General features: G+C 46.8%; 10 protein-coding genes across 25 annotated transcripts in view; 6 read left to right on the top strand and 4 right to left on the bottom strand.

Annotated features, from left to right (window-relative positions):
* Positions 1 to 34546, top strand: part of PLXND1 (plexin D1) — an 85340-nt gene extending 50794 nt beyond the window's left edge. The window contains exons 18-36 of the mRNA XM_082322201.1: positions 1 to 201; positions 1104 to 1253; positions 5156 to 5270; positions 6343 to 6450; positions 7145 to 7257; positions 8488 to 8595; positions 9711 to 9841; positions 10264 to 10462; positions 16341 to 16487; positions 18565 to 18721; positions 19790 to 19893; positions 20961 to 21024; positions 22946 to 22980; positions 24757 to 24861; positions 25679 to 25842; positions 27319 to 27466; positions 30603 to 30743; positions 31703 to 31777; positions 32461 to 34546. The exon at positions 1 to 201 is cut by the window's left edge and continues 75 nt beyond it. Of these exons, the coding sequence (XP_082178327.1) occupies positions 1 to 201; positions 1104 to 1253; positions 5156 to 5270; positions 6343 to 6450; positions 7145 to 7257; positions 8488 to 8595; positions 9711 to 9841; positions 10264 to 10462; positions 16341 to 16487; positions 18565 to 18721; positions 19790 to 19893; positions 20961 to 21024; positions 22946 to 22980; positions 24757 to 24861; positions 25679 to 25842; positions 27319 to 27466; positions 30603 to 30743; positions 31703 to 31777; positions 32461 to 32577 (2382 nt within the window). The 3' untranslated portion in view covers positions 32578 to 34546. The remainder of the gene's footprint in view (positions 202 to 1103; positions 1254 to 5155; positions 5271 to 6342; positions 6451 to 7144; positions 7258 to 8487; positions 8596 to 9710; positions 9842 to 10263; positions 10463 to 16340; positions 16488 to 18564; positions 18722 to 19789; positions 19894 to 20960; positions 21025 to 22945; positions 22981 to 24756; positions 24862 to 25678; positions 25843 to 27318; positions 27467 to 30602; positions 30744 to 31702; positions 31778 to 32460) is intronic.
* A 1672-nt stretch (positions 34547 to 36218) lies between these two features.
* On the bottom strand, positions 36219 to 38624 carry H1-8 (H1.8 linker histone; the record flags this gene model as incomplete). Its single annotated transcript, XM_082321247.1, has 5 exons — positions 36219 to 36230; positions 37771 to 37829; positions 37926 to 38058; positions 38145 to 38431; positions 38609 to 38624. 5 exons carry the CDS (start codon positions 38622 to 38624, stop codon positions 36219 to 36221), a joined length of 507 nt encoding a protein of 168 aa, XP_082177373.1.
* A 3318-nt stretch (positions 38625 to 41942) lies between these two features.
* RHO (rhodopsin) lies at positions 41943 to 44733 on the bottom strand (the record flags this gene model as incomplete). The annotated part of the gene is made up of 5 exons (XM_082322377.1): positions 41943 to 42062; positions 42509 to 42748; positions 42991 to 43156; positions 43275 to 43443; positions 44373 to 44733. 5 exons carry the CDS (start codon positions 44731 to 44733, stop codon positions 41943 to 41945), a joined length of 1056 nt encoding a protein of 351 aa, XP_082178503.1.
* Positions 44734 to 48763: 4030 nt separating this feature from the next.
* Positions 48764 to 82750, bottom strand: IFT122 (intraflagellar transport 122). 7 transcript variants are annotated; one of them, XM_082321622.1, is made up of 29 exons: positions 82675 to 82750; positions 81857 to 81923; positions 80820 to 80904; positions 79909 to 79987; positions 79043 to 79119; positions 78545 to 78611; positions 77336 to 77482; positions 75247 to 75322; positions 74513 to 74704; positions 73621 to 73759; positions 72789 to 72991; positions 72165 to 72302; positions 71225 to 71389; positions 70140 to 70337; positions 68329 to 68469; positions 66485 to 66538; positions 64040 to 64201; positions 60870 to 61036; positions 59810 to 59981; positions 58595 to 58697; positions 56886 to 57026; positions 55748 to 55845; positions 54700 to 54800; positions 53355 to 53532; positions 52273 to 52384; positions 51689 to 51850; positions 50732 to 50811; positions 49885 to 50049; positions 48764 to 49175 (listed from the first exon to the last, which is right to left on the bottom strand). In XM_082321622.1, the coding sequence occupies exons 1-29, from the start codon at positions 82713 to 82715 to the stop codon at positions 49086 to 49088; spliced, it is 3600 nt and encodes a 1199-aa protein (XP_082177748.1). In that variant the 5' UTR covers positions 82716 to 82750; the 3' UTR covers positions 48764 to 49085. The 7 variants fall into 7 exon arrangements, with proteins under 7 accessions (XP_082177748.1, XP_082177751.1, XP_082177749.1 ...); XM_082321625.1 differs by having other exon boundaries at positions 51689 to 51817; XM_082321623.1 differs by having other exon boundaries at positions 53367 to 53532.
* Positions 82751 to 82996: 246 nt separating this feature from the next.
* On the top strand, positions 82997 to 88010 carry MBD4 (methyl-CpG binding domain 4, DNA glycosylase; the record flags this gene model as incomplete). The annotated part of the gene is made up of 8 exons (XM_082321246.1): positions 82997 to 83053; positions 83167 to 83408; positions 83751 to 84598; positions 85138 to 85212; positions 85847 to 85981; positions 86235 to 86384; positions 87044 to 87147; positions 87799 to 88010. 8 exons carry the CDS (start codon positions 82997 to 82999, stop codon positions 87874 to 87876), a joined length of 1689 nt encoding a protein of 562 aa, XP_082177372.1. The 3' UTR covers positions 87877 to 88010.
* A 293-nt stretch (positions 88011 to 88303) lies between these two features.
* Positions 88304 to 96663, top strand: EFCAB12 (EF-hand calcium binding domain 12). The gene is made up of 8 exons (XM_082322405.1): positions 88304 to 88958; positions 89764 to 89958; positions 90718 to 90871; positions 92555 to 92781; positions 93276 to 93489; positions 94291 to 94456; positions 95757 to 95847; positions 95943 to 96663. The coding sequence occupies exons 1-8, from the start codon at positions 88629 to 88631 to the stop codon at positions 95946 to 95948; spliced, it is 1383 nt and encodes a 460-aa protein (XP_082178531.1). The 5' UTR covers positions 88304 to 88628; the 3' UTR covers positions 95949 to 96663.
* A 451-nt stretch (positions 96664 to 97114) lies between these two features.
* Positions 97115 to 100741, top strand: RPL32 (ribosomal protein L32). 2 transcript variants are annotated; one of them, XM_082322707.1, is made up of 4 exons: positions 97115 to 97268; positions 98271 to 98371; positions 98613 to 98794; positions 99441 to 100741. In XM_082322707.1, the coding sequence occupies exons 2-4, from the start codon at positions 98276 to 98278 to the stop codon at positions 99568 to 99570; spliced, it is 408 nt and encodes a 135-aa protein (XP_082178833.1). In that variant the 5' UTR covers positions 97115 to 97268; positions 98271 to 98275; the 3' UTR covers positions 99571 to 100741. The 2 variants fall into 2 exon arrangements, with proteins under 2 accessions (XP_082178833.1, XP_082178834.1); XM_082322708.1 differs by lacking the exon at positions 97115 to 97268 and adding an exon at positions 97745 to 97878.
* On the bottom strand, positions 99842 to 122350 carry LOC309595572 (cullin-associated NEDD8-dissociated protein 1-like). Of its 8 annotated transcripts, none has more exons than XR_014229297.1 (16): positions 122212 to 122350; positions 119102 to 119245; positions 115013 to 115167; positions 113120 to 113243; positions 112230 to 112486; positions 111528 to 111633; positions 110694 to 110842; positions 108291 to 108583; positions 106724 to 106925; positions 104045 to 105550; positions 103583 to 103678; positions 102718 to 102887; positions 102435 to 102599; positions 101572 to 101679; positions 100922 to 101353; positions 99842 to 100720 (listed from the first exon to the last, which is right to left on the bottom strand). XR_014229297.1 is itself a non-coding variant. In XM_082322701.1 (15 exons), exons 1-15 carry the CDS (start codon positions 122277 to 122279, stop codon positions 101126 to 101128), a joined length of 3771 nt encoding a protein of 1256 aa, XP_082178827.1. In that variant the 5' UTR covers positions 122280 to 122350; the 3' UTR covers positions 99842 to 101125. The 8 variants fall into 8 exon arrangements, 6 of the variants coding, with proteins under 6 accessions (XP_082178827.1, XP_082178828.1, XP_082178829.1 ...); XR_014229298.1 differs by having other exon boundaries at positions 99842 to 100311; XM_082322701.1 differs by having other exon boundaries at positions 99842 to 101353.
* A 651-nt stretch (positions 122351 to 123001) lies between these two features.
* SEC13 (SEC13 homolog, nuclear pore and COPII coat complex component) lies at positions 123002 to 129799 on the top strand. The gene is made up of 9 exons (XM_082322204.1): positions 123002 to 123117; positions 123545 to 123589; positions 124416 to 124531; positions 124983 to 125134; positions 125883 to 126016; positions 126835 to 126968; positions 127488 to 127608; positions 128432 to 128578; positions 129025 to 129799. Exons 1-9 carry the CDS (start codon positions 123115 to 123117, stop codon positions 129133 to 129135), a joined length of 963 nt encoding a protein of 320 aa, XP_082178330.1. The 5' UTR covers positions 123002 to 123114; the 3' UTR covers positions 129136 to 129799.
* Positions 129800 to 129906: 107 nt separating this feature from the next.
* On the top strand, positions 129907 to 135830 carry GHRL (ghrelin and obestatin prepropeptide). Of its 2 annotated transcripts, none has more exons than XM_082322205.1 (5): positions 129907 to 132516; positions 133554 to 133690; positions 134199 to 134312; positions 134787 to 134895; positions 135778 to 135830. In XM_082322205.1, exons 1-5 carry the CDS (start codon positions 132354 to 132356, stop codon positions 135795 to 135797), a joined length of 543 nt encoding a protein of 180 aa, XP_082178331.1. In that variant the 5' UTR covers positions 129907 to 132353; the 3' UTR covers positions 135798 to 135830. The 2 variants fall into 2 exon arrangements, with proteins under 2 accessions (XP_082178331.1, XP_082178332.1); XM_082322206.1 differs by having other exon boundaries at positions 132463 to 133261.
* The last annotated feature ends 2792 nt before the right edge of the window (positions 135831 to 138622 follow it).

Here is a 138622-nt window from a genome sequence, read left to right as displayed (position 1 = left end):
CCCGCATCTGTCGATTTCTATCTCAATGGTCGCCTCTATGCAGATGACCGTCCAGCTCTGGATGAGGAGATGTACCCCGAGGAGGCCTTGCACATCAGCAAGTTCAGCCTGGAGTACTATGCTGACCCCCAGTTCTTCACAGCCAAGAAGGAGAAGTGGATCAAGCACCATCCTGGCGAGCCCTTAACTCTGGTTATACATGTAAGAGAGTGGCATTAACAGCTCTGCTTCTTCAGGGGTATTGCCTGCTCCCCACTGGGTAGCGCTTCAGTCCTAAGTGCTGTCCACAAATGCAGGAGAGAGGAGGGGGGTGGATGAGGACAGGAGAGGCAGGACCTGCACAGGAGCAGGCTGAGCAAGAACTGCACCTGCATCAGTCTTCACCAGGAGACACAGCCTGACCTGAGGATGCCCTTTGAGGCATGATGACAGAGCGCTGTGTTTGAAGGATGTAATAGCAAGAAGCTAAATAAAATACTGGACGTATGAAAAGGAACGATAATGCACTGGCCTGAAATCAGGCAGGTACTCCAGAAGGTCCTGACAATAGATATTTATTCCTGCAGAAACAGGTCATGCATTCTTCTCTTTTGGCTACTGAATTCAGCTCAGTTCACAAGGAAGTTGGGGTACAGCAATTGAGTGGCTCAGACAATGCGCAATAGTAATTCAAAGGCCATTGTTCACTGCAGGATATCCTCACTGGTTACAACGTGCTTCAGAAACGCACTCCCCCTTTCCCAGGCTCTGCAGACGCATCCCCTTGCTATCTCCTCTGTTGTACATCCTTCCCCCCTCCCAGGTGGGCGCTTAGATCCTTATCTGCGGTGCACAGCCAGGGCAGATCAAAAGCAGATTTTTCCAGGTTCCACGAGGGGCTTGCTCGTCCTGTGCCCCATGCTGAGTGAGGAATGGGAAACAGGAAAATGGGAAATGGCCCAGTTCTGGGTTTCCTGTGGAGTGCTGGAAAAATGTCCTTGGTGAGGGAGAGTCCTCCCAGATCTGAAAGACAGCAGGGAATACAGAAAGTAAAGCAGGAAAATCAGTTGCAATTCCAACTGCTACTCTGAAGACTGACATCCTGATTCTATTTTTGTCATTAGAAAGAGCCTGACAGCCTGGGCCTGGAAAGCAATGAGTACCAAGTGAAAATTGGCCTTATCTCGTGCGAGATCCAGATTGTTTCGGACAAAGTCATCCACTGCTCTGTCAACGAGTCACTGAGCACCTCGGAAAGGCAGTTACCCGTGACGGTGAGTTCCAGGAGCCTCCACGCTCTGAGCACGCAGGGCAGAAGGGGTCCCTGTTGCAAACCCTGGGTGCAAAGGAGTCAGCTGTGTGCGCGGGCAGGACCTGCCAGGCATGCTCACAGGCAGCCTTGCAGAAAGCCACACAGACGGAAGGGTGGACAAGGCACACTGTGCTTGCAGCTGTCCCCAGGGCAGCTCGCTGGCGGGGTGCAGGTGTGGTCAGTGCTAAGGCTGCCCTGAGTCATGGAGAGGGGCTGCCATGCTCTGAACGAATTGTGGGGCACCAGCAGCTGCCTGCTGAGTTAATTGTGCTGTAAGCTGGGGGGGAAGAAGATTTTGTCAGTTCTTGTAAGGCACTGTGAAATCCCAGGCATGTGAGTTTTTGTCACTTGCAGTAATTTTCTTTCTGCCCCTCATGAGATATGTTTGGGGATTTCCATACAGTTTTCAGTCAGCTGGCCTCTTACTGCTAGCAGAAGAGCTACAAGTGGACATGAGAATCTGACCCTTAGTAAGCTCCAATAAGCCACTGGAGATGGGTCCCTGTGTGTGACCGGGAAGGGCAAGAGGAGTACGGAGAGCTGGAAAGTTTTGTGTTGCTTCCCAGGGGCTGCTGTTTTGTCACTGCAGAGCTCGGTGTTCAGGGCTGTTGTTCATCTTTGTGTCTGCAAAATTCACAATACTTTGTTACTGCCCTTTTTTCCATAGAGGGCTTGACTTACTGCTCTTCTCGCCCTCAGTTTCCTTCATGTCATGTGCAGCTCATTGCCACGCAGGGATGTGACTATGGCTCTTCGTATCTGGAGAGAAAAATGCCTCCATCTCCATGGTCTGAGACCCTGCAGCCCCCCTTCAAGTCCATGTGTTAACAGTGAATGGGTGGGAGCCTGCGGCATGGGCAGGGAGGAGGAGGAAGGCTGCGAAGGGAGTTGAGGAGGCTGTGGACTTGCGCTGCCCAGAAGAAAGGCACGAAGGTGCACCACCAGTTCACTGACAGGGTTGTCCAGTTTACTGGTTACAGTCTGTGGTGTATGAAATTCTGTTGCAAACTGGAAATATGGAAATGCAGAAGTAGCAGAATTTCCCAAGTCATTTTAATGGAAATTTTAAATAGGGTAATTTTGGTTTTAGTGAGAACTGAGAAACAGGGAAATCCCTTTGGGGAAGAAAAGGAATTTATGAGTTTCCTAGTCTTGGTTTGACATAAAACATTCAGGGCAATGCCCTAGTAGGTCCCTAGGAAGCAGGAGAATGATACCCAGCCCTAAAGTATCACATAGCTATTAAGAATGTACTAGCAGTGAGAGTGCAGCTAAATAATCAACTTGTATTCACGTCTGTATGCACTTAAACCTTCATATATGGTTTGAGTTATCACCTGCTGGCCGTTTCATAGGCAACAGCTTATACTTGTAATGGCTTTGATAACACAGGGCCGGACTGGCACAGTGGTCCCTACCTGATTTACATCAAGGACAGCTATCGGGGGCTGCAGAAGCCTCACCTGCTGATGCAAATTCTCTCTTCTGGTGAGCTGAGATGCCTGTTGTTGTGACTGCCTGGTTTGTTTTTGTTTAGACGGTAGAGCTCACATCTGCAGTGATCAGCACAGGAAAACAGCCCTTTAAAACATGGCCCACTGTTGATCTTAATTCTGACTGTGATTTTGGGTATGCTCGTTCTGTGAAGATGTTCTTGGGCCAGGTCCATGTTAGCAAGTTGCACAGGGCAGCAGGAGCTGTCTGTAGAGAGAAGGAGCTGGTGATGAAGATGGGGCTCTTGAGCCTCCCTGTGTTTTGGGGGATCACTTTTGAGTACCTCTTTTGGGAGTGCCTTAGGTGAGCTGGAGCTTGATTTTGGTCTAGTTTAGTCCCAAGGGGATCCCGTTCACACCCTGGGAGGCTGCAAGACGACTCCATTCCATAAGCCAGAGCACAGTTCCCAGTGACCCCCACAGCAGCCCCGTGCCCCAGGAGTCCTGCCCAGCCCCGACAGCTCTTCCCAGGAGCGGGGTGTCCTCCGGCCCCGGCCCCTTCTGCACCCCCCACCACGTGCTGGTGACAGGAAATGTTGCCATTTAACCTGCAGCCTAATTAATTCCCCTTACAAAAAATTGTATTGAGTAGACCTGTCCAAATAAAGAAGAGAAGCTTGCCAAGGCCTTCAAACCCATTTTTGTTCATGACCAAACTGTTTAAACACTGAATTAAGCAGCAAGCGTAGGATTTCTCCTCTGGGAAATGCAAAAGGTTGAGTTGGTGGGAAAAAAAAAAAAAGACTTAAAACACATTGAGGACTTGGCTCATTGCAACATTTCAGACGAAAGAGGTGGAAATCTTAAGGCTAGGCAGGGTGCTGTGCAAACTGTCAAACGAACCTCCGCAGATGCTTGTGCAGCACTCGTGGCTCCCCATCCCCATCCAACGCGCACTGGGTAGGAGGCCAAAGCTCTTAGTGTTGGACACTGCCGAGTGGCACCATACCAGAAACCGTCAGCACTAGAGTCCGTCTCAGGGCTGGTATAAGGGCACATTGGGGCTTGGAGCCACGAGAGCCTGGCCGTGTGGTCCAGCACTGATTGTTGGAGGCGCTGAAGGTTTTCCTGACCCTGGGTGACGGCAACGGGCATTGCCCGCGGCAGGGCAGTCCTTTCTCTCTTGGCTGGGGAGGGAGCAGCGCAGGGGCAGACCTCCAGGCTTGTCCAGAAGCCTTCAGCTGGCAGCATCAGTGCCCTCACCAGCGCTCCTGAGAGCAAGGGCTTGGATTTCCTGGCAGGCATGGAGCTGTGTGCTACACGGTGTTTGATGCATGGACATGGTGGGAAGGCCTTGCTTGTGGCATTACTTTGGTCCAGCTGCTGAGAGCTGACTGTGTGCACCTTTCCTGGAGGTGCTCTGTGACACAGATGTAGTCATAAGATTATTCCATCTCTTCCCTACCTCACTTCAGTTTTTTTGCTCAAGTTTCTCTCGCTTCTCGTTCCTTGAGAGAAGTGAAACTTGCATTTCCAGAAGGGAAAGACTTGCATGGTCACGAGTTTCCCTTATCAGGTGATGCTGTTGAACCCTTTCATCCCAGGGGCCTAGAGAGCCATTTATAAACAGTGCCGAGTAAACTCACCAGCCTGTCTGTGATGTGTGTTGGTGTCTTTCCTTCTGGTGATCAGGAGACCAAACGACTGAGCTCAAGTGGTTTGTGCTTGGTGTCACAAGAAGTACGGGTTGGGAGCAGAGCCAGCACCTCCTGACACCCAGTCCACTGCTTTAGCCGCAAGATCATTACTCATCCCTGGTCTCATTATAATTTATTTTTATTCCCTTACTTTATTTGTATTTCAAAGACTTTAAAGTTTCTTTACCCTACTTCTCCTGAGTGGCAGCAGTTCTGCTTTTGGAGGAGAAAGGAGAGTGCAGCTGGGATTCAAAGGCCATTCAGAGGCATAACAAAAAGTCGCATGATAAGTGGAAGTGGTTTTCTAGTAAAAGCAGTACAAGTAGTACTGTATGGTATGGTGAGCTCTCTAAGAAAGTGTTGTCTCATGCTCTGAGGTGGGTACGGTGGGGCCGTGACGTGGGCTGGAGCTTGCAGCTCTGCCACCAAAGCCCTATGGTGGCCCTAGGATGGGCACCACTGCGGTGCCACAGCCTGCTGTGAGCCAGCCTTGGCTTTCCGCCAGAGCACGCAGGAAGGGAATTGGGCTCTTCTGAGACACACAAAGTCCCCAAGGTCCAACAGTGAAAGGCATAGCCTGGCCTCCCCGTGAAGCCTGGTGGGATGAGCCAGCATGGTCAGTACATCCTCGGGCAAAGGTCTGCTGAGCGCTGCCCTGTAGTCCCTCCTTGCTTGACCTCTGAGCCGCTTGGCAACATGCTGCTCAGCTCCTGCTTTTCCTTCTCCCTCTCTAGATCCAAGTTGGAAAGTTCAACTACACAATTGCGATGCTTCACCTTGGGGGAGGAGAGACTGCAATCATTGTCTCCATTGTCATCTGCAGCATCTTGCTGGTCCTCTCTGTCGTAGGTAAGGGAACAGAACGATGAGTTTCCAGGCTTTGCGGAGGTTTTTTCTCATTGCATGTGGAGGGGTGAAGATGACTCATTCACACTTCAGGAAACCTCTGAGTGCTGCAGTTGTGCACTAACTGAAACTGGTCTAGGTGCAGCAAGTAGCCACTCTTCTTTGTACAGGACCAAGCCAGTACTGAGGGTCAAAGCTTCCTGCAGCATGGAGCATTTGCTGGCTGAATCCACAGTTCAACTCTGTTACTTGAGCCTGTGATATTTATAAACTTACCCTTTTCCCCAAACACTTAGTAGCTACTATTATACGAAATAAAGAAGGGTGTGAGAAACTGGTCTTGGACTCATACTGACTTGAAGAGGGCTCACTCACAGGCATGACTGTCTCAGACCATCCCAAAGGTCCACCTAGCCTGAGGCCCTGTCATCAGTAACAGCCCCTGACAGGCGCCTGGCAAAGAGTATGAAGAACAGAGCAAGCCTGCTTAGCTGCAGATCTGGAGCAGGCACAACAGTTTGCTAACCTCACTGGAAGCTGTGCAACACACCTGTGTCCTCTGGCTAGGGTATCTTTTCATTGTATGCCCAGAATGACTGTGCAGCAAGAAACCTGTCAGTTCACAGCAAATGAGGTGTTTCTAATAGGGATTTAATTTATTTTTAATAAAGGTTATAATGCACACTATTTATTAAATGCACCACCTGTCATTAGAAACATATTTTTGGAGGCATGGGAAGACTGTCAGACATGAATACTGTCATACAGGTGGTACACGTCTTAAAATCTGTATTCATTAATCAGCTGGAATACATTAATATACAGTTAAGCTGAATATAGGCAGCCCAGACCTAAATTGAAGATGACAGTTACAGCATGATCATTAAATTCCAGCTGGTTTTACTTATTTACAGATAATCGACAACTGCCTTATCAGATATCAGTCTTGTTGTAGGTGTTAAAGCAACACTGAGTTTAGCTTTCTGCACCCATGTCAGCAGAGGACTGCTCTGATCCCAGCTGCAGCTGCTCCTAAGCCCTAGTCCCAAAGACTTGTTCCCTTCCTCTTTTTCAGCTCTCTTTGTGTTTTGCACAAAGAGCCGCAGAGCAGAGCGTTACTGGCAGAAAACCCTGCTCCAGATGGAGGAGATGGAGTCGCAGATCCGGGAGGAAATCCGCAAAGGTAAGTCACTGTGCTGGGCACCGAGGAGGAGGCAGGACTAGGAGGGAGATGCTGGAATAGCAGGGTTGAAGCCTTCTACTCTGTAGAAGTTTGTAGAATTATTTATAGGAGAATTTCTGTCATCACCTTTGAGGTTTGGCAGGGTTTGTGAATGAGGCTCAGTGGCTGCAAGTGTGGCTCTGCTGCTGTCTTGCTACCTGACTTGGGCAAGCCACTGATCTCCAGTTCCTCTGGTTTCCCTGTCTCAGGGTTAATGGCCCTTGGCCATGTCAGAAGGTTGCTTGAAGGCCACACTAATCTTTAGTGTGCTTTACAACTGGGTGAAACAAAAATTGCAGCACGCTCCTGTTAGAGCAATGGGAGAAGCAATCCAAGCGTCTGCATCTGCTGTCCCTGCGGTACGTGACTCTGCAGCATAGGCTGAGGTCCTCCTCCAGAACCAGGCTGGGGGCTGCTCTCCTGGAGGCAGGGTAAACGTTCTCTCTGTCAGTGCTCCGGGACGTGATGCATAGGGCTGACGGTTAAACCCTAATGGTAATCTGCTGCTCCTCAAGAAACCCTGCTTCAGCCCACTCAAAAGAAAGGCTCGAGGAGGCAGAGATGAGACACGCCATGTTTTCCAGTGCCAGCATGCTTACTGTCTCAGCTGGTAGAGTATTGGAGCTCTTACCATCTGCGGGTCTCTTTGTGTAAGGTTTTGCGGAACTGCAGACAGACATGACAGACCTGACCAAGGAGTTAAACCGCAGCCAGGGGATCCCGTTCCTGGAGTACAAGCACTTTGTCACCCGGACGTTCTTCCCCAAAGTAAGGCGATACCGTGTTTCACGGGCACCTAATCACTCCCAGGTCCTTCCTAACCAGAGCAGGGCTCTGCTTTCCCTCTGCTAAAGGGTTATTACAGTGTAACAAATCATTCCACTATTATATATTTAGTTGTCACGTATTTCAGCCTCAATTATCGTCAAAAGTGGAGCCACAGCTCCTGGGGTGTGAAGTAAGGTCAGGCTTGCTCACACATGATAGGATCCCAGCGGCAGCAATATCCCAGGAGTCGCTCTGGCTCCCCCATTTGATGCCATTGGACACCCTCTTCTGAAAGCGCTCTCACATGAGCAGAAAGTGCTGGGGACTCCCTCTTTTCCCCAGGGGCTCCAATGTCACCCCACTCTGTTTGGCAGACGCTGAAGGGTGTATCTGCCGTCGGCGTTCGGGGAGAGGGGGCTTTTTGTTCCATGCAGCGTGCCACCAAGTGTTCCCAGCTGCTCTGCCGGTCCTCAGGAGCTCGTTAGATGTCTCTGTCTCCCCCTTTCTCCCCTCTCTGTCAAAGGCTGGGCACATGGTGCTCCCAGTAAGACGCCCCTTGGGTGCCTGGTCCCAGTCTGTCTACCCAGAGTCCTCCTCCAGGGCTGCACCAGACGCGCCGGTGCCGTAATTCCCGCCACCGGCTGCTCCGCTGTGTCGCTGTGCGCCTTTAACAGCGGCTGTATTTCACCCTTGAGGCAGTTGAATTTCAGTGGTGAGGAGTGAGATGATGATTTATGACTGCAGAGTGTTTCATTAGTAGTTATTACTCAGGTTTTTAAGTTATCCAATCTATATATCTGCACACTGGAGTCTTTAAGATTCAGGCTGCTATATATGAATGTTAGAGATTTAAACATTTTTCCCATCTGTTTCAAAAGTTACATATGTTAAAACACCCTGTACTCCTCTATTTTGACTTAGTCTTCTGTAATGCTTTCTCTTCTGGGATTTTTCTAGCTGTCAAATTAGTCTATTTGCAGTCTCCCTACCCTAACAGCCTTGTGTCTGTGCAGACATCTGCCTCCCCCCATTCTTGTGGTGTTTGCTCATTCAAGAGGGTCTTGCAAAGTGTTTAAAGGCTTCATAAACCATACCAATGCATTTCTTCATAACGGGTGGTCTTCAGTCCTGATGACATGTCTCCCTGTCTCGTCCCCTTGCGGTGCACACAAATGAGGAGTTCCCCGGCCGGGTGCAGTCGCTCTCCCCTAACGCTGTGCTTGGTTGCAGTGTTCCTCACTCTACGAGGAGTGCTACATTCTGCCGTCCCAGCAGCTCAGCTCCCAGGTGGGCTCCCAGGTCCAGGAAACTCATCCGCTCCTGGTGGGGGAATGGAAAGTGAGTAACCCACTAACAAAACAAATGCTCTTGAGTGGTTGCTAACCATACTCGCGTGCGTTGACAATGCCATGCGTTTTCTTGTGGTGCGTGGGGGATGCTTGATCACTCAAAACAATTAACACATACCAGCATCGGATCTGCTTTGGCTGATTGGAGAAGGCAGATCTGTGAATCTGCTCTCACACGAAGGAGCTCTGCCCTGAGATCCTCCCTGGCTCCGCTGTGGGTTTTTCTTCATGGTTGTATCATCTTGTATGTCATTTCAGTCCCATATGCAGTTAATCATAAATGAGATTTCTCCCAAGCAGGGACTTGATAAAAGCTGTTGTCCCAGAGCTGGATTTCATGTGGACAAGAAGTAGGAATTGAAGCATCAGAGAGTTGCTTAGGTTGGAAGAGAGATCTGCTTAAAGCAGCTCCAACTAGATGAGGTTGCTGAGGGCCTTATCCAGCTGTGTCAAATATCTTCAAGGATGGAAATTCCACAGCCTCTTGGGGCACTGTTCCAGTATCCAACCACCTTCAAGGTGAAAACTTCCTTCCTTATGTTTAATCAGTGTCCCATGCTCCAGCTGGTGTCTCTTGCCTCTTGTCCTAGCACTGCTGGCAGAGAAGAGTCTGGCTCTCTTCTCTGCCCTCCCACGGGGCAGCTGAAGACTGCAGTAAGATATCCTCTTACCACGTCCTCTTAAAGCTGACCAAACCCAGCCCTCTCCACCTCTTCTTGTATGCCCACTAATTGTTTTGGCAGCCCTCAGCTGCGCTTGCTCCGGTTTGCCAACATCCGTCTCATAGCGGGGAGCCGAAAACTGGCCACAGTACTCCATGTGGCGTACCATGAGTGGGTCACCACTCACTCATAAGTGGTGAACAGAGAGGAATGGTCACTGCCACTGCCCCACTGGCTGAGCTGCTTCTGATACAGCCCCAGATGCAGTCGTGCCCTCACTAGGAAAGCATGCCTCTGACTTGTGTCAAGCAGAGGGAGTAAGGGGTCTTCAGCTCAGTACCTCTGCGTTCAGCAGGGACATCCTTGCAGCCAGGAAGGATAAAAGCTGGAGCAAAACAACAAGCAGGGTTTTTCTCACTCTGCTTTCTAAATTTTTCTTCAGATCCCTGAAAACTGCAGACCCAATATGGAAGAAGGAATCTCGCTATTCTCCACCTTACTCAACAACAAGCACTTTCTTATCGTGTTTGTCCATGCTCTTGAGCAACAGAAGGACTTTGCTGTTAGAGACAGGTATGAGCTTTGGAACCAAAGACTTGGCAGCTGTAGGAGACTGATTTATTCCTAACCTGTAAGCAATCCAGCCCATGTCTGGAGCTGTGCATTTCAGTTGAAGGTTGAGTTACACTTGCCTCCCACTTTTCTATTAGAAACATACGGCCATAAACCTCCGTTATCCTGAAGAACACCAAAAGGTACAATGAGTGACTCACTCGTGAGCGTTTGTATCCCTGAAAACTTGGTTTATCACTAAGAGGGTTTGAGCTGACCCAAGGTCCTGCAGCACTGAAAGAGGGTTTGAAGTTTTAACACTGTTGAGAAGACTCATGAAAATTGTCTGAAATACTGTCTTTGTGTTTTGGGGTTTTTTTAATGCCAGTCAGCAGTTTAGTCTTGTTGGATTGGTGCCTGTCATACACAATTCTGTGTTTCAGATGTAATCTGGCCTCCCTGCTTACTATTGCATTGCATGGGAAACTGGAGTATTACACCAGCATCATGAAGGACCTCTTGGTGGATCTAATAGATGCTTCAGCTTCCAAAAACCCCAAGCTGATGCTGAGGAGAACGGAATCCGTGGTGGAGAAGATGCTCACCAACTGGATGTCCATCTGCATGTACAGCTATCTCAGAGTAAGAGAACCAGATCGCTGCTGTTGTGGGTGTGAGTTCAGCATTGCGTGCAGAGGTAATGAGGGATGCATGGGACAACTGAGGACCTAAATACCTGCCAGCATTGCCACTTGAACGGTCACTAATGGTTGACAAACTCCAGTGTACTGGAAGGTTCAAGTATGGAAAAGCAACCTTAAGTTCAATTGCTTCTCCACTTCTGCCTGGGGATTTGGTGTGATCAGACTTTGCGGCAGGCCTCTCCTAAGGCCAGAGCACAAACTAACGTTTTCAGCATGCTTGAGAAGAGAGATGCAGGGGGGTTGAAAAATAACCAGAATGGCTTGAGGTTTTGGAAACCGTTCCAGTTATTTGTTATTTTCTCTGACCGTCTCGCGCAGCCGTACTGATGGTCGCCACCCAGTTCAGCATTGTCTCGAGCCCGAGCGCCCCGGCTGTTGGGAGGGATGGTGGCGCTGGGGCAGGGGGCTGCTCCATGTCGGTGCCCGTTGGTATGTGGGGCTTCTCGCATGGGAGGCATCCTCGTGGTTCCACGCTGGCCAGACAGATCTTAGCAGGAGAAGTGGGATGTGTGTCCCAGAAGCCTGACTGTCTTCCGACAGTAACAAAAAGGAATATATTTGGCATCTCAGAGCACATCAGCAGTCCATCTGCTCAGTGCTTTATCTCCAACGTTTGCCAATTCTGGTTGGAATTTCCCAGCAGAATTGAGCAATAACTTAATTGATTCCACGGCAGTTAATTGGAGGACACCCCATTATACCCACAGGGGAGAGCCTTGACAAAGCCTTTGAAAAATCTCTTTTCCCAAAGTGTTTGCTATAGCCACAGAAGCAATACTGTATTGTCCTTATATATATCGTAATGTCTTCTGATCCCAGCTGATGATCACTTTTTGTCCTAAAGCCTGTGGTTTTGTAGTTCATAATCTTTCATTTTAGCTCACATAATTAGCCAGTATAATGAAAGAAAAGTTACAGGAGCGAATGAGGATGGCTGTGCCGATGCAGCACAACTATCCAGCCTGTAAGAGCAGAAAAGAGTGAATTAGTAATTTTTTTTTTAATCTTCAATTTTTGTGCCTGTAGTTAAACCATTGGAGAAAAAAAATGCTGATCTCTCCTTTTGGAGAGCGGAGACCACATGTGAGGCATCTGATCCAACTCCAGTTTGTGCTAAAAATGGACATTGTGCAAGAAGGCTTTCTCAGGAAAAAAAAAAAAAGAGGAAAGAAAGTTGAGTCTTATCACGCAGGCCTGAAGACTTGGGCACATTACATAGCTAATTAATGGCGAGGAGCTCCCAAGTGCTGGCGCGCTGCCCTTCCCTGGGGAGCTGCCCATCGCTGCAGGCTTGTCCAGGGTCTGTGGTGGGGCTGGTGGCAGTCCTGCGGCTGGGAAGGTGCAGACGATGCTGGTGTGAGCTGTGAACTGGCTTTTCTGTGCTATGCAGCCCTGGCCCGCCCCGCGGAGGGAGGAGGAAGGACAGGGTACGGACAGGAGCAGGTCTGTGGGGCGGCAGTGGCCCTTTGCAGAGCTGACAGGCCACCAGCTGAACCTGCATTTCCATCCGCCTGTGGGCAGGGACTAATGTTGCACGCTGGGTTTGCAGTCCCCTCCTTGCTTCACATGCTCAGCCTGAAGCCATGGCAGTGAAGACCATCACAGCACTTTCTACTGCAGCCTATTTCCCATTTCTGAAAAGCAAACAGTTTCCTTACTAGGGTGAAATAAAAGAGTTGATTTCCAAGAGACTTTCACATCACATGTGCTCCACAGTGAGGGTGGGGGACCTGATCAGAGGAGAAACCGAGCTGCCTGCTGAAATATGGAGGAGGAAGAGAACTGATCAGACAGAAATGTCCAGAGAGGCCCTTTGACTGTCCCAGGCGGACATGAGCTCAGCTGTGCAAAGGGACAGGGGTTTCGGTCTGCATCGGCAGAGCTGGGACCTTCCCCGCCACGCAAATGAGCACGGAGCCACTGCAGTCAGACAGATGGCACCTCCTTACGCACGGTCTGGTTTCAGCTCAGGCCTGTGATTTAAATACTAGCGATAGTCAAACGCCTTGCATTCCTCTGGATCAAACTCTGTTGCCTTCAGAGAGGCATTTCTTGGTTAAAAAAAAAAAAAGGCTGCCCGCCTGCCTGTAGCACTGGTCTGTCAGATGTGTGACGATGGGTCTGGTTTTCATTCCTGAATTATCCCCATTAATCACAATGTCTATTTGAAACAGCTGCTGCAAAGGTCCCTGCCATTGTGCAGTGGAAAAATTCCAAGTGCTTGTATTTTCCCTTGTAAGTCAACGCTACATGCTCGAAACATTTGTTTCGTATTAGTGCTCTGCCTAACAGTCCATCCATTTGTGTTTTGGGGGAAAATGATTTGAAGAAGCTGTCTTCAGCTGGGAGGGAGTTGCAGGCCACAGTTACTAGTGGTCTGAACATGTGGAGGGCACCTGAAGGCAATGGAGTCACCACACTGACAGGGGGAGGTTTGGCTTGGTGCGTGCAGAAGATAGATATGATGAAGAACTAGCAGGAGGCTTGCTGCTTGGGACTGGATTCAGAGGAAACTCGCAGCATTTGCACAATCGATGCAGACCTCTGTTTCTGTAGAACTGAGTGAGAATCGTAGCTAAAATGGTCCATGCCTCTACTTTCTGCTACAGCTTTGGTGGAAAATGCTGGGAAAAAAGCCTTCCCCATGAGATACAGTGCTACCATTGTGCCTGGCTCCTAACAGGATCAGGGGACCGGGAGTTAAAGGGAAATTAAGGTCCTGGAATTCAGCTTTTAGGTCTGGGTGCAAACTTCCCAAAGTTTTGCATGTGGGATGGAGCTGAGGTTTGGTTCTTCACAGAATGCAAATAGATAATCATCCCAAAATTAGCAGGCACTTGGGATAAGCAGCTGTTTTCCGCATTTTCCCACCCCAGCCTCACCAAGACATTTTGGAAATGGCTGTAATGTGTTCCTGGGAGGACATCTCTAATGACTTGTCAGCCTTGTTAATAGGGCAGGAACATGTGAATCCAGTCTGCGCTCTAAACCTTTTTTTTTTTTTTCCCAAGCATATAAAAACCAAGCCCTCCCACGCTCATCGTGCGTGAAACAGTTCAAATAATGCCAGCCTGAACTGTGCTTTCCATTACTGCAAAGTTATTTCAGTGCCCTGGGTAGCTTTAAGAGCCCGTAACAGTTCAGTCAAAAATGAAAATGAAGTCTCATTAAAATACATTCACAATAGGAGGAAAAAAGGCCCCAGACTGTGTTTTTTTAAGTATTTTTTTGTCCTGAATCAGCACTGATCTCTTCTAGTTAAACTTCCTTTCTCCCAACTAGCCAAGTCCAAAGACAGTTTTGATTCGCTTCCAGATGAGTTTTCCGAACAATGCTTGAGGTTTCCAAGTTTGCCATTTTATCTCTAGTCCCTGCCTGCCAGCCCTTCTTTCCCCTCTTTGAAATTTGCTGTCTGATTAGCACTTTTGCAGATTTCCATAACATCCCACAGTTCCTGAGCCTGAAAGCCAAAAAGCCAAACAGAAATAGTATCTCGCCGACAGAGCGCTGTCGTTATTTCCCATGCGGCCAGTCCTGGGGCTGATCCTGCTCACGCACGCTGCGGCGGGTCCGAGATGCCCGCTCCTCCGCTTCCCCAGGCTGCCCCTTCCAGTGCCGCTGCACACGCGCAGGGAGGTGCCACACGGTCAGCCCCGACCCGTGCAGCCTCTGCTGGTTTCAAGCTGTAAAGAGCTCCTGTATCAGCAGGACTCACACATTTTTATGTTTTTGGAGGCAGCCCTGTAGCCATTGGCAGCCCCCTCATGGTCGCTCTGCGGCCGGAGCCAGGGCCAGGGCCAGAGCTTCCCACGGCGGGAACGGGGCAGGCTGCAAAACCTGGTGCTGAATTTAGCCTTGGGTTTCTCCTCGCTGTGCGCTCATGCACATGTGACATAAACAAGAGTTCCTGTTTGTAGCAGGGCCATCATCAGGATTTGTCAGCACTTCTGTAGGGTCAGCTTGGCAGTGCTCCACAGTTCACATCACTTTATGGGGAAGGCAGGTACTGCAGCCCGGGGATGTCTCCGTGTCAGTGTCATCCCCTTGCCTCTTATCTCGTACTCCTGCCTTTGTCTCAGAAACTAACTCTTCTTTATATCTTCTGACACTTCCTCCATTCTGTTCACAATCCGCAACTTCTCCACATCCCCAAGAATTCACATATTTTTCTGCTTTCTGGAAGCCGTGCCTTCCTCCATTTCCAGCACCGGCAGCTCTGCTGCTGAGCCCGTTTTATGCTGCCTGCTCAGAAGGAGCATTGCAGGAAGTCATTAAACCCCGGCAGAAGGCCCAAGGAGCTTCCCTGTGTTCATAAAAAAAATTGCCCTCGGAAAATAAAGCGGGTGCACCATTGGCACAGATGGTGTGTGCCCACCTACAGCCCTGCTGTAGTGTCTTATCGTCAACTGCGCCGAATGCAGCCAAATCAAAATTGACATCAAACTAATTGCTTTAGCAATTATAAGGCAATTAGAATAAAAGAATCACCAAGTCTTAATTAAGAAGCAGATTGAACAGGATTTATCAGCTCCTAGCTGAGAAGTACCAAAATCATTCGATATCTGTTGTCTTGAGTAGGATTTCAGATGGCAGGAATGTTTGTGCGGTATGTGTGTGATGCTCAGAAAGTACATAAATGTGCAATAATTTGCACTTGCCTCGTTGGAAGGAAATTGCACATGAACATTAGGGAGAATGGGATATACTCCAGTACTGAAAAGTTTCTTAAGAAAATAGCTTATGTTTTAGTTGCACATCAGTGTAGCAGACAGAAGTGGATCAGAAACTTGGCATTAAACCACGTAGCTGAACCACATCACAAATAGCTGGTCTCTGTTAGGTTTTTTGTTTTCATTGCAGCAGTGTCACAATTCACCTCTTTCCTGTAAGACGAAGTTTGATGAATGTAAGGAGTTAAATGGTGTGTTTGCTTGCTGTCACATGGGAACAGCTTGTTGACCCTGATCCTTTCTGTTTTGCTGTGATCAGGGCTCTGCTGTGGTATGAGAAGTATGAATGCTAGTTCCCAGAGCCACAGGCACACGCAGTGGGCTCACTTCCATGGATTTCAGTGGCAAACCAGGCAGCATGAAGAGGGTTTCAGCTGATACCTTCATGAGAAACCTGGGCACCCAAATAGCTCTGTAGACCATTTTTTTTGTGCACATCAGCCCTGTCCTTGTTCTGCTGAGTGCAGTATGTTGTACAGTATGCGCTCTGTCAGATTGCAAGAAACATCTCTGTACCAGAGTATGCCAGATTCTCCCTGAAGTTCATGTGTAATTTCACATGTAAATTAATGCACATTTGTATTTTGCTGAGCATCGTGCGTGCACGTACCACTCAGCACAGCTACACATATGCCCCTACCTTCTGAGCAGTACCCAAGCACTCTGCCCGTGAGACAGCAAATGCTGGCACAGCCTGCTGGTGGCAATCCACAGCCCTACAGTACTTGCTGTAGAAGTTGGATGGGTTATGTTGGTGCTGACAATCACAGTTCACCCTCCCCGAAAATCGCCTGTGGCTGTTGTCGGCTATTATGTCCTCTTTCCCGTCTGTGCTGTCACATCATTGCCACAGGTCTGAAAAGTTCTGAGCAACCTCAAAGAGATGCTGGTGGGCAATGGCACTGAGCACCTGCCAGGGCTTCACAGCGCCTGGCATGGACCAGTCCCGCTTCCCGGTGTGTGGAGGCACACCAGGGTTTTCCCTTGCCTTCACTGTCCATGCAGAGCCTGTCCCCACCATGCTGCTGGAAGGAGTTACTGCTGCCAGGTCTGGTTTGCTTACTTCGTCTTCCTTCCTTCCCCCAGGAGACGGTCGGAGAGCCCTTCTTCCTGTTGATCTGTGCGATCAAACAGCAGATTAACAAAGGGTCCATTGATGCCATCACGGGGAAAGCCAGGTACACCCTCAATGAAGAGTGGCTCCTGAGGGAGAACATTGAGGCAAAGCCAAGGGTGAGTACCTACACCCCGGGGGTCTGACGGATGTGTACCCTGGTAGGGTGGTTGTGCAAGTGGCTGATTTGGTACCCGTGCAGGTGCAATAACCACATAAATTATACACCTGCACAGGCACCTTGCCGCTGCCTAAGCACACGACTACAGAGCAAGGCTCATAATGACTGTTTGTTTTCATGTCCATCCCTTGGTGGGTCACCTAAGTACCTCAGATTAGGGGTGGAGGGAGGTAAGAAAATTTGTTCTGCCGTATTCAGAGAGTTAAAGCAACAGGTTTACTGTTCCCAGCAAAAGAGCATCTTCACTAGCAGTGGGAAGGTGCTGGCTGCAAACCTGAGTCCCGGGGTGAGTGCTTCGCCCAGGCTGTTACAGGAGTGGTGCTGAAAAGCCGTTCTGGAAAATGCCTCCTGTGGGAACAGGGCAGACGAGGGCTGTGCGTGTGAAGGGCTCAGTTCCCTCCAGTGCCTGACGCAGAATTCAGCAGATGCCTTTCCAGAGTCTGGGTCTAATCCTGCTTTCAATTACCTGGCATAAATCTGGAGCAGCTTCACTGAAGTTAGTGGGTTACCCCAGATGTGCATCACCATAACTCAGAGCAGGTTCCAGCTCCACATCCTCTGCAGATTCCTGTTACCAATTGACCTGTAAATTTACAGTGCAGACTGAGAGGGGCTAGCAGCAGGGTGCAAAGTATTAGCTTTCTCGGCAGAAATGGTAACTTCATAAGTCTGAGCAGGGGAAGTGCAGCTGCTTCCTACTTTGTTTGCAAGAAGAGAAACAAAAGTGAACAGGGTATGTTGGAGGAAGGAGAGCAATGCAGAGTTAGTGCTAACTCACCAGCAATCCTCGACGTTGCTGGTAACAGATCCTTTGCTTTAAAAAAGAAGCCTGCAGAGTATACAATGTGAAAAAACATCTTCATTTAATGCTATGGAAAAAAATTGGACTTCATCTGTGCACTCACATTGTTCTCATAGTCAAGGATGGTGACTCTGTATCCTGATACTTAAAATCAGTGTTTGCAAAGGAACCTCTAGGCTGTGAAAATCCCAGCCGTAAATCTCACGTATACCAGGTGTCTGTCTAAGAGGCATCTGTGCTTATGCACAAGCAATGTTCCTGGCATCTGCAGCTTCCTGCTGTGGGCTTGCCAGTCAGGCAGTGAGATGGCTTCAGGGTTGCATCCACCACTAAATGAAGGCGCAGTGTTGCCCTCAGGTTCGGGCGCACCAAGGAGCGGAGGACTCAAGCAGAGGCCGAGCTGAGGCTGTCCCAGAACAGAGCCCCCAGGCAGGAGGAAGACGCCACGCTTGTAGCATATGGGTCTGCACAGCTTGCGAGAGGAGGAGGCACCTGGACTCTGCCGCTCCTTGCTTGACTGGCGTGGCAGCAGCTCCCAAAAGAGGAGAGGGTTTTTTAATAGGAAGAGTCACTCTCATTGCCCTACAGCTTTCTGCTGTGACTGTAGTAGTATCTGGGCATCCCTGAGGTCCGAGCTGGTGTTCGTGGCAGCCTGCAGCCCCTTGCAGCTGCTTGTCCTGCTGTTCAGTACATTCTCGAGCAGGTTATTGGGTGGTGCTGGTGGTGGACTCCAGTGTTGCAGCAGACCCAGCCTGCAGTGTGCTTAAAGCTTGTTTAAACAAAGGAGCTCGGCCCATTGCGTCAGGGAGAGGCTGAGCAATGAGCCTTGGCAGTCCCATTCGTCACCGGTCGGAGCCAAGAAGCTGAGGACATGACTGGTTACAGAGGCTGACCTTTCCTCCCACCCCCAAGGTGGTCTCTGCGTGTCAGGGCTAAGGCCCATTAGCAAGGCAGCTGTGAAAGGAGGTTGCAGTGTTGCTCCCTGTGTCCTCCTGGCTCTGTCAACAAACAGGGGCCTTCAGCCTCCAAGGGCTATAAATCAGCGCCCTTCACTAGTGGTAAAGCCTAGATAAGTGCATTTGTTCAGCCTGAGTTCCAGCAGCGCAGGGCCCAGAGTGCACCAGCAAGAGCTGTGCTGGCGCAGCAGCCTCCGTGCATCCTTGGGAGCCAGCAGAGCTGGGCAGGTCACCCCTAACCCAGCCTCTTCCCGCAGAACCTCAACGTCTCCTTCCAAGGCTGCGGGATGGACTCCCTGAGCGTCAGGGCCATGGACACAGACACACTCAGCCAAGTGAAGGAGAAGATTCTGGAGGCCTTCTGCAAGAACGTCCCCTACTCCCAGTGGCCAAGGGTGGAAGACGTCGACCTCGGTAAGGACCCGATGCGTTGGACCATCCAGTCCTTAAAACCAGATGAAGCACCTGATGTTGCACAGTAGCTCTTGGTGTCTATCAGAAGGCAGTGGGTGAAGCAGCACTGATGAGAGGGCAGACATCAAGGCAGCCTTTTCCTGAGGATGGTCTTCAGGAGTGAGTGAGGGGACCAGATCCTGGTGGGCAGGAGGGAGCCATGTAACTGGAAAAAAGTTTTAGGAAAGCCCAGATTGAGCAGAGGAATGCTTGGACTTGCACCCTTTAAAGCCTGTAGTGTTAACCCCAGAACAGGTACCCTCTAAAACAGCCCTGAGCCTGCACATGCCCTGTTAATATATGTTTCTCTCCATAAGCAGCTATAATTGAGCCCATGGACTCCTGTCCTGCCATAGATTCAGATCTGTCATTTATCTACCCAGTGGTCAACTTTTTATCCCAAAATATAAGAAGGATCCAAGCCCAATGCTGGCAAGAGAAACCATGCTGGCTGTGGTGCCTCTGTGCCACGCAGCGGGCCATGGAGATGCACCCTGGCTGGCGGCAGTCACAAGGTGTGACATTCAACGTAGTCAGTGCCAGAGGGCATCTCCATAGAAGAACGCCCTGGGCTGGAGCAGTGACGGGGCTCTGCTCCTCTCAGCTGGCATATGTGGCGTGTCCCCCGGTCACAGATACGTGACCAGCTCTGCCCTACGGGGAGCTGCCACCGACCCTCGTGCAGGCCACGTGGCATCTCACCTTCCCGGTCCTCCACAGGGCAGATCCCACACAGCCCTCAGGGGCGAGAGGGGAGAGGGGCAGGGGGAGATGTGCGCCTCCCTGTCTCTCTGAGCAGAGCCTTTGTCACCTCTCCCAGCTCCATCCAGGTCTGCTCTAGTCTGGAAATCCCCACTCCAGGGGCTAACCCTGGAGGCCATTGCTGAACATCCTCTTTGGTTTCACAGAGCCCCAGAAGCCTTGGCAGCGGGGCTGTGCAGCCCCTGAGTGCTGCGTGGCCGAGCCCCAGGCCCTGCTGCACATGCCTCCTTCAGGCTGGTGTCTCACTTCTCCCCTCTCTGTGTTCAGAATGGTTCGCCACCAGCACCGACAGCTACATCCTCCGGGACCTTGATGACACCTCGGTGGTGGAGGATGGCAGGAAGAAACTCAACACATTAGCACATTATAAGGTAAACCCGCTGATGCTGCAAGAAAGCTTTGCTTCCTCGGAGCCTGCCTCACCTCAGGGGTGAGCTGCAGTTCCCCCTCCAAAAAAAGGATCATCAGGAACAAGCAGGGAGGTTGCCATAGCTCTGTGAGCGCTTCCGGGGAATAGACATCTGCCCTGGCGAGAAGCTTGTTAATATTGCAACACACTGAAACTAATTAAACACTCTTCATGCAAAACAAGTTATTACTGACAACAGAAAGAAGAGGAAAAAAAGCTCCTATTCCCAACGGCCACCAGCTTGGCTGATTAGTATCACTCTGCTCTTGATCTGTGCTCCTGCTGAAATCACTGGCACAATTGTCACTGCCTGCCCTGAAAGCAGGGGGTAGGGATGCCATCGAGGAGCGGAGGCCAAAAATGTGGGGAAATGTGAATCAAATTGTTTTCTTGACCGTTTTTCCTTTTAAAATTAAATGAAACCAGAAATTGTAATATGATTTCCATATTCCCTGGTATGCCTGGGAGCATAATCCTCACTGGTCTGTAACGGTGCATGGAAAATCAAAAACGGAGCTGAGTAGTTATTAATACTATTATTTGGGTAACAGCCGTGCCGTGGAGCCCCGCTGCTGGCACGGTGCCCTGCTGTGCTGAGAGCCAGAGCCACAGCACAGAGAGGTAGTACCAGCCCCGCGGGTCCGGGCTGCGGCCAGGTTCCTTCTCCCCTTCTGGGGAAAGGCAAAACAGCGTCTACATAGCGTAACACTCTTTCCTCTTCAAATTACGTGGTGTCGACATCCAAAAATGCATCTTGGATACATGTATTAGCCTGATTCCCATTGGATTTGAGAATCTCGCTATCTTGTATGTGCATTTGAAAAACCCTTTCCACACAGGGCAGTGCCATTACTGCCAGTTTCCAAGCCAGGGAGCAGGGGCAGGGCAGGTACAGAGGACGTTTGTGGCAGAGCAGCGACTGTACCAGCATCCCCCGGCTCCTGGCATCTCCCCAGGGCTGTCCCCAGCTCCGTGGGAAGCACCATTAAGGCCGCTGTCATTGACGTCTGCTCTTCCCTTCCTCTGCAGATCCCTGAAGGGGCGTCACTGGCCATGAGTTTGTCGGACAAGAAGGACACCACGCTGAGCAGAGGTAATGTCTCAATTCTTTTCCCCTGTTGCTGGTGACCAGGAAGAAACACTTGTGTTTTTAGAGGGGTGTCTCTGGCCAGGGATGCTGAGAGCTGGCTGCCAGCCCCCTTGCCTGGACATTGGGGTGTGGTGTTAGCCCGTGCAGGGCTGGCTCTGGCGTTATCAGCACTCATAGAGCACCCTTTCGTAGTGGCGCGTTGGGCAGAGCTGGGCATCCATCAGGCCACCTTTATGCCAGGGAAGACACTGAGCACAGACTAGGACTGCCACCGCCGAGCGAGCTGGCCAGCTGGCAGCCCAGGACATGCTCAGGAAGCCCTCCGGGTCCTGCAGGGTCTCCACTGCTCTCCTGCAAACCCCCTTTGCCCACGCTGTGGTGTACATTGGGGCAGAGACAGCCGCGGAGCTGCAGGAGACGTACCTCCCTCCTTCCCGCGGGGTTCCCCCTTGCTACAGCTGAGCGACTCGCCCGTGCTCCCCACAGGGACTGCAAGTCTGAGTCCTGCCATGCAGGCAGCAGCAGTGCAGCTGTCCCAGGTGGGACTGATGGCGAGACAGACAGGCAGAGTGGAGACACTTAGAGCTTTAATGACTGCCGTGTGTGGTGGCATTGCCTGAACTGCAGCCAGCACCCAGGGCGGAAGAGGGGTGCGGGGAGCTGGGAGCAGGGCTTCTGCAGAGCGTGGGCAAAGCAGGCACGCTGGCCTGCAGGTGGCCAGGATTGTAATGGTCTCGGCACGAGGACATCCATGTCAGCGCTGCTGGATAGCCCTGTCTGTCACTGCCCATCCCTGCACGGCTTCTGCTGGGCTGTGCACTACCCCTTCCCCTTTGCAGCGAATGCTCCCCACCAGGCGCAGGCAGGGGAGCTCCAGCCGGACCGGGGGGACGGGCAGCAGGTTGAAGCTGCAGTGGCCACTGGAGAGGTCAAAGATCCCTGAGAGTCTGGGACTGATCTTGGAGACTGGGTGGCTTCCACATCCCTTCTAACTTTAAAGCTTGTCTATGTCACTTGCAAAAGTGGAATTTTGTGCCTGCTTTTCCTTCTGTAGGAGAAATGAAGGTCTGGGAAGTATACATTTCTGATACACACATTGCGGGAGATGCAAGTGTCATGCTTGTGGTTTTGCTGTAAAAATGTGTTATCCAGTATCCTCCTCTCTCTGCTTGCTGGGGTGCTGAGTACTTTCCCAGCCCTTAAGATAGAGGTGTTTGCACCTTTCATCTCACATCCTCATTAGGGGTTTGCATTCAATCTGTGCTAACAAAGTGAAAAAAAGGAAGGATCTGAAACCACTTGATTGGAAAAGCCCTTTGCTTCCCAGTTACACATGTTCAGTTTCTTGCCAGCATACTTCTAGGTTTCAGGCTGTGCAGAGAGTCAAAAAAGACTAAGAAGGGAGACAAAAATTCACATTGAACAAGGAGTTTCAAACCCTGTCTCCCAGCTGCCCACACCGAGTCTGTCTCTGCAGTGGGAATCCTTTCACCCGTGGGAGCAAGGAGCTGCTCAGGCTCAGCTGCCCCGATGCCAAGGCTGGGAGATGGCCCAGGGCGTGCGGGGCTGCGGGGCCTCACAGGGCACAGTGGGGCATCACAGGGCATCGCAGAGCATCACGACGCAGGAGCCCCTGGGCTGATCCTGCTCTCGTGCCCTCTTCAGTCCTTCTTAAAACACCCCTTGGGAGGCTTCAAGTCCTCCTTAAAGTACTTCCTGAGGTACTTGCCGCATGCCCCAGAAGGCAATAAACAACCCCAAAACAAAGAAAAAATGCTGAGGTCACTTGGGGTGGGAACGCCAGCTTGGTGTTGGGGTTCTTGGGGAAAGCAAAACACCTCCTGACGTGGAGGGCATCTGCAGAGGTGGGTTTTGGTTTGGGTCCCCCGGCTGAGCCACTGTGTCTCTCTTTTCTTCTTCACAGTGAAGGATTTGGACACCGAGAAGTACTTCCACTTGGTAAGTATCCCGCTCCTGGCTGGGGAGGCTGGTGGCTGCGTGGCAGGGGGCTGGGGACCGCTCTCCCCTCCTGCCCTCCCAGGGGAGTGCTGCTGGGGAGCAGAGCCATTGCTCCAGGACACCCGCTCTGCAGCACGGCACCGGCACACCAGGGGACAGGTCACAGCAGCGGCTCCGCTCCGCTCCCCTAGACCTCTCCTGCTGCCGTGACAGCAAGGACGCTGGCGGAGCATGGGCGGGCAGCATGGCCCAGCCCAGGGGGGCCGATGGGGCGCTGGAGGAAGGGCTCCTTGCAGCAGTGGAGGGGTGCCCATCTAATCTCCTGCGTATTTCAATGTATTTCATCTTTATGATGGCTGGCCGTTAACAGACAATGGAAGCTGTTGCTTTCATCCCTGCAAATGGGTGCCAAACAGGCCGTTTCGTCTCTGGCAGCAGCCGGTCCCTGCCGCGTTGGGGCAGGCAGGCCCCGGGCTGTGGTGAGCCCTCAGCCAGGCAGGGGGGCCAGGTTGTCCTCTGCCAGGCTGGCTGTTGGGGAGATGTCCCCCCAGAAGGTGGCAGCCTGGAAAGCACTGGGAGCAAAGAGGTGACCAGTCCGTCCCTGTGTGCGTGCAGTGATCCCTCGTCTCTCCTGCACTTAAGTCTATGGGTCCTGTTTTTTCAGTGTATGATGTGATGAAAGAGGAGCAAAGCTTCTCTGCCTTGCTGATATTAACTTAATTCACCTCTGTGGGCTGGAACGTCAGATGTGATGAACAAGCTGGATCAGGGCTCGTTAGTTTTCTTCAGAGGGGCTCAAAGAGGTGCAGAAAGGTTATCTGTAGACAAGCTTTAGTACTATGGGACATAATAAAAAATTACCAGGATGGCAAAGTAATTGTTGTGCCTGATCTAGCTGTCAGCAGCCACAGAGAGTTCAGGAGCGCAGTCGGAGCATGGCGCAGCACTGCCAGTAGCACCCCACACAGCCGTGGTCAAGTCACCTACCAGGAGCTCCTGGCATGCCGCCTGCTTCCCAGGGCTGGGGAGATTTATTAGTTCCTGCTTGTGCGCCATGCTGGAAGTATGAAGTGCTAAATGTTACTAAAAGCTGTTATGAAAAAAAGTGTTATGGACAACAACAATATTTTATAGCCTCATTTTTTTTTCTCTGCTAAACTTTCTGTGCTCAAATAGAGTACAAACACACAATGCATGCACGCGTGCGCACGCACACGCACGTACGCACAGAGCAAGGAGGGAGAAGGGACAGCAAACCGAATATGCACATGTGAACCAATGCCAAGATGGACTTAAATGGCTTGCTAGATCATTATAGAGCAGTAATTAACTGACCTGACCAGTGGAATATTTATTTTTGTTTCTGAAAAGGCCAGGGTAGGAATATTGGCTGATTGTTCTTGAGCTTTTTCCAAATCTAAGAAAAGCTGGTTTCCACGGAAGCCTTGTGCATTGCTTCTGGGAGCCTAAACTGCAGCCACACAGGAGTACTGCACAGAGACCAGGAAGGCGAGCAGACTAACATGCAAAGTGAGATTGATTGTTTCATTTTATTCATCTAGCTTGAGAGAGCAATAAAGAGCGCAAGAGAAACAAATGTCAGAAAAACTGAGTATTACGAATCACTTTTTTAAAGCCATATAAGGGTGTATTTATAACACAGTAACTGCTCTTTAATTGAATTTTATATGCAGTTGAAATTCTATACTTAAAGGAAAATTCAGTGTGACACTTCCGGAGAGGAGCGCTCTGAACATGTGTTTTATATCGGACTAGGTTCTCCCAACTGATGAATCAGTTGAACATAAGAAGTCCCACAGACAGAGCCATAGGAAGAAAGTCCTACCAGAGATCTACCTGACCAGGCTGCTCTCCACAAAGGTAGGAGGTGGGACGCCCTCGTTCGCAGCAGGTGGGATTATTGTTTGTGGTCTGTAGCAAGAAGCCTGCTCTAGGGAAGGAGCATGGTGGGGACGGTCACTCTTGAGGGGCAGTGTGACTCTTGTGTCCTGGACAGATGGAGCACGTTTAGCGAGTCTTCTGGGCACCACTGGCTCCTTGGGTTCCCTCCAGCTTTCCAGCTCGCCCTCTGAGCAGCAGTGCTGCTGCATGAAGCCCCACACGATCTCCCCAGGCTGGTCTGGGGTCTGTGCACATGAAAGGGATTGCTGGTCGCCTCAGGGCTCGTGATGCACAGTTTAGACGTGAACCCATCTCCCCAGCAAGAGATCCTGCTGGGAAGGGAGATGGAGATGCTCAGCTCGGGGGAATGTCTGTGCGATCTTAATTCAGATTTGAACTTCCCCACTCTCTGCGAGTGCTGAGCTCCAGCAGTTGGGCTCCCAGCCCATCTTTAATCCCAGCATGATGCCTCACTGGAGCAGAGATCACAAGAATGGCCAGCAGTCTCTAGTCTTCTTTGTATTTACTGTGCAGAACAATCACAGATGTGAGGTCCTAGCAGTAAGAAAGAAAATCTCAGTGCCAAAAGAAATTAAACACAAATGCAAGCTAATTATATCGCTATGCAGAAACAAACCTTTCCCTCCCTGCTTCAGCATCCCTTTTCTCCTCTGATTTGTCCAACTGGCAGCAAAGGATTTCCCCTTGTGCGCAGCAGTCGCAGCCCCTCACGCTGTTTTTCTGGGCTCGGGTGTTGCTGCTTTCCCCAGTCTCATCATGTGTGCTTGTCCCACAGGGCACGCTGCAGAAGTTTCTGGATGACTTGTTCAAAGCCATTCTCAGTATCCGAGATGATAAACCACCTGTGGCCGTGAAGTATTTCTTTGACTTCCTAGAGGAGCAAGCAGAGAAAAGAGGGATCACAGACCCTGACACTATGCACATCTGGAAGACCAACAGGTTTGGAAGAGGAAATCTCTTCTTTCTTTCCTTCCTTCCATCTCTCAGGAGCAGCAGCTGCAAAGCCTTGGTGTCCTGGGCTAATCGTTAGGTTGCTAAAAGTAGAAGAGGGACTTGGAAAACAGGAGGGGTGGAGGAGGGGTTGGCGAAATATGAGTCCAAACACAAGCTTGGAGAGCTTTGAACAAACACAGAGCTCAGGGGAATGGCAAGCTGGAAGAAGAGGCATAGGCAGATAAAGGGCAGAACGAACTGGCACACTAGTACAAATAATTAAAGGGAAAACAGAAGAGGGACGGGATGAGGGGAGACAGCAATGGTGTTAGCTCCAAGCACTGGAGATCTGAAACTGAGTCCCAAATCACGTCAGGTCTTAAAACATCATGAAGATTTTAAAAACAGCATGTTTGGCTCCATTTCATTTGCTTTCTGGCTTTTCAGCCCTTGGGGGCACTTCTCCCGACTTATCTCTGTAACCAAACTGAGACTCCAGGGTATTCACAGGACTCCAGGAGCTGGTGCTGTGACAGTAGCGTGCTGGCAGGCACTGCAGCACTGGGGACCAGCCAGGAGCGGTGCTGAGGGATGTGATGAGCAGTAGGAATGGGGTGGGGCAGCCAAAGCGAAGGGGGGAAATAGAGCAGGGGAGAAACCAGGAGATGTAACTGGGGAGAGCAGGGAGCTTGGAGGAAGCATTGAGGAGAGGCTCAGCGCTTCTGAGGCTGCAGGGACAGTAACCGTTTCCAGCCCAACATGTGAAAATTAAAAACAAATTTGGCTAGGATAGCAGGCATCCAGACACAACCATTGAGTTACAGATTTGCATATCCTTCATTACCTTTAATTGCCAGTAAAGCAAAGACTTATAGCAGCTTTCACTCCTCAGCTGCTGAGGGATGGTAGGAAGAGCGAGCAATATACTGAAACTGTGTTGTGGCCAAATGAGCAGTGAAATAACTGGAGGAGAAAATGATGAGAGAGCAGAAAAAAAGACACATGAAATGCATTTCACGGGGCCAGGCTTACCATCAGAACCAGATGACGATTACTGTTGCGGAAGAAGGAAAAGGAGCTGACACCATTGCTACAAAAATCAGCAAGTGGGGAAGCCTGATTCAATAGCTCCATGCAGGCAAACCTGCCAGTGTCTCTTCTGGACCACAGCTGGCTCAGGAAGCTGCTGAAGGAACAAGGGTATACTCTCACCTAGACAAGGCTGTACATGAAGTCTCCTGTCTGTGCCGCATGCTTCAGCCTGAAGAAATGTCTCTTCAGGGTGAAGATATGTGCCTGCTCCTCTAGCTAGGCAGAGGGTCGTACACTACCAGGATGTGATTAAATAGCAGAAGCCGGCTCCTCAGTTTTTTTCCTCTCTACTATTCGCTTTCTATCATCATCTTCCCTGCATTTCCTCCCCTCTCCCTCTGGAGTACAAAAATTCACCTGGTGTGTGTTCTTGGCTTGTTTCCCTCGCAGCTTACCTCTGAGGTTTTGGGTCAACATCCTGAAGAACCCCCAGTTCGTCTTTGACATTGACAAGACAGACCACATTGACGCCTGTCTCTCTGTGATAGCCCAGGCCTTCATTGACGCCTGCTCCCTGTCTGACCTGCAGCTGGGCAAGGTACCATCCAGAGAGGACATCTCACTCCTGCTCAGGCAGTCATAGACACAGACCAGTACGGGTGGGAAGGGACTGTCAGAGGTCACCCAGTCCAACCTCCCCCAGCAGTGGGGCTGGCTGGGAGCCACTTGCTCAGGGTCACGCAGTTGAGTTTTGGCTGGCTCCAAGGATGAGTTCTCCCCTCCCTTCCCCACCACTTTGTTCAGGCTTGAGCTTGAAATTTGCACCCCCTCTGTCACAAACAGCGGTCAGGGAGTGGGAACACACAGTCACAGGCAGGATGAACAAAGGGCAAGGCCCCAGCCTGGAAGGCTCGGAGGATGGAGGGAGACCCAGCCGCTGGCTTGTGCGCTCAGTGTTACCCAGTGGCCGTATTTGTCCTGCGGTCGCAGGCGAGCGCCCAGCTTACTCAGCGCAGTGTCTGTAACGCTTCCTGACGGGGCTGAGCGGGTGCACGAGCAGACGAATATTCTCTGTTGTTGGGTCGGGCAGGGGTGTAATGTACCAAGGCAAGCACGGGTGGGTGTCAGCTCTGCTCTGGGCACAGGCACCGGGCACAGGCAGACTCGGCACAGGAGCCCAGCTGTCTCAGTCAGGGCTGGTTTTCGGGACAGCATTAGCATAAAAATCCCATAACAGCAGCTGAGGGACAATGTAAAGTCCCAGTGGCAGGATGGAAAATGATGTAGCTTCAGGTGAAGCTTTAATCATCACTGTCAGTGGTTTCTGCACAGCCTCTCACCTGGGAGAGCCATGAGAAGCTCAGGAGGCAAGCTGAGCCTTTGTGAACATAGGCTAAGCCTGCCCAGGCGGCACAGACCCAACCTGGCTCATGTGGAGGTGTGGGGACTGCCCAGGGCCACCCCATTGACACCGTCAGCACCTGGGAAGCACTTGGGTGCTGCTGCAGCAGCCCTGCCGGCCAAGCAGTTGGTGCTCCTCTCTGGTGGCAGTGTCTCCATCACATGCTGGCCGCCTCTGGCACACGGTCAGAGCCCATCAGACCTAGCACACCTGCCTAGGGAGCTACGCCGGCTCTGAGTAAATGCGAGGCTGCACGGGCAATGTCTCCTCTCCCACCATCAGGCTCCCACGCACCATCCCGCGGGGCTGGGAGGCAGCGAGACGTCCAGTGCGCATGTTTTCTCTTCTCCCACTGGCTTGGCTGAGTGCAGCGTTGACATTTGAAACTTCCCGACATAAATAAGTTTTATTAAGAAATGCTGTAAATCATCCCCCGCCGCCCCCCCGCCCCAAGGGCTGGCAGCAGCCCAGCGTGTGACGTAGAGGGGACCCTACGGAGCGAGGGGCAGGAGGCGGGCGCTGCTCAGTGCATCCCCCAGACTGAGAGCAACAGGAAGCCTTCACTGGGAGAGGTTAATACTGGAGGAAGATCTAATGAGCGCTTGATTTTTTGTTTGTTTGGGTTTGGGACTTTTTTTTTGCATGTGTTACGAAACACCTACCATTTGTCCTTGTCAAGCTGTGGATAAGGGGAAGAGGGGTCAGCTGGAGTCAGACAGCAGATGGAAACATTTTTCAAGAATACAATAGCATAAGTGAAGGAATTGTTGAGTAATGTGGGAAGAATAAATCCTCAGCATAAAAATCAGCTTGCATATACACACAGTATATCACTGAATGTTTTCCAGGCTAGATTCTTCCCTGGGTTTCAGCATTTTGCTCTTGATACTGCAAATGTGAGAGCAGACTCAGACTCTGTACATCTACAGCATGCAAGCAGTTAATAAACCAGTACCCATACAGACAAATCAGACACAAATTAAAAAATAACTTAAAAAAGAGGCAGCATGCTTTTCTTTTGTGTTTCCAAGGGAAAAAAAAAATGTTGTGAGCAGGCTCTGTAACTTGGCTATATTCCTGTAATGCCTTGTCATTGGGTTTGAAAATAAACTGCTGTGGGATCTGATGGCACAGCCTGGTGCCCATTTCCCATTTCCCCTGCAGCATTAGCTACGCTACATATTGCAGCAGCAGATTGCAGTTACCCCGGGCTTCCTTATTTACTGCCCGATACAGCTGACGATGCTGCCTCCATGGCTAGAGCCCTGCCATGCTTTTCTCCTCTGAAGATCCTCCCTCCCCTCTCCACCTGTCAGAGCATCAGGGAGCAGTCCCGCACTCCAGTGTCGGGGCGGCAGGACACATTGATCTTACTCCCCTCCGTGTCCCCAAGCCTGGGGCTGTTTCCCTTTGGGATGCAACGCTGGTCCAGTCAGCCAAGTTCATTCCCGGGGTAATGATATCAGCGGGGCAGGATTGCCTTGAGGTTAAAATCATTCATGCTTGTGTTTGCAAGGAGTGCAAGCAGGGTTATGCCTTCACTGGTACAACCCGATCGTGTGGCTGGGAGGTTAAGACTGCTTTGTCCAAGCTGACATTAATCAAGAGAACTCAGTATTTTCTGTTAATTACTTCACATGCACTCAATATAGGCCAGGCAGGCTGGGTTAGCCAACGCAAAATAAATCAAAGCTACATGAAAAATCCAAGAGCAACATTTCAACTGACAAAGTTCAGCTTCTAAGAGAGCTTTGTTCTTCAGTTTAAATCAAGCTGGCTGCTCAAGAGACCAGAGTAAATGCATGCAGAAGCCCTTGCCTTGTTACCAATTTCCACACACAGAGCCACGGAGCACAAGTGTTTTAACTAACACACACAGTTGTGCTACACATGCTACTCATCTGCAGCGCATCACCTGGCAGCAAGCCACCTCGCCTGACCTTGTGCATGCTTTTTAGCCTGCCATTGCTGCAAATTAAAACACATTCACTTAGACCACCTTCACTGGCACTGTAGCTAACAAACGTTTTAACTCATGCTAGGAAGAATGGCAGAGGGACAGTGCTGTGGCTCCGCAGGCAGATGGTACCTGTCTGCAGCACCTTGATGTGCTTGAGCAAGCGCCTCTGTCATTAGCTGTTTTGTGCCTCGGTGCTGTCCCACCGCACTCCTGTCTGTGTAAAGCCAGGACCAAAGACATAGCTGTTTCCTGAACCCAGCTGTAGCTGAAGTCCATGTTTGATGGTTAGCACTTTGGTCAGACAAACAGGATAAAAATTTTTCCGCCAGGAACAATACAGTGCCTGATTTCAGTATCTCACCCTTGCTCTAGGACTCCCCGACCAATAAACTACTGTACGCCAAGGAGATCCCCGAGTATAGGAAGATAGTGCAGCGATACTACAAGCAAATCCACGACATGCCCCCGCTCAGCGAGCAGGAAATGAACGCCCACCTCGCGGAGGAGTCGCGGGTAAGGCGCGCTGGGCTGTGGCGGGTGGAGGGGGGCTCAGCCGGTGCGTGCCCCCGTGCCGGGGATGGGGCCAGGTCTGCAGGCTCGGTGCCCTGCCAGAGCAAGGAGCACCGAGCCTGCTCTGCTCTGGCTGACAGTGGGAGTCTGGGAGCGGCAGGGAACGCAGATAGGCTGCAATTAGCTACTGCTTAGATGCTGGAAGGAGCAAACACGAAAGGATATTTTGCTTCAAACTTCCACGCACAAACTTCATCTGACCTAATTCCAAGCATCTTCAATTACTGTCGGAGCTGCAGTAAACACTCATGAGTTAGCTTGAACCTAACTAGCTTTGGCACCACTGGGAGTTGAAAGCAAAATTCGGTGCCAAAGAGCCAGGAAGTTTGGAAAAGGATCTGCGCAGTCCTGAAGCCCCCCGGCCAGCTGGCCCCCGGGCACCAACTGCCTGGGCCAGCCCCGAGTCCCAGGCAGCCCGCTGGCAGTCGGCCCTGGCAGGCAGCCCAGGTGCGGGATGCCGGCCCTGGTACCAGCTACGGGAGCTGGCAGCCATGCTCCGGATCCGAGTCCTGCCAGCGATATGCCACAGCTTCCTCAAAATCAAACCATCTCCCCATGGCGTTTTAGCTTCAGCCACCAAGTGGGTTTTTTCCATTGGCATTCCTCTACCCAGCTCTTGCACTGCCCCATCCTTTGAAACAGCTTTGAGCACAGAAGGGTAAACAGTGCTATCAAGCGTGGGCATTTAAGGCTGGCTTTAAAAAGACTGAGACCGTTTCTGATGTAAGCAAATGCACCTTCCTTAAAGGAGTAAGTCAAAAGTCCATCTGCATCAATGCAACAGTAACAAAAATACCCAGGCAAAACCGTCTTTTAATCTAGTTAATGCCTGCTGATTGGGCTGGAACTCACTTCCTGCATCACGTTAATATTCCTCCCCTCTTTGTTCTGTCTTTATAAAGAAATACCGGAATGAATTCAACACCAACGTCGCCATGGCTGAGATATACAAATACGCCAAGAGATACCGCTCCCAGGTAAGTGGGTTCAGCTGCACTCAGGCCCCAGCATACCTGTGGAGGGAATAACGAGCAGTATGTTGTAACCGAGCGGTCAGACGCCTGCATCCAGTCCCGCAGAAAAGGGATTAACATTTTTTGCATAATCCCACACACATATGTAATACATGCACACACAGACGCACCTGCTCTCCTATCCCTTGGCTGACGACTTCTTAGAAGAGAAGGCCAGCTATTCCTGGTTGATTTTAACAGCATTTGGCTGGGCCGGACTGAAGCAGGGCTGCCCAATGTGTATACCCACAGATGCTTTCAGGAGGGCAGAGCATGCCGATACAGTCCACACCCAAAATAACTTGCCATCCGCCGCCCCCAGCTGAGGCAGCGGCCCTGGCTGGCTCCTCACCCCCTGTACCCCCATGCTGTGAGCTAGCTCTACACCGTGAGCTTTATTATTACAGTGGTTTTCAGTTGCATTCCCCTCCTGCCCCATTCCCCCACCCAGGGACTCGGCTGTGCTCTGGAGCAGCGGGAGGGTGCTGCGGTGTGGGAGCGCAGGGGCTGTGGGGCAGGGTGGGCTCTCCCTGTCAGAGGTCTGGCTGGGATGCAGGCTCAACAGGGCTGGCAGGGGGAGCTGGGCTGGCGGGTGGGCACCCCTGCCCACACCGCCTCAGCCGCCCACCTGCCCGTGTTTCTTGCAGATCGTGGCCGCCCTGGACACCAACCCCATGACGAAGCGCACCCAGCTCCAGCACAAGTTTGAGCAAGTGATTGCGCTCATGGAAGATAACATCTATGAGTGCTGCAGCGAAGCCTAGGCCGACTGCAGTCTTGGAAGTGACCTTCTCTGCAGTGCAGTGCCGTAGGGAACCTGCCTTCAGCCGCGGATACACCGTAGATCCACCATGGATCGCCTCCGCCAGGGTCATTCTCAAACCAGCTTTGGGGGGGAGTAGGCCTGGCCCGTGGCTGAAGGGCTCCCTCACCTAACAAGAAGCCACGAGACACCTTTCCGAGCAGCTCAAAAACCCTCTGGTCTGCACTGTGGCACCCATAATTTATTTGCTGCCAACCAGAAATGGAGACGTGACACTTGTGGCAAGCTCAGTTCAACACTTTCCTCTAATCAGCGCCCAAGCGGTTAGTGGCTCCCTGCATCCCCGTTTGTGGTTCTTCAGGACAAGAGACGGGGCTGCAGAAGCCCTAAGAACAGACGCAAAGCAGAAGGGTAGCCTCAGGGAGTAACGAGCAGAGACGGGAAAGGCCATCGGAGCAACGCCTGAGCTCCCTTCCACACCATCCTTCTGACATACTTGTTTTTCCAACACCAGGGACTCTATCAACTGTTCACTATCTGCTGCATTCTGTGTATTTTTGTGCCTTTTCATTTTTGTACTGTATGTGTAAACATAACCACTCCTCCATCTGAGACTTGGGCAACATGGGGAATTCAGGGCTGAGACAAAGCAGTTGCTTCCCAAGTAACTAAGGCATGGTGAAAGCACTTTATCCCCTAACAGAGACAGCTGTTACAGAGCTGGAGGGAGCGTGTTACCTGTTAGACAGCGTGGGAAGGGCTGCTCCCCCTTCCCCAGGTTCCCAGATCTGCATGCACAGTGAGCTGGAGTTGCAGTGGGTAGGCAAAATCCCCTAACGACCCACCTTTCAGCCAGCTGGTGACAGGCGTGGCTTCTGCCTAGAAGCAGAAGACCAGATGTAGTGGGTGAGAGGAAGGACTTCTGCCTCACGCTCCGGTCTCCCTGCCGTGCTGGCTGCGCACACATCTATGGCACTGCCCCAGCAACGCCGCTCGTGCCAACAAGGGTTAGCTCCTGCTGACAGCCCTCTGACAGAGGGCAGGCTTGAGCCATGTGCAGGGCAAAATGCCAGGTAGCATCTTCCCTCCCTCTGCCCCACGTGCTCCAGCATCTCCCTGCGATCATCACCACAAACGAGGTCAGTGCTACAGAGGTGTCTTCCGAAAGCAGCTTGTTCTGCTTGCTTCGGACCCAGCCCACCATGGTCACCTGAGAGCAACCAAGAGAGCGCAGTTTTGCTGCGTGTCTTTTTTTTGGCCCATACAGGCAAAGGGACTGGACCCCATCCCCTGGCAGCACGATGCTCTCGCAGGCCAGCAGAGCAGCTCCAGCACCCCAAGCTGCAAATAAAGGCAGAAAGTGTCCCACGCCTCCTTACACCAGGGTCAGTGAGCAGGGTCCCACTGCGCAGACATCGAAACTTCACTGCTGTCCTGCAGCATCTATGCTGGGGCAAACCCCCCGTCCCAGCTTGGTGGCCCATTCTCCTTTCTGCTGGCAACTTTGTCCTTTCTGCAGCTGGGGAGCTGTGACCACTCTGGTCTTCTCCAGCATCACGCAGGCCCCTCTGTAGAGGCTGGACTGCAGCTAATGCCACATGCTTGAAGCCAGCATTCACATGCAGGCAAAGGCAACCTGCCCGTGAAAGGTAAACCCAGATGTAGCCACCGCATTTTCAAACCGCCAAATAGAAAAGAAAAAAGAAAAAAAAAAAAAAAAAAAAAGAAAAAAGTTACTACCTCACTCCAGGCAGGGTCTAAGGTGAGCCTCCGTTACTCATCCAGCTGGCAAGGATGCAACCTGCTATTAGATGACTTTGGTCCACCAAAACTCCTCCTGGGTGACTCACTGCCATGGACAGGTGGCCTCCATCCCATCATTTGCAGTAATGCCACATTTGTCAGAAATTGGAACATCAGAATTGTGTATGTGTATATAGATATCTATTTTAAAACAAATGATAGACTTTATCCAGTATGTTAAAAGGGGGGGAGGGAGGGAGCAGAGGGAAAGGGGAAGAACAGAGTTTGTTCTTTTTTTTTTTTTTTTTTTTTTTTTTTAAAAAGAAGAGAACTACAAAAAAAGTACATACACTGTGGAGGTTTCAACGTCTTTGCTGAGGATGTGGATTCAGAATAGAAACTCTAAGAATGTAGCTGGGCTACATTTTATTTTAAAAGTGATTTCACAAAAAATCTTGACTTTTTTTTTTTTTCCTTTAGAAACTGTGAATAGCTGCCAGAGATATAGGCAGGCCCAGCACATGGAAGGCAAGGGTGAGAAGGACCAAGGTAGCAGAGAACGTTGAGGTTGGCTGGAGGTGGGAAGAGGTCCATGGAGCAATAGCGCCATGTTGTTACAAGGAAAGAATACAGGTGAGCCGACAGTATAGTTTGCCTCCAGGTGATGTCACTGGGCCATGTATCGGGGCCTGTTGCTTTATTATTTAATTTTTTCCAAAGCAAAAAAAAAAAAAAAAAAAGTAGTTGCTACAACCATTTTAAAGGAACAACTTCAACGGAGCAGAAGCTTGAGGGTTTGTAGTGTTGCCTTGAACCCCCGAGCCCTTTGTAACATGTTTTTAAACTTTGGCACGTGTTGTGGGTGTTGTGCCCTTACCTGCTGTGTAGTGGAAGTGGCAGACTCTTGGAAAAGCCTATCTTTGTAATAAAACAAGGTGCTGAAACCTGTGGAGTAAAGTTCCTGTCTGTGTGCACACAGAGGACACACGACATCGTGGAAGACACCCATCACTGCCGGCAAGGTCAGGCTGCTGTCCCTTGCCTAAGGACGGGGTGCCTCTCCTCCCATGCTCTCCACCACCCCGGCCTGCCGACCTCCGCGCTCACGCAGTGCAGAACACAGAAGCATGGGGAGGAGGACGGCTCTTGGGGGTGTGCAGCAAGCTTTGCGTGTACGAGAGGTACCATGCTCAGGGTTGGCAGCTCAGCTGATAACCACCTTGTTTCCATACAAGATGGGTTTTTACCTCTGTAGGCTGCAGAGCCCTGATTTCCTGCAGAGCACGCTGCGGCTGCACACCGCTGCCCCGACCTGGTACCATGGCTCCCACCAGAACAGGAGCTGGCACGGGAAGGGGAAGATTTGCGTGAGGACACAACCACACACCTGAACTGACCACACGCTGTGCTGCACACGTGAAGACCAGTAACACCACAGCAGCGCCCAGGGCCGGACACCCTTACCTCTGCCAGGTGCCGTCAGCCCACAGGACGGTCAGTGTCTTCTCCCAGCCCTGGGGAGCCCAGCGGCCGCTCTGCACCACAACTGCCACCAGCCCTCAAGGCTTCTGGCTTCAGTGCCACGACACCAGCCGCAGCCTGTAGGTCTTAATAACCATGGCATTGCTCAATCCTCTCTCTTCCACCTCCCCCCATAAAAGCTGCTCTTTCCAGGCACCAGCAGGATTTTCTTTTCCCACTAGAAAGCTGATTCTTAGTAAAGCTAAATCCAGCCATTAAATGATTTGGACTCTCTCAAAGTGAAGAGCCTCATGTTTCACACTGGGTGCCTGGTGAGAGAGGAGACAGCTCCTGCCCAGTTCTGTTACAGGACATTTCCATGCTAGGGACCAGTGCTTTGTGAGGTTAACCATCACTGAAGGGCCAGGTGAGCTCTGCTCAGTTATGTCCCTAGGGGGGACACAAGTTTTGGCTCCATTAAAGATGGATCAACATGGCCAAGGCTGAAGTTTAAAGAGAAGTTAGTTTGCTCAGCTCTTGCTTAAGCCCCAAAGCAAGGCCAGGAGCCTTGGAGGGCATTGGCAAGGCCAGCTGAAGATTAGCAAAATCCTCTTTAGGAAGAGAGTTTTACTTCCACTTATTTTTTCCTGCCCAGGAGGACTGTAACCCTTTGCATTATCAGGCTGACCTTCAGAATGGCTCCATTCTGTGCAGAGCAAGAGAAATTCAGGCATTTAAAGCTATTAAATGAAAGCGTTCATATGTTGACCCACAGGAGCTAGCAAGACAGGTTTAGAGGTGGGCACTGTGCCACTGATAGATAACAAGAGCACAAGTAATGCTGTAATCTACAGCAAACACCCCAAACTTTTTTTTGAGCCCTAAAACACTTCTATCTTCCTCTTAGAGCACAGGCAGTTCCCCCTGGTGCTGGGGACCCTTGCCCATGGCATGCACCCAGACCTGCTGCCCCAGCACTCCTGTAATCCCAGCTCAGCCAGGCATTAGCACAAGGGCAGCCAGGAGGGCAGAGGGCCAGATACCTACCCCACACTGAGGCTGCAGGCACCATGGCCTCACACTAGCAGGACTGGCCAAGTCCGAGCTTCACAGTGCCCAGGGGTGTCACCATGCTGTGCCCCATGGGTCCCAGGGCCCCCTGCCTGGGCCATCACTGCCAGCCTGCACAGACACTGCCCCCAAAGCCTGGCCCTGCTGGCTGCCAGGTGTGCCACTGCAGCCAGTGGCTGGGGACACAGAGGGCACCCCACCACGAGGGCAGGCATGGCAGGCAGCTGCCTGCAGCACCAGCTCACCACCATGCCACATGGGACAAGAGCTGGGGGATTTTGTCATTGGAAGATGGGAGTACAGGGGCAGAGACCCACGAGCAGGGCAGCAGTCATGCCATTCCATGAGTGCAGTGAAGCAGCTTTATTAACAGGAGGTGAACACAGAATTAAAACTTGTCCTGGGGACTAAAACTGACTCAGACCTTGAGGGCCTGGGCCCAGCTGGAAGCAGGGCTGGGCTCCCACAGGGAGCGGGGCCACCCAGTTCCCCTTACCGAGCCTTCCTGCCTGCTGGGGCGGGGGCTGCCTTCCGCAGCCTGGCCTCCCCCTGGCCGGCTCCTGGGGCTGCCTGGGGCTTCCTCGCCTTGCCTTGACCCTGCTTCGCCTTGGGGGCATCTTGCTGTACCACCTTGGGTGCCTTCCCCTTGCTCTTTCCCATTGGGGCCTTTCGGGACCCCTTTGCCCCAGCACCCACAGGGCTGCCACCATCGCCCGCTCCTGCACCCTCAGCAGCCGGAGCCGCAGGGGGCCCTGAACGCCCTTTGCCAGGGGCACGGGGGCGGCTGGCAGCCTGCAGGGTCTTCGCTCCATTGCTCCTGGGCTTCGCTGCTGCTGGCGGCCGGGCCTGGAGGGAAAAGAGCACCTCAGGCTGCTGCCCTGCCACAACCCGCCCAGCCTCACCCCTGGGCCCTACTCACCTCCGTGGGCTTTGCCCTCGGCTTCCGCTTCACTGCTGTCGGCTTCTCCTCCACAGTGCCTGTGGGAGAAGGGACAGTGGATGAGCCCAAGCAGGGGCCTCTCCACGGGGTCGGAGCAGCCCCGGGGGTGGCTCATGGCACCACCAGCCCTTTACCTTGCTGTCGCGCACCCGCCGCAGGGGCCCGGGGGGGCTTGGCGGTCCCTTTCCCTCCTGGCTTTGGGACCTGTCCTCTGTCAGGATCTGCCTGGCCTGGTGGCTGCTTGTGCCGCAGCTTCTCAGGGGCTAACTGGGGATAAGAGAGGGGTGAAAGTGGGGCCAGGCAGCACCTCAGCCCCCAGCCCCGCTGCTTCAGGGCAGGCACCCCCTGCTCACCTTGAAGCGGCCGGTGGCCCCCATGGCGGAGGAGTTGCGGGGCCGCACCAGGTCCCCACAGCTCAGCCCCTTGCTCAGCGCCCGCTTCAGCAGGTACTTGAGGCGGATGGGGTCCACAGTGGGGTACTTGGCCAGGATGAACTGCTTGATGGCAATGACAGAGGTGCCCTTCTTCTCATCCTGGGCCCGCAGCGCCTCAATGACCATGTGCAGGGTGGGGGGGTGTGGTGGCCGCCGGCCTCGGGCCAGCAGACCTGGGAGCCGGGCTGTGCTGGCAGCTTCAGCTGCTGGGAGAGGCAAGAGGCACCTCTTGGGACTTGGGCCCAGGCCGAGGCACTCACACCCCCTGAGGGCTGCAAAGCCCCTCTAGAAGCCAAGCAGCCACAACCTTGTTTATCCCCGCAGCCTCACAGGGACCGTGGCCACCAGAGCCCCAGCCCCACAGCAACTGGCAAACCCCTTACCTGGTTGAGGCTCCATGGCAGCACGTGCACACCAGCCTAAAGCTCTGGGCCCAGACAGTCCCAGCTCTGCTCACAGTACCACTGCCCCTACTCACAGGCTCAGTTCACTTCCAGCTAATTTATCTGATTAGCACCCTAACTGCAGGGGCTTGTTAGCAGCTGCTAATTGCTCTGGTTGCCCACCTGGTGGGAGCAGGTGGCGGGGAAGCCGAGTGCCTTTTGCCAAAGCTTTGCGAGGGGCTGGAGGGAGAAGGGGTACATCCAAGCAGAGGGTTTGGAGAGCGGCGAGAGACAGGGGGTTCGCAGGGTGATCGACCTGAACACGCAGGGGAAAGGCACCTGCCTGCTGCTTGGTGGGTGGCGGGTGCTGGGACTGAACCTTGCTGACGGCACTTGCTGTGGGGCGGATGGGGAGGCAGCCCGCGGCGTGGGACCTGCATGGGACCCGTTCCTGGTGCACTGGTGTGACGTACCAGCTCCCTTCACCTGGGATAGCCCCACTGGGAAGCGGGGGGCTGCACTGCCAGGGGAGCCTGATAATGGGAGGGGAAAAACAATCCCACAAACAAGAGGAAGAAAATGGAGAGCTGCTTTGCTGGCCAGCAAAGGCAGGAGGAGGGATTCTCCCACAGTAGCCCTAGGTGTGCACTCACGAGCAGAACCCCTGGCCTGCCGAATCCCACTGTGCTTGGGGAGAGAACTCCCAGCCCCACACGTGGGCAGCCCCTCCATATCCCCTCTGTGCCAACTCCTGGTGCAGCAACCGCCCCATGCCGAGGACAGCATCGTCCCATGGGCCAGGTGTGAGCTGAGCCCTCGGCCATCTGGGGTCCCTGAGGTGCCTAGGGCACTTCTGTGTCATGTCTATGTTAAAAATAACTCCTACTGTGATACTGTGGACACGTTCCCCGCTGTGCCAGCGGGGTCGGATATTTGTGCTACTTTCTGTTCTGCCTGCGCTCGCGAGGCCAGCCTGAGTAATTCACCAACTGCTCTTTGGTGCAGGAACAGCGCAGATGTCACCACCTTGGGGACCACTGTGTCTCTCCACAGTGCGCCACGTCAGTCCCTTCCTCTGTACATGAGAGTCATGGGGCTTTCGTACGTATCGTCTGTCAAAGCCGTGGGGGAGCTGCAAGCCTGAGGAAGGGCTGGGATTACGTGACAGCAGGGCTGGTTCACAGCCCAACTTGGCAGATGTTACCGCGCCAATGTACGTGCAAAGTGCTGCCCAGAAAGACCTTCATCAAGGTCTGCACCCACCTGCAGAGCCCAGGGGCCAGATCCTGGCAGAGGACCAAGGTGCCAGCAGGAGCCAGGACTGGAGCAAGGAGCCAGGAGAGGCACCTATGCCTATGCCCCGCATGCCCGGCTCCCCCCGGACCAGCACGACCAGGCTGTTCCTGGCTCCATTCCCAGTCTGCTTCCAAATTCCCCAGGAAGGGGCCAGTGGGGACACTGGAGGGCTGCAGGGGCTGGCACCACAGCAGGGATGGGTGCGTCTCTTCCGACCATCTCCTCTTCCTGGATCCGGCCATCACCTCTCCGGCAGCTCCATGATGCCTCCGGCACCCGCCTGAGTGTCCCAAACCCTCTCTTGCCTCTACCACCACCAGCAGCAGCTGTAGGGCTGGGAATCGCATGGGGTGACAGCCTGTGGGCTCGGACCAGGACATCTCCAGCGTGTGCTGGGGCCAGTCCGGCGTGGGCGGGAAAGCTGCAGTGCCAAGCATCACACGGCTCCCGTGGAGCACAGCCTTGCAGACAGCAAATAAACACCAAATCCTTCCTCCTCTTCCCTCCAAAACCAGCTCCCAGATTTGAAGTACATGAATCAGACATCAGCCTAAACACTGAATTATTCATAAACCTCTAATCTTTAGATTTCACTGAATATGCAGAAGTATCGATAAAAAAAAATAATGAGAGAATTGTACTTGCAAATTGCTCTTTATTAAAGGTTTAACTTGCATGGGTTCTATACGTTCCCTATTAGACCTTGCAAAGCTGCATAGGATTAGAAATCAGAGAGGATAATAATGTACAAAAATAGTTTCAAATGTTGATAACACTGAACAGCGAGAAAAACATCTTATTTGTATAACTGAGCTAAAAATAAAAATGAAGAACACTGCTACAATTGCAATATGCCATCTTGTAGTGCTTAAAACATATGTCGACGTCTCTGAGCCATATGCTCCCATGTCTTGCCTGCTACAGCAGGGAGGGAAGCTTAGCAATGCACCGATCAATCCTCAAAAGCACAAGCACTGGCCAAAACCTCCTACTTGGGCTGATGCCAAACTGATTACAGCTGAAACAGGGAGGTGCGCGGGAGGACCGGGAGCCGCGTGTCTCAGGGCACAGCCCCAGGCCACAGGGGGCCCGAAGATGCCTAAGGATGAATGGCAGCAGTGCTACGGGGAGGGGTGCTTCCTCCTGGGGGGACATCAAGCGGGGCTGCTGCTGAGGGTGCAAACACTGTGTGCATGTTGCTGCGCTGGGTGCCTGCAGGAGCAAGCACCGAGCCCTCCCTGAGCACATCCGATTGCGGCCACACATGGCTGTGCCATGCTGTGCCGTGCAATGCCACGCCATGCCGCCAGGTCCCCTCCGTGCCGCCTGCTTGCTGGGCAGGATCCACAACCATCACCTCTGCGGCATGGAGGGGCCCATGTGCACGGGTACCCCATCCCATCCCCCCTGGAGGGGTCACAGTGCCTCCCGGGGCTTCTGAGGTGCTGCAGGTGGGGCAGGGCTGGAGCTGGGAGGACCTGGCAGGGCTGGGGGCACCTCGCAGCAGTCAGACTTGCCTCCGGGCAGCCGGAGTGCGGCAGGGCCAAGTGGCTGGGTGGCACCAGCCGGGCGCCATCTCCAGTGGCAGAGCTGGGAGGTGGCCCCAGCTCCAGCCCCCACGGTGGCAGAGGCAGGGATGTGTCCCAGCCCCTGCCAGGCCATCGAGGTGGGGCGAGGGAGGCGAGGGTGGCTCCACCGCAGGCTGGGGCTCATGCATGGCGGCACAGGGCATGCAGGTGTGGCGGGGGCGTCAGACCCAAGAGTCTGCGCTCGGAGCAGGGGGGCACGAGCTCTCAGCAAGTCAACAGAAAAGCACGGATTTACGCCAGTGGAAGAGCTAAGCCTTTGCATTTTAATTAGAAAACGTGTGTACACATTTACAGCCTTGTTCCCAGGGTTCCTAGTGCCAGGAGAGAGGAGCCCGCCCCGCGGGGCTGTGGCCGTGGTGAAGCGGGGGCAGGCGGTGGCAGCGGCAGGGCCAGGTTCGTGTTCCCGGGGCGGCGACATGCACCCCGAGGACTGGCCACTCCAGCGGGGCTTACGCAGGAGAGACCTGGCTGGTAGAGACGGAGGAGGTCTCTGTCTTGCCAGCAGACGTGTCCTCGTCACCCAGCGGGTTCTTGCCACAGCAGAGGGTTGTGATCATGCAGTTACGGAACTGGAAGAGAGGGAAGCCTGGGGTGAGGCAGGCAGATCTCAGGCAGCTCCGGCTGTGGGTCTGCCTCTGAGCCTGGCAAAGCTGCTGGGAAGCCCCCACCACCACAGCACAGGAGGCACCATGCTGGTGGAGTCTCCTTTCCCGCCACCTGCTGCCAGCCCCGCCTGCTTCCCGCCCTGCCTGCCACAGGGGGCCGGCACGGATGCAGTCCCAGCTCCTCCACCAAGCCAGTGCCTGGGTCATTTCAGATGGGATGGGCTTGCATTTATGAGATTTGTGCAACACCAAGGATGAGATGCACAGTCACTCTCCTGCATGCCGGAACAAGATCACCTGGAAACAAACTCCTCTCCCGGCTCACAGGTACCTCAAAGAGCTGTAACTCTCTGCAAGCTGTTACAAAGCGAAACACAAAAAAGGAGATCGCCTGGCATCCTGCCAGTTACCTGTTTGTTCATTACGATGTAAATCACAGGATTGTAGATGGCGGAGCTCTTGGCAAAGAAAGCTGGGATGGTCATGAAGATGGGACCAAAGTCCGACCCCTGGTTGGTGAAGATGTAGAAAGCGACGCTGGCATAGGGGACCCAGCAGATCAGGAAGGCAATGACCATGATGATGACCATGCGGGTCACTTCTTTCTCTGCCTTCTGGGTGGTGGCAGACTCCTGCTGCTGGGCGGCAGCCTGTGGGCAGAAGGGAATGGAAACGTGATGGAGCTGGGGAGGGCTGCGCCGGCATGGGACGCAGGGTCAGGGCTTGGGGTAATTGAGCTGCACATCTGGAGTTTGATATTTCCCCCTTCATGGAGGGCCAGCCTGGCCCCCCGAGGGCCCTTTCTGTCACCAGTCTGGAGCCTGGCATGGGCCCCTTCCCAGCCCTGGGGACGGGGGTGGGCCCCAGTCCACCACCACTGGCAGGTACCCACCTCCTTGACAGTGCAAACCAGGTTCCCATAGCAGAAGAAAATGACTGTCAGCGGGATCATGAAGTGAACCACAAACATGTAGATGACGAAAGATTCGTTGTTGATCTCTGGCTTCAGAGTGTAATAGTCAATCCCGCACGAGCACTGCATGCCCTCGGGGATGTACCTACAAGGTGAGCCAGGCAGGTCAGCACCCAGCAGAGGAGACCAGCTGGAAGCCACGGCCGAGTCGCCGCCAGCCAGGCTCCCGCAACCCCAGGCGCCGGGCACAGTGCCCTCCCTACCTGGACCAGCCAAACAGCGGGGGAGCTGCGCACGCCAAGGCCATGATCCAGGAGAAGGCAACGCCCATGATGGCATGGTTCTCCCCGAAGCGGAAGTTGCTCATGGGCTTGCAGACCACTACGTATCTTTCGACAGCCAGGACAACCAGTGACCAGAGAGCAATTTCACCTGCACCAGGGAGAGAGAGGGATGGGGACACAGGGACTTTGAGCAACAGGAGGAGAAAAACGCACTGATGGCAGCACGAGGCCTCCTCGGACTGTTGTTTCCAAGGAAGACCCCTGGCAGCAGGTAAATCTCCACCAAGGGCTCGGAAAGAGAAATGAACAAAGGCCAAGGGCAGATGCAGTAGGAAGGCATGAGAAGACACCTCCTCACTGCACTGCTGACCCACAGTAACCACTTTGCTGCTGTGTTTTGTGATCCATAGCTGGATCCTACCACTCATCCCGGACAGCACCTGCACCTGCAAGCCTACGGTCCCTCTCTGAGATGCAGCAAGTGTCCATCATCCCAGGATTTCCCCTTGCTACCCACAGCTTCCCAGGAAACTTGTGCCACAAGGACCAAACCAGTAAAACAGTTGCCTGTGGCTGAAGGTTGAGCTGAACAGAGGAGGGCATTTTTAGAGACACAATTTTTATTTAACAGCTGTTTCGGTCAAAGCCTGGCTAGCATGGGGAGGAGAGCCAGCTTTGCCAGCCTGCGCCACCATACACCGCATCAGAGCGAATGACAGGCTCAGCCCCACGAAACAGGAAGAACAAATTTGTCATCTCTCAAGTCAGAAAGCAAGCCAAAAAGATGTGCAAATCCAGCAACTGCAAAATCTGCTACTGGTTGCTTTTCATTGCTGCACTGTTGTTCTCAGGATATTGAGCAGGTGGCTACCAAAATAAGGTCAAAAAAAAAAAAAAGTAATTTGTCACTTTCTTCACCTCCCACCCTGAAACACTGCAGCTGCCTCAGCCCACATCAGCAGCAGACCAAGGACGTTCCAGATACCATGTTTTTCCAAGGTCATCTGGGCGTCCTCCCTCCCCCTCCTAAAATCTGGGGCAATTCCTGGCAAATTTTTGAATATTTGGAAAACTTACCACCCAGCGTAGCAAAGAAGCCTTCGATGTAGCACCCTGTTACTCCAAAGACAAAGTACCCATTCATCGAAGTGTACATGGTGGTCGTGAAGCCTCCAAAGACCATGAAGAGGTCTGCAACTGCCAGGTTCAGAAGGATATAGTTTAGAGGCGTCCGGAGCTTCTTGTGCTGGATGGTGACGTACAGCGTGAGGAAGTTGACGGGGAAGCCAAGCAGGATCAGCATGAACATGTAGGCAGCCAGCGCCGAGAACTTCCAGGGCTCAGCCAGGTAGTACTGGGGGTACTCGAAGGGGCTCCGCACCACCCCGGTCTTGTTGGACATGGGGACATAGAAGTCTTGGCCTTCTGTCCCGTTCATGGTTGCGGTTCGTGAGGTGCCTTTTGCTCTTACTCAGGGGTGTTTTTTGAGCGCGGGGGAATCGCCTCTGAAGTGGGGCTCCCGCCACCTCTCAGCCTTTGCCGTCACCCCGAGGAGAAGTGGCTACGCTCACCTCTGCAGGGCGCCCCTTATAAAGTGCCCCCTGGGGTAAGCTCCAGGCATTGATGTCAGCGCAATTAGGGCTTAGAGAATTATTAATCATAATCATCCAGGGGTAATTGGCTTTCCTGGGAAGGTATTAAGGTGACACCTGTTTCTGGCCCGCACTGTCATTGTTGGAGACCACAGCTCATGGTCATGTATAAAGAGATAGCTCCGCACCGCACCTTTCATTTGGGGGGGCCCAAACCGGACAGCAGCTCCACTCACACAGCCTTGCTCCTCAGCAGGGAGCAAGGGTTTGGGGTGGGCCCTGCACCCATGGCAGTCTTTGGACCCCACAATCCAGAGCTGGACATCCACAGCTCACCAGTCCACCCTCCCTGGGCACTCAGGGGTGCGCTGCCCGCCTGTGTGAAATGCCTCAGTTTGCCCACAGAGAGAATGGGAGGCACTCTCTCTGCATGCCCACCGGGAATGCAAGGCGTTACCATCGGCTTGCCAGGCGGAGGGGGCCAGGGAAAGACAAGGCACACGGGGATACTTCTCTTGGCCACACTTTCTCAAGGCTCCCAGGCTGAGCTTTCAGCTCTCGCCCACGGACAGAAGCTCCTTTCTGTCCCCTGCTAACAGGAGGGAAGTTTGTGGTTCAAAACCCCACGACTGCGGGTTTAGGGGCTGCAGATGGTCGCTGGGCTGGGCAGGTGTGGTGTGGTGTGGTGTGGTGTGGTCCATCAGTGATAGAGGGGTGTCCCAGGCCCATTCTTATAAGGGGAAAGCAGGTCCACGACACCAGCTAGTCCCCACTGGAGAGCCATCCCCACCATAACTGCCATTCCCTGTGGGAGGCTGCAGAAGGGTGCTCTCAGGCAGCACGAGCATCACCAACCCTTCTCCCACATGCTCTCAGCCACCTCTTTTTCTGCTACAGGATTTGGCTGGGGAGGTTTGAACACCAGTGAAACACTGTTGCCACTGGCAGGTTTCCAGTTGTACCGTCTCCTCTGTGCCTGGCTTTGTATGTGGTTTGGGTCACGCCAATTACATTGGTAACACCTATTAAATAACCTAGTCCATCTGTCCTGGACAGGCATCATTCTGCACTGGTGCTGAGAAGGCTGCGGGACAAGAGCACTGAAGGGAGGTTCTCAGCTGAAGCCAACACTCAACTTCATATGCTGGTTGGCAGACATCTTCAGTCTCCCCAAAACCTTGTAGAATCATCAAATTCCACAGGGGAAGGCATCGCGGGAGCCTCCCATGTCCTCCGTGTCTCTCTGCCTCCCCACCCAACGCACTCAATTGTGCTTGAAATGCTCTTTGTGCCAACCAGCAACTGAGTTAGACCTTGTCTTGTCTTAATTTTTCAGAGGCAATGGGACAACATGTACAGCAGAGTGAACACAATGAAGCCAACCGCAGAGGATCTCTCTTCTGCAGAAGGTGGTTCCTTACAGTTCACACCATCATGATTAATCTTTTAAGCTCCAAAGCTATTTTCCCCATCTCTTCTCTTTTTTTCCACCCACTGTTTATCCCCTTTCTCGTTAGCAGTCAATAACATTCCAGCTGGCATGCAGGTACCAGCTGGTTCCCCCACGGAGGCTAGGTAAGGACTGTCTGCTCTGTCCCTTGGTAGGGGACAGAGGCTGGAGGGGACCCGAGCACCTCCCCTTGCTGTTCGGGCCGCAGCCGGGGGCCTGAGCTGAACATTCCCTGCAGCCAGGAGCAGAGGAGCGGGTGACTGTGAGTGCCTCATCCAGCACAGGAGGATGTGCCACAGCTGCTAGAGCTCACGGGTGCAAGGCGGGCAGAAGCTCACGTCCTCTTGGCCTTAATAAACTTCTTTCAGTCCTGGCCTAGTTTTTACCAGTGTTTCTTGTGGGTTAATTTAGCACATGCAAAAAGTTTAAAGGCAAAAAGCACAAAGCTCTGTACTCTCTTTAAAGAAGAGAGTGAACGTTTTCCAGCTTGGTCTAAGTGGAGAAGGTCTAAAAGGGCTAAAGTGCTGGCACCATGGACAAAGGAAGACCTGACTGGCTGTAACCAAAGGCAGGCCACGATCGCTCTGGACAGTCCCAAAGGTCTTCCTTCAAGTTAACGTGAAAATACCACGTCCTCACACACACTCCGCTCATCCTAAGTCCCTCTCAATTAACTTTTCACATGTGTTGCCAAGGCCAGAGCAGTGCCACTATCTAATTGCAAATGCAGCTGTCCATAGTTGTACCTGGGCATACAAGAAGGATTAAAGGTTTATCTTCCCAATACGCAAATATGCCACCTTAAGCTCTGATGCAATAAGCCACTGCTGAGGTTAGCAGCTTAGGGCCTGGCATGTGTCACCACGGGAGTACAGCAGTGGGACAGGCAAGCAGTAATGAAGTAGAACAGGGCAAATGGAAGAAAATGGTTGGTCAACCACTCGCAATAGCTTCAGACAAAAGCACCGTGGTGGGACTTCTTGTACGTCCAGGGACTCCTTGTCATGAAGTTACCCGAGAGTTTCAATGGCACAGGGCAGCCTGGAATGAGACCATCTTCACAAGGCATGAGCCCAATACACTTTTCAAACAAAGACTGTATTCAGATACTTGTTTAAAAAAAAAAAAAAAAGCTTCCTTGCTTGATCCATTTTGTTTCTGTGTCACGGCAAACCCTGCCTATTTATTTTTATCATTTTTCATTCCCACAAGCTCTGCAAATCCAGCTCAGTTCTGGGAGAACAAGCCGAATTCCATTCTGGCTCACATCTCAAACAGCATTGTTTATCCATGTCAATCGCAAAGTCTTCATTGCAAACAGTGACAGATGAGTTGAAAAGCAGATGAGTGATAATTAGAACAGAATGTTTTTGAAGTGGTAAATTAAGCAAACTTGGTCAGGAACCATTGAGGGACTCAGAAACCCTGCAGTGCCATTGCAGTGTCACTTGCAAGAGGAACTCAAGCAGACACGGAGACATCACCAGTCTCACAGGCAAAGTGCTGTTTACACGGTAGCTGCTCTACCAGCACCCAACAACCTCAGCCAATAGCTTAAGACAGTAAAGTAGAACATCATTTCCCACTCAAAACAAAGGGAGGCTGTGACAGACGGGATGTCATAACAACAATAGAACTCATGGTAACATGGGCACAATTTATACTGGATTAAAGTCAAGAGACCTATTGCTTCCCAGCTCAAATCCAGCCCAGCTGGTTGCCTACATAAATTCTCCCGCTGTCAGAGAACTACTCAGTGATCGTCCTCAGGAGACTCAACTACCCGGGAGTACGATGGCGGGCTGGGATGGAGTCAACTTTACTCACAGCAGCCATGTGGTGCTGTGTTTTGGATTTGTGTCTAAGCCAGCGTTGATAACACACCAAGGTTGTAGCTGTAGCTGAGCAGTGCTTGCACAGCACTGAGGTTTTCTTCACCCCCCCGGCTCTGTGCCCCCCAGCGACAGGCCAGATGTGGGCAAGAAGTGGCGAGGGGACAGAGCTGGGACAGCTGGCCAAAGGGGCATTCCACACCAGATGATGTCAGGCTACTGTTATTAGGATTACATACGTGACAGTGGGCAGTTGAGGTACTTATGTCTGGGCAGCTGGGTTAGCATGAAATGCATACTTCCGTGCACAACATCATTTTGTGTTTTAACAAGGGTGAATTCTATACAGATTAAAAGCTTCGACCCCTCTCCACTTGGTCCTCGATGCTAAGATCAGTGTAACTCTTAAGATCACACTTGAAGAGCTCTAAACTCTAATGCTGTTCTTGCCTAAATGGAATAGAAAGAATAAATAAATAAATAAATAAACCACACCATACAAGCTCAGAAGCAGCACCAGCATTATAGCAAATTCCAAGACAAAAAGTAGTGAAAAATAGTCCCATTTATTTGAAGATCTGTCAATAACGGGTACATATTAAGGAGCAAATCAAGTCCTAACACAAGTTGGAAAAAGAACGACAATTACTTCAAGGCTGAACTTGACCTTAGAAACATTCCTGTAAGAATCTGTGGCACTTCAGCTGCTTGCCTGGGAAATGTAGAGGACATTCACAAACAACAGACATTTTCATTTAAAAAAAATAGTTACATTTCTTCAAACTCAGTTCCACTCTTATGTACAAAATGGAACAAGATGACTTAACCAAGTTGTTAGGAAAACTCTATGAATCTAAGAAGTGTTTTGCCAAGCCCATAGGGAAGTCTGTCAGTTGAGGTATAAGATTGTTTTTCTTCATTGGTTTGACTCATCTATTCTCCGTCGACAGAACGGACAACAATTATGCTGGAGTATGAGAAGCTCATAGTCTTCTGTGTGAAACATCTGTTAATTAGGAACAGATTTAGGGACAAGTTAGCCTGTGACTAGCTCAAAGAAAATGCAAACTGAGCTCAACAGCTTCTCTATGGCACAGACATTCTGAAGCTGCCATTACAAGAGAATTAGTCCTCTTACTTTCAACTGCTTGAGAGCGCTATAACCTGAAATAGAGCAGCAAGATTTCACAGACCACTGCCAACGTTGCTGAAAAGGCACAAACCAATTAATTACTTTTGCAGAAGGAAGGACAAAAATTAGACAGTTTCTGTGTAAGCACACGTGACTGAATTCCAGTATTTCAAAAAGCCACTCCTGAGAGGGGAAGGAGAGGGAGAGGGACTGAACAAGCTAACTTAGTTACTGACTGATTTTCCCTGCTAGAGCAGGCTGAAAGTCAGAGGGGCAGAGCAAAAAGAAATAAATACAAATCAGCATTTGCTGTTCAGCCAAGGTTTGCTCGAGAGGCTCTGGCTTGCTGTCAGTGCAACTTCTCAAATTCGGCTACCTCAAAGTTTTCAGAAAGCAGCTGCTCCTCTGTGCACCACAGCTTATTTTTTGGCTTTCATCGCTTTCTCTGTCTCTACATCATTCAGGAATTTGTTGAATACATTTTAAAGTATGAGTTTCAATGAGTAGAATTGTTTCAGGCATAGGGTGCTCAGTGGAGTTTTTTGTTTTGTTTTGTTTTTAAACCTCTCCATGAAAACACTACCTGAAAACATGATGGACACATGGTAATGGAGGCATCTGGTAGCAGGGAACGGTAGTACTGCCACCGCAGTGGCTTTGGCCAGCGTTTAATCAAGACGTCCCTCCGGCTCATTGACTGGAGAACAGCACGATTCACAATCACTGGAACAAATTCTGAGCCTCCTTGCTGCAGGAAAGCAGGTTTAGAAAGAATTACTGTTACCAACTGCAAAGCCCTTCAAGGATTAATACTTTGTAAGAAGCAAAGTAAAATTCAGTAGAAAAAGCTAATATAGAATTGGCCCGAGTCTAGTTCCACCAAACTCACCGTCAGTTTTATCAATACCTTCAGCGACAGCAGCATCCAGCCACATTTCTAACTTGGTTTCAGTGAGCTTCCATTATTCATTTTAACACAATTCCTTGTAAATAACACCCATGCCCACAGCCTTTATTAAAACCTCACAGTAACAACTGTTTTATAGGTATACTGCCTAGACACAGAAATACCCTGGGGAACAGCCCCATTGTATCATTTTATGATGATAAAATGAAATTCCAGGAATGTTTACTTTAAGATCTTTGTTGTTTTTTGTTGGGTTTTTTGTTTGTTTTTTTCTTTTGGGGGTGGGGTGGGTGTGGGTGGGGGTTTGGTTTGGTTTTGTTTAAAGAGAGGAGTTAACCAGTAAATCCCTTTCCCTCTCAAGTTCCATCCCTCTCTTCCAGTCCCCTGCTTTGTATCTCTCTTGTGGTAGTCTTTGTAACACATTCACACCAGAAGAACAGCATGGATTGCAAGTTAAAATTTTCTATTCATTTATGTTGGTAGCAAGAAAGAAACAACTGGAAGATACAGGTAAGGCTCTTACCTCAAAGCTCAGTTTCGCTGTAAAGGGATCGTCATCTTCAATAATATCTGTATTGTCATCAAGCCTCAAACTCTGTGCATCTAAATGCATTTCTTAAGGAAGAAACAGAGTTCCTATAAAACTAGCTATCCTCACAGTAGCTCGGACTCACAGAATAAATATGAAAGCATACCAGCAGGACTGGTATCCTTGTTGCTCCAAGGGGTCAGAGTATTCTCAAACTGCTACAGTGCCTAGATTATTATAGAAAGTACTAGAGAAGGGCTTGCTGTGATTCACAGTGACTGGGGAAATTTATCATTGCAGCTGCTGTAGAATGGCAAAACTGACCACAACCAAGTATGACATCAGCTCTGCCTTCCTTCCCTCTCTGCCCCCTTCTGCCAGATGACAAAAAGCAAATGAAACAACCTATTTAAATTACATGTTGAGCAGTTTTAGTCAGAGATTGTGTTTTCTTGTGCATTACTCCACACCTAATATTATATGGCCTCCACAGCAACTGTGAGCTCTGGATGCCAAAGCATTACAAAACAGATTCCAACAGGAATGCTTATGAAGAAAGTCCATGCTGGTTTCCCTTGGCTAAGAGACGGCAGCCTCTTAAGCAAGCTGTTATTGGAAGTGAATAACGCACTTCAGATTCCCCCCCTTCTTTACCAAAAGCAGCTAAAAACAGAATAGGTAAAGCATGACATTCCATTGTTAAAAAGAAATATTTTACATGATTAGAAACAAATTTTTCTGACAAAAAAGCTTTATGAAAATATTAGGTTTAGTTAAAACATCACTTTGTTGTTATACTAACTTGAAAAGGAAACATGATGCAATTGTACTCACATCAGTCATAGGACAAAAAGAAAATTTTAAATCTAAGGGGGGTGGGGGATAAATTCAAAATCATTGTTTTTTTCCCCTAAGAAAAGGACCGGAAACCCATTTTAATCAAAAGGATACGGTCACTCATCATCTCTTGCCATTTATTCTCTCTTTTATTCACTCTTGGAGCTTCAAGATCAATGAGAGCTACAGCTTCTTCATCTGTGATGCCATCTTCCAAATAGAACTCAACCAGATGCAGTACTTCTAAAGGGGTGTGAAAAGCAAGGAGCATTTGACCTGCAAGAACTCAGAAAATACCTCCTAGAAGATACTGTGCCCCTTAAGAAATGAACACCCTCAGCTTCTCTGACGGTGGTGTTCTGCCCACATGTTCTCATGAAACAAGTTAAATAAAATAAAACTAAAATAAACCAAAAATGCCTCAACTTCTCAAAGGATTGCATCTGGATTAATGAAACACTTTATACGTTTGGTGCCTCATAACAAAGCAATGCTTTACTGCTGCTGCTGCCATCTTGCAATGAAATCCAACTATCCCTGGGACAAGAAGTTAACTTAGTCAAATCTAACAACACTAAAAGGAAAGATTTGTTTGTCCAAATAACATTGCAGAGAGAACAAATCAAGTACTAACCTACTCTGTTCAGTTAACATTTATCTACTTGAAAAGCACAACGAAATGCAATATTCCAACGCACCATAGGAGGAAGCGGAGAAGACGAAAGGTTGTCTGCAGTTAATGCAGACGTTCCCCAAGTTATTCAGCAAAGGGTTGTTGGTAGAGCATCTATAACACAAGGGCACAAGCTCCTGCAAAAACACATACAGAGCACAGTAATCTTCAACAGATCAGCACATCCTGAACTCTTTGTTTTCAATTAAATACGGGCTCCTTTGGTTTACACCACTGATATTACATCAGCGCTAATCTGGAGAAATACTGCTGTGAAATCAGATCCTTTAACATCTGAAAATGCTTTCCCTTTTTAATAAAACAGCAAGTTTTCACATTAAAAATAGCTGTCCTCACCATTCTAACAATTAAATTTTCACCTTGCCTTTCCAGTAACAGAAGCAGAATTCTGCATCAAATAACACAGTGACAAAAGAAGTTGAAGAGAAGGTTACCGAAGCGAAGTTTTTTTGCTCTAAAGTTTGGTCAAATTCAAGTTCTCCAATTAATTCATCTCTCTTCTTTTCAAGAGCACAGTTATTTTAGGCAGTTCTTAAGATTGTATTTCTATTATTTCAGGTGGCCAGGTGCATGTTCACTCACACAATGCAATTTATTTTTAGTGAGTACTCCATAAGACATGGCTTTATAGAGCACTGCAGAAAGTCAGACTTCAGTTAAAGAAGAAAAGGTGTTAAAATAAGACTTAAGGAAGGAAGGTCATTCAAGGGATAGGGGGAGGAGGGAAGGAGTGCGAGGAGCAGGACAAATGAAAGTGACCTCCAGCTGGAGAGAGAGACAAAGACTGTGGAGTAATTGCATGTGGACAGGAGAGAAAAAGGCTTGAAAGAATTAATAGGCAGAGAGGAAGGTAGATGCAAGACAGGAGAGGGAGGATGGAAGCTGCCCATAAAGAAAGGACTGATTTTAATTTGTTCTCAGGAGCAAAAGGAAGTCTGACCTGAAGAATAACAATAAAAGGACACTGTTTCCAGCAGAAATACAATTATATCACACAGCTATGCATAATATATTTCAGATATTTCTGTGCATACAGCAAGTCAGATTCTTGGATTAGGCCACATATTAATGATTAACATGAAACACATCACAACTTACTTCACTGTCATGGAATGGCTTGGATCGGATTGTCAGGCTGCCCAGCTCAATTGATTTCTGGAACCTAGCTGGGATCTGCAGTCCCTGTAACTTGTCATAGGCATGACGAGCCAGTTTATATGCACCAAGAGCTTTACTCTGTTTTGCCAGGGCAAATAATGTATTGCTATAATTTAATTAAGGAATAAAAATACAAATGGCATTTAGGAAAAACTGCAATACGCTTTCTAACCAGAGAAGTTGTGCAATGAAGCATATCCTACACTGGTACTTTAAACAGGCTTCAACAGAAGAAATCTATTTACATAACTCCATTTAAAAACAGTGTGAAAGAACTATCAAAATGTCTGTGGGTAATTACTAAAAGATAAAGAACTGACCCTACATAAACATTGCTTTGGTTAAATATTCTGACTCCATTTACAAAATTTCAGGGTGAATGGATTTTTCCCTAGCCAAAGAAAAAAAAAAAAAAAAAAAAAAATCTTACAACACCAGCAACCCACGGACACCAACTAAATACACATGATCTTATTGGAAATAAAGCATATGCTCTGCATCATTGACCAAGGGCTGTCTTTCCCTTTCATCAGTATATAACAGTAACTGCTGTTTAGAAAGCTACTGATCACAAGGCATATTATGAAAGACTTTATGAAAGACTATACATTTATAAGTGAGGAAGTTATGAAAAGGAAAGCTAACATCCCATCCAAAGCCATAAATGAAGTGAAAGCAAGAAAATCAGGCCTCCCTGTGGCATCCAGTGACCCTTCTTGTTATCTTTTACAGACAGGTGCATTTCCACAGGGTTCACAGAGCGTTTATGAAGTACTCTCCAAAGATGCAATATGCACTAACAAAGCTGTGCAAATGTTAGCCTGACAGACACTACACAGCTACACAAGCCTCATGTGAAGCAAAAGCTCCTGTTTCCCACCCCCCCTCCTGTCTCAGTTCAGTCTCCTTGCAACAACACTGTCAAGATTCGGAGCCAACATCCTGCTGCAGTGACTGGTATCCTAGAACTTGCTTCTCTGACAAAGGTGATACACCAGACTGGGTGGGTGGGTTTGAGAATTACACGTTAGTTGATTTGTACAGCTCTCCAAAACTATTAAAAAAAAAAAAAAGGTAGCACAGTTAAACACATAATGGTTTGAAGATGCTGATTGTTTCCTTAGGGACAAAAGTCAGTTTCCCTTAACTATAACCAACAGCTGAAACTGAAGATACCCTGCAGGAGATCTCTGCACTGTGGATCAACATCAATTATTCCTTTCATGTATGTCACAAGATAACTTCTAGATTTTGTACTGTATTGGAAGGATACACTTTTGAGATCCCCAAAGGAGTCTCCTTTGTTAAGCTGTGAAGCAGAAACCTGGAAATATTGAAGAGGGTTTCAGGCAAGTGGAAACTGAAAGGCTCCTCCTGCAGTATTAAAAATACAGACACATATTTCTAAGCTGGAAAATCAACAACTCGTATCACTAACCATCACAGTGCTAGGCATCTGAAGTACTGTGTTTCTTTCATACAGTTGCAAAAAGAAGTGCTGACAGAATATAGCAAGTGGATTTTGCTTGTCTATCACCAAAGCTCATGCCTGCTACATGCAGAAAAAAGAGAGATCCATGTAGCTAAAACAGAATCTTTAACAGGCTATTTAAAAATGAGGGCTGACTGGCCGGCAATAGTGTAGAGTCTCCACCACTGTAAGGTCTGAAGTAGTCTGACCAGCAAAGACCTCCACAGCACAGAGTCTTCTTTTGGGCAAGGGCACGGATCAAGGGTTCTCAAATGTTTTGCAAAAGGTATTTTCACCAACAGTGGCAGCAACATTACTGTAATTGCTGGAAGTAGCAGGAGCTCCTCACTCATGGAGGAGTTTACACACATCATTTTGGAGTAATTTACACACATCACTGCTGATACATATACCACATTGCAGGAATCCCTAAGCTAGGGTGCCTTCTTCTGTTCAATCTTGTTTTCCTGTGACTAAAGAAAAAGCCTACTGTAGCCTGTGTAGGACCAGAGGCTCAGGTCCCTGAGGAACCAAACCAATACAGCTAGCAAAAAAGGGCTGGGGGTGGGAAGTCGGTCATCGTCATATCTTCTACCCACACTGAGACAAGCACAGATCTGCTAAAACTGCACTGCAGTTTTTAGCAACTAAGACAACAGAAGTTCTTGTACAGTACAGCAGAAGGCTGTATAATAAAATAAAGACATAAATAAAGTTACTATACAGTATCACTGATCTACACTCAATATTTAATTGCCTGAAAAGTCATTAATTATTCATAGTTATTTCTGGACTCCCTAAAGAAAAATGCTCAGGAAGCATAAATACACTTCTAAAGTGAGTATCTTACAGTGTATCTTTGAATAGAGTGATAGACATGGTAAACTTCTGCCAAATGCTGGAAGTGATGAAACTTCTGTAACATTTCAGTCTTCTGTTGTTCATTCTCTGCGGGAGGCAAAGGCATTAGTATAAGTCTCCAAGATGAGTCTATGAGACTCAGCTGGAAGAAAACAGCATATTAAAATTTTAATGTCAGCACTTCCAAAAGAGGTATGTACCAGTTCAAGTGTGTCCCATCTACCTGTGCAAACCACACGTTACACAGACTTGCCATTTTTATGAGCAAATTTCCAGTCTAAAACAAGCGTGGTAAAACACAAAACAGTTGAGGCAACAGTTTTAACAGCTAGAGGCTACAGCTTAAAGGTAGAAAATAGTAGGTGTGCATCACTGGAAACCTCATCCAGAACTTCAGAGTTTACAAATAAAATAAGTTTTGAAACATTCATTTTGTAAATATTATATACACTACTAAGCCAACTGGAAAAGTTTGCAACTCTAAAATACCTGAATGGTAACAGATCAGCACTATCATGCATCAGCTGAACGAAAAAAAGAAAAAAAGGTACTTATAGCACCAGGCAAAAGGCAGTATTATCAATCTTTTGTATTCATTAAGACTAAATTACACCTAGTAACTACTGGCTCCACCTCTCTCCCACTGAAATACATTCAGAAGAAGGATGATAGCTAATGAACAATCAATTTTATCTCTGTTGGCAGAAATAATTTGTAAAGTACCTCTCCAACCTTTGTTCAGGTACTAGATTTATCTTACACTTTAAGACCATCTTTTATTTACTAATACTTTAACCCTCCAATCGCTTCTCTAGTTAAAGTGTGTTGTGGGAAGGTACGTGAGGATACATAGTCCCAGGAGACATGATTTTGATTCCAGTCAGATTTCAAAAGGAGGCCTATGCATGCTGACGTTGCTGTTTTGCTTATTTGTTTTAAATAACCACATGGGAAAACCAGGGGGACTACAAAAATAGCACAAGCCGGAGTTATACACAGCATTAAAAAAAAAACCACAAAACCAAAGCCACAGAACAGTGAAGGAGTTGCAGCAATGCTATCACAATACAGTAATTGTCTACGTGCACAAGACGGTAACAAATACAAACTTCCTCTCAGTTACTTACCTTGGGCTATATCTAAACACTGCATGGAAAGCATCCAGTAATAATAAGCTGCATCGTTAAATCGGCTTTCAACCACAGCATTGTGCGTTAGCTGCTCCAGCACTCTTACAGCTTCACTCTGCCTGCCAGCCTTGTGAAATGCTACAAAGAAGGCCAAAACAAAGAGGATTTTACAGTGTGATTATATCAATTAACTGAAATTAATGTTTTAAAATTAAGAGCAGTCTATTTAGCCAATATCAAATAGTCTATCCAGGGCAGGATAAAAAGGATTATACACTGGTATTTTTCTCCTTGAAAGCAGCGACACTAATGGAACATGAGAAGAACCTGAAGGTATTTTGTGGCTTTTGCACTGTCTCAGCAGCTTTTGAGCTCATAGATTTTGTACAATACTGGTTGCTTTTTTTTAAATATAGAAAAGAGCAAAAATGCTATGATGATTAGATCTCTATACAAACAATGGCAACCTAAACACTGAAAATCACAACTTCATTCAAAACTACAATAAATTAATGTTTGAAGTTAATGCTCTGGTTTGTAATGCTGAGTTATTTTGAAAGAGTATAGAATTTACTATATCCTTTTATTATTTATTAACAGCATTTCTTTATTTGATGCTCAGAAGCCAGTATAAAGTAAGATCCTGAATTCTCACCTGGTAAACATGCATTTGGCAAACACAGTCGTCATACAGGGTAATGGGGATGGGCGGGGGGGATGACCCAACCCCCCAAAAAACCAACCCCACGACACAATTGCCTCCTGACTTCAGCTAGCTCAGATATAACCAAATTCTCACACAGCTACACAATGATCTCTAGCTCACCCAGTTCTGGGGCATTTATATTTGCTGAGCCACAGCAGCACAGAGCTTTGTGGAACAAACTGGGACCAATATACCTCTATTCACAGAGTTCTATGTGCAAACCACCAAACTGCCCTAAAACCAGGTGCTCAACAGTTTGGTGCCGAGACACACAAACTGCTTTTGTGTGGAGACAGATCGTGTCTGGCATGTTCACTAGTTTGGCCCTTATAAGCAAATGCAGTTATACGCTTAGATCTGAGCTGGCTCTGGAAACAGCAGATGCAACAGTCACATGGAGCTGCACCTGAGAAGCATAACCATACTAAAAACATGCTGGCTCCACATGGAGCTTGCTTCAACATCTCCTTGTCCCTGGTACAGTTTATGAATTAAATTTTTAAGCCTGTCCACATGATGGAAGGTTGACAGTTCTCTTTAAAGGTAATTTTATAAGCCTAACAAAATATATGAAAATTCTTAAAGAAACAGGAAAATTTTACTTGTACAAACCCAACATGACCTAAATGTAAGGAAAAACTATGCTTTCCATTCGGGTACAAGGTGGATGCCATATTTTGAATTCTATTGTGATAAAAATATTAATAAAGACAGTTCTGATGACATGCCAAATACTGTTGCCACATGCCACACCCAGATACACAATGCAATGGAAAATCTGGACCTGTATTTAGATGCCATCATTTTTGACAGATCCATCACATTTTCTTATCAAATAAGGAGACTTCCAGCTACTTTAAGACCAGTAGGAAAACATGGATTCTATTTGGTTTTGAATCCCACTGATAAGAAACTCTCAAGGGCAGAGACTGCATATTCTGTATTGGAAAAGTATGGAGTAAATTTTGAGTGACCAGTGATCTGTCAGTGACATTCTTACCTTTTTGGGCTTCTTCAAATCTATCATTCTCTGCTAGCCACTGAGCATAAGGGACATAGACATCATCTTTGAATTCAGGATGCTTTTCACTCAAAGCAAATGCCTGAGGTAAATAAAAAATTCATTTTTAGAATACTGCATGGTTTAAACAGTTAAAGGGTTTAGAATATGCCATGGGATCAATCCTTTAGCTCTAAGTAAATTCACAATAAAAATACATACACAGAATAGAGAGCATAATCCATATTTTCTCCAGTATGAAACTAATGTATTTTAAAATAAAAAGCAATCAACAACAAAAAGAGAAGAAGTTAAGCATAGTAGAAGCCTGGTTACTGAAACAGGGGAACTTGAAAGTGATTATCTAGGAAATTTAGTAGATTTCACAGCAAGAGACAAAAATATTTTTACTGAATATATCTTCTAAAGAAATTGAAGTAACACTATAAATGCAGTTCAGATTCACTTTCTGAACTTACTACCTTGTCAATAAAGGACTAAGGCTACAATTTTCCAAAGCACCCATATAATTGGGGGGTGTGGGGTGTCAATTGCAGCAGCACTTTGAAAACATTTTCTTAGGAAACTACACCTATCAAAAACTTACTGTGAAGAAAACAAGAACAAAATTAATGGTGACCCCAGCTGTGAAGTGGATGGTACTGGCAAGCCCACATTTTTATGAAAAAAGCCAGTGAAGTTAGGGCTTTACCTAATCAGAAGCATCAATCCAGTTATAGAGTGGGGTCCACACTAACACAGCACACGTTCATCAGATCTAAATTATGTGTGTGCTATTCTCACTTCGGTGTGTCCAAATTATAAATAATAGAGTTCAAAACAGAATTTCCCATTATATAATTATTACTTATTCTTTCTGATGGACTAGAAGCATCCCATGGATTACCATAGGAAGTGGGCAACTGTAACTCAACAGGCGAAAAAGGCGTTCAGAAGCAAGACCAAGAAATATTCAGCCAGGAAACTAAAAAAAAAGACAAAAAAAAAAAACCCAAAACAACAAACCAAAAATGCCACCAAACAAACACTGAGCATACAAAATTACCTTAAATACTCTGAATCACATTCTACAGAAGCCTCCCTTCCTGCCTCTCCCTTCACTACAGTGGTGGGGGAGCAGACATTTGTCTCCCTTTCTTGCAGCCAGAAACAATAAGTAGTGGTTTTAAACACAGACATCAAGGGCACGCTTACTTCTTCCCAGCGATGAGTCTCCACGTGGAGATGGACCAATGCTTTCAGGTCACCAACCTTCATGTAGGTTTCTGCTGCATAGCCAGGGTTATCAAGTTTCTTAAAATAGAAGGCACATTTTGACAAAGGCTCACGCTCAGCTTTATCCAGTTTTCGAGCAATTTCAATTAACCTAGACCCAGTAAAAAGAAGCCAGATGTTTCAGGTTCTGCCTTGTTGTTTTGCCTTTTGTTTAATTGTTGTAATAACTTCACTTTTGATCAGTTATTGTTCAATAAGTATCATAATAGTAGTACCATGCAACACTGTTTAAACAGTTTTCAGTAAACATTCCAAATTATTTTTTTTTCCCCTTTTACAAACTCGAAACCTGTTCCTTCAATCTTTACTCATACGTGCAATTCCGTATCTCAGACTTTTTGCACAGTCATGAAGACGGAGGGATTAGGTCCTACGTGACTAAGTGACATGGGACACACTTCCTCAACCCTGACCTAAACAAAAGACTCCTGAATAAACATTACCCCCACACGGTAAAACTGAGGCAAGGGAAGGCTGAGTGACCTGTCCAAGATCTTATGGCAACTCCGCAAACGACCCAAAGTGTCACCTATTGCAAATCAAGAAGAATTTGACCAGTGACAGGAGCAGCCCCAGAATTTCTAGGGATTCTGTGCTCCAGTTGTCTTCTCTACCTACTAGATGATTATCCTTAACAGCTTAAAACAACCGAAATAGGCTATCACATATAAGCACTGCTGTGATGATTACTCTGAAAAGCTTAAGGCATGCATATTTTAGAAGACAGTCTCATACTACAGATGAACCCAATCATTCTCTTTACTGTTGTAATGCATTTGTTTTCATAACATATTTATGTCCCTGCCCTCTAAACATATGTAAAACATTTTTAATTGTCGATGTGCTTCAAATACTCAATCTGATATAAACAAAGGCACATATCAAACAAGTTTCGTCTTATTTTTAAATTATGCGGAACTCAGAAAAACTCATTTGAGCTTTCATTATATATTATCTCTGAGATGGAACTAAAACCTACATATCAACCCAGCCATGGTCCCCACTGATTTCTATGGCCTTCATGTGCTCGCCTGCAGAGAGGTACATCTCCACTGCTGCTTTTGGTTCATTGATATTCTTGGCCCAATCTGCTTGTTTTTTTATTAGCATCTTTGTGTCTTTGGGGTCTCCAGATCCCAGAAAATCCTGAAATAGCGCAATACAAAGGTTTGTATTACCTTCTGGTCACAAACATTGTTACAGTCCAAATTCTAAAATACATAACAACTTTTAAAATTAATATCATTATGCCTCCTAAGAAGAGAAATACTGCATACAGAGCAACATGAACTGATCCAGCCTTCAGCAACTAATCATCAAGGCCCAATGTTTGGTAGGAAACAATGGCAAGTCTCCCATTTAGATAGTTTTCAATTAAAAAAAAAAGTGGGAGATTCTGGGAGGGCCAGGAGAAGGATGGTACATATGCCTCAAAGATAATAAGTATGTCCCCACTTGATTTCTTGGAAAGCTTGCTTTTACTGAGCCTGTTTAAGTGGATACAAACTATGATTTCCACATGCTTTTCAGCAACATGTCTTTCCAGAACAAAATAGTACTAATCTCAAAAACTGTAATAGATCAATTCCAAGTTTCAGATTTTCTTTTGCAAGCCAAGAAGGTACAGTTTCATCCTCAAAGATGACCCGTCCCCACCCCATGCTTAGTTAACAGTATACCCACTTAATCATATGTTAGCATCAGGATGCCAAGCCACAAATCAATTAAAGGCTCAAATTTCATTTTCTGCAAAGACACTTGATAATTATATTATATCAAAGGAGTTCTTTTATAAGGATGGAATGACAGCTGCTCAAAATTGAGAGTGAGTCTAAACTACTGGTTGGACTTTTGCAAGGAACGCAAACACCAAGCCTGGATGCTGTGACGATGACCATTTTGGAAATACTTCTAATAGTTTGTTCAGCTTCTTCTGCCATTACCAAAGCCCTGGCACCATATGGTTCACATCTGTTGACATCATGGGCCAGGAAAAAACCAACAACAACAACAAAAACCAAAAACCCAAACAAAAAGTACTTCAACACCAGAAGATCTATTAAGGGCAATTTTGTCTGTTAACAGAACAGGCTACTGTCCATTAAAACAGCTTCTATCCAATGAAAAATTAGAACAGAGGAGAAATGGAAAGGTGAAAAGAGAGTAGAAAATTACCTTATCCTCTGTGTTTCTCATAAATTCTGGTTGAAGTTTAAAAAGAACAAAACAAAACAACAAACAGGCAAAACACCCCCACAAAAAGCACCCACACAACGGATCTGTTCCACTACCACAATTCACCAGTTTCCCTGACGCAGCCAGTCGACAGGTATAGAGCTACACCCCCTCTCTCTGTCAGCTCTCAAATGAGCTCCATGGAGGATTTTGCTCTAGCGTTAGCTACTGCAACACAGCCCTGATTCCAGTGAGTAACTATAAAGATGTCATGACAATCTTTGAATATGAAAAACTGAAGCGAAAGAATCAAGTTGAACAGTATCTTTGACACAACTTGTTTTCCAGCTTAGGTCACCAAAATAAGCCCCAAATCAAAAGCTCAGCTTCTTATAGTATAAAGAGTTTTTTGTGAGTTCTCAGTAATTTGTGATCTGGTACTGCGATAACAAGCCTATGACCAGATATCAAAGGACTTCCTGACCTCTGCCTCCAGTCTGGGCTCTCTAGCCAGCGCTAATCAAAGTCAAGCACAAGCACGAGAAATCAGATTCTGTAAGGGTCCCTTTGCGTAGCCCTGGCAGCATTAAAACAAACAAACAAACCTCACAGAAAAACACCCCCCGCCCCCTCCCCATATATCTTTCCTTGGAAAAATAAATGGCAAACAAGGGGGTTTTACATATTCTTCCATGTATTGTGCACTCCCTGCACAAGAAGCTTCCTTCATATGCTATCAAGTACCTTTAATTTCCTCTGCATGGAGTTACTCTCAAGGATAGGAGACACAAGACCTTTTGCTCTCTGCTAGTTAAATATAGACATGACTACAGCCAAGAATTAAAAGATTCTTATGAAGACTTATGGGAAAATTTTCATCTATGAATTACATTTATGTTCAAGAGGAGCCAAAACACTGAAGCTAACAAAGACTCATCAGCCAAAAATAGTGGAAATCAGACTTACATCAGCAAAGCCCCAAAGTATTTATATTAAGCTCTTGGAAGAAAAAGATCTCTCTGTAGCACAGTTTGTGGAATCTATGCTAAAAGATTTTATATGCATGTCATGGTAAAGTCTTTGTCCTGTATTGGGCAGAATAAGGCTCTGATGAGTGATGAATGAGACTAAACAGTGCATGCATTCTCAGGGATTTTGATAAGAAAACACCACAGAAGACTTAAAAGCCAAGTAATGCTTTCTTATCGCCATATAAAAACATCACTTTTTAAAACCATATTCAATTTATTTCTACATGGAAGTTTTAAACAAGAGTTGTGTTTTTTGTTTTTTTTTTAAACAAGAGTAAAAAAAAAAAAGCCAAGACATTGAATCTTTGGAAGAAAATTCTCTAGTAAACAAAAGCATACTAGGTTAGTATATTATACACCTTATAAAATACATCAATATAGAACTAACATACCTATTTAAGTTCAAACTCTGAAAGAAAAATATTTTTGTTACAATATGGAAGTGAATTAAATGCATGGTGCAGTCACCTCCACTTTGCACGTGTACTACTTTATCATTTTTGGAAGACAAAGACATGAAAAGGGACTCTTGAGCGAGATAATGGGGAAGAAACAGTCATAAAAATGAGATTTTTTTAGTCTTAAAAAAAAAAAAGAAAATTACTATGGATAATACTACATAGTCACAATGAAAGAGTCACCTTTGGTGGTATCCAACAAAAAATCCACTGAAAAGCCATGAATTCCATGGACACATTTGAGACGATACAAAACACAATCTGCTACCTGAGTAGTAGACTCTGAAGAAAAAGGCTACCATTACATCTAGACACAGAAGATAGCCATTTTTCCTCTTATAAACCAAGCAAGCTTCAATCAATTAACTGAGAAAATAAAGTTGGAATTCAAAGCCTGCATTTCATCCAATCCTTTTGTAGGATCGTACTTTGAAAACAGTTACATTAATATTTCTGCATTTAAATATTCAGTTGCAAACTATTACCTTTGCGTAGTCAAACATGCGTAAATCAGAGTACATATCGAGAGCTAGGTTTTCATGTCCACTCTTTTTGTACAACTTCGCTGCCTCATGGAATTTTCCCTGATAGGCATAAACATCTGCTAGGAACAGTTCATTGTTGTTTTCTCCATGCTTCTTCCGCTCCTGGGGGAAAAAAAAAAAAAAATGGAGAGAGATGTAGAAAATATTCTACATGATCAGGACGTAGGTGAGAAATAGCCATTGAAGAGTTAGATTTTCAGGCTTAGCTTTTAACTGTTAATAAAAATCTGTAACAGGATATGATAATTATGCCTCTCCTACATTTCTGGTGAATTTATAATTAAAGGATTAAATCCCTTCTTAATTAAAATTAGGAAGAGCAAAATTAAATGTCACCATACAAACCAAAATGATGAAAAAATCACTTCTCTTGATTTCACACAGGAAAATGAACACACGCTATCATTATGCTATGCTATTTTAAAAAAGGCATCTGATGGGTTCCTTATTTTCTCCTGTATAAACTCACTAGCATATCATTTGGCAAAATTAACAATATGTGCGGGTGGGATGACAAACATGAAAATAATTGCTAGCAATAAGCAGATTCAAGAAGTATGTTAACCTGCCTCTGAATAAAAAGCAGTATCACCACCACTGTCCCCACACGCAAGAGCTCATGATTTCAGGTAGGCAGCAGTTGCTTCCAGAGCACCTGCACGTACTCTCCTGCTAATTGGAACTGCTCACTCTGATTGCGTGGCAAGGGACCACAGAGGCAAAGTGCATGCAGTGCCACAGAGAAACTCTTTATGTGAATCAGATCCATAGAGGTACACTGACTTCAAGGGACCAATACCATATATATGTGCACACACATGCGTATGTGTGCGTGCGTGTTTTAACGTGTATATTTATCCTGTATCTTGGAAACACATTAATACCCTGCTTTGGATAAAATTATTACTACCATTAGCCCACCTCATATGGAAATATATAGATGTGAACTGAATTTAAAGAAAACTGCAGGAAAGGAGGGAAAGCATTCCACAAGCATACAAATTCAATTCTCTACCGCCAAAGGAGACTCAGGCATCACTCCTGCTGGTCACACTTATTGACTAGGCTGATACTGGACTGGTGTTGAAAGTTCCCTTTAAAAACTTGGTTAAAAGAATAATCAGAGGAATTGTTATACCGTTTTGTAAAGACTTCATAGAATTCTGCCAGATACAGAGCTCTGGCAGTTACGTTTCCTGCTGTCATCAATTAGAAAAAAAAAAAAATGTGTCATTACTGAAAGAAAACCATCATATTAATGGCACGTGTGTGCTTAGTTACACCCTTACAAGCCTTAAAAGGAATCCGATACACCACAAGCAAGAGTAAGCAGTGAGAGTTCTACATTACTTCAGGAGGAGCATTTCCAAGAAGTCTGAAAGTAAGCTTATGCCTATTTACAAAGGGAGTCTTTCTTATTAAACAGAACGTAACATGACAATTCCAGAATATCCTCAATAGATGCAGATCTGGAGAAGCATGTGTGGAAAAGAAAGGTTACCAGTGACGAGAGAATGCTCTCATCTACCTATCTACTCTTTAAAGGAAAAAAAAAAGGCGGCGGGGTGGGGGTGGGGTGTGTGTGTCAGAACTTTGTCCCATGGTAGACACCAAGAAAAGTCAGCTGCAACCAAGTGGCATTTTGACAAAACCAGGACAGCTCTGCAGAAATGGAAGGCAAGGAATGTATTCTTTCAGAGAAGGTGTAAATCTAATTAGCGTGAGAAAGAGGAATTCCCTTTATGCCACCTCAACACAGATCTTTAAACTAAGCATTATCATGCAGTCTTTGTAGAAGGACAAGGGTGATACCATGTCTTTTAATGTGCTCATGACAGACAGTTATTGTCTAGTGAAATTCTATCAAGAAGTGTGAAAAGAATAAGAACTAGTGATTAGAGCACAGTATGGAAGCAAGGAATCCCAAATTCTATTTCCAGTTGCCACAGACTTGTCATGAGACCTCGAGTTTGTCATTTTATTTCTCTGGGCCTGTTTCTGGCTCTGCAAAGAGGAGATAATAGTAATTACCTACCTCCAGGCGGTGAGGAAAGGCTTAATTAACTCATGTTTATGAAGTATTCTGTACTAAGCTCTGTTAGCACAGTAGTATTCTACCAATTATTGAATATTGAACATTTTTCCAGTTTTCCTGAAGACAGTTTCATAAGTTCTCATTGTCCCACATCCCCATTTTTTTTTTCCGCGAAGTTTCAGTCACATGACTAGAATTTGAGTCATCTCTGCTAATTAGGATTTTTCACTCTAAACACATCTCCAACTGTCAGAAGCACTATCCGAACAAAAGTTCCTCGAAAACAGAAGGTACCAATTTTGGTATAGTATTAAGTGTAAGAAAATACACTATCTTTAACATTCTCTTACCTCTATGCTGCTGATCAATTCTAAATATCTAAGGTCTCGTACCCTGGTAAATGCCTATTGAAAAGAGAAGAAAAAAAAAAAAAAAAAAAAAAAAGAATTAACTTGAAAAGCCAGAAAAATGAACAGAATATTGTTATGCATAAAAATCAAACTGTCTTCATGCACACAGGACAGACAGAAATATGCTGAGGTTTGTGTAGTCTCTAAGCTGATGGGCTCTGACTACAACTGGGGCCCCTGAGACTTTACAGTAAATAAGACAAGGGTACAATCCAAACAGCTTATCACTGAAAATAAACAGCAAAGGCAGGGACTAGTAGGTGTACGTATGTCAGTCCCCCAAGCAATACAAAATGCCATTTAAAATATTAAATACTTTTATTCTGCCCATTTTATAGCTTTTCTATTTTGATGTGAGGCATGATACAGACAAGGAAATTTAAGGAAACTATTACAAAGTAGAACATTACAAGGAAGAACATACAATTGATCGTATTGCCAAAGCATACTACATATGCTTATGGTCTTTATACCATTCTGAAAATTCAGTATGGAAGTAGCTCAGGGAGAAGAAAGGAAGTAAGAAGATGATAAGATAACAGTACTGCAAGACAGTGTAATATCTTTTGCAAATGGAGATAAATGTGCAACCCAAAGTCTCAAGTGGCAAAGTCACGTGCGAGTTACAGCAGCTTAGCACTTATTCTTGACATGCATAAAAAAATAGAAATTTAACTCTTTAGACCACACGTTCAAGACTTCTCACCAAACTAATGCTTAAGAGGGCATAGAATATTCTGCTTATACCAGATCAGACTAGGAACTATGAGAGCCTTTAATGTCAAGAAGCTGCTTTTGTTCAAATTAATCCGCTCTAATTCTAAGAGGGCACTATTTTAAAATTCCAAGGAGGCACTGAAAATGTCTTTTTAAGAATATCTATTTGCATGCAGCCATCTATGAAACTGGAATTATTCTGATGCCTCCACTTAAGAAAAAAAGAAAAATAAAGCATTTAATTTCCTTTTAAAAAAATCTGTTATTAAAAAGATGCCTATCATTACAGGCCATTCCCTGCGTATTTTTAGAATGTTTTGTCTTTCATACAATATTCATGACACTGAACTCTGTTCACCCTCTCTTATTTGAGAAAAGGTGGTGAAAGAAAATAGGGAAGTATTTTATGCTGGAGAAAACTCTGTTCTTCAGTATATACCCATTTATAGACCACTCCCATAAACAAGGCATTCCAGATAGAAAATGACTAAAATGCTGACATCCCATCACCATTGTCTTCCAAGAACGTTAGTGTGTAAATAACAAAGAATACGAAACCTCCACATTTGAACTGAGGTTATATTACATACTTAGGGGGCAAAAAAAAAAAAAAAAAAAAGAGTAGGCTTACAGTGTCGGGGAAGGGAGGGAGGAAGGCAGCTAAGGCATTCTTTGCTGCCACCCGGCGGTCAGCAGCACCATTGAAAAACTTTCCAGTTCTATTTCCCTCAATTTCATTAACGCATTTTCCAGCGGATGAAAGAAACCATTTTCTTTGCATTTAACACTGATTTAGAACATGACATTTATCTAGAGAGATAAATTCTATTTCAGTTTAAAACCTCATCTCAACATCCTGAGTATATAACAAACCAACATTTTCTTTGGTACTTACTTTGGTATAACATATAGACACTAAAGACAAGCAAGATAGTGACCCAGGAACACCGCTTTGTATTCCAGCCATAAAACATATATTATACACACACACCGTATCTATTGCTCTCTATTAAAAAAAAAAAAAAATAAAACAAGCTTTCAGCTAAATAAGTAAATATCTGCTTTACCTTTTTAGCAGTTTCAAACTCCAGCCCTTCTAAGGCTTCCATGGCCAGTTCTTTCCAGTCAGTATCAGTTACTCCTAAACACGCAATTTGATAGGCTTCTTTAAACATTTTTCGTTCCAGATATTGATACATGGGTGCAGACTGAGGATTTCCATTGAAAAACATGTATTAGAAAGCATAATACTGAGATATATTAGTGAAATTCTCTAGATACATTGGGGGAAAAAAAAAAACCAAACATATTACAATCACAACCATTACAAGCTCCACAGAGAATAAATATATGTTTTATGTATAACAGACAGAACAACATTCTGGGGTGATTATTACTGTATCTTTAGACAAGCTGGGTTAATTATATTCCAAACTCATCCATCTTGCAATCTTCAGTTCCTTGCATATTAAGAAGTAGTTAAGAATGTGAATTCTTCTGAGCATTGGACATGTTAAGTGTTATGTACAATGAGCTTTTTTTCTTTTAATACTATGGAAGCAGAGCAAAGGAGGGGGTAGTTTGTTCTCAAAGGCTAAAAGCATGAAGAGTGGCACAGCAGCCTGGTGTGAAGCATCCCTGGAAATATTCAGACACAATGGGAAGAGGTATCACGAGGAAGTAACCCTTCTGTGCCAACCCTGATGACAGTGCTATTTTACCAAGACTGCGACTATTAAGCCCAAAAGACACTGACGTCAAGGACCTGCCCTAAAAGGGAATTAAAATGAGAAACCATCAACTGCAAGCTGACACAGACAGACTAAGGCTCAGGATCTGCAGCTACAGCTTGAACCCTTTGAACGAACAGGGAGCACTGCAATTAAGATTACCTTTAACTCTGGGTTTGCAACCAAAGACAGTATGCAGATTGATTTCTATGTTATTTTTATCAATTTATCTGAAAATTGTGTACTTTTTGGCACTCCCTCTCTCCAAAAGCGTAGTTTTGAAAAAGCTGCCTCTGTGATACTTCACAATAATTTTGTGGCATAGTGGTGCCTAGAGCATGCCAAAGCCAGACAAAGAGTGTACTAGGCCTGGTCGATCTCATGGCTGTCAACCACACCGGACAGCCCAGCGCCTAATTAAGGATCTGCATGATGCCTCAGAGGAACAGACAGGGGTCTATAACACAGGTATCCATCAGTTAATAAAAGCACATGGCACTTTTGCCTTCTTCATTGACTCTCAGTTTCAAACCCTGCCCACACTTGGGTGCCTAAGTCAGAATCCCCCACCCCCCCACCCCTTTCCCTTTTTTGTTCTGTTTCTTGGACTCTTTTAGATTCTTTTATTGCTTCCCATAACACAGAAAATAGCATTTTGTTGAAGTTAATCTCTACATTTAGAATATAAAGACTACACATGTACTATACACTCAGAGTAAAATATACAGCTTAAATATTGCCTAAACACATCTAGATGAAGCAACAGTAAGACAGTATTTGAGGTACTCATAAGAAAAATGAAATTGCAACTTGAGAAAAGGTACATAGAGAGACTACAGTAAAAATACACGAAGAGGTAACACCCGCACCATATCTTCATCTTTGCTTTTACATTATGTGCATTTGCAAGTACAAAGGGAGAATTAGAAACAACAATCAATCAACAACAGCAAAAAGGAAGTTAGCTTAATTAATGCCAAATAAACAAAAATAAAACAGATCATGCAATATAACTTAACGATGAAGAAAGCGTGAACTGCAATCATTCTGGTAATGGAATACGAGCAAATCTCAGAAAAGCTTCTTCACTTCTTAAACATTGATGTTTAAGAAATGTAAAGCAACACTTAATGAGATTAAAGGATTACCTGTGGAACTTCAACAGCTGACATAGAAAAAACATGAAGACAGAAGATCTTGGAGCCGTTGTAACCCACAACAAAGCCTTGAAGTTTTTGCTGATGGACAGGGAAGTTACTAGCTTTGATATTGAGGTAACCCCCTCCAGAAAAGCAAAGCATATCCTCACACTGTGTATTCCAAGCCACACTATTAGCATTGGGTTCCTAACAAGCAAAATAATTAATGATTACAACAGATGCAATCACATCATCTTTCCTAAGAAAGATGCATCCTTCAGCTAGAACGTTTGACCTACACATCCTATAGCCTGATTGTGTACACACACACACATGCATGCATGCGCTTATTATTTACGTTTGTAATGTTCTAAAGCCTAGTATATGCCTAAACAGATTTACAGGGACATATTTTACATTTTAATAAACAGCTGTAATTGTCTTTCTTTTGTATTTACTATCAAACTGTAGAACATAATATAAAATTCCACAGTAATACACTGTTAGTTAGCCGGCACATTTAATTGATCATTTTTCTGCCCGTTACAAAAAGAAAATTACAGACCCTATCTTTGTAGTGCTTCATACTTTCTAGCCAGCGTTCTCTGAAAACGTTTCATCAACATTAATGAGTGAACCCTTAGAGTGACTGCTAAACTGCCAATGAAGAAAGAATTATCATTATTCATTTTATAGTCTGGAAATACAGAACGAACAAAGAAGTTTAGGCTTTAATTCTGTTCGTGCTAATGATAAAGCCAAAATGTTCATTAACTGTAATGCTTCAAAGGGAACCAGGACAGCACTCTAAATTAAACTGAAAAGGTCACATGTTTGAGTGCTCTTTATTCAGCTGTTGCTCACATATATCTCCTGTCTTCTAATTCCTTGTCTACCATCTCTAAAAGGGTAGTTTCGATAGAGAAATAGATCACAGTTAAACCCTACAAAATGTGATTAATTACTTAAATGACAGCTATAGGAATTTCTGCACAGCAACACTTTTGGTATTTTCTGTGCTCCAAATCACTTCCTGCCTCCCTCCCGCCTTTTTTTTTTTTTTTTTTTAAAAAAAAAAAGCCTATGAATTTTACCTGAAACAACAACTCTTTAGTATGAATATCATATACTAGGCAGGTATCATTTTCATCAACCACTGCCAGCTTGTTTCGGGATGCACTCATGTCCAGACAGCGCACAGCTGTGGACTGCTTCAACAGGACGATTGCAAAGACGTTATCGACAAATATCTTCAGAATCTAGACATATTTGAAACCAAAGTCAGTTCATCCATTTTTGTTCCTAAATCTAGAAATAACATAGCAAGTACAAACTTTAATGCTGTTTAAAGCATGCAATTGCAATTTTTTTCAGAGATAAACTGTGCATTAAAATTGAGGAAATACTTTCAGTTTGAGGTATTTTGAAAAGACTTGTTTCCACAATATACTCTAGGTTGCAAGCCTATACAAATAAATCATATGCTATACATCCTGGATTTTTTTAATGCTCCACTAGTTAAACAATTATATTAATATAATACTACAGGAATATATAGCACAGATACAGAAGACACAAAGGATCTCAGCTTCCTCTCTATTTCTGTTCTCTGTATCAATACCTCTGGGCTCCAGTTTGACATTTTCAGCTGCTAACTGGCTTGTGAAATAGACAGCAATTTCACCTCTAGACCACTTGTGAAGGTGTGGATGTTCATCAGGAAAAGTGTATATACACACACCCACCCCCCAACGCCCACTAAAGACAAACCCTCTCTCAGTTCACCAAGAACTCCATTTTTGTCAGTTGTTCCTAACAACTGATGGACTTCAGACAAAGTTAAGCATGTTTGTATGAATTTTACCACCAGAGAATGTGGAAGATAGAAATAATTAGTTTTTAATCACAAGATGAGACTCTGTCAAATACAATTCTAGGTTGTAAAAGAGCATGCTGCTCCTAAGGTCTCCCCCTAAGAGCACAGAACAGATTTTATTTGCAGTGAAAAGACACAAACCAGACATTATATGTTACCTGACCGTTCTTTAGACCAACTAAGAGGCCTTCTCTTCCTGGAGGTCCTCCAATTACTTTAATATAACGAATAAGAGATTCCATCAACCATTCTCGTTCTTTAATGCCACTAAATGAGAGGCACTGCAATCTTTTCTCCTGAAGACACAATAACATACAAAATACTGCATGGAGGTAAAAATAAAACTCTGTGTCTTTGATGTGCTATGTTTATACCTATACTAAGGTGTGCCTACTTTTACATATAAAAATCATAAAGTCAAATACTCAATTTAACAGGGTGAATTCTTTAAGGTTTTCCAATGCTATGAACAAACAAACAAAACCAAAAAACCCCACCTTTTTCTAGTAGTTCACCCCCACCCAAAAGTTCCCCTGGATCATGTGCTAATTTAACAAATTCACTACAGACACTGTTTTACTGAAACAGAGCCACCTGTGACATGCCACAGCTATTGCTTAGAAGTATGTCAGTGCTGCACATTACAACAGCACTACACATTGGTACCTTGGGGAAAAAAATGTAATAGATTATACAGTACAATCTTTTCCTACCAGCTATTTGGACAGCTATCTTAAAGTCTGAATGCACCCCAAGACTACTCCAGTTTTTAAGTGACATACCTGGCATAAAATAATGTGATTTGAACATACAACCAGCAAGTTGCATTCAAATTTTTTTACTATCTTTTCCTTCACCCGATAATACATATCTGAAGAATCATCCGAGTACAACTCATAAATCAAGATTTTCTCTGGCATCTGGATTGCTAATCTGTTTTTGTAGATTGCAATTTTCTTTACAAGCTCTCTGCCTTTTATTCTAACTAGAGAGAAAAAACACAAAAACAATACAGTATAAGCTGACATGAAAATAATGGATACAGAAATCAGAAAACTTACTAATACATTAAAATTGAATCTTTCTAAAGCACCTCTAAAATTAAAAGCAGATTCCTGCTTGGATATGTTTGTTGTTCTGCATCTACGTAATCTACTATCCCCATCACAATTTATCACCCTCTATTATTTGTCAACAGCACATTCTGGAGCAATACTTGATTCCTTGCCATAAAAAGCCAGTGGATATGAAGAAACAAAATCAGGACAAACCTTTGAGGCTGCAAGTAAGAAAAAAAAAAAACTAAATATGATGTACAGTATTTTTATCTCATTCGCAGAGATTAAAACCTTATCTTAAAAGCCTCTGCCCCTCCCAACGTCCTTTCAAATCCCCACATCTTTCATTAAGCTTGTCAGCGCTGATCCTCCAGAATCCAAGTTTGCACTCTCATCCTGCAAACAGTATTCCTCAGTTTTACTGTCAAAGTGACAACAATCTGTCTGGTACATGCAGCATATATTCCAAGTGCTCTGATGGATATTAATTAAAAAAAAAAACAAACCAAAACGGAGTGAGAGAGAAGCTTTGGCCTGACTGCAAGTGTGAAATTACCTTTTTGTTCAGTGATGAGGTGTTGGACAATAACATCAGTCATACTGTCTCTGTAAGCATAGCGATCTTTATAAAGGCCATGAACAGTGCTGAAAATCAACTGATAAAAGGATATAGTTCCATCTTGGCATCCTACTGCCTGAACACAAGAAGAAAATAATTTTAATTAATTGGTACATGTAGGTGAGAATTGGGAAAATGTGCAGTATTTATATGAGCATTACGTTCCTTTTCCTGCATAATATGTAGATTGATACCAATTACAGCCTACTTAAACAGTGGTAAAAGTGCAATGCAAAAGGAGGACCGATCTCATCATAGACCATGGAGACCACTATGCTGGGTAGGGTGGGGCTTGGTTTTATTTTGTTGGTGGTGGGGTTTGGGGGGAGGGGGTTTGGGGGGTAGGGTGGGGTGGTGGTGTTTGGTTTTTGTTTTTAAATTTGCTCTGTATCTCTTCACATTTGTGCAATGACACAGTGCAGCATTTATGGCTAACAGTTGCCTTACAGGCATTTTCCACAAGGTGTAATGCTAGAAACTCAAACAGATCTGAACATTTTCTTCCCATCATAGAATTAGATTTGGTCAACCTAGAAGTTATTAACTGCCATTTTTTCTTCTTTTCCCTTCTCTTTTTTAATCAAAATGCAGCAAATACCTTACCATCTGAAATCAGGTGTTACACTCATTTACAGCCTTCTTACAGCCCAAGTTTTACTTCTGCAGGATATTTTTAATTTTGGTGGTAGTTCTAAGACCTCACTAGACACTGCTTAGGTTCTGCTGCCTCAGTAAGAATGTCTAGACTAAGCAACTGAGCTTGAAATTTATGGTCTTACCTTATATGACAAATTGTCTGTGAAAATGTCAGAGAAATGTTCCCACTCACCACATAGTTGGAGTCTGGTTTGACTTTGCATGTCCACACCCAACTGCTTTGCTCTCCTATGGTTCCAAGACGTACACCATCCTTTGTGAAGAGGGAAACTTGTTTATCTGAACCTCCCAGTAAAATATACTCTCCTTTAGTAAAATAGCTAACACAGCAAGGATCAAAATTGAGCATTCTATCCTTTCCAATCTACAAGGGAAAAGAAAAAAAAAAATCAACAACATTAACAAAAGGATCATTTCATATTTTCCCAAGGCAACAAGTGCCGTCACTGATACCATTCTTCTCACCTCTCTGGCCATGCGCAACTTTTCAATACCCCAGAACCACTGGCTATATTAAGATTCCCAAAGGCAGCTCTAAAATACATCCAGGAATCCCTCCAGTCCCAAACCAGTCTACTCAGAATGCAAGCAACTCACAAACCCCCCTTTAACCAGTTGAAAAAAATATAAAGATGTCCTCTACAGACCAGTAAACCATACCAAAAAAGTCAGCAAAGTTGTAAGGGCTTTAATAGAACAATTGTAAGACAGTAGCTGAGTTGCCATGGGAGAAACAAGAGCTGAAGGAAAAGAAGGTTAAAAAAGAGCAGACTCATAAAAGGTTGGGAAAAACAGAAAACATTTAAGGTAGCTAATAAAGCACAAGTACACAAACATTTTGAATATAGGACACAACACAGAATCAGAAATACCCTGCCACTCTTGATTGCACTTTCTAAAACATACCTGTTTGCCACTAAGCTGGTAAAAGGAAAGTCTCTGACCCCAGTCTGCCACAGCTAAAATATCATTGCGTTCATCTCTAACAAAAAAACAAAACAAAACAACAAACCAAAACCAGAAAAAAATTATGTAGTAATTCCACAGCGATTTATTAATACATTTCTTAGAGCAATAGAACCAAGTAATAGGATAGCAGAATTTACTTCATATTACTCTTTAAAAAAACCACAAACTGGAAGGACAGCATATACATCTTGCCATTTAGAAGTAAGGAAGACAGCTTGGAGACACAAAAGAAAAATCAGTCTCCTTTACAGGAATAACTGCAAAGCTTGATGTATCACTTCACATACAGCTATATAAGCCGTGGGTACAGTGAACCTAATGATTCCTTGAACAGCTGAACCACCTGGGCCCGGATTCTGATCTTAGCTACAGTAGTACAAAGCCACCATAACATCAAAGTCAATACAGCTGAGCAAGAGTGAACTACAACTATCAGTGTAAGGCAGGAAAAAAAAATTGTTCGTGTGAGACCAGCAGCAGACCAAGGAAAGGTCTCAGATTTGTTAGCTTTGGTACTCTGACATGATCTGTTCAGCTTGGAGCCAAACATGAGAGTCACCTTCTCCACAGCTTCTTGCCTAGGAAGAAGGGAGATGGTAATCTGAACATTCTGCTGCAAATAATGCCTCTAGCCATAAACTGAACAAAAACGGGACAGAAAACCTAATTCAAAGGTAACTGTTTAGTAAGGAGCCTCCCTTTGCTCAATACATGATGCACGCACCTGTGGGGAAAAGCAACATGCTATCACATACTTAAGAACTATCTCATAATGAGCACACACGAGCAGAATAAATTAAGACCATATAGGCAACTATTCATCTAGAATTTCCCAACTTTTGAATATCTGATTTTGTACCCTGCATAATACTCTCTGCCCTTGGTCCTTTTTGTAAATTACTGTTCTAAATAATATAGATATACACGTTCTTTTGAAGTTTCACTCACAAGTTGAAATCCATAGAGCTCTCTTCTTCCTCATGGTCTTCTCCCTCTGTCTGACTATACTGCCTACTGCCAGGCCTGGATTTCAGTACTGGTATCTCCTCTAAATAGCTGTGAACTGACTCCTCTTGTTCATCTGCTCTACTCCAAAAATTCTCCCACCTACTGCAATAGCAATTGTTTATTCACATATTTGGGACAATATTCCCTCTGAAATGAACTGAAAAAAACAGCTCCCCTCTCTCTCCCCCAATCCAAACAGAATCTGCCCCCTCCCCCGCCCCCCAAAAGAACCAAACCCACCACAAAACAATACAAAAGAAAAAAGAAATCTTTCTTGAGATCTGGTGAGGCCGCACCTCGAGTACTGTGTTCAGTTTTGGGCCCCTCACTACAAGAAGGACATGGAGGTGCTGGAGCGTGTCCAAAGAAGGGCAACGAAGCTGGTGAAGGGTCTGGAGCACAAGGCTGGTGAGGAGCGGCTGAGGGAGCTGGGGTTGTTTAGCCTGGAGAAAAGGAGGCTGAGGGGAGACCTTATCGCTCTCTACAACTACCCCAAAGGAGGTTGTAGCAAGGTGGGAGTCGGTCTCTTCTTCCAAGTAATAAGCAATAGGACAAGAGGAAATGGCCTCAAGTTTCACCAGGGGAGGTTTAGGTTGGATATTAGGAAAAATTTCTTCACCAAAAGGGTAGTCAGACACTGGAACAGGCTGCCCAGGGAAGTGGCTGAGTCCCCATCCCTGGAGGTATTGAAAAGCCGTGTGGATGTGGTGCTTAGGGACATGGTTTAGTGGTGGACTTGGCAGTGCTAGGTTAATGGTTGGACTTGATGATCTTAAAGGTCTTTTCCAACCTGAACAATTCTATGATTCTATGATCTAAGTGGAACTTGTTCCCAGTCTCTCCATGCAATTAAAGACCAGCAGCAAAGCCAAAACCCCAATACATAATCACTTAAAAAAAAGAGGTAACGTAGTTGGCATTAATCTGTTTCAGCAGGGATAAAAGTCAAGCCTTTCTGCAACCAATAAGCCAAGGATTATCTATTCAGCATGAAAAAATGAAGGATGAAATTATTTACCTGGATGGATTCCAACAAATTGACCATATTGGAGATGAAGCACCCCCTGTACGCTCTATTTTAACTTTCTCTTCGCCATTTTTATTCCTTATGCTGACAATGCCGTTGAACATCCCCAACGCAAGGTACTGGCCATCATTTGTCCAGCTGATAAAACACAGACATACCGAAGAGCAAACTACTAAAAACAAGCAGCAGGAAGGTAGGATGGTACAGCATACTCAAATAGGGATGATAGATTGAAATATACTTCTAAGAGGGAGTTCTGGGAGATAGCCAGTAATCCTAGAGTTTGTTTATGCATCTAAATCCACATTTATGGCAACAGCATGCACTACAGCAAGAACATTTTATTATATACACAGAAATAAAAAAAAAAAGTAGAAATAAAAAAAAATTAAAGCCATCATCTGCTTGTAATACTTCTAACATGTGCTAAGTAACAGATACATTTTTGAGGATGACAGTGTTGGCAGTAGACCAGACTGTTTTAAAAGCCACATTTAGAACACCGATCAGATAAAACTGCATGGCGCTGGGACAGAGGAGACCTGGTTTCTATTCTTATCTCTACTGTAGTTAGATGGATGACTTTACACAAATTAATGTACCCTTGCTTCAGGTTCCCCATAATGGTAATATCTCCTTCTACTGAAAATACCAACAACGCAGAAGACTAAAAACTCTACAAACTAAAAGTATAATTATTTTTCCTCATTTTATTGTTATTGGCACAAGATGGCTAAACAGAGGGAGACAGAAGTTAAGACACTTGCTCAAGACCAGAGCACCTCTCTGACACTTTCAGAAGAATTCAGTTATAAACAGTACCAAACAAAAACCAAAACCCTTTGGAAAAAGGAAAAAAGAAAAAAAAGGAAGGAAAAAAAAAAAAAAAAGAAAAAAGCTCTCTCCGAGAAGACTACACAAGAAAGAACAAATCATCTTTGATAACTATTAGTATCATATTCCTACTGGAGCATTATAAATGCTACTCAGGTATTTTAATGATGAGAATGGCGAAGCAGCACAAAGTACACAATGCTACTGAAAAGCAAAGTAGGAGAGCCTGTCTCATACTACTAGGTGCTATCTCTGCATACGTTGAACTATTTTACTTGATTTTTTTTTTTCTTTAAGCTTGCATATTATTTTGAATTGTTTGTATTGAAACTAACTTAAATGACACAGACAATCCTTAAAACTTACCTACAGCAAGTAATCTTACTGCTAGTTTTATGTTTAGAGACTGACTTCTGTTCAGGAGACCACAAGCCTTGATTAAAGCAAACAAAAAGCCAAAGTAAATTACAAGTAAGCATTTACCAGTGTTCAAATTAGAAACTAATATTGTCAGAAAACTCAGTTGGGACTTCAGAGGGATCAAAGTCTCATCCACTGCTAGAAGGACATTTAAATATCCATTATTTATCAGTCAATGGGGGAAAAAAATCCATCCAAACTATACAGAGGGTGTCTCTGCAAAAACATCATAGCACCAAAGTAGTACATTTACACCTCACTGCACAGTCCTTTCCAACTGAGTTTAAGTGATTTAAATAAGTATCTGATGTTACTTAACTTTAGGTAGCTTTATATCTCACCTCTTCTGGATGTAAAGAACTGTACCCATCTGTAGTTAGCTTAGCTATACAACTTGAACAGAATTTACTAGCTTAATGGAAAAGTTAGAGGAAGAAGACATACCAAAATCACTGGAAGAGCAGGATGCCAACTGATGAGTAAGAGGATTGTATGAAACGCACTGTATAGAGTCATTATGCCTAGAATGAAGTTACAATCATATTTCAATAAATCATTCTTAAATGCCCCCTTTTCTGACTTTCAGCAAGATAGCTGAAAGGTTTGCCAGATGCCAGAAATAATCCGATCAGTTCATATTACATCAAATTAATCTGCAATTACTGTAAACTAAATCAGTAATAAACCTTAAAAAAATTGTCTCTAAGTGGCAGGATTCACTGTATTTCATCAAGATTAGCTGAAAATGTACATAGATGGTGGTTTGTGAAATATGATTAAAGGCTATACCCAAATTCTAAAACAAGTATGCTTGTGTACGCTCCTAGTAGTACACTAGCTTGTGCAAACTAACTAGTAATAAATGTACACGCACATTCAGAAACAGTTTGAAGATGTCGCTTAAGAGAGATGACATAAAAACAAAGCCAGAAGAAAGATGGAAATATACTGAAAGTACCAAATCTCATCTTTAGTTTGGTCTTTGAACTAGAATTATATTCATTTTATTATACAAGATCAGAGTCATATTGTGTTTCATTGTATTTTGATCTATACAGAATTTCCCCAGTTCTCTGCCAGCCCTCTAAATTTAGTGATTTATCTAGACTTCTTTTATGCCTTTAATTGCTTTCCTGCCTCATTCAGATACTTTGGCTGTTCTTTGCCTCTTCCCTCTCCTATTACCCACTCACTAGCATTTTCTCTGACCTTAGTCAACCTTCTTCCAAATCTAACAGCACGTACTCTGACAGCAGAAGTGCATAATCAAAGTCCATTTGAGAGGCACAGAATTGAAAGGCATCACTTACGTGTATTTCAGAATTCCTTCTAACTTTGAAGTCCAAATTATCACACTTTTATCAGCTGAGCCAGATGCAAAACGTTTGCCTAGGAATTAAATATAATTTAAATCCCACACATAAAAATCACTTTAACTCCAAATAATCAAAGAGAGATCAAGAAGTTCTTGAACTTGACAAGGCTCAAGTAATAAAGGGCCTAACACTGCAACTGTCTTGATGTGACTGCGCTTCTCCAACTACATGAAACTCCGATGACTTTATTTTGTTATTCCCACGGAGAGCGCCTCGCTAAAGCCCAGCCATGCAAGCAAGTAGCCAACACTGTCAGTCACAGGTTGGAGATTTATGTTAACAGCGTCAAGGGAAAAATGGTACATTTTCACAGGTATACCCTATAACTTAAACAGTAGTGTTTGAGAGGAAGTCCTTTGAGTCCCCACAGAATGAGAATCGGAGGCAATGAAAGAACTGGAAGCAGAATAAGGCCTGTAGTGTGCATGGTAATGTGTGAAGGATGAGAAGATCGGGAAGCTTTGGGATGGAGGAACTATGGGAATAAAAATCAGAGGCAAGTGGAATACCAGAAAGAGGGACCTCTGGAGTAAGCCTTCTCCTCACATCACCCCACAAACATAAACTTAACCATCACTGAAGTAAAAGGGGAGGGAAAGTGGGGACTACAGTTCTTGGATTAACAGGTAGCGTTACATGTAAAAATACGGTGCTTCTGCACATAGCATTTGTATGGCAGTTCAAACTCTCCATTAACAAACAAACAAAACCCCAGCACTCACACACATGTTCAAAATACCATTACTGAAACAACCCCGATTTCTGTATTTATCAACTAGCAATAAGAAACAGAAGATAGGCACTTTACAAACCAGACTAACAAAGCCCCCCGAAGTGATATTTACCATCTTTAGCATAAGCCACACAGTATACAGTGTCCTTATGTCCTTTCAAAGGCTGAATTAAGGTTCCATCAGAAGTATCATATACCTATTTGAACAGAGAGAAAACAAAAACAAACATACAAAGAAAAAACATACATAGAAATCTTCCGGTGAGGACTAGGATATAAAATTACTGAAGGCCAACAAGATTATACACTTTCTTTTGTGTTTGCTTTTTTGCATAGCATACAGTCCATGCAAGACAAAACATTTTAAACTGTAGAAGCAACTTTCTTTAACTTAATATTTCTCGGAATGAAAGAAGACACAGTATTAGAAAAATACATGCACAAAAGAAATTTCCAAACACCTCATTTGGCCAGCTTGTTTTACTTCTTTCCCTGCATTAGATGTTTAAACATAATAAACTACTGGAAAGGAACATCATTAAATATACCACTCTGTGAGCACTGAAAATAATAGAGCCTGCTGTCCTGCAGTTCGGAGCTACATCTCTATAATCGTGCCATCCATCCATCCCTGCAGTTTCTACACCCATCCCATCCGAAAGCTTTGCAGGAACCGTGAGAAGCGTGGTCCTGAACTGCTCTTGCCGATGAGTTAGCAGCATGCAAGCAGACCCAGGGAACCGCAAAAAGTTATAGTTGAAGCTTCTCACAAAGTATGGACATCAATTTGAGTTTCCTTCCCCTTTTCACAGAGATTTGCATGAAACTTGTAACAGTGCCGTATTTGTATACCATGCTACTGTGCTACATTTGAATACAGGTTAATGGATTTCAAACTGCCGGGTGAGGTGCGAGAGAATGAGATGATGCAAGTAACTTAAACCTCATTACTTTTGGAAATAGAAACTTAGTAAGAAATGTTAAAAAACTTCAAAACACTTTACACTTAGCCTGCATTAATATGTATGTGGATATGAGGCTGGACTAGTAGAGATAAGAGGATTTTTGATAGCTTATATTCATAAGCTACTGGGAAAGAAATCATATTCATACAGCTGTAAATGCAAGAGAAAAAAAAAGTTTCCCTACCAGCAGTCTATTTCCAGCAGCAATTATCAATTGAGTCCCATCCGGTTTGAATGCAAGATCATAAATACTAAAGAAAAAAAAAACACCCCCCCCAAGAAAACCCTGTATTAGTATGCAGAAAATATACTTCCTTTAACATCAAAGATGCCACATAACAAAAACTGTTAATTGCATACTTGAGAGCATATCTGATTCCCGAGAAAACCCCCCAAACGAAAAGAACCCTCCGTGATGGCCTCCCCACACGCAGGACACCCAGCCACTGGCCACCATCCAGGCTCCCGGCCTGGACACCGATGGGAGGCCTGGGAGATGCCCGCAGCGGTACCCTTGGAAGCAGAACCACACACATGCGGAGGCAGGCTGCTGGCCTTTGGCTAAACGTAACGTGAAAAAAGCAAAGACAACCCCCAAAAAGACTCTGCGTTACTGGATCACCGCTATCAACCGAGAGGCCGCAGGGACCCAGCCGCTGCCGCCCGCAGCTGGCCTGCCGAGGGGAAGGAGAGCGGCTGGCTGCAGGCAGCCCAGGGCTGCCGCAGCCTCCGCGCCGTGCGGCGCTGGCGGGGCAGAGCCCGCGCCGGTGCTGGCGAGCCCAGCGCGGCCTGAACGAGCTGCCCCGGGCCGCCCGCCCAACCGCGGGGAGGCGCCGCCGCCGTGCCCGAGGGGCCCCGCTGCTCGGGGGGCCCCGCTGGCCAGGCCGCGGCCACCCGGCCCGCCGCCCCACCGCCGCCCCGCGGTGCGGCTCCTGTCACAGGCCGCCTCACTGCGGGGCGGGGCGGGGCGGAGGGTCCCGGCTCTCCCCCAGGGCCGCTCACCACTGCTCGGCCCTGTCGCGCCAGGTGAGCGCGGCCCGCATCCCGCGGCCTCCTCGCCGCCGCCGCCGGGCCCTTGTTTACACCCGCCCCGCCGGCGCCACGGGCAACGCGCATGCGCCCGGGGGCCTGCCGGCCCGCCGCCACGGCAGGGGGCGCCCGCCAGCGGGGCCGGGACGCGCTTGCGCAGGACAGGAGGCGGGAGCGGCGGCGGGGCGCGCGCGCGCAGGCGGAGGGAGGGGGCGGTACCGCGGGGCGTCACGTGATGGAGGCGCCCGGGATTGCGGCGCCGGCCGGCGGGTAGGCGTCCGCGGCGAGGGGCGGGATGGCGGCGGAGCGGAGAGGAGAGGAGCGGAGCGGGGATGAAGCGCAGGGCCCGTCGGCCGGGCGGGGGTGATGGCGGCAGGTGGCGCCCGCGGGGCGGTGGCGGGCCCGGCGCCGTGTGGGGGTCCGGGCCTGGGCCCGCCGCGCCGCGGAGCCCCCCGCTCGGAGTAGGGTCCCACCCGGACGTCTCCTTCCCCGTGCAGCCTCCCGGGCGGCAGCCGAGACGGGGCGGCGGTGGAGGCGGCGGAGCGTCCCGGCCCCGGCGGCGGGAGCACCGGCGCCGCGGCGGAGAGGCGGCTTGCGAGGGAAGCGGGCGCGGCCGGGCCCAGCGCCGTCCCCGGCGGCTGGCAGAAGGTGACCCGGCGGAGGCAGTCGGGCAGGACGGCGGGGAGGATCGACGTCTGCTTTGTCAGGTGAGGCCGGGGCGCAGCGGGGCCGGCGGGCCGGTTCCGGGGGAAGGGCCGAGCGCCGCCCGCCGTCGGGCGAACGGCTGCTGCCCCCCCGGAGCTGCGAGCCCGCCCTCGCCGGTGTGTGCGCCGTACCTGGAGCGCGGGAGATGCAGTGCACGGTGTGTGCAGGATTACCTGGGAACCCTTAGTGTAGACCTTTTTTGGTCAAGGCACAGAAACTTGTGTAGTCGTCACCCTGTCAACTGCTTTTGTCATTTGGGATTTTTAAACACTCGATCAGTTTTTAAAGTGAAGAGCGAGAGAATGAAGAACTCTTCGCTAACTTACTTTTCTTTCATACCACAGTCCTGAAGGAAATAAGATAAGATCGAGAAGTGCACTTGTGGAGTATTTTCGGAAAACTGGGGAGACGACGCTGAAAGCAGAAGATTTTGATTTTACTGCTCCTTACCAGAGGAGTACCCGTTCGAGGGTGACAAGGTATGGCACAAAAGCTGCGAGAACTGTTTTAGAAAATGAGGATTGTCACAGTCAAGTGCAAGGCCTCGGTACACAAAACGGTGAAGAGGACAGAATTCGAAACGTTCAGACTGGAAATGAAAACCTGGAAGACATTACATCCACTCTGGAAAGCAAAGATTTGATCATGAAAGGCATAAACCCAGAGGACTGTTTGAAAACCAAAAAAAAGGGGGCAGGTGGGAAAAGTGCTCAGAATAAGAAAACTGGAAAGAGCTCAGAAAAGAGGAATCGAGATAATACCCAAAACAAAAGACAGAGAAGAGTATGTAACAATCAGGAAACTGAGTGCGTTCAAAACAAGAAATTCTGTAGAAAGACGGACATGTGTGTCGCTGATAGTCAGGGCACAGATGATCAGAATGCAGACCCTATGGGTGCGGGAAAAACTCTCTTAAGAATTTCCAGGTCACGGTCAGACACGCGGCTAAGGTCAGTGACAGCTCGCTCGCAAAGGGAGTTGGGGAGCCGAGCAGAGGAGGAATGTGCGGAGACAGGTTCTAATGATGCATCTTCTGCAAAATCTGAGGAGAAAACCAATGGATTGAAAACAGGGAAAGAGACAGATCGAGGGAATCCAGGTAACCAGGATTTTAAGTCCTACACTGAAACGGATGCTAACATCTTGCAGCCACGTGACAAGAAAAGCTTCACAGCAGTTAAAATGCCACCAGGTATTTGTGTGTTTTTGAGCAGAATATTATCCTAACGTTCTGCCGGGGGTCCTCCTGACTATACAAGCAAAGTATTCTCTTTCAGGTCAAGCCACTTTGACATCTGAATCTGTCTCATTTCTTTACCCAACAGCATTCAACTTAATGCAGATTTATTCACAACTGGAACTTAACCCTACTGATCTCTTTAGCTGTATAGCATAATATAATAATGTTTATTACCTTCACTGCACTGACTCTTTTAATGTTGTTGCACGGTTGGTTAGTTTGATTCATAAAAAAGGCTAGTTTTAGCTTGCTTCATGTGCTAGAATCTGTTATGTCAAATTGTCACAAAGTAACCATTTATCTTCTGAAGATTTTTCATAGAGTTGAAATACAGAGGAGTACTGGAGTGACTCGAAAGCACATTTATGCTCTGTACACCTACAAGAAATCCTTGTCTTTCCATCACAACATAAAGTGGAAATGGTGTATGAAACGTGACAGCAAAATACTTGTACTTTTTTTTTTAATGCTAAAATATTACTTCTTTACAGAAGAGTCAATCCCACGAACACAAGTGGATAGGAGGAAAACGAGTCCATATTTTTCAAGTAAATACAGTAAAGAAGGTATAATATTCTTTAGGGAAATAAATCCTTTTTTTATGGGGGGAGGAATAGGATGGCCTAAGATCGAGTGATGTTATGGAAAATTTCTTCCAGTTTTAGGTTGGCCGTGTTCAGGTGGCATCAAAGAGCTCGGCTTACTGCGCTAGTGCTGATCTTGTCCCATTTTAAGCCTTGATGGTTTGTATCTTGCAAAAAACCATTAAGGCTGGTATCAAATGCCTCAGCAGCTCTTTTAGCAGCTGTGAGGTGATGGGGTGAATGGGCTTTGGGGAATTTCTCTTCAGACCACTGAGGTGTTTCCCCTGTTGGGGGAAACCCTGTACCCTGTGGCTGCTGCTCTGCACTTACACAGGAGCCGGGGAGGGCCTCTCTCCTCGGAAAACACATGGGACGTGGAACACGGGGCACACGCAGGCAGCCTCGACTCTTACTGCAGTCCGTGCCAGGGGACGCATAGTCCCTTGCAGTTCTGTAAAATTCCTGCGTGAATTGCCATTGCTTCATCCACATATAGTGCTCCCACAAAGACGAATCTGCTTCAAAAGGTCTTCATTTTTTAAAATTCTTTTCATTTAAATAGGTAAAACCATTCTTTATTGCCCAACACTTTTTCCTGTATTGCCTCTGTGTACAGCTCCCAGTCCACCTAGAAGGAAGGCCTTCAGAAAATGGACTCCTCCACGTTCTCCTTTTAATTTGGTCCAAGAAACACTTTTCCATGATCCATGGAAACTTCTCATTGCAACCATATTTCTCAATAAAACTTCAGGTAAATAGAGTAATAGAATTTCATGTTGTATAAATGTTGGGGTGGTGTTACAGGGTCAGAACAGCTGCCATTTTTAAATAGCATTAATGAAAGAATAAATGTATATTAATTTGTGTCGGTGTAAAAAAAAAAAAAAAAATCTTTAATTTGGAACTCTTGCCTCAGAAAAAGCTCACTTCAGAAAGCATACATAGATAATAGAAAAAGAGAATTACCTGCACAGTCTTCTGTTCATGATGATTTCTTTCACTAGGTAAAATGGCAATTCCTGTGCTCTGGGAGTTCCTTAAGAAGTATCCTTCTCCTGAAATAACCAGGACTGCAGACTGGAAAGAAATGTCAGAGCTGCTCAAACCTCTCGGCCTCTACGAACTCAGAGCAAAAACTATCATCAAGTTCTCAGGTAGGTTTTCCTGAATATGTCTGTGGAATGCTCTAAATTATACTAGCAAGGCAAACAGCATTGTTTTCAAATAGTGCTTTGTGACTTTTCCTTCTGTTTGGCAAATATTGGTGGTGGTTTATTTTATGCAGCTTTGGGATATGTTGGTCTTACATATGTAAAGCTGCTGATACTGTTGTCTTAACTGAGAATGAAATAACATACATGATGAGTTCTGCAAGAGACATTTGTCTGGGAGACGACTTTGAGTGGAAGGAGATACGAACACCTGCAAGACTGATTTAGTGTTTTGCAGCACTGTAATAAGGTGGCTCTGCTCTGTTTTGCATCAGGTGACCTCCAGAAGGCCCTTCCAGCCAGAATTTTACTATGATTCTGATATCTTCTATACTTGGAATAAAAGCATTCCTCTGTGGGTTCTGAGGAGAGAGATTTAATTAGAACTCACCCTCAGTGATTTGGTTAAAAGGTGTTTAAGATGTACCGCATAGGGATTCATCGCCTACTTTCACCAGGAAATAGCTAAAATTTGTGTTTTTCATTTAAAATGTTCCAAAGTGGAGATGTGTTACAACAGCAGAGAATCAGGATTTTGTCCAGAGTTGCTTTCTGCGACCTGCCTGCCTGCAGGCAGTGAAGTCTGTGACTGTACGTTGCAGATGAGTACCTGAGCAAGCAGTGGAAGTACCCCATCGAGCTGCACGGGATCGGCAAGTACGGGAACGACTCCTACAGAATCTTCTGTGTCAACGAATGGAAGGAGGTGGGTGGCGCGGCTGTGCTGCCAGGAGCTGCGCGCTGCCGGGAGCGGGGCTCTGTCATTTGGCATTGTTGGGCTTGTACCTATGGTCTCCTTTGGATTAAAAAAAAAAAAGATAGCAATTTTTATATCTTCAGTAGGTGGAATTCCCAGAATATACCTTTTACAAGTCTGAACCTGTAAATGAAGACTTGTCACCTTGATTCCCCCTCTCTGTAATTTTCCACTTTTGCTGTGGGTTTTTTCTTATTTTCTTGATGTGGGGGTGAGTCTCTTCCCTGCTTCTGTTAAGAACCGGGTTCTTGTTTCCTGCCAGCCAGATCCTGGCGTCCCTCCGAGACCGGTGTCGGCGGGGCCTTTGCCATGCTGGGATCCTCCCACGGCGGGTGGCTGCGAGGGGCGGTCGAGGGGCCGTTTTGCGCTCTGGGGGAGGACCCCCCTCCCGATTTGCGAGGGGTGGGTGGTTTCGGGGCTGACGGAGCGCGGCGTTCCTTGGTTCACGGGGGGGCAGGCCGGCCTGCCGCCGCGCCGCGTTTCGCTGCTCCCTGCCAGGCCTGGAGAGGCCCCGAGCTGGGAGGGGAAATGCGTCAGACCGGTGAGGCCTTGTAAGAGAAGGTATTTCAGTAAACATTAAACGCTTTCGCTGTGTTTTAGGTACAGCCGCAGGACCACAAGTTAAACGTGTACCACGCCTGGCTCTGGGAGAACCGGGAGAGACTGAGCATAGACTGAAAAAAGCCGTGAACGCACCTTGGCCCTCGCCCACTTGCTCTCTGTGCAGTCGGTGTCTTTAAAGTGTCGTTCTGATCATCAAGTTCTTGAATATTTGTGTGGCGTACCCCGCTCGGGTCGTCATTGTCACAACACGTTTAAAGTCTCTATTCTTTTAATAAAGGTATGGCGGTTTTTGTGGCGCCTGCTCCCTCGGGCCAGCCCCGGAGCTCCTCGGTGCGGCTGGGCTAAGCCAGCCCGCCTTCACCTGCCCGCGGGTGCGGTGGGCCGAGGGCCGCTGTCCTTCCCGCCGCCCGTTCCTGCGGGGCCACCGGTTCCTGCGGGGCCACCGGCCCGGCAGCGGCGGGCGGGGTCTGGGCCTTTCGCATGGCGGCACGGGGCCGCCCCGCGGAAGCGGACAGCGGCGGGGGCGGTGACGGGGCGGGGCTGGGGCCGTCGCCCTCCGCCGCGGCCTGCGCGGCCCCGCGCCCTCCCCGCCGCGCTCTGTCTCCGCGCCGCCCGCACGGCGGGAGCCCGGCACCGCCGCCCGCCATTGCCGGCCCCCCGGGCCGGGGCCTGGCCGGAGGAGAGCGAGCACCGCTGCTGCCTGGCTGTTGTCACCCGCAGCGACCGATGTCGAGCTGGAGGCGGCCTCGGAGCTTTGCTTCAAGCCGCGTCGCCCCAAGCACAGACACCCCGAGCTGCGCTCTCAGTCGGAAGCAAGCAGGCTTCGCCCCCCCGAGCCCAGGCGGCGCGTTATTTTTGTCCCACCTATGGCAAAAGCAGCTGCTCCCTTTTCCAAGCCGACCTGGGCCGCAGGCTGCTGCCCCCCGCCTGGCCTGCAGCGGCCCCCGGAGGGAGGGGGCAGCCTCGGGTCTCCAGAAGTCACCTCCGATGCAGAAAGGGACCCGCAGAAGCTGGAGGCTTGGATGGAGGAGAGGAAGCAGCTCCGATCTCAGCTGGAGAGCATCGTGGATGTGGAAAAATGGCTGATGGGGAAGCCTTCCCTCAGCAGTCGGGAAGAAAGAGTCTGGGAAAGAATAAAGGCGTGCAGAGCAGAGAGGAGGGCTGAAAGCAAGTCAGCCATGACCTGCAGCCGGGGCGTAAGTGTCTGAGGAGCTGTGCTGTCCTTGGGATCGCTGCACTGTGTCTCCTGGGACCCTGCCGCAGCCTCGGCACCTGCAGGCATGGAGATTCTGGGTAGCAGTGGTCTCAGGGTTGTTAAAGGAGCAGCACCTGCCCGAGCATTCACACCCCCCCCAGGGAGTCGCACACACACCACCAGAGGCTTTCGCTGCTCGGACCGGCGTCCCTTCGCAGCGGGCAGCTCCACTGAGCCGATAGGTGCCCCTTTCCGACTCCGCGCTCACGCACACGCTCACCCTTGGGCACTTTCTCTCCCCTCAGGCTCGACCCTAGGTTTCCCTGAAGCAGGGTCTCCGACGCGGCATACACCAGATTAATTTATTGAGTGGTACAGCGGTAAAAGACAGCTCGAGCTGGGTGCCTCCGGGGAGGGACCCCAAACAAAGAAATCCCTGGGCAATTATACCCTTACAATTTAAGTTCCCCTCCCCTCACACGACGGTTTGATCTAATAGCAATATTTGGGTCTGGGGTCTTCTTGTTCCTCATTGGGTCCTTTCCCTGTCTCCAGGCGGGACATTCCTTTTCTTATCTTAATGGATGTGACTTCTGCTGACAGTTGTGGCTACCTTATCTTTCTGGTTTGCACCAGTTTCAGAGCCTTCCTTCATGTAGCTAAGTAAAAGTTCAGTATACAGTGAGCGTATCTAGGTGAAAGTTCACAGCTTGCAGCCTAAGGCTTTAGCAAGCCTTGCTATGTATTGGATTCCATTTGAGCTAGAAAGTGACTTCTACAACAGGGTATTCTCCACTCTTTTTCAGTGCTCACCACCAGCGAGCTGCCAGCCCTGGCAGGGAGGTCACCCTCCCCTTATTCGTGCACCGTACCCCCCAGCTCTTGTCACGCTGCATAACCTCCTGCACAAGCAGAAGCTGACACTGGTGGACGTGTTCAAGAAGGCTGGTATGGACAGAAGGAAGATCACGAGAGAAGACTTCATTCACGTCATCAAAGCGGTATGTCGGGAACTGAAAAGGAATGAACTGCCACAACTCTGCCATGTTTTCCTGCATGCAGACCCAGAGTGGTTTCCGTGGAGCAAATGATGGAGCTTCATGAAGGCACGTTTTCTCTTGTCTTACCCTCAAAGAATTGCTCCCATGCCCTGGGGAAAGATGAAGGGGAAAGGGAAGGGAAAGGTGCAGAGAAGCTGGATGTCACCTGGAGTGAGTCCCAGGAAGGAGCGAAACCATTGCCTCACAGTCTCTAAAGAGAGCCCCTCCTCAGTACCGTGGCTGTTGGTAGGCACTGAACTGGCATCAAGTCTCCTGGTGTCGATACTTAACCTGTCCTCACCAGTCTCATGTACATCCCCGCTGCACTGCCTGTCAGCACACGTCTGTACAGCACCGCTCGTGCTGACCCTCGCTGTCCGCAGGCTACGGTGGTTCAGAGCCTCGGAAGAGCACTTTCAGGGCTATTTGGGTTTATCAGTTCAGATGTAGTCTGATATTATAGTCCAAGCAAAAGTATGTTCTCAAAACCCCAAGGTCTGTGGAGTTCGGCATGGTAACAGCTGAGAGTTCTGCAGAGGGCGGCAAAGGTCCAGTAAAGTTGTTAATATTTGATAAACCCAAGTAAACCTCACCAGGTTTTCTCTGTGCCATCCTTCCCTGCAAAAGCATCTGGAACAACTGCAGAGTTTACCCCTCCTAGCTCTGGGCCCAGCCTCAATGTTTTTGTGATGACTCTGTCATTTTGGTTTTGGTTGCCAGAGCAAAGTTCCCATCAGCGACAAGGACCTGGAGACCGTGATCATCTTCGTGGCTTCCTCAAAGAGGGGAGATTTTATAAGCAATGAAGATCTGATTGAATGTCAAAAGCAGTGGCTGGAAATGATGAAAGGACAATCCAGAGAGACCAAAACAGGTGAGAGGAGAGCACTGTGCTGGGAAAGTGGCTCTGTTCTGTTTAATATCTTTATCAATGATCTGGATGAGCGGATTGAGTGCACCCTCAGTAAGTTCGCAGATGACACCAAGATGGGTGGAAGTGTTGATCTGCTGGAGGGTAGGAAGGCCCTACAGAGGGACCTGGACAGGCTGGATCGATGGGCCGAGGCCAATTGTATGAGATTCAACAAGGCTCAGTGCCAGGTCCTGCACTTGGGTCACAACAACCCCATGCAACGCTACAGGCTTGGGGAGGAGTGGCTGGAGAGCTGCCCAGTGGAAAAGGACCTGGGGGTGCTGGTTGACAGCCAGCTGAATATGAGCCGGCAGTGTGTCCAGGTGGCCAAGAAGGCTAATGGCATCCTGGCTTGTATCAGGAATAGTGTGGCCAGCAGGACCAGGGAAGCAATCGTCCCCCTGTACTCAGCACTGGTGAGGCCGCACCTCAAATCCTGTGTTCAGTTTTGGGCCCCTCACTGCAAGAAGGACATTGAGGTGCTGGAGCGCGTCCAAAGAAGGGCAACGAAGCTGGTGAAGGGTCTGGAGCACAAGTCTTGTGAGGAGCGGCTGAGGGAGCTGGGGTTGTTTAGTCTGGAGAAAAGGAGGCTGAGGGGAGAGACCTTATTGCTCTCTACAACTGCCTGAAAGGAGGTTGTAATGAGGTGGGGGTCAGTCTCTTCTCCCAAGTAACAAGCGATAGGACGAGAGGAAACGGCCTCAAATTTCACCAGGGGAGGTTTAGGTTGGATATTAGGAAAAATCTCTTCACCAAAAGGGTAGTCAAGCACTGGAACAGGCTGCCCAGGGAAGTGGTTGAGTCCCCATCCCTGGAGGTATTGAAAAGCCGTGTGGATGTGGTGCTTAGGGATGTGGTTTAGTGATGGACTTGGCAGTGCTAGGTTAATGGTTGGACTTGATGATCTTAAGGGTCTTTTCCAACCTAAACAATTCTATGATTCTGTGTCCTTACTGACAGGAAATACCGAACTGCATCCAGAATGTGGTTCCCTGAGGCCACTGCCCTGTAGCAGAGTGGACAGAAGGAGACTTCTCTGGGGAAAAGCTGAAGGGTCCAGGAGGTGTGCAATACTGTAGTCACCCCAACTGCAGGAGACAGATTATCCAGTCTTTTGCGTTTGGCTTAAAATCTGAACCCCGAGGTTGATGTACTGCACTAGGTGTTGTTAGTTAGCATTGATCATCGAGGTGATCAAAAGCAGACCCTCCCTCCAGCTGTTGGTGGTAGCTGGAAAACACAGATTCAGAAGAGGTTATCTTTTAAAACCTGACCCAAACCTCAAGGCTTCTCATGGTACCCGTGTCATCTTAAGCTGCAGTTTTCACATCTGTGAGAGAAGAGGCATTTTGCTGCCGTTGCATTGCACTAATTGCTTTGTAGAATAAACAGACTTCGTAAGCATGAAACACAGCAAAACACTTTGGGAAACTGCAAAGCAGGGATGGGGCCGTCTGTAATATTTGTGTCTGGATCAAAAGCTAAAGGATGTTTTCATTCAAAGATCTGAGTCTGCTGGGAGTTCCAATTTGGATGAAATGCAAAAGCCTTTTGTCTTAAATGTTGATCAGCCTTGGTGTTTCTGCTAGTTTGTAACACAGTTCCTCTGGGCTTTTTGTTTGTTTGGTTTTTGATCTATCACAGGTGTACAAGCTCCGTTCCATAAAGACACTTGCACAACTGTCAGTTGTGTAACTTCTGCTGGGGGCAAAGCCAGAGAGACAAAGCCTCGTGCTCCTACCAAGCCTGAAACACAGTTAAGGCTGTTAGAAGTTCCTCCAGTCAACACTGAGCCAGAACGCAGATATCTAAGCTATGATGAAATGGAAGAGGCTGGAAAACAGTTCAGAGACAGGAGGCGATGGAAGAAGGTATGGTGTATGTGGCGGGAAAACAAGTGCACCTGCATGCGTTGACGGGTGTGGGGTGGTTTAGAGGACAGGTTTAGAGGTACAGCAGGAAAGGCAAGGCAGGGAGCTGCTGTTTAGTGTCTCTTGACCATGTGGGACTTGCAGCTGAGGTGTTACAAGCCCTCTAAAACAATTGGTTTAGCTTCTGAATGCTTTGGTGAGATTAACATTTTTTATGGGTAAATGGCACGAAAAAGATGATGATGAAACAATTTTTATGTCTGGGGATGGAGTTTTCCTGATCACTGAGTTGTCGTGCCCACCGGACTAAGATTTGTCCCGCAAGATGCTGGTAAGCACTTTGTCCTATTCAGTTATCAGGGTAAGTGCAAGATGATCAAATGGAAATATAACACCGACTAATTCACCCCAAAACACTTTATTTGGAGCACCTTGGCAAGCGCACAGATGCACTTGCCCAGCAGTGCTAACAGGGACCTGTCCTTTACTTGCAGTACAAAGACAGCCCGCTAGAATGGAAAGAAAAGTGTCGTCTGGTGAGATCTGGGGCTGCAGCCGTTGATGAGCACTGCCTGCCGTCAACTGCAGAGGGGGACATGGGGGCACTGGTGGACCAGTACCGCAGGCATTGCTTCATGAGCTATCTGAAGAGCCTCAAGGTGTGCAGAGAACGCAACAGTCGTCTCACAGAGCTAATGCTGCAGAAAGGTAAAGCAGAGACCTTGGTAAAAGGTAAAGCCTGATGTGAATGTAGTAAATCTGAGATGTTTGTGCCTCTTCCCAAGCTCAGAAACATGGCTCATGTAGGAGGGGCTGCTGATGAAGCATGTTTGCAGCCCTGCAGGGCTATGGGATGCTGCTGGTTAGGATCAGAAAACAATCATTAGGGCCAGAGCAGGGCTGAGATAGCAAAGGGTGCTACAGATCGGCGTCTGGGCACAGCAATGGCCCAGTGCGATACCACAGCTGGCTGTGGTATCGCAGTTGCCAGTTGCCCCTGGGTTGGTAGCCAGGTTCAACCAAGAGTCCACATCATCAGACAAGTTCATGGTGATGTGGCAGGTCCAAGGTCAAGCTGGGAAGTCCATGGGTCAGGGTCGGCGGGATCCCTGGCCGATCCACAGACATGGCTGTGGCTGAGCTGGAGACCGCTGCAGCTACTGCATAGCTCAGTGGGACTGAAGGGCAAGGGTTGAGCTGAGATGGGGGTCCTGCGCCTGTGGGAAGGGTCCTGGGTGGAGCCGGTCAGGGCCATTAAGTCCTATCAGTGCACTTGGGGCCCTCACACCTTCCTCCTTTGCGCTGTGGCCGTATCCCCTCCTGGGCAGCATCGCAGACTAGAAGAGGTGATCTGGATTGGATGGGGGTGCAGCTGGGGGACAGGCCTGGGGCAGCAGGAGAATTGAAGGGTTTTCTTGGGTAAATGCATTCATCATCCTCTGTCCTCACCCCATCGTGGGGCACGGCGAAGCATGACTGTCTTCTTTTCACTGTGCACTTTGCCAACAGCCCTGCTGCACCCGGGAGACAAGATCATCAAAGAGGGAGAAGACATAAGGCAGATCAGGCAGCCTGGAGGATCCTACACCTCAGCACGTGATCCTGCTCCGTCACCTGTGAGCACATCCAGATCCAGAACTGCATCCAGAAAGCAGGCCAAAGAGGCAGAAAATAGGTTTGTTCAAAGAGGGTTTAGGATCTCCTCCTGCTGCCCTGTTGCGTGTCACTCCTCTGTGCTCGGTCCCTGCCACATTGGAGGTGGACTGAGGCGCTGGAGTGAAACGTCAGGATGCTGCAAGGGAGCAGCCAGTGACAGCGAAGAGGCAGATTCTCCGCTCGGCTGCACGGCCGCGTCTGTATTTCAGTGAAGTCATCGGGCTGCAGTGGTGCCGGTGAGCAGTTTGTGGTGCCCGGCAGGAGCGTTACAGCCTAGTTGGGTCTGGTTCTGTACCCTGAACTTGCAGAGAGCTACAGAGGTGACACTCTTCTTTCCTCGGAAGGTCCTCCTCAGACTGACTCTGCTGTCTGAAACCCACTCAGAGAATGTTTATTCTTGTGGAAGAAAGACAATCCCAAAGAATCAAGCTTTACTCTCTGATCTTGGGTGGCCTTACAGCTGCAGCTACCCTTCTCCTGTTATACTGAAAACACTGCACTTCAGTTGTTAAACCTAACATCAGAACGTCTCAAGGCCATTTGCATGGGTTGATTTTTTTTCAGAAAGCAGTAAATAGCACTTTGAAAACAAAAACTCTGCTCAGTTCTTAAATGACTGGACTCCCATTTAAGAAGTGACGCCTTTGTTCTGAGTTTACCCTGAGTGTTACAGGGGTACAAGAATTGGTTCTCAGAGGCAAGCGGCGTGATCCCACCTTCCTCCTACCAGACCAGGGCTGCCAAAGCGGCAAAGAACTTTCTCGTTCCAAAAATTGAACAATCCAAACTGTTTGGATTGGTGGAGAAACCTTTAGAAGGAAAAAATAGAGCAAAGTAGAGCATGACTTTCTTTGTTGTCTCAGTTAAAGAGTGTTTAGATACTGCAGTGACGGGCAACGTATCAGCTCTTAAGACAGCTTTGCAAGTTGGCATTTCTAATGTAAATAATTTATAATAATGACAGACATATTCAATTTATCCAGCAAGTATTTGGATCTAACACAAGGAAAGCTGGATTAAAATTATCTTCAAAAAGGTCATTTGGCAGCCCAGTTTGAAAGGTTGGCAGGTTGAATGTGCCACTGAGGAAATACTGGGGATCATCATCTCAGTCTGTTCAAACAAAACCATTCGTAACTCTCATCTCGAAAGTATCGGAAAGGGCACAGGTCTGGCAGAGCTTCCCAGCGCCTGGAAGCCCTGGTAGCTGGTTCTTGTCAGTCTCGCTTTTGCCATTTGTAGCAGCAGCAGTGAAACTGCCCAGAATTTTATTTCTGGAAAATATATTATTATCTCTTATTTTATTTTTTTTTTTTTAGGCAGTTTCAAAGGAATAAAACGCAAATGAAGTTTGCGCACATGAGCAAGTCAAAGGACAATAACTTCTGGCCAGGTCATCTTCTGGACAAGGTACGCCTGTACCTCCCCGAAATGGAGCCTGGCAGGGCACACGCCTTGTTCAGCTACGTCCGTTCAACCGAGCCCGTCTGTCCTGGCCTCTGCAGCCCTGACCGCAGCTGACTCTGGGGAGGGAGGGCGCTCGACCGGCGCAGGTGCTGCATTCAGGCGGACCCGCTTCTTCTGACGTTCTCTCTCAGCAGTGTGTGATGTGAGCGCGGCTTTCTGGTCCGTCAGTCAGCTCACGGGATCTGGGCCCGGCTGATGGAGAAAACAAAGGTATCAAACTGTATGTTCAGGTTAAAGGTGGAGGAGCCGGACAGGCACCAAAATACACTTCTCAACTGGGAGCTCCTCTGCTTGTCCAGTAACAGCCTAGGTGTTTTGTGAAAGGCAACGATCTCCGTGCTCCCTGGGCATAAGCTAAGCGCGAGAGCTGTCGTTAAAGCGTGTGCGTGGCGTGGGTGGCGGAGGGGGACGCGGCTCAGCGCCCGCTGCCGGGCTCCGGCTCCTGCTCTTCCCTCGGTGCCTCTGGCGCTGCCAGCTGCCGCCCTGGCCCCAGAGGGTGACGGTGAGGGTGAGGGCCCGGGGTGCCGGGGAGGAGGCGCAGGCACGCAGCAGGGCCCGGGCTGCGTCCTCAGCCTGGCGTCACCGAGCACCGCTGCGGTCCCGGCCGAGAGGCGAACCAGCGAGCGGGGGCTGCCCGCGGCGGGGGACGGGCCCGTCTGGGGGCCCCTTGCGGCTGCAGCCGCCCCGGGGCCGTCGCGCCCTCAGCCTCCGCTCTTCCCCGGGCTCTGTCCCGCCCTGGGCGGCTGCCCCTGCCCGGCGGGCGGATCCAGGAGCGCTGTCCTGCCCGTCCTCGCCGCCGCGGAACCGCGGGGCTGGGGCCGGTCATTTCGGGTTGGCTTCGGCCTGGCGGCAGCAGCGAGCCCACGGGCGGGGACGCTCTGCCCCAGCCGTGCCTGGCGCCAGCCGGGGGCGCCGGTGAAAGAGCGAAGCTGCCGCCGGGGCTGCAGGCCGGCCGTGCCCGGGCTCGGCCTGGGGCCGGGCGGGGCGCGCCGCCGCCCCGCCAGGTGGCGCCCGCCCGGCCAGCAGGACTGGCGGAAGCAGTGCCCGCGTCCGCCCGGGGACAGCCTGGCGGAAGTGACGGCGGGCAGGTCCTGGCAGCCTCGTACGGGCCGCACGGTTCGGGGCGCGGGGAGGCATCGATCCGTTCTCTCGGGACGTCCCCGCCGGACGGATCCCACCCGGCGCCACCTCCCGGCGGCGGCCCCGGGCCCCGCGCTGCCCCGCGAGGGCCGGGTGCCCGCTCCGCGCAGGCGCGGCGGCGCGCGGACCTGTCAGGACCTCCCGCGCATCCCATAAGCCCCTGCGCGCGGCGCCGCCTTCCTCTCTCGGCGGGCGCTGCCGCGGAAGGCGCCATCGCGCAGCCGGTGAGTCCTCGTCCATCCGCCTCCATCCGCCCCCCGCGGGCCGCCCGCCCGCCGCGGCCGCCCCCCCCCCCTTCCCTCCGCCGCACGCTTTCCCCGGGGCGCGGGGAGCCGGCCTCCCGCGGGGCCGTGGCCTCTCGGGGCCGGGCGGGCCTCGGCGAGGCGGCGGCCGGGGGCTCTGCCCGCCGGGGCGGGCGAGGAGGAGCCGCGGCCGGGTAGCGGGGCCTCCTCCGAGGCCGCGGCGTGGGCGGCCCCCGGCGGGCCGCGCGCTCCCACCCGCGGAGCGGGGCCGGGCGTGGGCTGGGGAGCGCGGGGGCCTGACCCGCGCCCGTCCAGGCGCTCACCGCGGGGCGGGACCGGGCCCAGGGCAGGGACCGGGCCCAGGGCAGGGACCGGGCCCAGGGCAGGGACCGGGCCCAGGGCAGGGACCGGGCCCAGGGCAGGGCCCGCCGGAGCGCGGGCGGCCCCGAGCGCTTCGTTTCCAGCAAAGGTGAAGCGGAGAGTGTGAGCCGAAATGGCCGCTCTTGGTGTTAGTGCTGGGGGGCTGCGCCGTCTGGCGGGGGTGCTGACCAGGGAGGCAGCTGCAGCTGGATCTGCAGGAGGTTTGCGCTAGGTGAGTCTCAGTCACCTCTAATCTTTAAGAACAGAACTTGCACCGCCATCAGTCTGTCCGTCTGCGCTGTAGAAGCCTGTTTTTTTGGAGTTGGAAGGGCTCTTCAGTTGTTAGGGGAGGAGAATAATGGGTGGGGAACGCAACGCTTGTGAACGCGGCAGTGGAAGCCGTCTGAGCAACGCGTGACCTCCTAGGATCGCATCTGGAGAGCTCTCAGTGCTCTTCCAGCTTCGGAAACGGGAGGGAGAGACACCGCAGATGAATACCCATTCCCTCGCTAGCCTCCAGAGTGGCCAGCGAGCGGAAGATAGTCTGCTACACGTGCTGTGAGTGCAGTAACACATCGCCTTTGTGTCGGGTTTCCCTTCTCATACCGGTCCTGTTTATCTTAGGCACCATGCCTGCTCTCAGACCTCTCGTGAAACCTAAAATCGTCAAGAAGAGGACCAAGAAGTTCATCCGCCATCAGTCGGATCGCTATGTCAAGATCAAGGTAAGAAGTCACTGGAAATTCATTGCAAAGTGAATTCTGGGACAGTCGGACAGGGTTGCCGTTAGGGTTGGTGGTGAATTGAAGCACAAAGGGTCAGTGTTGGAACAGCAGGCCACGCTGTAACAGCCTGGCACGGTGGATCTTTTTGGAGATTGGTTTTGGCTGGAGCTGTTACCTTGAGGGAGGAGTTTTCAGACTGATCTCGTTTTGTAACTATTAAATATGTTCTGCGTTTCTTCAGCGCAACTGGCGTAAACCGAGAGGTATTGATAACAGAGTTCGCAGGCGGTTCAAGGGCCAGATTCTGATGCCCAACATTGGCTATGGCAGCAACAAGAAGACAAAGCACATGCTGCCCACGGGGTTCAGAAAGTTCCTGGTCCACAACGTCAAAGAGCTGGAAGTGCTCATGATGAGCAACAAGTAAGTCTGCAGGGCCTGCGCGCTCCCTGCCTTGTGTGGAGCCGTGGCCGGCAGCTCTGCTGCCCGCGCTGGGGCTGCGCGCTGCCCGTCCCCTAACAGTGCTGGGTCGGGAGACAAAAAGGCAGCGCAGTCGGGGGGAGATGACGGAAGTTGTTGCTTTTAAGAGCACGAAGGTCGTCTTGGTTTCCTTAGTGCCGCAGTGCCACTGGCAGGAGGGCGTCTCGCGGCTGGCAAACTCGTACCTTTGGCAAAAGTATGACATCATGGTGGTGGTCAACAGCACTGTACCTACAGCACTTTGATAAAATAGTGATCAGAACTGTGGCTTCGTATCTGTTCAGACACAGGCCTAAATCTACTTGTAGCACCTCTTTCAGAATAAAGTAGTAAGAGTAATAATTAACACCATTAAAAGCTACCTCTTACTGGCTCTTCGTTCGCAAGGAGGAGGGCGGAAGGGTTGAGCTGTTCTGGCGGGGAGCTCCTGCTTCAGGCCAGAACGGGTTGGGCTTGGAGTCGCGTGGTTCAGCTCTTGCGCAGTGATGCTTCTGTGCTCTGCCGCCGGCAGGACGCCTCTGCGGTGCTTTGCCTTGTCTGCTGTCAGCGCTGTCGGAGCCGAGCCTGACGCGCGGTCTGTTTCCAACAGGTCGTACTGCGCAGAGATTGCTCACAACGTGTCTTCCAAGAACCGGAAGGTAATCGTGGAGAGAGCCGCTCAGCTCGCCATCAAGATCACCAATCCCAACGCCAGACTGCGCAGTGAGGAGAATGAATAAACCAGCTTCTACATCCAAGATGTATTTAATAAAATGTAAAAACGAATCCTGGTGGGTGTTTTGAATGGCCAAAGGGAAAGACTTCGGCTTGGTGCCCATGTGCAGGTGGGGCAGCTGCCTGCTGCTGGGGTTCGGCAGCCCGCGGTGTGGCTGTGGTGCAACCGCTGCGTGAGCCCGGCTGTCCGAGGGCGGGCTCGCAGCAGCACGCTCGCTTGTGGTAGAGATTTGCAGTGTCACTGTGATAGCGAATGAATTCAGGAGTGCACGCAGCTTCACAAGTATATTTTTATTTTTTATACCACTCAAACAGAATGGATGTTCTTTCACACGGCACTATAAATTACTTTTCACATCAACCACTCTGTCAAAAAAGGAGAAATGAAAGCTTATTACAGCTCCATGGCTACAAGAAGTGTGTCATGGTGGCCTTGTCCTCTAATTTGCTGTTATGTCCTCTCTCTCTTAAGGCTTTTTTTCCCCTATGCAAAGCAGGATTTGAACACAACAGCCACTATAGAGTAAGTAAGTTTTCAAATGACAGAAGGGTCAGTGCGGGCTGCTTGCGCCTCTGGCTACTGACTTTCACCTCTCTTTCTTACTTTTTTGATGCTAAAATACTGAATACCAGCTTTCCTGCCAATGCCTGCTGCTGCTCAGTGACCAGAGTTCAGCGTAGATCAGTACCTTTGCGGCTGGTTGCTCAACACGAACGCCGAGCTGCTCGAAGGGGGAAAGGTAAGCCTGTGTTAAAGGCAAAGGAAAGCTTAGGGTAAGGTTTGTCACTGTAACGCAATCAAGTAATTATCTCTTGGAAGACGGCTGGTTGAGGTATTTTGCAGTCAAAACTGTAACAATGGAAGCGAAGCAATAATGTGTTCTCCAGTGTTTGGGCGATGCGAAACTGAACTACTGGTGCCCGTTTTGGGAATTGGGTGCCAGGTGGAAGGCTGGGGAGTCTGGGTAACGAGGTACCCCTGTGCAGCTCCTGCAGCTCGGCTAATGCAAGTCTCCTCTTTTTGAAACAGGGCCTATGGTTACAATGCTCATCGCTAATTAAAGATGTGACTTCTAGTTTTTAGCCATGTTACTTAGTGAAACAATATAAATACATTCTTCAGGCAATTTGGGGTAGAAAGTGCATGTGCAGTGGCTAAAAAAAAAAAAAACAAAACATTTTAAACTATTTTTCTTTGTACTGCAGTAAGGAAATATTTCAGGCAGTAGTTTCCATTTTTCATGGAACCAAGCTCAATTTCGATTGCTTTGTACGCCCCTTAAAAACTTGCTGAAAAATTAGTATACTCTTCTTCCAGCCCCTCCCCTGCATAAGGATGCATTTCCCGTCCCTCACCTATCTCGTTAAATTCAGCGAGGTGTCCGATGCAAGCACAGCTGGAACCAGCCATTTTCTCCTGTTGGTGCCCAGTGACTTGGAAGTGGCTGTTGCAGTAGAGACCAGCTCGATGACGTTCTTCCTTGCCCCATCTGTGGCGTCTCTGTTCGGCTGATGCATTGCGAGGGCAGGAAGGTGGTGGAGTAAACAGGCAGATCTTGCTTAGCTCATGTCCATCGACTCTGAGGCAGGCAGGGAAGCAGAATCTTTCTGAATGCTTTCAAAAAGTGACGCCATTTCAGGATTGGATCTGATCTGAGAGGAAAACTCAGCCATCACTGGACTTTTCTCTACTTCAGGGATGGTCAGGAGAGCAGCTACTGCTCTCATGGCGGATCGCTTCAGTTCATCCTGCTTCTCAAACTCCTGTTTCACAGAACCAGCTTTCACCTACAAATCCAAAGCACCGTTTTTACTTGGCGTTTAGAAAAGACAGTAGAGGCACAAAGAATCGGACACACCAGCAGGGACAGAGACAAGCAGATTATTTCCTAACCCGAGGAGTGTGGGGAGCGGGCTGCTCAGAAGCAGTAATGGAGAAGGCTACCAGCACAGGTGGCTTTGTGACAGAACCCACCCCCAGTGCGTCACACTCTGCCCAGTCTTACCTTTGTGGAGCAAGTTGCCCGCAGTGGCTCAATCAGTCGCTCGAGCCGTTGCAGCACGGGATTTGGACAGAGTGTGGACAGCCGAGCCAACATTATGAAAGTCAGCATCTAGACAAAAGAGGAAAGACAAAACAGGCGTTGCTTCACTGCACCCTCCGATCCCCCGGGCTTAGAGCGTGGATCCTCTCTGCTGAAGCCCGTGCGTGTGGTTCTCCCTGTGGTGTCGTGCCATACCCACACAGTGCTGAGTTTCTTTGCACTTGTGCAAGGGGTTTTAGGAAGAGCTGTGGTCGTATTAGAAATGCACCCGCTGGCAGCCAACGTACAAGAGTTTCCCAGCTGGGCTCTGGTCCCAGGTGCGTGGGGTGCCCTGCTCTCGGGTGTCGGTAAAGGTCTGACAGCCTTTGAGAGAAATGGCGACGTTCAGCACAGGGATCGTGCCACTGCTGTACACATGTCTAAGTGGAGGTAAAGCAAATGATAGTATGAAAAGGATGTACTGCTTCCTATTAAACTATGAGGCCATCAACAATGAAAATGCTAAATTTTTTTTAATATAATGTCATTGGCCACACTGAGCAAGTGACAATCATAAGTTTAAAGGCAGAAGGAACTTATTTTAGACTTTAGTAAATTCCCTATAAAACCAGCTACACCAGGGTTGCGTTTTCAAGGCCACCACAGTCAAACTAGAGCAGACAATGTCAGATGAAAGGCTGCAGCAGCTGCAGAGAAGAGTAAACGGCATGGCAGGGGCACTCTGTGCTGTGGTGACACACCAGCTCAATTCAAGCCCAGGCCCCCAGAGAATGAATAACATCAGTGCCGTCACCACCCTCCAGCAGTTAAGGCACAGCATCTACCCGAATGTCATAGTGATCCTTCAGTCCATCCTCCACGTGGTTCAGGTACTCATAGATATCCAGTCGGTCAAGGCAGCTTTCCAGCAGTGTATACATGCACTCAAAAGCAGCTTTCCTCACGTCAAGGCCATCATCCACTGTGTGCTTGAATGGCCCCATTTCTACCTTAAACAAGAAAAAAAATACAGCTGTCACCTAACAGCAGACAGGGCGACAGCTTCATCTCAGCTTCACACGCACTGAGTCGCTGCCGTATTGCACCCAAGCCGAACTACTGACATACCTCCCGGATGAGTTCCCTTCTGACCTTCGTTTCGTTATACAGGCTGGGGAGAACTGCATTGAGTAAATCTCGGATTAAAGAAGGTTTGTTGTGAGCAGCAGAATTAAACATGGCTAAAGCCACACGTCGAACATTCAGGTCTGGATCCTGAAGAGTTTTTAAGAAGTCACCTGTGGGTTAAGAACACACCCGTCAGTCCTGCTGCAGTGTTTTAAAAGTATTTTAAAACTGTATCACAATGTATTTCAAGGAGCCTGGTTATAAAAGCACCTATAGTAAAATAACTCTGGGGGTGCAGTCTAACAGAGACATTAGAGGTGCTTTCCCTGCCTTCATTTGGGATACAGTAAATGGAAGAAACATGACTTTCCTGCATTTCGGCATAAAAACAAACCACCTGATTCTGGCTACCTCATCTTACAGTCAAATCAGAAGCTTTGGTATTCAAGGGAGTTGGTTTTGTTTTTTTCTTGCTCAGATCTCATCTGCTCAGACTTCTCTGAAAGAGAAGGCCCAGTTTTACACAACAGTTCCGAGATGTAGGCTCCCTAGACATAAGACCCTTTTAATGTAGGTTGTATTTTACAAGATCCTTGTTGTGAGATGCCTGAATTGTAAGTTCAAACGCAGAGGGAACTTATGCTCCCTAAAAAACTGTCGCCAATAGAACATGGCCAAGAGCGAGGTATCAGAGCGTTTAACAAGGACTCACGTGGCAGTGTTGCTCTGTAATCCCAAAAGCCGAGAAACATGGATAAAAACTGGATTAGATGAGGTTCACATAGGTGTGAAAAATCCCCAAGCTGCTAACGATGCCTAATGCATCGCATGTTCCCAGCTCACACTGCTATTTGTACTAGCCTACCTATGCAGCCTTTCAGGAGAGCATCGATAGGCTGAGGCTGGTCTGCAATTGTAAATTTGATTGCAGTTACCACCGTGCTCCGGGCATGTGGAGAGCCTGCGATGAAGACAGGAAGAAAAACCAGTGGAAGATCAAGAGTCAAAAGCATTGCTGTAATTTTGAAGTGCATATTCTGCTTTTGGTCACAGTACACATGCATTGAAGAGGTAAGAGAACAGAGGATTTGTCTTAACAATCTCCTTGTTTAAATCCTGCCCCAGTACAACCTTCATGTGCACTCCCTGTTCCTAACACCCTCCTGCACCCTGTGCAACCCAGTGCTCCTCCTTGCAGAGATCCCTCTTGTTTCCTTCTCGCCTTGCAGACTGGCTTTGCTCCCTGTTGAACCCACCAGCAGTTTACAAGAGGAGTTTCCAGCAAAACAAGGCATTTCCCCACTCTCACCATTGCCCTTCCCATTACCTGACGACAGCTGTTTTTTCAGACGGGGCAGCAGCTCGGAGGGATTCACCAAAGTCAGCTTCCCCAAGCATTCAGCCACCACGTTGCGCGTCCCTTCCTCTGTGCACTCACAGTGCTTGAAAAGCAGAGCCCAAATATCCTCCACGTAAGGTTTGATGCCATCGGCCGGGGAGGAGCTGATGACTTCTTTTAGAGAGTGCAGCAGGAGGTACTGTCGCTTGGGCTGGCTTCCGATCTCTTTCAGCATGAAGGGAAGATACTCCTTAAGATTCCCAACGCTGATGTTCCCCAACGCATAGGAAGCAGCAGATTTCACCTCTTCGCTGGGGGAAGTGAATGCTTCCAGGATGACGGTTTTGAGCTCTCTCTGAGCACTGAGGTTCATGGTGCGCCCCATCTCTGCCAGTGAAAGGAAAGCTAGCACTTTGACAGCAGAGCTGGACTTGGGGTTTTTTACATCCTGGATAAACTGGTTCACTGTCGCAGGGGCTTCCTTTGGGCAGGCTGAGGAAAGGGCTGCCACGCACTTTGCAACAGAGTAATACGCCTGTTTGTGTAACGTCACTGATGCCCCGGCTGAACCTGAGGAGTAAATAGGTGCAGTCAGCTGCTTCATCAGCTCCGAGTAACCCATGGTGGCCGTCTTCGTCAGAACCAGCGCCTGGAAGAAGTCTATGATAGCGTTCAGTGCCCCTCCTTGGAGCAAAGGCGAGTGGACAAGTTGAAAGATTTCAGCAAGAACTGAACCGCTGATCTTAGAGATGCAGGATGGATAAACCTTAGCTAACGTAGTAAGGAACATGATAGCCACCTGGGAAACATGCATGTCATTCTCAGTAATTAAAGCGGGGAGCTCCGTTAGGACAGACTCTATCATGGCAGGCTTGAGGCTGTCGCTGTAGTTCTTCACCAGGATGTCCAGAGCAGTCAGAGTGCTCAGTTTCAAGGCACGTTGATTCTTTCTCAAGAAGGAAGCTAGAATGGGGAAACCTTCCCCTAGAATGGGTCTCAAATCTATTTTAAGTGGAGAACTAGCAATTAAAGTTAATGCTTTGACTGTTGTCAATCTGGTGATTTCATTTTTGAGCCTCTCCAGAAATATCTTCAAGGTTGGCTGGAGATCAGTGCTTAAGTGGTCTCCCAGACTGTAAATTATTTGTCCCATGCAGGAGATGGCACGCTCTTTCACCTCCTGGTCGATGTCAGCTGCCTTCAGTCGCTTCAGAGTACCAGGGAAAAGGTCCTTCACATAGGGCTTGGCATCAAAAGTGCAAGATTTGTCCAAAGGCCTGATAACTTTCACAAGTTGCTGAGTAACCAGCAGAGCTTCTGAAGTGATCTTATAAAAGGGGTCTCCAATACAGGTCACAACAGGAGGTAGCAGGCTTTTGATATGAGGATGAAATACCTCTGGCCGGTGGTTGCAAAGAAGAACATGAAGGAAAGACAGTGTATCAATCCTCATGTTGGAGGAGCTGGATTTATCAGCCAAGGAGAAAACAATACCTATGCAGAAGAGACAAGAATGACTGCTGTCTTATTTCATCAAGTGGTTTTTACCAACCCAACTCCCCCCCTCAAAAAATGGACACAACCAGAATCTGTTTTCTTTCTTTCCTCTCCCCACCCAAAAGATACATGCCATTAAAGAGAGCTACTCTCCTTGACGTCTTTCTGCTTTCCAGGAAGTACCAATTCAGACATAACTGTTCTTTGTAGCAGTACTGGATGGCTGGCTACGAAAACTTTTTAAAAAGTTAATTCGAAAAGTCATCCTGGGCTGAGACGAGAAGGGATGGTTAGTCAAGTGCAAATAAGTATGACAAAATGGCGTGAAATTAAGACTAGGAAAGCCTAGTCTCAACATCAGGCACTCCAGGCAGCAGGAATGAAGTTTTTCCTTCATACTTCTGTGGCAAGTCTTTAAAGAACAAAAAAGAAAAGAAGCAGGGGCTCTTATGTTTATCTAGTTTTACAACTTCTGTTATTGTTGTTTGGAACATAACTGTGGGCCACTGAAGATGGACTGCCTTCGCAGAAAGGAGGTAATTCCAAGTCCAATTTCTGCGGCACATATTTATGTTTCCCAGAAGACTTAATGAGAAACATTTACAACAATACTGCATGCCACCCCTGAAGTCATACCTGACTCTTGGTTTGAATGTTTTTTCTGAATCTATTAATTCATAAGAGGGAGGTGCATGGATCAGGACAATCACAGGAGACATTTATATTTACTATAGAGTCACACCAAAAGCAAAGGCAGGACCTTGGTATTATGAGCCTTTCAGCAGTGTGGGATGCTTCATGAACCTATAGGCAGGAAAGCTCAGAGAAAAATGTGGCTGTTCAAATAAAATAAACACTCAATACAAATAATTTTTAAAAAGATATTACATTTTGTAAAAGAAAACGGCTCTCGTGTCTCAGCAGGCTAACAGCATAATTCCAGCTAGTTTCAAAGGAGGCTGGAACAGGCCCTCCTAAAAGCATCTCTTCAGGGGACTGCAGAAATGAACTTGATATTCTTGTCCTGGCTTTCAGTGGTAGACAGAAGCCAGGACTGATCTGGGAGCTGCTTAGCACATCAACATGGAGCAGAAGTTGATGTGTATGTCCTGACGCTGAGCAGAGATAATATACAGGAATAAAACTGGAACACGCAGGCAAGGAGCATACATGTTAGGAATGGATTGAGCCAACCCTGCTCCTTCACCCCCGGACCACGGACAAGTTTACCAGGGACTAGTGCAGGGATGTGATCTGCCAGGCAACCGGGAAGAACATTGGCCAGTTCTGTCAGGAGGCTGAAACAACCCTGTCTTGATTTAATGCTCTTTTCTTTGAGCTGCTTGTGCAAGGCCTTGACGATGTTGGGGACCTGCAGTTTGGAAAAGAAAACCGGAAGGAAACACATCAGTCATCCCAGCTTCCAGGGCACAGAGCTATGCTACCAAAGCAGCTTGCTCAGCTGAGCCAGAGGCCCTAACAGTACAGCAAGAGAACGAACAGGGAGACAGCAAGAAACAGTGCACTTGTTCACCAGAGGAGAATGGACTTGGGAGAGATTACAAGACAGTGCATGTGAAGAAAAAATACATGAACAGAAGAGCTGGAGGGGACTTAATTCTTCTTTTCTGTATTCTACAAACAGAAGTTGCTGAAGTTGGTGTTATCCCCTAACACAAAAGCTTAAAGAAACACAACAAAATGATCAGACCAGGACACACGGCTAAAAGAGCTTAGAGTTTTATGATTCCTTCCTGGTCTGCTGTTTAAGGATCTAGTCCTATCACTATATTTAAACTTGGACACCCTGCCAGTGTTTCAGTGGGATCAAAAAACAAATCACAGGGCTGAGGTACAAGTTATTTAAATAAATATTTTGTAAGATGTAAGATGATTAATCAGTGATGTAATTACATTTTGGCAGGGATTTTAACACTCTTGCTTCAAGGACTCACCAGTCAGTAGTAGCATCGGCCAGAAAGAGCTGCTTTCACGGTCATGCTACTCTATAACAACATGGTTATTTCCAATGTTTCTTTTGTTTTCTTCTAAAATGGCATGTGTGGACCACAGCGTTAGCAAGGATCCTGGGCTAGGCAGAGCCCTGATCAGCATGTCTGGCTAAATTATTCTGACTGTAATTACTCCAGCATACTTCTGAATTAAAGCAGTGCATCAGCAAAATTGCTTCCACTACTGTTTGTATGATCAGCGGTGATGTGCAGACTGTGTGCACAACCACAGCAAGCTACCCTGGAAGCCACTGGCTGTTTTCCCATAATGAACCAAGTCGCATGCTCTCACACGCCTACTGACCAGATCCAAACCTTACTGAGCTTCCAGTGCCTTACTCTGGTACGCTTCTACCACGATGTATTCAATGAGTTTCCTGAACAGCAGCTGGAGTAACTGTCAGGCAACAGTATGACACCTCACCAAAAGGCTAACTTGTCTCATACACAGTCTGCAAACACGTGCCAGAGTCTAGCAGAGGGGGGCAATACAGGTTATACCTCAGCGCTCCTGCACTGGCTCAGCGCTCTCTCCCTGGGAATGGCGGGAGACAAACAGTAAATGGTCAGCCCTCAGGATTTGGTCCCCTCTGGCTGCGTGCCCAAGGGCTCCTTCAGCTTGCAATGTTCTCAAGCTTAACTACTAGGCATATTCATCGGTGGCATGGTGTGTACTTCTCTTCATTGCTTTCTGATTTAATCCAGCCCACCATCTCCTCACGCACCTGGTTCTGAAGCATTGTCAGGGGAACGTCATCTTTGCCAGAGCCATCTGAAGCATGCAGCCAGCTCTGGATGGGCAGCGTTTGCTTCAGCAAGGAGATATAAGCACTGAAGATGTCAGCTTTGACATTCTCCTCCCTCTCTTTGAATCTGCTTATCAAGACCGGGGAAAGAGTTTTGTAGAAGTCCTGAAGGAGATCGTGCCTGCTGCTGACAATGGCCTCCAGGCACTTTGCTGCAGACCTGCGGACTTTCCAGCTGATGTCATCATCGTCGCTGTACTCATCATCGCTTTCTGGAAAGAAGACAAGGGAAAACAAGGTGCACCATTATGAGAAAACCGGAGCTAGAGGATCACTTGATCCTCAGAGCTTCCCTCTCCAGCTGACCAGACAAACAGATGCCAGTAATTCACACACATTGGGGAACATGAAGTTGTCCAGAATAGCCTGTCCCTACAGACGTCATTACCAGCCAACATGACCCAGGGCTGCCCTGTGTCAGATTATTCTGTTCCAAGTAACAGCTGATGGAGAATAAACCATAATGTTTAAACCCTTACTGTCCGCTTCAGCTCAGGCATCAAGGCTTTTGTTTTGAAGGGAAAATGAGGTTCTCGGGTTTTAAAGCCAGAAATACATAAATATTTGTCTTAGCAATTCCTGAATGGCACAAAACAGTTCAACAATTTACTATGTTATTGACAGCACATTTAACATATTCTCCAGGAAGCCGGCCATGATCTTACCCCAATTAGTATGAAAGTAAACAAAAATGCCTTTCTTTCAGGGAACTTGTTCTAACTTTTGCTCTTAGCTGCCACACTATATGAAACTGTAAATAGAGACATTATGAAATGTTGTCTATAGCTAACAGGCATTAAAGGTACCCCTCCTATCTGACCAAGGCTTAACATTCACTTCAAAGTAAACATGACTCAGAAAATAAGTGAAAGGTCTCTTTTGAAGACAGTATCAGATTGCTTTCACTGATGACTAAGACGTTTCTAGTGGTGGACCAAGATGTTTTTACTGGTGGCACTTTTAAGTGTTCAGGATTGTAGCTTTGCTTTCTTCTGCTACAAAGTAGTAAAAAATAGCTACCTTATAATAAAAATATAATTGTGTGGCTGCTGTGTTTGTAGGCTGAGTTAAGTTGCCCTGAAACTGTTAAATCAAAATTGCAGGCTTTCATTTAAAATAGCAGTTAAGCATATACCTCTTCTTGCAAAAAAAAGCAACAAGCCTCACAAAGAGGGGCACAAGTACAGGCTCTGCAGCCCCTAAGTGACTGCAAAGACAAGCTTGGGCTGGCTGTTGTGCTCAGGAACAGTGTGTCTATGTGGAAAACACCCTATTAGATGGAAATGTAAGAGGAAGCAACACAGAAACCAAGAAAAAACTGGAGCCTGACAAAGCAGCATGGTTCTGACACACCCTGGCAGGAGAGCTGGCTGCGACAGCCTGGAAGTACTGCTTGCTTGCCTGACCTCCCCTATGACCAGGGAAAACAGGAGTTTGTCCGGTCTTGTAAATAAGTGAGACCACATCAAAGATTTCTGATTCCTTTTCTAACCAGAGTAAGCTACAAATGCTGGCTAGCTGCCTCGTTAAAAAAGGTAACACTGCTTAACATCCCAGTAGATGCAGTAAGAGGCTAACTGTTTAACTGCAATTTCTAGATCTGCCTGTAATATCTTTCTTTTCAAGAAATCCCCTTTTGTCAGGACCCCAGTAAGGAGCCCTCGCTCTCACACAAGCCTAAGCCTACTAGAGCTAAACTATGAGGACAGACAGGAACTGGTGTTACAGCTGCATTCAAATGCTTGGTGTCCCCACCTGAGGTTTGGACAAGCCAGAGAACAGGCAAGAGCGGCAGCGTTCACACCTTCCCTTGAAGTACAAGCCATGCATATCATGTCAACTGCTCGGAGCAGGGGTCTGAGATCTGCCTGGCAGGCTGCAAGCAGCACCGGCACCCCTGGGAGCACAAGGGAGCATTTCCAACAATCAGGATGGCAGAGTGGCTGCTCCTCAGGATTTGCAGGCGTTAAGCCTGGCTGCTTGCTGGATGTGCTCTCAGAAACTCCTGCAGTCAGCAGGCACAGGGAAAACAGTAAGCTAAGCTAGTTCAGAGTTCAAGTTTCGGTGTTTTCACTGTCACCTAAGGCAGGCAGAGATCTGAGGACTCTGTCTGAAAAGAGTAAAACTAACAAACTCAGAATTACTGCTGGAACTTTGCACATACAGCTATATTACCATTGGTAAATTAAAATAACCCATTTAGAAGAACTGACTGTCTTGAAACAGATCTGAAAATTAACATCACAGAGGGTGAGAAAGCAGGAAGGGGAGAAATGTTAACCCAGTGTTCTGCTGAGCACAGTCATCCTCACAAGCAGGCACCTTGCTCTTCATCCTCCCCATTTTCAGTTTCCATCATCTCCTCCTCTTCCTCCTCCTCATTATCATAGTTGTAGTTTGGGTCAAAGGTGATGTACTTCAAACATAACCCCATCACATTAGGGATGTGAGGGTCAATTTCCTTTGGGCACCTATCACGACAAATAAAAATACTAAGAGTTAATAAATTAAAGACTAAGCAATTTTAAATATCCAATAACATAATTCAACTCAAAAGGATCCCAAAATGCTTCACAGACTATATGAACATTTTGTTAACATGAGTTAAACCAGAGCTGCTCCTTCCTGCTGTGCACAAAGCAAGATCACATTCCCCTGGAGAGGATGCAATGACTTCTGTAAGGAAAAAAAAAAAAAACACCTGCCTTCACCACCTGGTTGAACCCTCCCTTCACGGGAGAAAACCTCAGCAGCTCTGCAGGACTCCTTTTCCAAGACAAGCTGTAAACGTTTGACCAAACAACAGGAGAGCTGCAGCTCAGCAGCTCTTCTGCCTGAGCCCCCTTCCTGCCTCCCACTCCCTCCACACACCAGGAGTGAGGCAATTCCCTCTTGTTGAGGAATCCTCCAAGGACAAGGAAAACTCCCACTCCTGCAAAACCAATACAGAAATACACTCTCACATGTTGAGGTAAAATAGCTCATAACTCAAGCCCATCTCTGCATGTAAAGAAGGGATTGCATTTGTCAACTGTCTGTCCCAACAGGAATGTATATAGGAAGGCACTCAACCCTGGATGCTGAATGTACAGATATTTACAGTAGGAGGACACTGATGCACAGGACGGTGCACAGTTGTTCCTCAAGGACACGCACCTTCTCACAAAAGACTCAAAGGCCTGAAAGCAGTACTCTCTCAGCTCGTCATCTTCCACATTACAGTACTGAACAATCAGAGGAATTATCTTCTCCAGATGTTCTCCTGGGAAAGACAAAGTAAGCAGCAGTGAAAAATCATTCCAGCTTTCACTCATCTGAGCAGCTAACAGTTCAGCCATCTGCCACTTCCTTCGTGTGCCTGGCAGAGCATTCCTCCCCTGGACCTCATGGTCCAGCCTTCCAGGGATTTTAAGCAGACGACCCCTGCTCCCTGTCTTCAGCCCCTTGCTGGCATTTCTGTCATGGAAAGAGCTGTGATTAGAAATCTTCTAGGACCTAATCTCAGTTCTGGCAGATCTTTTAGACAAGTAATACAATATGCTGCCCTCCATTTCTCCTCTCATTTAAAATGGGGTGAATCCACTGACCTAATTCACAGAGGTGTTAATTCAGAGCAGGGAAGCACTGCAAGACCTTGAGATGAAATCACTATACAGAAGGGCAGCCAGAGAGTTACTCTGGTGTCTCCTCCTTTCCAAGTGGAGATCAGAGCGCCAGGTCAGGACCACAGAGGGAGTCACAAAGCGCAAGCCACTAATACATTAGGAACAGAGTGAGCACACTTTCTTTTACCACTAAAAGGAGCTGCTCTAAAATGCATGCACGTTTCCCAGCGCTGTCTCAAGCTACTTGTCTTACCTATGCGGTGTCCAGCCTGCCTACTGATGCCAGCGACACACTGAATGTATGTCCTGGTAGTAGAAGTAGACTCATTCCTCTTCAGCTCGGCGAGCAGATGCTCTGTGAGCTCTGAGAAGATGTTTCCGCTGCAGGTCAAGACAAGATGACCCAAGGCAATGATGGCCCTTTTACGTACTGCCAGCCTGGGGCTTGTCAGCTGGGGAAGGAGGCAGTTCAGAATGGAGGAATGGAAAGAGTAGAGTGTTCCCCCTAGTCTGCAATCAACAGCACAAGACAGAAGTTGAAAGTCAAAGCCTCAGAGAAAAAGCCCTCTTGCCAGCAAAAAATGTAAAAGTCCTTCAGCAAGACTTAATGCATGTTGTGGGGAGAGAGAGGAAAAGGGTGGGTTTGGCATTTTGGTCTGTATAACACAGGGAGAGGTTATTTGTCTCCATCATGGAGGAGTTTGATTTTGACAGTGTCCTTCCGGATGACCTGGGTGTTTGTCAATAATTTCCTGCATGCAGTTGACATATGACACTGTCACTCTGACTTATGTAACAAGAGAAAGAGGCAGCCAGAAAAAAAAAAATGCATGTGTGATCAGATCACAGGGCTAAAATAAACTTCCCTGCTTTGCCCTCTCCCTCCCTACATTTGTTTGAACTGAGCCTCTGTGGGATCCATCACCAATGTTACTGCTATTCCCAAGCACAGAAGGGCTCAGCATGTCGTCTCTCATCTCTGCTGGAGAATCTGCTCTGCTGAGACATTACCCAGTGGCAGCCAACCCAAATCCTTTATTTTTAAGTCCTCGTAGTAGGATTAGGGAAACACAGAAATCAAAAGCAAACACATGCATGCAGCCCCCTGCCGTACACAGCTGCCAGAAGGAAATCCTTTGGTACCTGCTCAGCATATCTGACAGGATGTCAAGAGCCTCCAGCTGCACAGATATATCCTCCTGCTTGCCAATGGCTCCTGTCAGCTGGGCTGTGATCTTTTTGCACACATTTGCTGTCATAGTGGAGCCTGCAAGAGAGAGATTTTTCCCCACTGTCAGTTAAAAGGAAGTCTTTTTACTGCTAAGAACCGTTTAATCCCTCCTACATTAGAAAAAAAAGAAATCACCACTGGGAGACCTAACCAGAATAGCAGTCAACCAGCTTTTGTTTGAGATGGTGGATACACACTGCAAACAGCGAGGTGTCTGCCTCTGCGGTATGATGCATTAACTATTTGGAAGAAGCTTCTCTTCTTGGAGAGTGTCTTTTATCCTAAAACGGCCTGGCTGTCTCACAGGCAGCTCCCAGGCCCATGCAATGCAGGGAGCAGAGGTGGGTGGGAAGGTTCTGGCATGTTTTTTTCCCTGTTTTTAACTTGAAAATGTTCAGTTTCAACACATTGAGGTTTTCTCCATAGGAAGAGCAGTCTTGACAGAAACTGTTTCTCAGCTCCATGATGAAATTTAAGGGTAGAACTAGATAAATATGTCGCAAGATAATATGTAACCCAGCTTCAAGAACCTGTTGAGATTACAACCACAGTCTAGAATCACAATCTCCTACAGTCTAGATCAATGTCTAGATACGAGTTTAGTCTTCGTGCTGGGGTGTGCCTGTCCCAACACTGATTTTTGTTGTGGTTTTTTTTCCCAGCTGGTTCAGTGCAAGGCATAAGCAGCTTCAGATTCCACAAAACTTTCAAAGGGAGGAAGAATTGCTTCCCACACCATTTTGAACAGCCTCCGTGACGCAACAGAGACAAAGCAGAAGGGGAACATCCTTGGAGCATCACTAACTGCTGTACAACACTGAGAGGGGAGCCTGCCTCAGGCACACGCTGTTTCTTGGACTATTATTTCAAATCTTCACTTTGCTCGAGACAACACCACAGCAACAGCAACCATGCGGAGTGGGGCTTAGGGTGAAGACAGCACAGGGGAGGATGTTCAACCTCTCCATTTTGCAGCAAACCCACGATGCTTTTGCTGCCTTCTACCCACACAGTGTCAATCCCAGCCCTTAAGGAGATGACTTATCTGTTGATACCCTAAAACAGTTTCAGTTCATGTGATGTATGTTAAATAAAGAATCCTGAAAGGATGGCTCACAAGAGCTTAACATTTTGCAGAAATTGAGAGAGGAGTTCAGCAAGTATTTGCATACTAATTCTAGTTCTCCTCCCAACCTAACATCCAGCAGCCTGGCAGCACTGCCATGGCCACCCACCATGAAGGAACAACAGATACATGAGATGGCTGCAGAGGAAACTTATATCTCTGGGAGCCTCAGGTATCTCCTGAATAGCTGCTGCATTTTTGGGATACGTAGTTCCAAATGCAGGAGAAGCAACCGGGGTAGCTGTGGCAGTCGGAAGACTCGGTCCAGCCAGGCTGTGGACAGGAGGTGGTGCAGTGCTGGCACTGCTGAGATCGCAGAGGGTAGTGGCATTGCTGATGTGGAGATCAACGGCCCTGCAAGACTGCCCGAACAGCAATATCTTGACGGACACTGAATGCTTTAGGGATTGCTGTAAACAAAAATGGATTTCTCCAAGAACTCAGATGCAGTTTCAGCTTAAGTATCCTCAGGGTGACCAGCTCAAGTTTTCATTTCATCCCATCTTTAATCACATCAGTGTCTCAACTTCTACTATCCTCCTTCTTTTCGTTACTTGTCCTCTAGCAGGCGAATAAGGAATCTGTAACTTTTAGGCCTTGAACTGCACGTTTTCCTCTGTTTCCCAAAGGCTGTGACTCCCTATTGCCTCAGTCTGACAAACAGGGACAGACGTTTTACCTGTAGAAGCTGGTGGCAGCTCAGAGATGACTGTTTTCAGTCCAATGCTGGAGATATCCCGCAGCTGTTCCTTGTCAGATAACATGTTTGTACACAGCGTATCCACGATGGTTTCCACCTGGTACTCCTTCACCTTGCCAACCAGCGGGCCCAGACTGTGGGAGGAGACGCCAGTCAGAATGAAGAGGAAGAGGGATGCTTTCCACCACCAAAAGGGGTGCTCGGGCTCACTCCTCCTTAAAGGCAGCTCAGCCCCAAGTGCAAATATTACCAAAACATCAGTATCAAGTACCGATATCCTGCAGTACATCGTGTTCCTAGGTTTACATACCCTGCATTGTTGCCTCAGTTAACTTTATATCAGACTTCAGGGAATTTTAGATCAGATTTGTAGGAGGACATTTCACATCATCTACTGCAAACATGAGGCCAGTAGTTATCTTACTGGAAGGGGCAGCTCAGAAATTATGACACAATGAATTTGAACCAAAGCAACCACGTTACACAGAGTAATGGTAAAATCCACAGTCAGGTTTTGGAAAAAAAACAAAAAGAAACCAACCATCAAAATCTGACTTTCAGGAGGAAATGCCAAATGGGTTTTCCCAAACAATTAGCTACCTATTGCCCTCTGCCGTGTGTGTGAAAACATCTACCTGAGTCAAGGCTCAGAATTACAACAGAGGGAAGACCACTCCTTTTCCCCTGCGCTTTGTTTAAATTATTATTATTATCAGAAAAACTTTCTGTTAATAACCTACGTTTTCTGCTGGTAAGTTTGTATTCAAAATTGTGCATAGAGCGTTTGTCAGTATTTGTTTGCAAGTACTTATTTTTGCATCTTTACAAGGTAACTAGCTAAAATGTAAAGTATTAACTGTATTTCAGCAAGTCACGTACGGCTTTCCTTCCCTAACCAGCTGTACTTAACTCTTTGAATTAAGCTAAAGAATTCAAAATGCATTTGTTTTCCATGAATATTCTGTATCCCTTACTAAGAAATTGCTGTTTCACAGATAGCAAATCTGGTTGCTAGAATATACATGAGAAGCAAACGCAGATGAGTGGAAACATCATACTGCATAGAAAATTCCATCTTCTTGTTTTAACGAGCATCCGCAGAGAACACTTTGAGCCCAATTTCAATCCTAACAACACATCACTCTTCTACAGGTTGAGTGAGCTTGCCCATGGCCCCATGACCCACCAGTGGCAGAGATCCATGCCCAAGCCCCCACGGTTACGCCACCCTTCCTCTCCCACTGATTGATCTGCCCAGATGAAGAACTGGGGCCCTATCTTGCAGATTAACACCACTAGGCAATTCTTCATGCCCAAATCTAGAAATGACTTTTGAGGGATTTGGGCCTCAACAGAGATTTCTGACAGATGCTATAGGTATTTTTCTATTTCCCATGAGTCAATACCACCTTGCAGAGAAGAAGCTACTTGCTGTAGCAGTGACGTGGCTGCGCTCCAATTTCTGTGCTAGGTACAAAATGTTAGTCACTGCTTCCTTGTTCCATTTCTTGTGAGGACTAGTGAAAACTGAATGATTTGAACTGAATAATATAGATCTTTTCCTTTGGGTTCAAAAAACATATGAGAATTGAACAGCTCCCTGTGATTCATGCGCAGCACAACCATTTTTCTAAACAGGGTTCTAGAATTTTAAAAGTACCATCATGCTGCTGTTCCAGAGCAAAAATATATTTAAATAACCAGTTCCTGAAGGTTTCACATTTCTTTTTTCCCCTCTTTTCCCCTTCACATAACCAAGTGAAAATAGAAAACAGTGTGAAGGAAAGGACTAATCTGCCTCTTTGGAGTTTTGTTTTTTTGTCTTTTCACATGTTGTACAGAAAAGAGGGACTAGAGGTTTTGGCTCTGCGTGCTGCATAACGCTAGGGCATAGCCACTGACCCCTGGGGACTGTCATCAATGCTACATGTCTATAGGGCTCAAAAGGAAAGGCTACCAGTTGCCTATAGAGTACAAAAAGAGACAGACAGACATGTAGGGCTTTCAACATACCCTTCTTTCACTGAAGCTTACACACAGGAGAGGTTCTGCTCCCAACAGTCAGTGGTAAAAGTCCCTGACTTCAGTGGGAGCTGAACAGGACTGTCAAAACATTGGCCTTGATGATTTACATTTTCTTAAGAGCTTGTATGAGAAGACATGGTGCTAGCATTCTACAACGTTTATTGCTGGACACAGTTTATAAAATCCTTGTACAAAAATGCATCTCCTGTCTTCTTTTTCTCTCTTCCTTTTGGCATAGCTCCAGTAATGCAAACTGTATGGAACACCTATGCACAGGTAGTTGTCTCCCTGCTGGCACACCACAATTACCCTGACAGCATGCTTAATAAACACTATACGCGCAGTGCTTCCCAGAGAACACAAAGCAAACTCACACGCAGCCTGTTCTGTATAAAACTATTCCTAAATTCAACAATTGGGACAATAATAGCTTGTTTAGAGTCTGAGTAGCTACTCTGAAGGACAAGAATTAGAAAAGAAATACTAAATAATAAGACTTTGTGCAAGTCCAAGTAGCATTCAATCTTACACCTCAACATGCAGAAAAGAACCGATGGTTATCCCTATTTTACAGGCAGGGACACTGAGGCACAGAGAAGCTAAGGAACTCATTTAAATTGAAAAAAAAAAAATCGCAGAACCAGAAACAGGGCAAGTTTTTATATGGATTTCAAATTTGTGAGTTTTTTTGGGTGTGAAGTGTGATTTCAGCATTCCTCTGAAGAAATAAGATCATAGTTTTAGATGATAAAATCAACTGCAAGACCTCTCTAGTTCCTAAGTTACACCTGAATCCTGATGTGGGCTGCACAGATCCACACTTGGGCCTAATCCAACTGCCAGTGTCCTTCAAACCATCACATTTCTCCTTCTTAGAGATCCTCACCACCTGGCTGGGAATAACTGACTGGACATTAACTGTTTTAAGTACCTCCTTAAGTATAAAAAGGCAATATTACCGGTTCCATTTTGAGGCCTTCTCATTATCACATTCTGGATGAATTAGTGACTGTAATGAGTATGGACTTATTGCTAATGCAACCATAGATAAACAGACAAAGAAATTTGTACTCTGTTCAGTGCCCAACCATTTTGCTTTAAAAAATAGAATAAACAAACCCAAAGCAGGCAAAGACAGGAACGGGGCCAGAAAAAGTCAGGACAGTGGGAATCAGAAAGGGCCAAAGGTCACAGGAAAAGTACAGGGATAGAAGCAATATACGGTTAAAAAGAAGGGAATATGGATAAGATCCACAGTAGGAAAAAAATACAGGAACCCAAAGTTGTCTTTAAATGGCCCACCTTTCTGGAGCCCTGTGCGTGAACTGACCCATTCAATTTCATTTCTAGAATGAACATTCCCATTTAGATATGCTGAGGGAAAGAGACAGGAAAGAACATGTCAGCAGTAGGATCACTTCATCAGATGATTCAGTAATAAAGGAACCTTCTGCCTTTTTCATTTGGATTAAAACAAAAATTGAAACGGTCAAAGGCAAAGCAACAGCACAGGCTACACTTGGGAGTCAAAGCAGGGAAAAAAAAACAAGTGCATTATAAGCTTTAATGAAAACGCCCTTGAAGAGCAGGATTCGAACCTGAAATTCAAATGCCATTTTTGAAGGGCTATACACATTTAGTACCATCTCTATCACAGACAGGACCACTGGGAAGTTCAGCACTGGATTTCAAAGCCCAAGAAAGCAGAGGAACTTGATGACCAAAATTTTAAACTGGGCTTCCCTCTGAAGAAATAAAATCTTAGGCATGCTACTTTTAATATGGTAAGATTCATAATACAAACACTGAACTACTTCCAAAATCACCTACTGCTTCCACAAAGATATCTGTATGCTCACCCTTTCTGAATATCAACAGAGAAAGAGACTGCTGTGCCCAGCATAAGAGGGAAAGCCCCTACAAAGGGAGGTTTGAGTAAGGTGCCAATGCTGCAGGGCCAGGCTCCACTCTAATGCACTCTCTGCAGTCCCTGACAGCCTTATTATTGCCAAGGAACATGGTAACTACTGCCGAGGCTCTTACCACTTGACAGCGAGGTTCTGTACTTCCCCATTTTTGTCTTCCAGCAATTTCAAAAGCATTTTCACAACTTTTTTCTCACTGTCTTCATCTAGTTTTATCGAATCTTTCTGCAGTTCCATCATCAGGTCATTGGTGGCCATAAACCTGAAAGAACATATAGCAAAAGTGGATTGGCTGATATACAGACACAAATGCATGTCCTTCGCATCACTTTGGACAAGGAAACTTGACAATTAGTGCTTGTATGAAAACACACTTTCAAAGAGTAACTTACAACCCTTTACACTGTCCTGAAAAATAAGGTACAAAGAATAATTGCTGTCTTACAAGTGGAAAACTCAGGTAGAGGTAGCTGGTGAAAAGGTTTTAGCTAAGGAATCTGTGAAAATGAGAAATATACCTTCTCTCTTCTCCTTAAAATACATAACAGGGTTGGGGTAGACTAAAACTCTAAAACTGGCACCCAGCTTGTGTATTTTTTCTCAGTGACTAAATCAAGATCATTAACTATGCTAGAAAAAGAATCATAAGTGGTTTTTTTTCACCAAATGCCAGGCCTAGGAAAACCAGTCTAGGGTCTAAAAAGGCACCTGGCTGTGTTCTTTCTGGCTTATTTAGCACTGATAGTATGATCCCACACATGGAGAAGGGGATCAAGCTATCAAGCTGAAAAATGAAAAATAAAGTCATGACTCCATGCAAACTATACCTTAGAAGTTCCCTAGGCTGAATTGATTGCTATTGTTCCGCCCAACCAGAGTTTGTTTATATCCTTCTGCTCCTGGCGGCCTTTACTAATCCAAACAGTTGTGTCATCCACACACTCATCCTCTTTCTTTGCTTAACTCCCTCTCAAAATTTGGGTTTTTTTTTTCTGTTCCAGAGAAAAGATACTAAACATCTTGCTACACTGAGGCATTGCTGGTGATGGATGCAATGCTGTCAATGGCATGCAAGGCTTTTTTTGTCACTTGGGTACAAAACAAATCACAGATGCTGCACTTGTGCCACGGCTTCCATTGCTGAAAAGACCTCTACAAAAGCTATTTTTTTCCCAGGGTATGTGCAACCTTGACCACTCCAGTTCCTACTTCTGATTCTCTGCTGTCCCCTTATTAAGAAGCACTTGTCTGCTCTTCAGTCCTTATCCACTGTCCAATTAATTATACTTACAATTGCTTAACAATGTAAGATAATATTTGGCATGAAGGAACATTTCCAATTGTACTTTTTTTCTCCCGTGAGCAAAACCAAGCAAGTATTTATCATTCCAGCTTAGAAGGAAAAACAAACTCCCAGCTGACTGTTAGTCAATACAATTTTCTAATAGGGACAATATCAAAATGGATATTGAGAAGTTCTGGAAAGTATCTATTTTCCTGGGAGCAGGAAATGTAAAAGGTGCTAGTTTAGAAGTCTGAGGTTCTGAGAAATATATGTGTGGTTATCGTATATTAGTTCCTTTCTAATGTTAGCCCCAGCACAGGGATGGACATCTAAAGGGAACCACAGAGAAACTCTTCCCTCTCGTTTACCAAATGACACCTCCACTTTAAATTAGGCTCTGATGTAATTCATTCAGCATGTAAGAGCCCTCATGTACCAGGGCAACATTTGTGTCTTCAATCTGCAAGCCTGCTCTTGAGTAGCAAGTAGGTACATCTGGAACGAGGGACTGCTGTGCTGTTAGATATCCAGCCTGAAATCCAAACTGAGAAAAACAGAGGGACTCTGACCTATAATGTTAACAATATGCAATCTATTTTTGATTCTGCAAGAGCTATTAAGCTGCACTTGCAGTTCAATGTCTGCGTAGAACAAACATGACCAATTATGGCCACAGGCTGAACAGAGTCTTCCGCGGCAAGACATCCAGCTTTTGTCTTGCTACCTGCTGCCATCCTGCCCACAGAACCTCGGAAGCTGGCACACAGATCCATTTATGAGAGGGAAGCACGTGAAACCTGGTCCTATAACTGGCCATGCAACTGAAGACAGATGACAGGCTCACGTTTGACCATGTGCTGGGAGGAAATGGCCCTGGAGTATCTCCATAACATGGCACATGCCCTATGTTGGGCACATCTTGTTTGGAGTATTAACCGTAAATTCTTTGAACAAACTGTTTGTGCAACTACTCCATCACTGACTTCTTTAAAAAGTACCTATTTTAACATCAGAAAAACATCAGCAGCCTCTGCAAAATCAACCTACTTTTAGGATATTGCTAACCCCTCTCTTCTAAAAGACCTTAAAAGATCAAGTCTGGCACAAACATTACCTTCCAGATTGATACTGAGAGAACAATACGCTCACGGGTGAAATCTTTCATACTTTTTAGTTTTAACAATTTTTTATAGAGCACCTTAAATATCAAGCCACTGGTCCGAAGCCTAAAATGATGCCAATTTTTTCTGCTGACATAAACAAAGAGAATAAAAGAATCTTAGTCCCGTTAGGGAGGCATATTTTCCCATTGCATAGAAATAGTTCTTAAAGCAATCTGAGCACAGCCAATATCTGCAGCGTCCATCACCCAGGTTACACGGCTGCTCAGACTGGTGTGTCTCAGCCCTTTTAATGCACTGACGATCTAACCTTCTAGCGGAAAAGCAAACTAAGAAGCGTTTCAGCATTTTTGCTACCATGTTCTTCATTTGCAAAACAAATAAGAATTCGAAGGCTAGCTGTTAAGACTTTTATCCCCCCTTCCACTCTGCTTGCGCCTTCACTTCCATTATGCAGTAATCTAGGCAAGGGAGGGGAACGTTGCTGGTGTCTCTACATCCCCCCCCTCAGCCAGAAGAACACGGCTGGCTTGAAATACTGTAAATAAAACTGATTAATTCCTCGGATACGGAAACATCCTGCGCACCTGCAGCTGGATTTCACCCGCCGGCAGGGTCGGGGGCACCGTGCCTGCTCCTGAGGCAGAGGCTCCCCCAGTGCAAGGGGGATCCCGTGGGAGGGACGGGAGCCCCGCAGCGGGGAGGGACCCCCCCGCAGTGGGAAGCCCCCCGCCCGTGCACCCCCCCCCCAGGGCCCCGAGGCGCCGTCCCCGGGTGGCTGCCGCCCGCATGGCCCGGCCCGGGCCGCGCCGGGCCCCGCACCTGAAGTCCTTGTCCGTGGAGGTCATCTTCTCCAGCAGGCTGGAGATGTGGTAGGAGACGCTGGCCATCGCGGCGGCGCCGGGGCTGCGCGGGAAGATGGCGGCGGGCGCAGGGGCCGGGGTCGCGCCGCCGCTGCTGCTGCCGCCGCCCGCCCGCCCGCTCCCCTCAGGGCCGCCGCCGGCCGGGCGCCCCCCCGAGGCGGCGGGCCGGGACCGAGGGCGGCGGCCTCGGGGGGCCTCGCCGGCCGGGAGCGGGGCGGGGCGGCCCCTGCCGGCGGGGCCCGCGGCAGCCCGGAGCCCTGCGGGCCGCGGCGGTGCCAGGCTGCCTCTCCGTGCTCGGCCGGCGCTGCCGCGGGCTGCCCCGCTGCGCAGGGCTCGGCGAGGGCTGCGCACCGGCGGGCGGGGCGGGGCGGGGCAGCCCCCGCGCTGCGCCCTGGCCCCGCGGGGAGATGCCGGGTCCCCCGCGCTGCGGGGGCAGCTTAGGGGTCACACGCGGAGAAGGGTCGGGACGGCCACAAGCGCTGGGCCGGGCGGAGCGGGCGCCCCGGGCCGCCGGGAGCCCCGTGGGGCGGCCGGCGCTGGCCGCCTCCCGCCAGCCCTCCGCGTGCCGGGGCTCCGCGGAACACAAAGCGCGCGACGGGCCGGGCCGGGCCCGTGCAGGGGCGCGCGCGGAGGCACCGGCCCGCCGCCGCCGGCGGAGCAAGGGCAGCGCCCGCGCCGCCCGCCCCCGGAACCTCGGCGCGCAGGCGGAACCTCGGCGCGCAGGCGGGCGGGGCGCGCGCCGCGGCGGAGCCGTTTGGGCGTCGGACCGCCGTGCCACGTCTGAGGAGCGCGGCCGGAGGCCAGGCCGGGCCGCTCGCCGCCGGGGAGCACCGCGGGGTCCGCCGCTGCTGCCGCCGCCGCCATGGTAGGCGGGGGGCGAAGGGGGAGGTCAGCCCAGGCCCGGCTCTGTGGGGCGGCCGCCGGAGGGGCTCCGGGCCGCCCTGCCCCTCCCCGCGGCGCCCGTGGGAGCAGGAGGGAGAGGCGGCGGGGGCAGCGGGGCGGAGGGCCGGCCGTGTCCCCGCTGCTCGGCCCGAGCGCGGCCGGGTTCGGCCTCCCTGGCCGGGGAGCCCGCGTCGCGCCTGGGCACGGCACCAGGTGCACGGCGCCCGGCTGCCGCCTCATGGCAGCCCCGGCCGGCGCCTGCTGCTCCGGCGCCCCGCGGGGCCCCGAGCCCGTCCCGGGGCTGGCGTGCCGCGAGGCGGGCCCTCCGCCGGCGGCCGCGCCTTGCCCTCTCAGCCGGCAGGCTGCGAGGTGCGGTGTGCTTGTTCTTGTCTCTCCTCCTCCCCCCGCAGGTCTCGGTCATCAACACGGTGGACACCTCTCACGAGGACATGATAGTAAGTGTGCGGGGGCTGCCCGTTAGCACCGGCACCCGCGCCGCCTCAGCGGCGCCCTCGCCGGCTTTCACAGAACTGCCGTCTGGCGCTTCGTCAGGGGGGTGAAGAGTGTCGTGTAGATGCCTGTATGAAATGTGGGATATTGGACGTTTGATATGAGGTGGAGAACGCCGTCTGAAATTCTGATAGCGCTATTTTGTACTGTGTGGACAGGAAAATGTAGCTACCAGGGCAAGGAGAAATGATTTAAAACTTTAATTTTCATGCCTAGGCTTGTTTTTGCTCATTTCTATGAAGCAATATGCTGTCCTGTGTATACTAAACGGTACGGAACTTCAGCAGATGAAACTCATTTTCCTTTATATGGATGTTTCCGGGAGCAGATGTGTAGCTACGGGTAGGAGGAAACATTTCAAAAGTAATTTGTAGAAGCAAGGAGCCCAGTTAAATAATGATGTCTCAAATATAAATGAGAGGCCAGTACTCTTACATCCACTTTCCATATTAAACAAAAATACATCACTGGTCAAGGCTTTGCAGTCAGCGGCACTAATTTCCTGTCCTCTCCTGAAAATGCTGTGCGTTACTGCTCTGAATTCCTTAGATTACTTCTGCGTAACATTTGTATAGTTGGGGAAAACAGCAGTTGGGGAAATAATGACTTATGTGGTTTGTCTGGATTGTTTAAAAACCATCCTTTTTAACCTGTCATGCTGGGACTCGGTCAGCTGTTCACAACTCTTACAGCTACTTTTAAAATGTTCTAAGACTTGTTAGCAAAGCAGAGCTCGCACGCGCTGACAGCAGCTTTTCCGTCGCCTTGCAGCACGATGCTCAGATGGATTACTATGGCACCCGGCTGGCGACCTGTTCTTCAGACAGATCCGTGAAAATCTTTGATGTTCGGAATGGAGGGCAAATCCTCATTGCGGACCTGAGAGGGTAAAGTGTCGTAAGCAGAAGATTTTAATCTGTGGAAATCTTTAATATTTTGTCATTTTGCCCCTTGGTAACATAAGATGCATGGTAGATTCCTCCAAGGTAATAATTACTATGGCTGGTTGTTGCTAAGCAGCTCTTCAGGGCTGGGGGGGGCAGTTAGAAATAACACGGGGACTTTTTCATTCTTTAAATACTTGACACCTATAATTTTCAAGAATTAAACTCACAATCTTAATTGCTAATATAAGGATAAATGTTTGGAATTGTTTTCGATGACAATGGCTTTGTCTGACAGTCCTGTATGCTGTTTTTCATCTCAGCGTTACTCATATTCTTCATATCACTGCATTAATCACTTACAGAACACCGATTTACAGTAATGATGGCTGTGAAACAGCCGCCACTGGAATGGGTTTCTCTCAGCTTTTCCAAATAGCGTTGTTTCTTGCAGGCATGAAGGTCCCGTGTGGCAGGTTGCCTGGGCTCATCCTATGTACGGAAATATCCTGGCTTCCTGTTCCTATGACAGGAAGGTTATTATCTGGAAGGAGGAAAACGGCACTTGGGAAAAGACATACGAGTACACAGGGCATGATTCCTCAGGTGCGTGGGGTCTGGAGCTGGGAAGTGAGACTGGGGATATGAGAGGATTCAGAAAGGTTGGAATAAATCCATCGGTGTTAAGGAAGAAAGCCTTTATCAGACAGACAGGGATAAATTAATGGAGAGACAGTAAGTCTATTCAGCATAAACAGAACATTTATGTAATATCATATTGCTGGATAATCTGTCCCGATTCATACAATGTTTGCATAGGAGCTGTTTTACACACAAATCAGCTTTACAAGATGGTAGGGTACTGAATTCTCGAGGAAAATATTGTGTGTATCCACTGCAGGAAGAAAGGAAAAAGGTGGATTTTAGCATGCTGCATTTTGTTTTACAATGGAAATTGTTTTGTTCAGATGATTGGTCCTCCTACATGCAGATCTGAGAAGACTCCAGCTTTGTTTTGTTGCTAATCTAGACTTATGCCTGCCACTCAGCTTTTGTTCTAGAGTCAGCGGTACTCTTCCCTCTTGCAAGGGATAGTCAGAGTTTTTAATCTCTCATTAGGAGTGCTCTTTTGGTGTTCTCCTTGTAAAAGGGTGCCAAAAATAAAGGCAGTTTCCCGTCATTCAGTAAACAATGTTAATTGACTGGCTTTGCTGAAAATCAGGAATGCTGACTCTTTCTTAGCTTTCAACGCTGCTCACTTTTAATGACTATCCCACTAATATTAGTCAGTGAATCGCTTAGCCAATGTTAGGTCGTCACTGTGTTGTAATCCAGTCTGTCTCACCCTTCACAGTGAATTCTGTCTGCTGGGCACCACACGACTATGGATTGATCCTGGCCTGCGGGAGCTCTGACGGGGCCATTTCGTTATTGAGCTACACGGGCGACGGGCAATGGGAAGTCAAAAAGATCAGCAATGCACATACGGTAAGTCAGTTCCTTTGGAGCAGTACAGGGTTCTTGGAGAACAGATAAGCACCGAGCTGATGCCTCAAAGAACTTGTAGACTAGATAAATACTGAAATACAATGAAATGATGTGAAACATTTTCCAGAATCAAGAATAACTTGTTTTAAATTAATCCAGAGTGGGAAGGTATACTTTGTAGTCATTAAAACGAAGTAGAAAACAAGACATGTGAAGGTTACTAAACAGTGCTGATAATACTTGTTTATTAAGCATTCTTGTTAAACGTAGTGCTGGAAGTTACCTGGTAGGAAATGGCTTTGGTACTAAGAACACCTGTACAAACTGACTGTAAATAAACGGAAGCTGGAAAAACTGCAGGACTCATGTTTTTCCCAAAACAGTGGAGATTTTTGCTTCAGCAGAACTTGATAAGCTAATGGCAGTGGCTCTCAATAAAAGGAAATTGGGCTCCAGACCCGCAGGTTCCTTCTACTCCTGCATTCCTAAATCTTAGCAACTGTGTATGTCTTGTGTCTTTTCAGTTTATATCTGTCTGCACTGTTTACATATCCAAGATGATATTTGCACATAAACCAGTTACTTAGCTACCTAAGGCTTTCTGAATAAGTGCCTTATTGAGACTAGACTGTATCTGGATTTCTTATTCATCCTATATCCATCCAGCATTGTGCAAGACTCCTCTTTTCCTGAGATGGGCTTATTCCTCTTCCCCCTGCCAAGAGAGAGTATGCTAGGTGTCCTTTTCCCCCACAGCAGCTTTTACTTATTTATTTAAAGTAAGCAACTTTTAGTAATGATATTTTCTCATTAAATAGATTGGATGTAATGCAGTTAGCTGGGCTCCTGCTGTTGTACCAGGAAGCCTTATAGAACAACCATCTGGTCAAAAACCAAACTACATCAAAAGATTTGCATCTGGTGGCTGTGACAACCTTGTCAAGATCTGGAAGTAAGTGCTCTTTTGCCAGACATAAGAACGTATAAAACTTGATATCCTTTATAGTCTTTGAATGTCCCTGTTAGTATCTCAGGTAATATTTTCAGCACCTCTATGCTTTCATCTTTGAATTATTGTTTTAAAGAAGTGCTTTAAAAATGGAAACAACTTAGCGATGTACAATATCGCTCACATGGTTATAGCAATTTGTGTCAGCCCCGCTTAATCTTATCTTGGAAAGTGGCTTTCTAATTGTCTCCGATTACCTCCGTCACTTGGACAACAGCAGATTTCTGTACAGTAACTGAAGATCAAATACTCGTTGCCTATGCTACTTTCTGTCCCCTGGAAGGGATTTTGTCAGTTCAAGGCATAGAGTTTTTTGGGGAAGAGTGGGAAACGCTTGTGCTTTGTATTGTCTGGATAAACTGGAAGTCTGAAAGCTACAAAACCAAAGCCTTCCAGAAGAGGAGATGAGAAATATGACTGGCTGCTGCTGCCACCCTTCTGACTGTATAAATGTGTTTTCAGGGAAGAAGATGGTCAGTGGAAAGAAGAGCAGAAGCTGGAGGCCCATAGTGACTGGGTTCGAGATGTAGCCTGGGCTCCATCCATAGGTTTGCCAACAAGCACCATTGCTAGCTGCTCACAGGTGAGGCTTCTGTTGGAGTGACAGAGGGAGGCTCTCAATGCCCTCCCTTCCATTTACTAGAGAAAAGGGGAAGGAAGTAAAGGAACAGTAAGGACAGAACTACTGTACCAGGTCCTCTTGGCAATCCCTTGCTATATCTGGGTCTGTGCAGAAGAGCCTTTGATTCCTGCTTCTTCCAACCTCAGAAGCCCAGTGGAAACATTTCTGGACAAAGGTTTGCATGTGTGTGGTTCTGTACCAAAGACTATCTTATATTTTGAAAATCATGAGCAGGATGGCTTCACTGTGAGGAAGACGTTGAAACTAAAGTTGTATTTTTAACGTGTCTGGATCAGATTCACTGAACTTCCAGCTAAAAATACTGTTTTCTAATAACTGGCATTCTTAATCAGCTCTGATGTCCTCAACCTTCATATTGACTGTAGTGTTCTTGCTGCTAATAATTCTGCACATGTGGTGGGGGTTTTTTTGGGTTTTTTTAATAGCAAGAAGGCTACTCAGTAGGCAGCTAACTTGTTATCATGTGACTGAAAAGCAAAATCTCATTCTGGGGAAAAATTCAGCTGACATATATATGTATTTTGGGACCTCTTCTCTGGTGTTAGCAAGTCACCTTTTGCACGTAGTTTTTCTCATCAGAAAGCTGTACTCCTGTCTTGCTTTTAGCTATAGTAAGAAAACAGCTCCTTTGCTGTGTTGAGCAAAAATGCCTGTAAATACATCTAGGGTTCGTATCGGAGCTGTGATTTGGAAACGTAGCTGTAAGTGCAATCGAGGTTGTTTTTTCTGTGGTCCAACCACCTCGGTCTGCTTGCTTTTGTAGGATGGTAGAGTGTTTATCTGGACATGCGATGATGCCTCTGGAAATTCATGGTCACCAAAGCTGCTGCACAAGTTCAATGATGTTGTCTGGCATGTGAGTTGGTCCATTACTGCAAACATTCTTGCAGTGTCTGGAGGAGACAATAAAGTGAGTACTGCTGCCTTGGCTTTTACCTGCATGCCATATTTTCAGAAGAGCTGAGATGAGACAGTCTGTTGTCACTTTTGTTTAGGACTGTTGTAGATTCTCTTTTGCTGCAATGCTGAATTTCTTTCTTTCAACACATCAAAAAGGGAGGAAGACCCTAACCTTTGGCAAACTACCTGCACTGCATTCTTAGTCCTTACAGGAGATTAGAAATGCAGGATTAACTTTATTTTGTAGGGTACTAACAGCAGAATTCACATATTCTCCCTTTACCACCGGATAATTATTCGGTATACAGCAACAAATAACTTGATACTTGGAACAACACTGCAACACTTGAATTCTGTAACTGTAGACTGTCACTAAACTAGTGATGTGATGGTTGCAAGGAAATGGGAAACTGAGAACGTATTAAGGCTGAAATGTCTTCCTGATCTGTTTTTGAGGTCACGCTATGGAAGGAATCAGTAGACGGACTGTGGGCATGTATCAGCGATGTCAACAAGGGCCAAGGAGGGGTGTCTGCCGTCACAGAGGGGCAGCAGAACGAGCAGTGATGCATGAGTGAATGTCCCACCTGCAACAAGTGATCACTATACCTGATTTGCAATGTTTCTTGAACCGGATGAGAACTGATTTTATCTAAACTGGACATGAACATGGGAAACAACGATTATCCAATTTTATGAGCACTCTATAACTATTATTGGGAGGCTAGAATATGTTGATAATCAGCCTTAATTGACATTCCCTTAAATTTAAGGTAAAGAGCATAGCAAAGTACTGTGCCTTATACTACTCCTTGATGCTGCAGAAATTGTACCCTGCTTTTCTGGTTTAGGGATCAAATTTAATTGGATATGCTGTGGTCAGACTTCAAGCCCTTGAGTAGGAACAGGAGGCGGCCATCATACTGGTGAGGTGGGAACTCCTTTGTGCAAGGGGACAAATGCTCTGTCCCTTCAAAGGCCAGAACTTTGTTTCCAGTGAGGGGAAGGGCTGGTGGAGTTTTCAGCGTTAGATGATGGCATGCTAGCTCACCCTTCCGGTAGTAGTGAAGTGGTGCCTAGATCTTCCTGAAAATAATGTGCTTGGATATGTGAAAGTCTCTGTGCTTTCCTGAAGATGAAAAGGAGTAGTGGAATGCATATGTCTTTTGCTTTACAATAATCTCAAACTTGGTTATTTAACCAACATCAATAAATCAAACCATAATTTGAAGGTTTTTTTTTTTTAGCCATACTTCTGTACTGTACCTCAGGTATTTTTTTGTTGAGATACCAACAGAATAAAGTCCTATTGGTTAAAGCCTGGGGTGCTGTATTTAATAATTTTTTCACAAGGGCTTTGTCAAGGCTGTCTACAGTCTACCTTCTGTCAAGCCACAGTCATGTTGTCCTCCCATCCATGGTATTAGCTTTGTAATAGCTGGGCAGGTATTAGTCCACTAGAAACTAACACTGTATATAGTGTAAGAAAGAACAAATTTTTGCCTTCAGTTGAACTTGTACTTGCCTGAAGTACAATGGCACAGACTAGGCTCAAGCCAACCACATTTCAGTATGTCTTCAGCGTAAAGCTAAAGCGCTCTTCCTCTCCAAGAGGGAAAGTACTTAAAGGTCACATTTGCCCTTTACTCTTCAGTTGCATTGAAGCAACACAACAACTGACAGCCTTCCACCTTCACCAAGGTAGCGGTTCCTAGGCACAGTCTTTGTTTTGGCATAGTCAAGATAATATACCGCCTTTTCTAGAAAAACAAACCTCATTTTATGATAGTTATCTGTACTTGCCAAATAATAGCCTAGTTGCTCTCACAGAAACACATACATGAATTATCTTTCTGTATACCAACAGAAGTATGCAACATTTCTGTTCTTGTTTAAATACACTGTAGCCTTACCCAAAAAAATGAATCGACTCATCTAGAAATTAGCATTACGCTCAAACAGTTCCATGTCAAATTATACAGCAAAGCACTCTTTTCTTTCAAGCTGTTTTCCGTTTCTAGATCATAATCTAGATCATAATTCCGTTTCTAAGATCATAATCATAACTGCTAAGCTGAACAGGCAGCCTTTCATTCCCAGTACCATACCCACTTGTTCTTCTTTGATACAGATTACCTGGTCATTTAAGAGCGCTTTGGGTTGGCTTTAACTTCTGTGGAAACTATACAAACCTGAAATCAAGCACATCATTACCTCCAATAAAAAGGCTCAAAAATGAAACCTCATTCTTAGTTAGCTTTTACCACACTTCATTCTAAGTAATAAGAACGCTAACTTGTACAGAAGACAAGTTTTTGCCTGTGGGGGTATTAGGTTCCACAATTCACCCTATTAAAAAGTTATCCTTATATTTTATGTGTTTTAATACTTAAGAATTCAAACCTACTTAGCAGCAAGGCCCAGTTCAGCCTGTTATCCCTTCCTACTTAAGATGAAATGTATTAAAATTGTTTCAAGTACTTAAGATGAAATGTATTAAAATTGTTTCAAGTAATGATCAAAGTATCCCCAACAATTACAATTGATAAAAATTATTCAAGAGTTACACAGTTTATTCAAGAGTTACACAGTTTATTCATTGCAAATACAACAGTTTCTTCATTGCAAATACAAGTATTAGGCGAAAGTTTTTCAGTTGCTCTTGAGGATAAGCTTCATGGTTTTGGATTGCTAATCCTCTCCTCATACTTGGGGTCAGGACTGGGGGAAAGAAAGAAAGAAAAAGAATATACTCAACATAAGTTTCACACTGAAGAACTTAAAATTGCTACTCAGTCTGATGAATGCCCACGTGGTCTCTCCTGTGCCCACAGTGCACCATCGTTCTTCTCTTTCACTGTCTAGCCTGAGAAGAAAAGTGTGCGTCTTGTCATGACTCAAAGGAGTTTCCACATAAGAAATAAAGTTTATTGTTTAATCTGCATTGTTAAGTTTATGAAGTTTCTGGCATGTCTCCTACTAATACACGGGTAACTAGGCTGTCTTTAATGGCAAATGTGGTCACTTGAAACTAAGAAAACAAACAAAAACCACAGCAGTTGCCACACTGTTTGGTACAACAGCCTATCTAAATTCATATCCTACGCTTCTGTTTTCCTCACTACTTTGGAGTGCTGACAGAAGTAAAGCAGAAGATGCTGATCCAATAGCAAGCTCCTGGAAGCTACAGGGGACCTATGTCCCTGTCCTGTTGGGAATCCAGAAATAGCTTGATCCTAGGGCCGGCCCAGAACACAACACAGTGTGCTATGAAAATGCAAGGGGCTTCTGCTTCCTTATTGTTTCTGGTAGGATCCAGAAGCTCTGCCTGCTTTCTTTGTGCTAGCGGGTATTTTTATTAACAAGCCCTCAGATAAAAGCCAAGTTGAAGATGATTAACTCTATCAGAGTTTCTAAACCTAGCTTTGTTGCTAGAGGGGTTTTTGACCCATCACCTCCATTTGTTTTCAGCTCCCTTATCACAGTTACTAGCTTCCTCAGTTTTACCAATTCAGCTGATCCCAGATACATTTAAGAAGTGATTTTCTTTTAATACTTGGATCATTTCACAAATCTGATTTACAGCATGACTGCACAATATTTGAAATAATCAAACAGAAAGCCACAACATGAGACACAGAAAGAGGAAAGCTCTTAAGTCATGTTTGTTTGCAGAAGAAAACAAAATGGAACTGCATGCCCAAATAAAACTAGTTTTCCAGCTCCACAGATATGCTAAAGATACAGAATCTTATTTGGCCAGAGCACAGTTAAGATGGTTATAAATGGCTTCATGTTACATTTTCTCCAACAGCAAATCTGATTTAACTAAATTCCTCCTCATCTTCCCATCTTTGCATATTTCCCATGCCTACCTGAATCCTACTACTGGAAGCTTGTGGGGCTGCCGTGTAAAATGGATCCTACAAATTAGCTATGTTGTTCAAGGTAAAGTAGAATACAAGCAACAGAAGTTGCAAATTTGTCATCCTTCATCATATATTCCTTCTTTTCTCCTACTCTTTCTCCTACTCTTTCTCAAGTTGGAAAAAAAATAATTCCCAATTTCTCTTCATGGGATTTTTCTAGACCTTCAGCCATTGCTACTAATCTCCACTGAAGTTTTAAAAATTTGTTAACATTCCACTTTTAGAGTAATGGAAGCCAAGTTTCCTAGGTATCATTTCAATTTCAGTCTTCCAGCAAAAGATGACAAAAATCTGATAAAACAGAACCTGGGAGAGAATACAGAAGAGAGGGAACGTACTTAAAGGCAAAAATGAGAAACATAGCTGTCACCACAGGTCAGGAATAAAGCTCAACTTCTCCATTTCTGTTATACCACCTCAGATAATAAAAAGGGTTTGGCGCTTTTCGTTTTTGAAAAAATACGTGTTACAGCTATTAATTAATTTTTAAAAAGAACAATGTTAATGCCACAGGAAAAAAGGAAACTCTCACTTCAATCCCTACACAATTTCATTATACATAAAAATATGTGCAGCAACAGATCTATGCACTGTTTTCACTTTTTTGTTGATTTTGTTATCTTACAAGCAGGCCAGGTTTCCAAGGCATTTAAATACATATCAGATTGCATTTCCAGGAATATTATAGCACAGAACAAATATTCCACTCTCTATATAAAGTGCTTCAGACAGCAGCTGTTTGGTGCAGCCCCGAAACTAACCAGGTAAAGTTTCACAGCATTTTCAGCTTTTGCCGGTTTTCCTGTGTAATTCCTCTCCACTAACCTGTCTGTTCCAGTTACTATATCTTAGTTATAGAAGAAAACACTGTAAGCAATAATCTCTTTTGGACAGGATATTTTTAAATTTAGCATATAAAAATTATGTTTGCTTTATACATCCATCTTTAGAAATAACTTCAAGTCATTCAAGTCAGGAGAAAGATTTGCACTGGATCTGGATTGAATAAATACAGAGATTGTAAAATATGTTTAATTTTTCAACCTATGCTTTCAGGTTTGACATCCTGCCTCACAAAGATAATCATGTTTCTCAGAGGTACTCTGCTGGGAATTATTCTTTACAGCATCCTCTGGACAGAAACTACTCTGGCTGGCTCTAGTTTTTTAAGCCCTGAATATAAAAGAATGCAGGTAAAAAAATTCAGAAAAATACTTTCTCAAGATTGTCCTCATCTATAAGTCCTTAAAACCAATAATCTTTACAGCATTCAGAGAAGATTTTTGAAGATTTATTTCCTGGAAGAAGGAGTTAGTTATTCCAGAGAACTTCTGTAACAAACCATTAGGATTATAGTCATACTATGAGAATATGTATCTAATCTTATTCACTAAGAATTACTAATCTGAAAAAGAAGAACAATTGAAGAGAAAGCATTCATTTAAATAATTTGTTGGCATCTTCTTTGTAAATTAACTGTAAGGTGCTTGTTCTTTAAGGAACCCTTAAACCAAATTCCTATTAAAGTGCATGCAGCAATGGCAGTACAATTATTATAGACCTACATATCATACATAGATAAGTGTACAATGTCTTCAGCTAATTTGTTGCATCTGTGTTAATTATGGGTTCTAATTTCCCCACTACAAACTAGTTTGATTAAGGAAAGAATATATAGATGTTATTTTGCTTGCTTTCTAGCAACAAAAGGATCCAAAAAAACCCACAGCACAATTACATCGTCGAGGCACAGAAGGCTTTTGGGATACAGATGAAGCAGGAGCAGAAGATGACAGTAACAGTATTGAAATTAAGGTTTGTATTTTTTGTTCTTGCTCACGTACAAGTTTAAGGGGTGGGGTTGGGTAATACAATTTCTGTCACAGGAGGCAGTACAAATTAAAACTACAATCATTTTTAACTTGAAAGGCAAGTAGGAAAGGGCACATGAAAACTGCCAGCATTGATGGTATGAAATGATTTAAAATCAGCAGCAGTAATTCAGGTCACAATCTCCTATTTAGGATTCACTTACATTTCAGAACTGACATACAATAATGAGAGGTTTTTTGTGAAGTTTTCTTTCCTCCAGTTTATTATGCAGTTTGGTCTGCAGTAGCTGTACACCCTGTTTCTGAGATTTTGATTACATGTCTCAGCACTAATAAGCAAATAAATGGAATAACTTTTTATACCTCTTGCTTATCATCATTCCCATGAATAAAATTAACTTGCAGTGTCCTTGTCCAGAACTTGTCTGTTAAACTCTGTCTTTTAATGTTTTTATAGTTTAATGTTCCCTTTGAAATCGGTGTCAAGATAACAGAAGAAGAGTATCAAGAATATGGACAAGCACTGGAGAAGATGCTAGGGGACATGCTTGAAGAGAACACTAAAGGTACTGCCAACCAAGTCATAAGAGCAGAGCTTTTAAAAAAAAGAAAAACAAACAAAAAACCAAAAAAAACCCAACCAAACATCAACACCATAAACCAAACAACTTTTGTCATCTAATTTGTCATGCAAGACATTCACAGCAGCATTTCAGAAGTGATTGGGACTAAGTTACCACTAAGAGAATCACTGAAGTATCTGCTGTTCAGAAACTGCTAGTTGAACTTTGAAGAATCACATTAAAGTATATTAGGCAGAAGGAGAAGGCTTGCTTTCCTTACGTGACCAATCTTTTTTTACCCCTTGCCCTCAAACCCCAGCATTTCCCTTTTTTTCTCAGCTAAGACCTTCAAAATTTTCATGGTGAAAAGTATTAAAAACATTATTATAACCAAGATAGTTCTAGCAGATTCACTGATAACTAAAGTCCTAATGGGAGTTCAACTCCCACCACGTGCTGTCTGGTTTTTACCTTTACATCCTGTCATGCTTTATTTGTACTCACCCATGTTAAGCTGATCTTTATGAATCTTCTATTTTAATGTTTATGTCAGTCTTAGTATCTGCGTTACACATTCCAACTACAAATCACTTCATGCTTCTGCTTTCACCCTGCTTTTTGGGCTTCCAAGACTTCCCCCAAGGTCCTCTCTCTGTTTTCCTCTGAATTCCTTCTGAAGGGCTACTTCTATGGCCATTACACAAATAAGTCTTCTGCATATGTGCCCATACAGAATGTAAGTATGTGAAAGCCACCTTATCTTTTGCCTTCGGTTGAACACTTGTAGAACTTTTAGACAGATTATCAAAACAGGATTTTCAGAAAAATATTAAGACTATCAATCAAAATAATTACCAAAATAATCTTTATCTTTTGTCTTTTTAGAAACTCGGATGAAAAACTGAGGCAAGATGAAGGACAGACAGCAATAGATGGCCTGATTTGTTTTAAATTTTACTTTAAAATGAAATTACTACTGATTTCAAAACTCTAAAGAAGAAAGAAGTATGTGAACCTGAGCAGTTTGCCCTGACAGACACTGGAACAGATTATCTTTTAAGGAAGAATACAGCCTAGAGCGAAAAATAATAAAGGGCAAGGTTAATCACAGGCTGACATATAGGCTTATTTTCTTATTTTATCTCTATTCCTTAGTAAATATAGTGATTATTCTAAATTATGTGTTTGAAGGCTATAAGAGTCCTTTCTAAAACTGGTGGAAACCTCTTCTTACACTTCTATACAAATCCATAATAAAGAATAAAGCTTATGCTGAAACTGCAATTACTTGTGGGGTTGGTTTTTGTTTGTTTATTTAAGAGTAGCTGAAACTAGATAGTTCATGTAATAAACTACACAAACTAGATGGACAAGGACTCAACTTTCAGTTGAGTTTAACTGCCAAGGGATTTGTTAATATGGATCTTATCAAGGAAACCATCTAATATCTCTTTCAGTTAAAAAAAAAAAAAAAAAAAAAATCACATTTCCAGTTAGCTTGCTTGGATTCAGAACCATATCCACGCTGGTGCATACATCAGAGGTACAGGTAATTTTTCATGCCTTCAAATGCACAAACCAGTATGCTCCAATGTAGTAGATGTTCTTTTCTGTACCTCAGCCCAGATGGACGTCTGATAATCCATGAACGTTTTCTGTAATTTCCTCTTGAAGACATTTATAAAGTACTCTTTAACAGGCTAAGGCGATAAATGTAAATAAAACTACAATTTTGGTTAGACATGTTCTCTTTTCCTGTCACAGACTTAATCACCTAAATCAAAGTGATCCCTTTGATGCCACTAGCACCATCTTGTGCTATACTCCACCAGAAGGCAAATGAGAATTAGAAGTGAAGGGTGAAGCTGATTAAAAAGGAGTAAACAATTCTAAACTAAAGCAAGACTAGCCCAGGGTAAGTATGTGGACACGTACTTTTGAAACCTGCAGAAGTGTTATAAAAGGGAAGAGTCAGAAAGAGCACTGAAGTTGCATTTATTATGCTGAACTCCAATCATCCACAACAGATCTACTGCTTGTGTTATTTTTATACTTAATATTTTCCAAGCATATTCCATGGAAACAGTCAGCCAATAAGCTGCCCAACAGTACAGGAAGAAAACTGTCAGCCAGAGATACTACATAAATCCTTTCTTAAAATAAGAAGCACTGTAGTTAGGATCGCTGTTTCTAGAATTCTGACAGAGTTGTGCAGGATACAGTCTACTCACCAAGAAGAAAAAAGTATGGCTAAGCCAGTTTACAGAATAAAAATTAAGGCACGGGCTATTATGCTGTGTTGCTTATCCAGCTTACTGAGCAGAACGTTCTAAGGTTGTCTTAAAATTAAAAAAAAAAAAAAAAAAAAAAGGGCAACACAAAAAAACCCAACAGCATTTCCTAGTGATCTAGAGAAAAAAAAAACAAACTTTGGACCTATAAATGTGTGCAGTATTTTCTCCTTTGCAGATATGACATCAACCTCAAGAGGGCAGTACAACCTAGTAGTGCACAACGATCATAAGGACAAAACGGGTCTCGGGTGCTTTCTAACGTGCCCAGTAGAAACCGATGCTCCCTATTTTCTTCCAAGTATTCTGCTCAGAAAGGTTTTTTTGTACAGTCTCTCTTGCTTTGGAGGCAGAAGAATAAACGGGCAAAGCAGTGAATTCCACAGACCTGCTCCAGGAATGGTTCTGTGACACTGCAGCTGCCAGTAAAGCAATGCCTGAAGACCAAAGCACTGGACTAGCATGATTACAACTCGACTGCATCCACGACTTCTCTGGGCAACCTGCTGCAGTGTCTCACCACCCTCACCATAAAAAAAAAAAAAAATAAAAAAATCTTCCTTGTATCTAATGTAAATCTCCCCTCTTTTAGTTTAAAACCATTACCCCCTGTCCTATCACCACATCCACAGAAGGCAGTTAGCATCTGACTCCCAATTTCAACAGTTTAAACTGTCTAATATATTAAAGGATCCTTGCATAGTGAGGCAGAAGTGATTTAGTTCAGTATTTCTGGTGTATAATTATTTGTCCATCTCTAGACTTCCCTTAAAAGTATGTGTACATCATGGAATACATGTCATTTTCAACGCAAAACTCACTCTTAAGTACCAACTATTCAGGAGACTTTTTCCAATTAAAACTTCATACCAAATTTGATTTGCTCTAGCATCTCTTTTTATTTGAGTTGCAAACCAAATGGAAAAAAGAATCAAAATTTCAATAAAACACTTTCAAGAACAGTAAGTTGCATAATTATCAGAATTAGCTGGCACACAGATATTTAGGTTGGCATCAGTGAACTACACTAGCATCAATCACTGAAAAATTCCTAAATGTCTTCTTTTTGCCCATATTGACATGAGTTGTTTTTTTTTTTAAAAAAAAAAGCAACCTCAGCTCTCACTGTGATTATACTGCTCAGGAAGTGCTCATGTGGTACAATTTGCACGGATACAGAAAAATAAAATATCCTATGTTACTCCTACGACATCTGCTCTAGGATTCTTCCAAAACAACTATGCAATCTATTTGAAAAAATAAGCTAGATCTCAACCCTCTGACAACAGTACAGATAACTTCAAAACCAGCACTCTCGTTATCTTATTTCTGAGCAATGACATTGACGTGAAAACATCTAACAAAAGCTGGGTAATTACCTGGGTATTCACGACAACTGGTTGTCCTAACCCAAATACTGCATACAACAAATGGCAAGA

This window comes from Platalea leucorodia, assembly GCF_965183815.1.
Source record: "Platalea leucorodia genome assembly, chromosome: 9".
Taxonomy (NCBI): domain Eukaryota; kingdom Metazoa; phylum Chordata; class Aves; order Pelecaniformes; family Threskiornithidae; genus Platalea; species Platalea leucorodia.
Note: the sequence above shows the minus strand (reverse complement) of the source record. Positions and strands in the feature narration are given on the sequence as shown.

Excerpts from the sequence above, each read along its gene's own strand:
- IFT122 (XM_082321622.1), bottom strand. The coding sequence starts at position 82,715 with ATGCGGGCCGCGCTCACCTGGCGCGACAGGGCCGAGCAGTG. Across the intron at positions 79,120-79,908 it reads GAAGGAATTCTGAAATACAC|GCATAATGACTCTATACAGT; the intron begins GTAAGTGATGCC and ends ACTTCATTCTAG. Across the intron at positions 70,338-71,224 it reads CTAAAGAGTTGTTGTTTCAG|GAACCCAATGCTAATAGTGT; the intron begins GTAAAATTCATA and ends TTTGCTTGTTAG.
- EFCAB12 (XM_082322405.1), top strand. The coding sequence starts at position 88,629 with ATGGCAAAAGCAGCTGCTCCCTTTTCCAAGCCGACCTGGGCCGCAGGC. Across the intron at positions 89,959-90,717 it reads TCATTCACGTCATCAAAGCG|AGCAAAGTTCCCATCAGCGA; the intron begins GTATGTCGGGAA and ends TTTGGTTGCCAG. Across the intron at positions 92,782-93,275 it reads ACAGGAGGCGATGGAAGAAG|TACAAAGACAGCCCGCTAGA; the intron begins GTATGGTGTATG and ends CTTTACTTGCAG.
- RPL32 (XM_082322707.1), top strand. The coding sequence starts at position 98,276 with ATGCCTGCTCTCAGACCTCTCGTGAAACCTAAAATCGTCAAGAAGAGG. Across the intron at positions 98,372-98,612 it reads ATCGCTATGTCAAGATCAAG|CGCAACTGGCGTAAACCGAG; the intron begins GTAAGAAGTCAC and ends GCGTTTCTTCAG. Across the intron at positions 98,795-99,440 it reads GTGCTCATGATGAGCAACAA|GTCGTACTGCGCAGAGATTG; the intron begins GTAAGTCTGCAG and ends TGTTTCCAACAG.
- LOC309595572 (XM_082322701.1), bottom strand. The coding sequence starts at position 122,279 with ATGGCCAGCGTCTCCTACCACATCTCCAGCCTGCTGGAGAAGATGACC. Across the intron at positions 112,487-113,119 it reads CTGTCAGATATGCTGAGCAG|ACTAGGGGGAACACTCTACT; the intron begins GTACCAAAGGAT and ends TGTTGATTGCAG. Across the intron at positions 101,354-101,571 it reads GGGCAACTTGCTCCACAAAG|GTGAAAGCTGGTTCTGTGAA; the intron begins GTAAGACTGGGC and ends TTGGATTTGTAG.
- SEC13 (XM_082322204.1), top strand. Across the intron at positions 123,590-124,415 it reads CCTCTCACGAGGACATGATA|CACGATGCTCAGATGGATTA; the intron begins GTAAGTGTGCGG and ends GTCGCCTTGCAG. Across the intron at positions 126,017-126,834 it reads AGATCAGCAATGCACATACG|ATTGGATGTAATGCAGTTAG; the intron begins GTAAGTCAGTTC and ends CTCATTAAATAG.
- GHRL (XM_082322205.1), top strand. The coding sequence starts at position 132,354 with ATGGCTTCATGTTACATTTTCTCCAACAGCAAATCTGATTTAACTAAA. Across the intron at positions 132,517-133,553 it reads AATTAGCTATGTTGTTCAAG|GTTTGACATCCTGCCTCACA; the intron begins GTAAAGTAGAAT and ends CTATGCTTTCAG. Across the intron at positions 133,691-134,198 it reads CTGAATATAAAAGAATGCAG|CAACAAAAGGATCCAAAAAA; the intron begins GTAAAAAAATTC and ends CTTGCTTTCTAG.